The sequence below is a fragment of the Neopelma chrysocephalum genome, unplaced genomic scaffold (assembly GCF_003984885.1).
Source record: "Neopelma chrysocephalum unplaced genomic scaffold, ASM398488v2 Primary Assembly neopelma1_23, whole genome shotgun sequence".
NCBI classification, from domain to species: Eukaryota; Metazoa; Chordata; class Aves; order Passeriformes; family Pipridae; genus Neopelma; species Neopelma chrysocephalum.
Genome location: NW_020897691.1, coordinates 9,358,042 through 9,491,971, shown reverse-complemented (window position 1 = coordinate 9,491,971; position 133,930 = coordinate 9,358,042). Strand labels below are relative to the sequence as shown.

The 133,930-nt window shown below is 39.2% G+C and overlaps 4 protein-coding genes across 7 annotated transcripts in view; 2 read left to right on the top strand and 2 right to left on the bottom strand.

The window, feature by feature from the left end:
- Positions 1–16,457, bottom strand: part of RPS6KA2 (ribosomal protein S6 kinase A2) — a 283,503-nt gene extending 267,046 nt beyond the window's left edge. The window contains exons 1-2 of the mRNA XM_027686577.1: positions 16,313–16,457; positions 13,041–13,085 (exon numbers count right to left, since the gene is read on the bottom strand). Of these exons, the coding sequence (XP_027542378.1) occupies positions 13,041–13,085; positions 16,313–16,375 (108 nt within the window). The 5' untranslated portion in view covers positions 16,376–16,457. The remainder of the gene's footprint in view (positions 1–13,040; positions 13,086–16,312) is intronic.
- A 24,223-nt stretch (positions 16,458–40,680) lies between these two features.
- On the bottom strand, positions 40,681–62,893 carry RNASET2 (ribonuclease T2). 3 transcript variants are annotated; one of them, XM_027686563.1, is made up of 10 exons: positions 62,803–62,893; positions 58,378–58,482; positions 55,889–55,955; positions 51,574–51,629; positions 50,580–50,637; positions 49,723–49,793; positions 44,941–45,054; positions 42,679–42,724; positions 42,394–42,468; positions 40,681–41,039 (listed from the first exon to the last, which is right to left on the bottom strand). In XM_027686563.1, the coding sequence occupies exons 2-10, from the start codon at positions 58,464–58,466 to the stop codon at positions 40,848–40,850; spliced, it is 768 nt and encodes a 255-aa protein (XP_027542364.1). In that variant the 5' UTR covers positions 58,467–58,482; positions 62,803–62,893; the 3' UTR covers positions 40,681–40,847. The 3 variants fall into 3 exon arrangements, with proteins under 3 accessions (XP_027542364.1, XP_027542348.1, XP_027542356.1); XM_027686547.1 differs by lacking the exon at positions 62,803–62,893 and adding an exon at positions 62,112–62,134; XM_027686555.1 differs by lacking the exon at positions 62,803–62,893 and adding an exon at positions 60,107–60,113.
- Positions 62,894–66,960: 4,067 nt separating this feature from the next.
- On the top strand, positions 66,961–89,806 carry FGFR1OP (FGFR1 oncogene partner). Of its 2 annotated transcripts, XM_027686533.1 has the most exons (13): positions 66,961–67,284; positions 74,963–75,016; positions 76,851–76,905; positions 77,508–77,596; positions 78,416–78,550; positions 80,608–80,691; positions 82,178–82,395; positions 84,710–84,790; positions 85,007–85,116; positions 85,428–85,496; positions 86,222–86,261; positions 86,914–87,007; positions 87,461–89,806. In XM_027686533.1, the coding sequence occupies exons 1-13, from the start codon at positions 67,195–67,197 to the stop codon at positions 87,533–87,535; spliced, it is 1,194 nt and encodes a 397-aa protein (XP_027542334.1). In that variant the 5' UTR covers positions 66,961–67,194; the 3' UTR covers positions 87,536–89,806. The 2 variants fall into 2 exon arrangements, with proteins under 2 accessions (XP_027542334.1, XP_027542324.1); XM_027686523.1 differs by lacking the exon at positions 84,710–84,790 and having other exon boundaries at positions 66,975–67,284.
- A 10,143-nt stretch (positions 89,807–99,949) lies between these two features.
- Positions 99,950–111,500, top strand: CCR6 (C-C motif chemokine receptor 6). The gene is made up of 3 exons (XM_027683437.1): positions 99,950–100,041; positions 109,835–109,943; positions 110,406–111,500. The coding sequence occupies exons 1-3, from the start codon at positions 99,950–99,952 to the stop codon at positions 111,498–111,500; spliced, it is 1,296 nt and encodes a 431-aa protein (XP_027539238.1).
- Positions 111,501–133,930: the final 22,430 nt, after the last annotated feature.

The window sequence follows — 133,930 nt, the reverse complement described above, 5'->3', positions numbered from 1 at the left end:
ACACCCATCCAGGGACGAATTGGTCCCAGCCGTTCTAACCAGGACATGAGGTCAGCTGAAATTACAGTTTTTGTTGTATTTTCTGGAAACATTTATCTTGTTTGGCTGTGAAAAGCCTAGCAGAAAAAAAAATTTAAAAATCAGTACTCTATTACATAATCTTACTTTTCCTTTACTGCTACAGAGAGATGAAAGTCAGTTCTAACAATGCAAGTTAATGATCCTAAATTCAAGTGATCAACAGTATATCTGGACATTGCATGATGCCCAAGTAAAACTGCAGAATAAATAAGAGCTAAAAGAAACAGTGCAGGAAGAGCTACCTCACTTTTTCTAAGACATCTCCAGATAGTCTGGCAGAAAATCAAAAGCACAGTCTCAGGGTTTTTTCTGAGACAAAAAGACGCTGTGACAAAGAAAGACGAAGTCCAACTTCCCTCTGTCAGGTATCCAGCACCTGTATTCTCTGCTGAAGAGGATTTGCAGGTGCTCCTCATCCTCCAAGGTTTTTTATTATTGTGAAAGGAACACCTTAATCCACATTAGATTTCCTCTTCAGAATTGCACAAACCATTATTTCCAGACAGCTAGAGAAAAGACAACCACTCTGTTCCTCCTGCTGTCAGCATCTGCCTTATATAGCACTTAGAGTGTCATTAAATGCTTCCCCCAGCTGGCAGCCAGGGACACAGGGCTCCTTCACCCTATAAAAAGCATCTCTTCCAACTGTTCTTGCAGGTTCCATTTACATTAGTTAAAGAACAAAAACTGGCACAAAGAGCGAGCTAGGCAAAACAGTATTTTAACGATCCATTTCTGTCCCATGGCCTTGTCTCATCCCAGCCGTACAGCTGAGAAACTGTATGTCTTCTCAGTAGTAAGATTCTCTGCTCAAATCAACCTGCATAAGTACCTTGGAAGCATCTGGTCTGCACACATACTTTTCTTGCTGGACAGTGACATTTAAGTAAGTGTACAGCTTCAGCAAGAGCAAGGATTAGTGTCAGGCATAAATTACCAAATTTAAGAAGAGGCTCTCTAGACTGACATAGGACAACAAGCTTTCTTTGCTGTAGACATTAACAGAGAAAAAGTTAGCTTGGCTAGCCCATAGGCACCTTTACCTATCATTCATAACTGAGTCATAAGAAAAGCCAGCAGAAAAGAAGGTTCACAAGTGTTCACTGATAGTCACAGTTGTTTAAGTCACCAGATGGTAACATTTGTTTTGGCCATTTGTTGTCTGTAACTATGCTTGCAATGTACTTTTCAAGGCCGCCAAGATACTAACTAAAATACAGTTAAGGAGCTGTAATGCCTTGAAGATGAAGACTTGTAGTATTATTTAGAGAACAAGTACCATATATAGGACACTACAAAAAAAAGAAAAAACCCACACACAAACATAATACCCACACACAATATCACAAAAGGGATGTGGAAGGCATTTCTGGTTTTTAAGCCTATTACAACCCATTCTGTGACAGTCAGGAGATCTTTAAGTCCATGCACAGTGGGTGGGAGTTAAGAGTCAGACAGTTCAAAAGAAAATACCTCGTGTCTACAGCCCTTACACCACATCGCAAGAACCACTGCAGTCCCAGCACCAAATCTGGTAAATTGATGAAGTCACCATTTCAAACCTTTAGCAAGGACTTTCCACAGCTCTAGATATTCCAGAAAGTGAACTGTTTTTCAAAGATCAAACATTTCATGGGCAAGAGAAGAAATGAGTTGCCACACCAAATCATTCTGTACCTGTAATCAGAGCCCAGTGTACAATTAATTAGCACCTATACTATTAGAAAAGCTAAAGATGAACAACTCAGGTTCCTCTATACAGGATGTTGCCAGTCTAAAAGATTTGGAACTAAATGTATATTTCAGGCTTTTCAAAGAACCTTGGTCAAATTTTCTCTCAAAGCTGATAGAGCAACTCAGAAGAATTGTTAAAAAAAAAAAGGCTAGTAGGACTGGGTAAAAACTGTAAGAACAAGAAAAAAGAAGAATAATTTTGTACTGATGTAATCAGTCACAACAGTGAATCATCAAGTTGAGACAAACAGTTATTCCATGCAGAAGCTGAAATTAAAATTTCTTTCCTCCCAGTTCATACATTCTAGATAGTTTTTTATTCTTTGTCACAGTTATAGCTTAAAATATTCAGATTCTTAAAGCTACATGTACAGGGGAGTTTATTGGAGAACTAAAGAGTTAGAGAAGTCAAAATGAGGATCCAGGTGTAGAGACTCCTGGCTGATGATCTACTGTGTATGAGAACTCCTGCTTACCTGCCTGAAAGGAAGATCAGTTTTCAAATTCCTCTTTCAAAGCCAGGGAACTTGCAGGGTTCCAGGGACAGGAACTGGATTCTGTGTAGCTTCATCAATAGGATTGTATAAGCCTCACCTAGACATCAAAGCCTCCAGGGCTTTCAAATTTTATAACGAGCACAAAGCAATCAAAAGAACACATTCTTCATCTGCACACTGTGTGATGTATACACCCTTTAATCTTGGCCATTTTTAAATTATTAAATATTCTTTTTACACAGATACTTCAAGGATGACAGTATGTACACCAAATACCCCACCGCCTGCCCAAAGTCAATTATTTATTCAAAGCTGGCTCTGAGAACCAAAAAAGGTGTGCAAGGCTGCCAGCTATAAGCAGCATGACAAACCATATTTCAGGAAAATGTTCAAAATGTTTTACACATTTAATTAAGCCTTACGCTACCTCCAGTTGGCAAGCAGGAGTATGAATCATGGAAGCTAGATCATAGCAGCAAACTCAAAGTAACACAAACTTAACTGCTTACTCCTGGAGCTGAATAATTACTTACTGCATAAGGGATCCAGGAGGAAACAGTCTGAGTAGCTTTCAAGACCCTTGCTCCAGCATTTTAAGCAAGATGCTCGGCACCTTTAGCCACCAGGGCTAGTCTGTAACACAGCCCTCAAGCACACTATGGGATGTAGAAATTCACAGGTACACTGTGTAAGTCAGAAAGAGTTTTCAGATGACAGGTGCTCAGAGAAGGTTCACGGACACAACCAAAACACTACTTAAGCAATTTAATTCTGTTGTATCAGCTTATTTTATAGAAAGGGTGAGTCACAAGCCTTAGTTTTCTTAAAAAAAAATAGATTAATAAAGCAAATCCTGTTAAAAGCTGCTGTAATATATACTATACAAAAAGTCTCTCTCAAGACTGTCCACCATAATTAAAGACTTTTTATAGGAAAATGCAGGAGATGATACAAACTAAACATGCATGATTAACAGCACAAACCAGGAAGCAATCCACTCAAATAACAGTCTCGTGTACAAATTTGAAAAGTACTGTTTTGCTCATTGTTGTGTTTGGAATTTTCTTTCAAAAGAGGTATTACTAAATATATTAGTATTAGATTTTCTCTACAGTTGAAAATTGAGAATTGGACTAAAAATATACAGTTTTAGATTAGCAAATGTTGATGACTCCTCAGTTCCCAATTACTGGAGATAAGAACTGTAGTTGTTACAGTGTATAGGACGATCATGCTACTTATTCAAGTACCTAGATATAAATAAACATGCCTAAACACCACACTTAAAACTCAGAGCATCACAAATAACAAAAGACATTCATGAAACAGATAGACTGTACCTCAATCATCCATCAAATATGTGAATGTCAGCTAATACACACTATGCTTTCCCTCTCTTTTTGTTTTGTTTCAAGTTTGTTATCAGAAAAAAGAATTCTAGACCACACTAAACAAACCTAGTAATCCCTCTGAATACTGACTTCACAAAAACACACCAATTAAAAAGGGGAGAAAACAGCTACAGAATAAAGACAAAATAGCAATCAGGAAATCCACATTCACTTTTGATGAGACAGTCTGAGCAAGGGCAGAATTTGTCAAGTACTAAGCTCTTCACATCCAGAATTAAAATGTTTAGAAGACTTAGTTTTAACTTCATATAATTGTGAAGAGGTCATTTGACTATGATACCCAAACTTCAAGAAACTTAGATATGCCAGAACTTCTGTATAGATGCTGGATCAAAGTTTTGAACAGCTGGGAACTTTCAGTTAACTTCACAGAGACAATACTGCACAAATACCCACCTGCAACTCTAGACACCAGATCTTTATATTCAGCCCCACAATTTTCTGGTGTTGATGCAACCCTCTGTCTTCCACAGAGGTAGTATACAACATGACTTTTCTGGTCACCTATCAGAAATAGTCGGCCAAATGAGACAAAGCATCTGGTAGTTTTTAAGAACCCAGCTGCTTCAGAAGAGGTAATTTGCCTTCCTCCTCAACTTCTAAAATGTATTCAGAGCAGCAACAAAAACCACACTGCATATTTCACACACTACCTGTAATAATCTTTGTGAAACCCTGAGTGTAATTAACATGCACATGTACTGATCACGCATTCTATAAACACAGAACTTCTGCAAGTTTAACTCACTTGTTCAAATGCAACCAGATTAATTTATTACCAAAAGCTCCCTTTCTAGTCAACAGGGAAAACTAGTCAAGTATTGGATAAATTACACCCTGAAACACAAAACTGCCTAGAAACAGAAGCTTAATTCTTGACATCTACAATAACAACATAATTCTTCTGTGTCTAGCCATGCCCACTTGAGAACGTATTTTTTAATTTTTTTTTTTTTTTTTTAGATTTAGAGCTATGTTCTGATTTTTCCCATCAAATCTTTGGAAGAAAGCAGTCAAAGGAAGACTTTTTTCTTCCAAAACAACAGTGCTCATCTTGCTTCTTTGTCACATCACTTTTCCTTTGGTGAAAGTTATTTATAAACCTTGGAACAGCAGGAAAGGAGAGAAGAAGAGGATTCAAAAAAAGAACTCTCATTTCCACACAAAACACTATGTTCTTAGCAGAGAACAAACCATAGAGGGAGCAAGAAAATTAGAGTAATCTAGGGGTAAAAAAATGGAAAACAATTGACTTTGAGCTCATTGTAATAAAGAAAAATGGATTTTCTCACCCTAAAGTTGTAACCATCTATGCGTAAATTGTAGTTTGTTTCCATTTTAAAAGACACAGCTCTCTAGGAGGCACCATACTCATCACAGAAACAAATTATGCTTGACTTTGGGGACTGCCAAGTGACTCATCTCTCCTGATACAATTTGCTCAGAACCAGCACACTCTTAGGCACCAACTACCATCGTGGTACAAGATTGTTTTCATGAGGGCATGGTTTTCCCCAGATGAACTTTCATTTGTCTGAAATAATAATTCCTGTTCAAAATCAAGCAGTCTTATTCCATGAAGCATTTTACATCTTTCATACACTGTCAGAACTTCTTTTTCCCATTCAGCATGACATTTCCTCAGTAGTGACTGCTGCAGTGCAGTCTGCAAAGATTATTTTAAAAGCTTCTAAACACAATATATTTGCTGTGCATCTAACTGGCTGCCTGATTGAGCACATCAGAGTTGGTCATTTTAGCACCCACTTAGGAAAAAATTTAGTTGGTTACTGTTTGTTCTACAGCTAAACACTGCAAACTTAAAAATCCAACACACAACAAAAACACACTCACAAAACATACGCTACCATGCATTGTCCCTGAACTCTGCAGGCTACATCACCCCACTGTGTCAGTGCTTCTTGGAGTATCAGGAACAGTGGTGAAATCACCCCCACAGCAAAGCCCTGATTCAAGAGAGGTTTAAGAAGACCAGGGCCAAATATAAAAGTTACACATCAGTGGGAGTGAGCATCAGCTACTATCCCAGGTAACAGAAGCTCTGCCATTAACTATAAATATCAGTGATCTTTTCTACCAGCCAGAACACCATCATCCCCTCATTTAGGGTCTCAATAGATATTGAAACAGAGGGGTTTTTTTGGTTCTTAAAAACTAAGGTTTCTGAGAAACAAAATCTGTCACCCTTCAGCTATGGAAAGAATAGTTTCAATGCAGGTTGCCACTCACCAGAGATATCAGCATTTAGCAACAGCTGCAGAAAGCCAGAGGGGTTGAGAAATCCTGATAAAGGTTCACAGACTTTTTCAGAAGTTTTTCTTAAATGCTATTATCTTGTTTCTAATGCTTCGGAGCCACAACAGCATGCTGTCGGAGAGCAATAATTCAAAGAAATAACAGAGACTGTACAAAAAAATAGCTAGAAAATGAAGTTTAACATGAATGGGACATCAATAAACATAAACATTAAAATTCAAAGGTCTCAGTTCTTTCAGTTTGTGTAATAAGTTTTTCTACACACTGCTTAGCCCCCAAAAGTTGACGTTTTCTACATCTCTGTTTGCTGTATGAATTGTACAAAGGGGAGGAGAAGGAAAAATATCAAAGAGAAAAAAAGTAATCAGGTATTTTTATACTGACAGCTCTCCTATGTCTGCCCTAATTCAGTTAATGAGGACAGTGACAACAAGAAGTCAATCTATAAAGAATCAGAAGTAACAAAATTCAACACAGCTGTTGTCCTGTCAGCTTCCCCTCCAGTGCTGGGATTCCGAACACAGGCTCTGGGGTGTAAGAGGAGGAGAAGACACTTCATTCACCCCATAACCCCAGCCGTCCCCTCTCACATTTTAGCCACATTAAGTCAGTGATGAAATAACCCTTCATCTCCATCAAGGACACACATTTTTATACACTTTTTCCAATAATCAGTTGGTTGCCTGATCAATTTCATTCCAAAACAAATTGCAGTTATTTACTTTTTTAAAGTGTTGGAACATAGGTACTGTAGATCAATGTCCAAAATATATTAAAAAAACCAGCTTCTAAAGAGCAATTTACAGAGTTATTACCTACCAAATCCTTCATAAGAGCTAAAGTACTTGAGATTTTTTTTTTTAATGGAAAGGTTTAAGTAAATTAAAACAGCTTACATTGCCTACACCACATGCTCAAAGAAGAGCTGTGTGAAGGAGAAATAATTTGTTTCTTAAATACATCACCACTGTAATTTTGTAAGAATCTATGCAAGGTCATAATCTTCTGGTAATCGGATAAGGGCCTGCATTTGAGCTTATTTACTACACACTTCTGTAGAGAAAAACAAGTCATCCCAGATCATTTTATAGGCGTCTCTATTTTAGGAAGGTGTGTAGCACAATACCTGAACTTAGAGCTACTTACATACTGTGATTATAATGCATTACTCAACAAGAAAACAATTTTTCATTACTATAAATATTTTTCTTAAACACATTTTGATAATTCTGAATGCTTCGAGTTTTTTTGAAGGAGAAAAAACCCAACATATTAAGTAAACATGTTGCTGTCATCTAGCAACCTAAACTCCCTCCTCAAGAGCTTTTACATCATATTACAAAATTACGCTTCTCTCCACTCTGTGCCATACCACTCATTTGACCATAAGCTTACTATTTGTTTTTCCCTGAAAGGACGAGCTGCTTCCATTGCCCAAGCTTTTTAACAAAGCTTTTTAACAAGCTTTTTGTGTGTGTGTGTACACATACACAGATCCAAATTACCAAAACACTTCAATAATTATCTTTAATAACCTCCTGTCCCAGGAGAAGGTTGTGTTCTGTGATCATTCTGAACAACTAAAACATACAACTCACAAAGCAGCAGAAAACTAAAGTCATTCTGTTTGGAGGACCCTCAACACACATACTAACCTGTGATCTGCAAGATCATCCACTGAGATGCAGATTTTTTTCCTGCACTGTGCAGTCAGTTATGATTACTATTAAAAATCATTCCCAACATACATTTACCTATATATAATGGATTGAACAGTCCATACCAGGTGTATTCAGACCTTTAATTAATTGAAGTGGGAGACACAAGGAGACGTTCACCAGATACTACTGGAAAAAAACAACCTCTCCAATTTTGCAAAAAAAAGCAACTACTTAAATGGCAAACCAGAATGTTCTGACCTGCCTTAAGTTCACTGCTATTTTTCTGGCAAGAGAAATAAAGCAATACACCAGCAATTCTAGTACTTGTGTGCACCAGTTAAGCAGTTTTGATATAATCCTAGTGCAGACCCCAACAAACAGCCTGGAAAAATTTCCCATTGTTTCTGTAGTTGAATACAACTACAGCACCTTTGAAAGACACTGTTACTGGCAGTTCAACACTACACTAGCACAGACATGCCTCGGGGCTGTGATAGCTACAGACAACCTGATCAGGAAGAAGCAAAGGCCTTCTTCAGACAGCAGGAAGAAGCCTTAAGTGTACAGACCCTAACCCTCAAAGAATCCACTTTATCCACCCTGATATCTTCTGAAAGTGCAAAAGCAATCCAAGAGATTTCTACATGGACGAATGCACTTCCTGACACAGGTGATCAACAAGCCAAGGAGGAAAGTTGTTCTGCTGGACCTGATCCCTACAAACAAGAAAGAACTGGTCAAGACCGAAGTTCAAGGGCAGTTTTCATTGCAGCAACCACGAGAAGGAGAAACTCAAGATCCTGAGACAACAGAACAAAGCAGAAGTCAAGATCACAATCCTAGACTTCAGTAGAGTAGATTTTGTCCTCTTCAGGCACCAGTCAGATGAATCCCATGGTAGATGACCCTGGAAGGAAGAGAGGTCCAGGAGAACTGGATAATTTTCAAGGATCACCTCATCCAAGCTCAGGATTTGGCCACCCTAATCAAGAGAAAATCATGCAAAGGCAGTCAAAGGCATGTATGGATGAACAAGGAGTATATCTGACAAAACTCAGACATGAAAGAATATATATAGATGGAGGAAACAGCGAGGTGTCCAGGAGGAACATGGAAACTATTAAGCATGTAGTGATGGTGTCAGAAAAGGCAAAGCCCATGTGCAATTGAATCTGGTGACAGACATAGAGGGTAACAAGAAAGGCTGCTACAGATACATTAGCTGCAAAAGGAATAACTTTGGTCATGCTACTGAGTGGGGAAGGGGAGATGATGACAAAGGATACAAGGCCAAGGTGCCCAGTACTTTCTTTGCCCTAGCCTTTACTGGTAATACTGGCCCTTTAGGACTCCCAAGCCCCTAAAACAGGTGGAAAAGAAACATTTGGCCTTGGTGGAGGAGGGTCAATTTACAGAGCATTTAAACAAACTGGACACGGCCCCCCCTTCTCCCTCCCCAAATTAAAGTCTGCTGGACTTGATGAGATATAGCCATGAGTGCTGAGGGAACCGGCCAATACCATTGTGTGGCCACTCTCAATGCTCTGAAAAATCATAGCAATTAGGAAAGCTTCTTGAGAGCAGTAAGAAAGGATGTAGTTCCCATCTTCAAGAAAGAAGACCCAACAAATTGCAAGCCAGTCAGCCTCACCTTGACACCAGAAAGGATGATTAATCAGATCCTTCTGGAAAGAACTCACAAACATACAAATGAGAATTATTTGGAGTAGTCAGAATAGATTTGTGAAGAGGAAAATTGTGCTTAAACAACCTGGCAGCCTTCTATGAAGAGATGACCATTTTGGAGGCTGAGTGCATAGGCTTTAAGTAAGGCTTTTGACATTGTCTCCCATATCATCATCTCAGACAAAGAGATGAAGAAGTGATTGAAGTGAATTGACTAATTGATTCAAGTGAACAGTGAGATGCATCAAAAATTAAGCAAGCTCAGTGAAGGTGAATAATCACCACAAAAATGATCAATTGATGAGAGGATCTGACCTTAAAAAAAAAAGATTCTGAGAAAACTGGATTTGTTCCCCCGAAGAAAAGACAAGGAAGGAATGGAGAGTATTTTATTAACATGTATACATATGTGGAAGAAGTAGAGATGACAGAGCCAGACTCTTTGCAGTGGTATCCAGTGAAGTGAAAGGCAGTGGACACAAACCAGAGCACAGGTAACTTTACTTAAACATGAGAATTTTCTTTTGCATCTAGTGTGAACACTAGAACAAGGTCCCAGAGAGCTTGCAGAGTCCATTCAAGGCACAGAAGATCAGACTAGAGGATCTGCAGAGGTGCCTTCCAACATCAGCTTTCTATGTTGCTATGAGCACTTATTGCCTTGAGAACAGTAGCAATAGCGCAACAAATATAAAATTTCCGGTGATAAAGCAGGTTTGCTGCTTTACTCACTGTGACCATTCAACATAGTTTTAATTCAGTTTCTAAATGGTATCACATGAGCTATTACTGCCATTATTTATAAAAACTTGATCTTTCATTGAGGATCCAATAAATTCATATCTGCTATGGACAGTGGTTGAGCCTGCAATGTACGCTTGCCATGAGACTATACACAGAGCATCCACCTTTGCTTCCTCCAATTTTATTATTCACATTTGCACCAGTGTACATAGTATCAGCAGAAGTTAGTCTTTGGGAACTGTACAAGAGTTAATAGTAAGCCTAGGTCCTGCCATTTTCAGTTTTGCCATGCATTTCTGTTTGTGTATCATCATTTCCATTACATATCTCCTCTTCTTTCCCAGGAGCCCCATGCAATGTTTGAATTAGAGCATACAAATTCACTTGAAAGGGTAAAACAGCTCAAAGCAATATTACAGGCTAGCTTTCTGAATGCTGTAATTTCAAAGTACTGTGAGCAGTATTGCACATATACGCATTATTTTAGGAAGATGCGGCAAAGAATTTTGCTGCCAACTGCACTTTCAAGGAGGTTAAGATAGCATATTAACACTTTGACCTAGACTAGACCACAAAGCACGTTACCCTTAAGTATGTTGGGGCCTCTAATAAACACAGGTGGTCAAACCTATGCTTCTCTGCCAAGAAAAGGCTGTTTGCCAAAAATAATCACATAAGGAAAACTGTATCCCATAAGTCTAAGCAATGATTGCTGCAGGAGTTTGAAATCCTCTTAAGGAAATTTTCATCCACTAACCTGCTTGCCTTTGTGGTAGGACAAACTGGGTCCATGGCTTTGGGATGTTCCCCATCCAAGGGAAAAACCCTGATGATAGCAACTCTGAGTAATATAGGTGACAATTCTAGAGCAGAGCTGACACACAATACTCTAGGGCCAAGATGTGCCTCAGAAACACTTGCTGTATCCAACAATCCCATTAATTTATGCCCCCAAAAAACTTAAAGAACTTGTCCATAAACAGGAAGATCAGACCTTAGAAAAAAATGAGAAATGCAGTTTTTATGATGCATTTTACCACCATTTCATTTGTCCATACCGAACACAGGATAGAAGAAAGCAGAAGGCAAACATAGCCTAAAGCAGGTTATTTAGAACATCCTTTAAGCAGATGTGAGCCACTGCATTACTTGAGTCAAATTCACTCCTTAAGTCATGCTTCAATGTCTCAAACAAAAAGAAAAATTACTTTGGGGTTGAGCACAGTACAGCTATCAGTCACTGTTCCTTCTTGCAATACCACTACAGTAGGACAGCAGCTGCATAGAAATGGAAAAAGCTTACAGACTAAGCCAGTAAAGGGCTGAAACAGCATGACAGCAGCAGAGTAAGGGGGAAAGTCAGATTTTCTTGTTGTATTTTTCTGTAGTACTGTGTAATGAAGCAGTGTGGAAAGTGAAGGGTGAGGGTACTTCTACATTGGACAGTGATATTTGTTAGTGGTCACTGTGCACGTTTTATAATGCACAAGTGAAGCAGGCTTTTCAGTCAGACATAAGTATGTGCTCCCACTCATCATACAGGCACTGCAATCACCTTGCTGAGTAGTAGACACCAGAAAAAAACACCATTACAGACATCAAATTGCAAACTGTAATACTTATATCAGAAAATGAGAACACAGGATTAACGTTCTATACAAGTAGGCATTACATGCCATTTTTTTCTGTCAAATTTGACCTTCAGAATTATAAGAAGCATCCCTAATGAAAATTAACTAGCTTAAATTAATTTGGGAAATGAAGGGTGTCTTCACAAAAAAGTCTTCCTAAAACCCACAAACCAGAAATTTGATCTTCAGCCATATCCTCAAAAAAGTGATGAGCCAAGTTACCTGCCCCTAATTTCACTCACAAGATTTTTGAAAAGTAATTTACTGCTCTTCTTAGGAAATAGAAAAGGAGGGGAAAAACGCATTGGGAAATTGCATTCACTTCAGAGATCAAAACTAAGACTTATTGCTCCTTTCTATCATTAAGGGGTTAAAACTATGCCTTTAGCATAGTAGAAAGTAACAAAAACACATCCTTGCACTGAAAATCAAACATCAAAGGTAAGTTTTGTATTTCCAGGAGTAAGAGATACTGGGAAGTTTATCTTCAAAAGGTGGCTTCTTAGACAAGCATCTTTGCAGCCTCCCTTCATTCTTGAAGGGATTCAGTCTCCTTCGCTTTTTGACATCTGCAAATGACAAATGATCTTTCAAGAACACCTTGGTTTACTCTACACAAACTAGCAGTACCTTGCACTAACACCTGGGGCCACTGGCAGCCAGTTTTACGGTCAAGCTTTGCCCTCAACTAATCATAAGAGTGAATGTTGATTTGTTCTCACCTGCTTTGTATCTTCATATCACCTTCTATGTTTAAACTGGACATTTAAACACTTTGAGGCAAGACTTACCTTTTCCTGTAGGTTTGGGTTTGGTTTTTTAATCAGCACAATAGCACAGTGCTACAGTAATATAAACAATAGACTAACTTGAAACAAAGTGTTAGCTCAGTCTTCTTCTGGTAAAGAGCCAGCCTAGTGGACAAGAAATAATGACTTCTATTTAACAGTCCTTGGAATTAATTTATCGGGCACAATTTACAATACACAAATATTGTTAATATGATAGCTATTCTTTTTGAGATTATTACAAAATCTTCTCTGCAGGAAAACCATATGCCTCAAGAAGTTGTGTGCTCTTTCTTGGAAAAAGCACACAGACAATACCTGTAAACCAAAATTCCCTAACCTCCAGTTCAAAATATATTTTTTTTTTCCACTTGACCTTGTAGTAAGAGATCAAAAATGGGTTGGGTTCACATCTTCACAGCTAGAAGCATGTGGAGAAACAGTATCAGAGACATTTTGTTTCCATGAAGGCAGAAGAAGATATCATAATTCCTTAACATTTGTGTGATTCATGAATAAGCAGATTTACCTCTTTTAAAGGTTCTTCATCTGGGGCAGCATCTTCCACCACAGTCTAGTGAACAGAGAGGAGAAAAGAGAGGAAAAGTCATATAAATATATGCTATCAAGAAAAGCAATTCTAAGCCAAAATATAGCACAAAATTCAGTTTAGTTTTAGGCAGTTATTTTGCTTTCAATTTATACTACTATAGAAGGCATGTTTAATTCTTCACATTTAGCACAGACAAATTAACCTTTGAATCCATGGAGACTTGCTTTCACCAAGATATATAAAATGCTAAGAGAACAAAGCAAGAGCATACTGGCACTATTAAAATTGCTGATGAATAGTTAAAGACACATTTGCCACAGAATGAATAAAGAACAAAACAACATTATTCATGAAAAAACTACAGAACTGGAACTGTATTTCTTGCTGAGAAAAGAGAATATATGTGTATATATAGGACAAAATTTTCTAGACATTCAACTTCCATTTCAATATTGAGCTCAGCTGAAACCTATTAAGTGAGGAACCCTTTGGAAAATAGGTAGAAAGATTACATAGACCTTGATCACACAGCCTTTCCTCAGGAAAAATATTCCCAAGGCTGTAATTCACTATCCCATCTGTCCAGCTTGAGTGGGATCAATAACTTTGCCTACTCACAAAGAAATTCTAGACCCAGCAAATATTCCAATTTTCTTGCTTACTTGTCAAACACAATTAATGACCTCCTGAGTCAACAGGTGAAGGAAGCAGAATTTAACTCTAATCTTCCTTTATACAAATATAATATAGAACATGCCCTAAATGCACTCTTCCTTATCAAGTGATTGATTTACTATAAAAGCTGTCTTCAATATCTGCAAGTCATTCACCTGAATCATGCACAGGCACTCATAAATGCCTCTGTTTTAAAAGGTTTTTTGGCATTAAGGAAGAGAAGGAGAAAGAGGTCCACATGCATCAAAGAATTAAACTGCCTCCCTTCTTGTCTACTAACTGTGAAAAGCTTTCGTGAAAAAGAACAACTTGCAGACAATCATGAAAACATTTTATCCCACACAGATGCAGAGACCATGACAGCTCCCTTGAATCAGTGCAACCACTAGTGTTTAAGCTGCATTCAGTTCATTAAAGAGTAAATGTTTCTGCTGCTTGAAAGTGTCTTCATGGAGAAGAGCCCACAAGAAATGAAATTAATTTCTATGTACCTTTACTAGATTTGAGCAAATGGTACTTCAGGAATTCGATCTACAACATGATCTAAAATGGTTATAAGTTATAGCGTATCTTTAATGCGCTTAGAGACAGCAATAAATAGAGCTAATAAATGGTGCTTTATCTTTTGTTCTCATCTAAAATACAGGGGTTCATGACTGCAATTCGTTAACCCTCTGTAAACTTTTTGTAAGTGAAAGCTCTGCAAGAGAGTTCTACAACAGAGCAGTGTAGCTCAACTATGGTATTCTTTAAAGCAGGAAACAAACAAAAAAAAAAAAAGGAAAAAAAAAGCGCCACCATAACCTACAATCCCAAACCTCTGATCAACTGGCATTGCAATGGGGCAGTTACACCAGGTAAGGAGATCCACATAGTTTCTTCTATGTGGAAGAAAGGTCTTCTATGGAAGAAAGGTCTAAACAGTCCTCTACCAACAAAAGAGGTGACGATACAAACATGTCCCAAGCTATGTATATTGGCCTTTAATGCAGGACTTACCCTGTGATCTAGGGAAGTTGTTCCCAGAACCTGATGGCAGAAAAAGCAATCTAAGCAATAACTGAAGTGCTTTATGCCTGGGCCAGAAAGAAAAGCACTGGGAACACACACAAAACAAATTGATTTTAGGAAGAAGGGATGGAAGAAGAAAAAGAACAAGCATGTATATGCACTTTGAATACTGTAGTCAGTGGAAAGGAGGACTTGGAGGGGAGCACCATTTTTATGATGTTCAGCAGAAAACTGTTCACCGTAAGTACAGTTATACAAATCTTCTCATTGTTAAAGTGATTTAACAAGGTGTCAACTGACTTCTCAAACAAAATCAGGATACACTGTTTCCCAGCTATAATCTGTTTATTAGTACTCAGATTCCCTGCATCACACAAAGGGGAACAAGTGTCAGTATTCAGAAGTGAATCACACCATTTAAACCTCCGCAAGCCCCTCACAACTTATCCTTCACCTAGGGACTCCAGAGTGAGCTGTGCTGTGATAATACATTACAGTATCACTTCTGTTGTATTGTTTACATGTTTAAACTAAAACCTTGTGTGAAACCTTTTCCATAGGTCAGCAACTCCTTTTTTGAGAGGTGTTTTGTATTCCCCGTATCCTGGCTGGTTGAGTTACATTCCTTTCGGCCCTTCTCACCAAACCCCTGTTACAATACTTCAATCAAAGAATGGGGCAGGGTGTTAAATAAATGCAAAACCCCTACGACTCTCAAGTTTCACTCATCTATTTCTACCATCTGTTACAAATATGCATGCTGTGCTGTAAACAATTGACCTGAAATACTTTGTTTTTACTGCACTACTCGAAGAGTCCCAGAAACAGTCAGGAATCCACTTGTCCCATTACTGTACAAAAATCATAGAATAAACTGAAATGGAAGATACCCACAAGGATCACTGAGTCTAGCTCCTGTCTCTGCACAAGGCAACCCCAAGAATCACACCGTGTGCCCGAGAGCACTCTCCAAACACTTGAACTTGAATGACCCCTTTCTTGACACAAGATAATCTTAAATTGCAGGTAACAAAAACGCTACAAGACAAATCGTGAGTACATACAACACAGCAGCCAGGTAGTTATCACAGCACTGGGTTTCCAGTATTATCCTGAAAGCACAGTTTTGTGCTTAGAGGTAGCGGGAAAATGGGTAATCAGAACCCAGGTGAGGTCTACGGACTCACGCGAGCCTCACATTGCAGATCACATAATTCATGTGTAAATGTGAGCCTGAGCCCGACTCAGCCCGCTTTGCTGGTACCCGTTGTATACGCTCTTTCAGCCGCCCCAGTCCGCCGGGGCAGGTTCCGACTCGAGCCCGGTGCGGGCGGGAGGGCAGGACAAGACATCCCGCACCACCGAGGTACCGCGCAACGCGCTACAAACCGCCCCGCGTGTGGGGCAACAGGTTCCCGAGCCTCGCCTCGCTTCCCACTCTCAGCAGGGAGCGGACAGAACGAGGGATCCTCATCACACCCCATTTCGCGAGGTTTCGGGCAGCACCGAGGTGGTTCCCCCGGCGGGAAAGCGGGGCCGGCAGTACCGCCGATGCCGCTCACCTCCGTCTCCATGGGCTCCACCTCTATCCCTTTCCATAGCTCCAGCAAGTGGGCGATCGGCATGCTGGGCGATGCGTGCCAGAAGACGGGATCAAACAGAAGGAGCGCGCGTCGGCCGCCGATGCAAGCGGGAGAGGAGAAAGGAAGGTGTCAGCGGAGGACGGGACACCGTGCAGACCGCGGCCCGGGACCCTCCGCCCACCCGCCCGGCAATATGGCTCCCCGCCTGCCCGCCGCACCCCGGGGAGCCCCGCGGGCGGGGCGCGGGCGCTCGGCAGGCGCGGAGGCAGGACAAGGCAGCGGCCGCCGCTCCGCAGCCGCCGACGGATCCCCGCCGCCCCGTCCCGTCTCTCCTGGCCGCCGCCACCGCCTCGGCTCGCTTTTATGCCAGCGGGAAAGTTGATCCAGAGGATGCGGCGGCGGGCGCTGCCATGGTAACGGCAGCGCGGCCCCCCCGCCGGGGCCCCTCCACCGCCCGCACCGCCTGGCTGAGCCCCGCCGGCCGTCCCGCAGCGCCCCGAGGATGTGCCCGGGAGGGGAGAAGGGCGCCACGTCTGAATTGGGGCTGAAGCAGGCAATAGAAAAATTAGGCAGTTTTTTCCACAATTCAAAACGTTGGTATCTTGATAGCAAGTGCAGCTAACAGAAGGGTATTCTAAGGTTTGCCAAGCCCGATATTATTCCAGTCTTAAAAATAATTATCTTACTTATCATTTCGTTTATTATTTTATCTCTGAACTATGAAGCCTGTAGTGAAGTCTATCTATTCAGATGCCATTTCCTCCTTCTGCTCTCACAGCCTATTACACCCTTACTATATAACAAGCAGGGCACATGTCCAGCTCCAGAGACCATGATTTATGCAGATGTTGATTTGAATTCTCCTCAAATTGAGGTCAAAGCATGCATGTTAACTTGTTCAGGCAGCTTTATTGTCATGGTCCAAAAGGTTTTGCTGTTAAATAAGTCACTACTCTTCAAAGAGCCATTTTGGAACAAATAGTCAACGTGCAGGGTGAATTTTTCTTCTCTTCCATGCTCAAAAGGCCACAGCTTATTTTCATAAGCAGTGCTGTACAAATTCAGAACAAGTTTTAGTGAATGATGAAAATTCTTCTGCCAGTCTACAAAGGAACATTTGAGCAGTGTTCCACCTCCAGTCCCATCCAGCTCCCCCAAACTCTATTCAACATGAATAAGTCCAAATGCCAAACACAGTTAGGAGAATCAAATTCACTAACCACAATAAAGGAAAAAAAAGAAAAAAAAAAACAGACCTTAACCAGAGTCACAAATAGAACCATGCATTCAGATACCACTGCAATAACTCAGTCTTTTAATTGTGTTGAATATGAACAGTTTTCTTGACTTCTGTGACAGCACTAAAGTAACAACTCGTAACACCAATTATGCAGCTTCATCTGCTTTACAGATTGAGCAATTAAGTATCTAGATTATTGCCTTTACTCATGGCTCACCAAAAAAGTGTAGTGGGAGTGATGTCAATCACATAACAGACACGTAACTTAAACCAGAAGCCACAGAACCTGGCTGTTACATACTCCCTGGCTCTTGTGTTTTGTCCCTGCTTCTTCCCCTGCAGCAACACAAGATATAGTTACTACCTTTAACTTGATGTACACGTTCTCCCAAACAGCCTCATAGCACCAATAGGTGTGAGGACAGAGCCAGGACCAAGCGCATCAAATTCAGAGCACAAACCACACTTATTTTACAAAACACAGAGACCTTTATGAAACAGACGTGGTCCCAGAGAAGACACAGGAAGATTGTACATGATTATATCACATCATCTTGATTTTTAAAAAACTGTTTAGCTGTGATTTACAGGACTTTGTTTTATCCTCTGAGATACAAGTCTTGGGTGCCATAGGCTGAAAGAAAGACCAAAGTGTCGTGACAGAAGGAACTGGGGAAAGGGGATATGTCAAGATAATCCTGAGGGAAGCAAATCCAAGGTTTGAGATCATTGCACCTGCAGTCAAGTTAGAAATATGTGCAGGTAGATCTAATCTTTTTACACCTTTTCCGAGAACTTCACTTAATTCTTGAGACATACAATTACATGCTTCCTTAAGAAAGTATTAATCTATTACCAAACTGGAATATCAAAATCCACCAGTATATTTCCAAATCTGTTTGGTCAGTCTAAACATGCATAAATTAGAAACAGAGGAAACCAAGCAATGAAATCTTGTTATTGCTTTAGCATATATACTGCTGTTATAAGCATGATGCATCTATCCTGCAGTAAACTCATTGCACTCTTTCAGCACCAAGATATGAATTGGACCCAAATTAAATGTTCAAGTTTATTGGACTAACCAAAGCATGTATTTCATACTCCATTTCTTAACCCTACATAAAGAAAAGCAGAAGTTTTCAACCTCAGTTCAAAAGAAATAATGTGGGGGTTGGTAATTCCTCCCCCTCCCCCCCCTTTTTGCAGCATTTACTCAGAGTAATCCCACTGAACTCTCCAGAATAATGTTTGACTAGAGATTTTGCAAGAATAGGGGCTCCTTCATTAATAAGGATACCTGATTTTCTTCTTCACGATTTGAGTACTCTGACATAGTTTTCATATGTGAAAAAAACATATTTACTTGTCCACAAGCTTCAGATTCCTAAGTATTTGGCAAACTAAGCTCCTCGTATTAAAACCAGGCATATTTGTTGTTATTAAGCAGAATCTGAAACAAAAGATTAATCATGTAATGCTAGAAATAATTGTGTCACTACAGAGTGACCAGTCATTTTCATTATGGTAACATCTAATGGACAACCAGGACTGACATTCTTTTCTATGAATAGAATAGCAGAAAAAGCCATGCTTCACTCCACACCCCCACATCTCCCCTCGATCCATTTAAAGATATTGTGTCAGAAAAAGACTGAAAATCACAAAACTGTGAATAGTCCACTTCTGAAAATACCACATTAGGAGTGGAATAAAGAAATAGAAGGGAAAGAGGGGATGGCATATGTGGGACATAGAGGCAAATAGCACACAATGGAGCAAACAAGTTCAAAGCAATTTGTCTCTGAGGACACACAAGAAATCTGGTCAGAGCAGGAAGTAGTTACAGATTTTTTTTCCTAAGAGAGTTAGCAACTTTCAAAATTTAGCAGAAGTAGTATTGGCAGATATGCTAACTAGGCCAAGAATTGCAAAAAGATTAATTCTACTTGCATCAAGAATATAAAAAGCATTTTTATCTACTGTGTAACAAAACAGTGGACTACTTGCATGGTGATTTTTAATCTATTTTTACCTGTCTCCTGAGGGGTAGATAATGGTTGTAATGGTTGCTGCCAGATACAGAGTGGGGGATCAGAGACATCAATATTCTTCTGAGTTATAGTAACTTCTACTCTAGCAGGGGATATCCAAGTACAGAAGCAAATTTAAGGACATTGTGCATAAATTACATTTTAAAATACTTTAATAACTTACACATCAACTGCTTTGTGAAAAAGTGAAGTACTACTTCCCCATTTGATGCACAAAAGGGAAGAGGCACAAAGAAATATTATTTTCTGTCAGTAGGTCAACACACCTATAGGTCCATGACTTCAGTGTTCAGTTTAATGTAATCACCTCATGCCAAAACTCACACATTCATCAGCACACGTCTTCACTCAAAGCTTGAGCTAGATAACTTTCTGCCTGGCCAATGGCCAAAAGATGTACTACTGACACAGAATTCAGAAAAAAAAAATCCTGTCCTTCAAGAGCATTCCCAAGGTCCCACTCTGCACTTAAATTCCTCTTCCTGGTTGCTGCAGTGCAAACGTCACCCTGGCCACACTGCCAGACCAGCATCATCTACCCAACAGCTTTTTTTCTTTTTCCTTTTCTAAATTTCAATCAAGCCTCCTTCCCTGCACGTAGTTTTTTGGGACAAGGCTGACACTTGCCTCTCTGTTCAGATGCAGCACTACACAAGCAAAATGTAAGCTTCATATATGGTATGTCCCAGGCAAACAAGAGCTACATGCAACATTGTCTTAAAGGAAGGAATCCACCAAGTGCCAGCACTGAGATCAGGTCTCTTAAGTATCAATACCATTGGTAAAAGGGGGAGGAAAAAACCCTGCTAGCAGCAAAGGAGTAACACTCCCCTGTCCCTTTCAGATGCTGCACTACAGAACATCTATCCATTTGAGTGCATTACCTATTTGATGTCAGGTTTGGCTGTTTAAGGACTCCTGGAAAGCCTTGAATGCTCAAGTACAAAAGGCCCAACCACTGATCATCCCTTAATGTTCAAAGCAATCAGACTGCACAATATGTGCTGAAGATCCCCCAAAAGTTACTTCAGAGAAGAACAAAATAGGAGCAGAGCATTAGCAACATTTCCTGCAGATTACTTCAGTCTCCCCAAGGAACAAAAAAGGAGTTTCTTTGGTCCTTTTGAATGGTTCCTTCTATGTGCTGCAGCCAAAGAGGATGGACCTCCTGGGGCAGAAAGAACTCTGCCCTGCAGCACATAAACACACAGATTTCAAACAAGCAGCCAACTTTTAACCTCTTTATTTTGTTGAATATTTGTACCTATGGAATAAGTGCACGTGTATTTTCCTCTACAACTTACAGGCAGATTTGGGAGGAGCAGAATCAGTTAGGTTGGAAGGACCTCTGACATAAAGTCCAACCTTTGACCAAACATCACCTTGTCAACTAGACCATCCCACTAAGTGACATGTCTAGTCTTTTCTTAAAGACCTCCAGGAATGGTGCCTTCACCACCTCCCTGGGCAGCCTTCTCCAATGTTTAATCACTCTTTCGTGAAGAAATTACTCTTAATGTCCAAAACACAGAAAGACTGAGGCACACTAAAAGAACACTTCAAAATACATCATTTGGCAGTACGTGGTTGGCATAAATGGAAAAAAACACCATAGAAATCCTGCTGATAGATAGAGACTATATCTAGATAGAGACCCTTCCATCTAGATGGAGACCCTTCAGCTAAAGGATTGGTCATCCCTGTGATGAAGAAAACACTGCTAGCAACACACAGTGGCAGGTGGCAACATGTACACAGAATCTCAACAGCAAGTGGTGAGGTCTGAGCACATCCCAGACCACTATCATCATATGCAGATCCATCAGCAGCCACTCTAATTTACCATAAAATGCAGCCTTATGGCAAAGAAGTAGAAAGCGTGATCATAGTCCCATATTAGCCTCAATCTGTCTGTCACTACACCATCCCAAATATGGAAGAAACATGCTGTGCATGACTAGTTTCCTATAATCTGTGCAATCAAGCTTGTATTAGGTGGATGAAATCTGTAGTGAATGGGTACATATCAAATGCTAGAAGTAACTAGTAAAAGTAGGGCAAGTTTTAAACTGCACAGGACCCATGCATCATTTATGGAGGGAAGTCTAAGTTGCCTATCCTTTTTTGGTTTTATACTACAGTTACCAAAAGCTACTCTTCCTGATTGAAAGCAAGTAAACAAATAAAATCCCCCACATTACTTTTTCTCCATGAGAGCAGATGTTGAAATGCTTTGCACTCATTCCTAAAACAAGATGACTAAATTTCCTCAGCAGAAGCTGTCTTTGTTCAGTGCCTCAGTATTAACTTTTTCAAGCTCAGCACTTGAATGTTTTGCCACCACTTGTACAGAACCTGGAGATAAACACAAAACAATACCTACACACTGATAATTGTGGCACTCACAGGTGAATGTTGTTTACTCCAATAAAAGAGGTGTCCCTAGTGCTGGTAAACAATTTGCTTAGTTTAGTTGTGAAGTACATACCTGAGAAACACAACAGGAAACAGTGGCAGATAAGGCATTCAGTATATTATGAGCAGTGCTCATAACCTAGCATTTTTAAATTACAACCATGCCTGCTGAGTCCCCTGAAATACCAAATGCTCAAAGCTAGAGAGAAGGTTGGCTTAATTTTCAACTTTTGCAAAGCTCTGGCTTCACCATTCCTCTTTAATGGGAAGGTCTAGACTGAGCATTAAAATCAGTATGTTTAGAAAGCAACAATAGTAATTGGATGCCTTCAGTTTAAAGGATGCAACAGACAGCTATTATAAGCCAGCCTGGTGCCTCTACAGAACAGGGATGAAGGCTATTAGGAGCTGCAGAAAAATAAACACTTTTCTCATTTGTTAGTTATATGCATTAAGGCTGCAGGAACTTGGCATATCCTACATTAATCAGTTCTTAATATTACTGAATAGCTAAACACTGGAAGAATTAACTTGGAAAACAGAAAACCTAGTTCAGATATCTGCAGTAGACTTTCTTCGGTACAGACAGGGCTTAGCTGATGTCCTCAGTAGGGCTAATTGGCTAGCACAGTAGGGGCCCCACTGTGTTCCTACACTGAGCCATCAGCTTAGTTGATGGGTCTGGCTTCATAACCTGTGTGCCTTGGGGCTAGTGAGCCAGTGCACAAGACTGAAAGCAGCACCAAGTGACAACACACGGCATCATTCAAGTGCTACAATCCACTTGAGTGCCACTTACACTAAACTAGGTGGTGACTGTTTTTTCCATAAGCCATTTGGATACTTTCATCATGTTTGCACTGCAAGCCTGCACAGCTAGAAAGCCTGAGCTGATTTTCTGACAGTTGGCTCAATATCCAAAGCTTGCCATGCAAGACATTAGGCACGTACAGAGCAGAGTTGCCAAACACAGGGTAGCCTTACCTGCTACATCCTGTACCTAACAAAAAATGAAGGGACTTCTTGTGGCAAAGTTGCTGACCCTCAGAAGCATTCAGTCAAGTCCCTGTGCAACCTTCTGGGACATTCCTCATTAAGGTGGTAAAATGATAATTCCCCATTACACACTGGTAAACACCAGTTAAAGATGTTCAATAAATATTAGCTCTAGCAAAAGCTTTCCTGCAACACAAGGCTACAGTAGATTTTATGATTTCATGTTTTCATCTCACAAGCACAGAAGATACTGTTTTCCCAAAAATACACTAGATAGCTCTTCAAGGAGTAGCTTACAGTGTACTACAGCAGAGATACTAAGGACACACTCCCATCTCTACCCTGTTCCTATTGCAGCAGCAGCACCTTGGCTGAACAAAGAGGCTTTTGTTTGCCTGCTGCATGCAGCCACTTCTGTCAGAGGTTAGAGAGCTGAACACAACAGCTCCAGTCAGGCTGGATCAAGGCTTCTCAGCAGCTGCAGCACAGCTTGAATATTTACTGCAGCCAAAATGAGTGGATGGGAAGAAATAAAAGGACAGTCACATTGCCCTTAATTCAGGGTCAGAAAACTGAAGGCAATAAAGCAATTCAAGTGGTGGGGGAGAATGTCTGAGCCTTCCTTTACTCTGCCACACTCACTGCATCCAGAGACACCACCACCCCAAAATACCCTCCTTCCCTCCCCAGGAACCAAGGAAAAACTCATCCCTGTCCCCTCAATATCACAGTATGGCAAGGGCCCTGGGGCAAAAAGGAGAGAGGTGGTAGCTGCAGCCTATCCCTTCCAACTGCTTAAACACTTCCTTACTAAGAGGAGCAAGAACAGCTTTGCCTCAATTGGACCATGCAGAAAGGGTCAATTTTCAGGAGAAACATCAACATGATAATAAAATAACAATGCTATATCTCACTAGGCTGGATGTGGCTGCAATGAAACATGGTAAGAGCATCTGTCATATTCCAGCATGCACAGAGGGAATTGTCCCCAAGAAAGAACTTTAAGTCTTCATTAACTTCCACTGATGAAACAGACTACTTTTGCATAGGTCATTGTTTCTGTCAGTAGTTACATTTAGAAGTACAAGAAAATCATCATCCTAATTACATAATGAAGTTATTATTTTAGATCTAGAACAACATTATTCTGGTTACAGAACATTCAGGAAATTTTTTAAAAATTACAACTTACTTCCTTAATTTTCTTTCTGTAATGTAGACTGTGAAACACTGTGATAGCAGAGAAAGTAAGATTGCCTACAAGTATAGAGAGAGGACTGTAAGCAATACTTCAAGAATAAATCAGTAAGAGTAACATTAATGTGACATAAGATTACACATCAAGTAATAGAAAACCTCACAGTAACTTACCCAATAACTGTGACACAGACACTTTGGGTGACTGAGGATCAAGGCACTAGTTCACTTGTGACTTTAAGCTAGATCCTGCTAAAGATGCACTCTGCTTAAATACATCGAATAACTGAATTATAGTGTTCCTAAAAGAAGATCTATTTTTCAGTCAACCTTAGGAAAAAAAAAGTGCCAAGAAAATAAACTTTCTAAATTACATTTAAATAGAGCACGGTATGTTCACTAACTGTCCACTTTTCTTTTAGTATGTCTACTCAGACAAAAGGCACTCAAACCTGTACACAACAAACATATGAACTTTTCAGCAATTGCAATAATATTTGAAGAAATGGTGGAGAAACAAAACACATCCATTGAAAAGATTCACAGAGAACCCTTCTGGCTTTGACAGAGTGGAAGCCCCACCCTTGAACAAAGGAAAGGACCAGAACTTCAGAAGGTTTTGTTTACAATTTATTTTTGAGGTTTGTGCATGCTGCTTGGTTTTCACTCAGTAAATCATAATCTCACCCACTAAGAACAGGATTGAATGCAGCACTAACTGAAGTCATAGTGACATACTTCAGCTTCATAAATTCCTCTTCAAGGGATCAAACCTACAGTCTGGAAACTAGTAAAGTCTATTCGATGTAAACTGTACCAATCCTCTATTATTACAGGAGCTTTGCAACATTAAGTGTCCTTAGTTTCAAAGGGAATTATTACCTCTCCAATAGAACAAACGTTGAAATCAAAAAAGATTGCAGAAAGCATGCACACAAAATAAATAGGAAATCAAGAATTTCTAGTCCAAACACAAATATGCATTATGACTTATTCTCCTTCAATCAGTTTGCATTTGTCTTTTTAAAGATCCTCAGCTAGAAGATGAGAAAGCAAAATAGAGCCACTTAACACTGCATGTGTTATGTGCATCCTCCCCTGGTAAGAAGAAAAACCCCGAATCCCAAACTGAATTAATTTCTCCTGTGTTTGGAATTTTAAACAGACAGAACTAACAATTTTTGTAGATTTGGAGGTTTTTTAGTGTGTGACATGCTGTATTTCCATTACATTTTCCAAATGAATAGCAGAGTAGCTGCTTATTTTTGCAGACAAATGCATGATATGACTGAGATACAGACTTGCATATCTGAGCTCAAGAAATGAAGTGCATAATGAGCAATGATTAAAGACTTTTTTGAAGGCCAGCCTGCATCTATCAGCTGTGTAAGTCCAGGAAGACTTCCCCCTCATCACCACAGTTGCTATTAGCAAAGGCAAGGACTGAGGGGAGAGCTGAGGGCAGAAAGCCATGGACCAGAGCTGAAATCCTGTCATGCTGTGAGATAGACAGAAAGCTGGGCTACGCAGCACAGCTGTATACCACCTCCACATAATTCACATTTCATATTTCTTTGGGGAAAAAAGAAAAAGGCCCCAAAAAAGCAGCTGATGGGCAAGTTAAAATTATGCTGCACAAGGGGCCAAACTGTTTACTACTTCCAGTACCCACTAGTAGAGAGGCAACAGCTGTAGCATAGTGACTCCTTCCAAAATAGACATTAGAGCTCAAGCAAGTGCTTCCCACAGCAATATTGCCTAGAAAAGGTACATGCCCAAACCAGAATTCCTACCTACTGGTGGGACAGAAACACACAAGGCTGGGAAGGGGTGCTCACAGGTTATACCTGTTATGCCACGCAGCCAGGCTCCCATCCCACAGCAGAAGGGCCCAGACAGAAACAGTAAGCTTGCTTATACGGGGCATACATTTTCCACAATGTTTGCCACTTTTTAAAGATGAGTAAGTCAGGCTAGTAACACATACCTTCCTACCTCTAAATGCCCTTCTTCCCCCTCCTGAGGAGCAGTAAGGAAATAACGTTACTCAAAGCCACTTTCCATCTTCTCAGGTCAAGGTGCAGCAGTACCACAGCCCGAGAAGCCTACAGGGATGATGCACTTCCCTACCCACCACCCAAGCAATGTTGCTTCCCCAGAGTACTGCAGTACCACCCCAAACTGAAGCAGTACAAACTGCAGAAGAGATCACAGCCAGAAAGGCAGGGAGGGTTCCTACATACCCAGCCTGCACTAATTTATAGCTCCTCTTTCATGTAATGAGAGCCACCTGCTCCTAGGCTCTAGAGGGAAAGAACAGTACTCCTAGTGTTAGTGCTGGGAGCACTTTCAAGGAACGGTTTTCTGGCAAGGCTGCAGCAGTTACTTCCTTTGACCTGTTGTTGCAGATAAGATGCACATCCTCCCCCTGAGCAAGTGAGAGAGTGGTTGTAAGGGAGGAAACACAGTGTGCCATGTACTCAGCCATGTAGTCTCATATCTGATCACTGGGGCTGTCAGTCAGATGTGCACTAGCTGACTGTTATTTTGATTCAGATATGTATTGAATTGAATTGTAGTTAACTTATAGTGAATTTTTTGTCACTAGCAATAATTATTGAAAGAAAGAGGGTACAATAGAATAAATCCCAGCTAGTAAAACAACCTGATGTTTCAAGATACGAATTTCCTGGGTTTTCTTTTCTCATCCATTTGCTATCTTTATATCTAGAGACTTCGAAAAGCTCTAGAACAAGTATAGTATAACATTTGTTCCAAAATTAATGTCTTTCTTGACATTAAATAAAATTAAGCCTGCAGTAGAATTTTATATTTTGATTATGTTTGATGTCCTCTTATAAATTATGATCTGTGTTCTGCTTCAAGAACCCTTATATGTCTCTAACTTGCTTTTGTATTTCTCAAAAAAATTTAATGCACAATTTGTGAAGCAAGACATGAAAAGCAAAAACTTGACAAAGTTGGTGTATGAGTACTGATCAATAAAAGTTTACTTGTATTAGAAAAGAAATGCGGTTGTTCTGCAAGAATAGCAGAATTTGTTATCATAAGTTACTTTTAAAATAACTTCCAAAGAAGTTTCAAGGCTTCATGCACAAGTGACCAAATGAACCTCACACCAGCTCATCAAAGGCTCAACAAAAAGAGACAAAAACCAGACTGGAGTTGTAGCACTTCCATAGCAGTACTCAACCAGAGAATGCAGGGCAATGGTGACCGGAGGCAAAACAGAGGTCTTTGCTTTGCAGGCTTTGAGCTGCTATTACCCACTAGACTTGCAATTTGCTTTTCAAGCTTTAGCAAAGTTTTATAAAACTAAGGTCACAGCAGAAAGACTAAAACCAAAAGGTTCATGTTTAGCTGGATTGCACAGTCTGTCAATTCAAATCTGGAACAGGGTGGTAAAAGTCCCTCACAGTGTTTTCGTCTATCCTCAATAAGCAGTAAAACAAAATGCAAGCGATAATTCCTCTCTCATTTCCCAGCTTCATTTAACGTATCCATACTCATGTTTATTCTCTCAGAGGTCTAGTATTTCCCCACTCTCTAGCTTCATTATGCCTATCTGACTCTTCAGGGTTCAATTAACTCCTACACAGAATGATTGCCTTCAGCTGATTTTCTGAGACTCAAGTTGGGAATTAACCCTAAGTGTTCAGCTCTTCAGCTAACCTGGATCATCCTGTGAATGCCCCCCAGTACTTTTTTACCCCATAGGGTATTCTTTCATATGAAAATGTTTTCTAGTAAGCAAACAGACAGAAATGCATTGCAGGATTTACATGTCCTTTTCAGTGCTGAAGATCTGCGGCCCTCTTTTTGCCCTGGAGACACTTTAACCCACACTCTCCTCACCACGTGTCCTTAATCGTTATTCTCTGAATGGAGAAACATCTCAGTCTTGCTGAAAAAGCTGCCTAGCCCTTTATAAAACATCTGAAATTTCACTGAGATGTAGAGAAGTGGCAATTCATGACTGTATGTAGTGTCTCAGACATTTATCAGATGCATAGGAGTCCCAAGTGGTTAGCGTGCAGAACTTTCACTGCTGCGACCACGGGTTCGATTCCCCGGTCTCCTGGCCTGATGGAGGTCGTTAGCCCTGTGTGGCCATCCATCTATGAGAAGGACACTCTAAACAAACCTACGTCCTGAGGACCTCACTGCCATTGTCCAAGCTTGCTTGGCCCCGGCAGATGAACCTTAGGATTAAAGGGTGGGCTCAGTTCAGCGCAGGCTGTGTCTCACCTAAAAAATCCATTGCGCAGGCTGGAAAGGTAAAAAGACCTTTCCCCAAATCTTCGTTCGCGAAGATGGGCCCATTATTATTATAGGAGTCCCAAGACCCAGTCCTGGCAGCAAAGACTGTTGATCTTGTGCAAAGGGAAGCAGCACTACAAACAGCTGATGCAATCCAAACCAGGCTGTTCTGCCAGGTGAGGGACTCTCATGGGTGGTGGGAAATGTGAATCCTCTTGGACAAAAACGGGAGCTAAATAAAGGATCCTTACATTCCAAGTGAGTATTTAGCCCCTTACCTAAAGCCAAGTGTCATCTCTAGGGGATTTCCTAGTATTTGTGTTGCTTTTTTTCACATAATTTCCTCATATCCATCTTTATAAGGGTATTTTTACTTTTTGAAGTCATTGGGATCCCATGCTTTCATTTGGCATTAACTGAAGTATTTTTCCACTTCCCTGCATCAAAGGTGTTACTGTGTTTCACCCATACTCAGACTTTTTACCAAAGTTGTCCCAGTTTAAGCATCTGTTTAAGTTTCCTAAGTAATCTCAGAGAATAGTATTATGCAGTATTAAATCATAGTAAAAGTAGGATTAGATCCTATCTATCTAGGCTTTGAAAATGAGCTTTAAGTTCAAGTAACATCATAGGATCAGAGTATATAGCAACTAAAAGATTACAAAATGAGCTTAACAGCCAGAAGGTAAGCAGGAATTTCCATCAAGAAGGACTCTTCAACCCACTGTTCCGTGCCAATCAAGTGAAATTGCTATGTAAGTCATCTTGGTCCAATCTGAAATCAGTGTCAATGAATTTAGGATTGGGACTGGTTTTACATATGCACAACCTTTCCTAGACCTTTTCTAGTAGCATAAAGATACAACAAAAGAAAACTATGTTTGGGGATCCTCAAAAGTTTTTGAATTTAATTACTTACCTGAGGACTCTACAGACAGGACTTGAAACTGAGGGTCAGAAGTTCCTTTATCACATGATTTACATTTTCGGTGTCAGACAGAAATACAGCAAGGAAAATGCAGTTAGTTTTAATGACTTGCTGGACTTCATACAGACCCTTACACACTGTAATCAGAAAACTTTTAATGATTTTTTTATATATAGACAAGTCCATATCTTGCTCAAATTCCCTCAAATGTCACAATATATTAGGATAAATAGTTCATATCATTACAAAAACCATCAGATTTGATAAAAAGTCTTTTTACATTTTAGAAGTTTTCAAAATAGAAATGGAGACTCATGTATGTGCTGGAGGGACTGTTTTGATGTATGAATCATTACTTCTAGAAATCCATTTAGGTACAGATTCATATTGTCTTAATGATCTTTCCTGATAATTAAATTCTGTCCTGAAAAAGAAACTCTAGTAATGCTATGAGAAACTCATGGTCTTACTCCCTTCCTGTTGTACCTGACATTCTGTGCCAATCATTTAAAAAATAAGAAACCCTTTGTCCTTGTTGAGATGCTTCAAGACATACTTTTGCCAAGATAATCATAAGCCCTTCTTGGTAACCTCCTGCATGTGATGGACCCATGAAGTGACCTCAGGGGTTACCTGTGCAACCTGAGCTGGTTTCACTCCCCACATTTAAGAGTGGAGAAATAGAAGTCAAAACTCTCTACGAAACCAGTCCTGTATACAAAGAACTTCTAGCCCGTAAACCTGTAGGAGAAGACAGTATCAGAGGGACCAGAATTACCTCGCAGATGGCACAGGTCCAATTATAAATTTCCTGGACACGTTTTGTTCTGCTTAGATTAATTAATTACATTGATACACTGAAGAGTGAAATCCAGCCCTTTTCCTCTTCCAAATAAGGGCACAACCAGTTTTTCAGAAATTGATTTTATCTCATTTCTCCAGAGCTCATTAAAACATATTCCACTTAATGGTTTGGAGGTTTTTGGAGTTTGGGTTTTTTGGTAGCTTTTGGTTTTTTGGTTGGTTGATTTTTGATTGGGGATGGTTGCTTGGGATATGGTTCATCAAAATTAGGCAAAAAATGAGAATTTAAAGGAGTTCAATATTACCCACAGCCACCAGAAGTCTGGAACCACTTTTGTGCTGTGTATTCCCATCTTTCTGTTTGTTCTCCTCCCATTTCCTCCTTTATGATTGCTACTTCAACATTTGAGCTACAGTTAGTTATATGTGCATGTTATTTTGCAGTGGTTTCTGCAACAATTCTGAAGTGCTCAATTGTGGATACGTGTTCTTAGGCACCTTGTTCAATAAAGTAGATACACATGAGGTTAATAAGTATCTCTAATTTGTTCTCTGATTTTAATACCATAATGATGATTGACCTGTGTGTTGTCTGATGTGGAGAAATTTACATTTCCTGTAGCTACTTCAATAGTGAATTTGTATAATCTCAACTTTTAAATTGTTTGCAAATAGTAGTTTTATCTTAGAATTTTGCTGGTTTTCAAATCCCTAAGTTCCTACCTCACATTTAAAACCTAATGTTTTAAATACTTTCTTTTACTACTTCTACTACAAGTATTCTTAAACATGTTTCTACTGCTTAAATGGCTTAAGTAACTGCTGGCTTGAATGTTTGAGAAATAATTATACATTTATGATTTCTATAGGTCACCAATACTAACCTGCATGTAGCTCTGAATCTTCACTCAGCTCAGTTAATTGGCGTTTGAAAAATGTTATTTTCTCATGTCAGGATATTCTGACTTGAGTAATTACTGGTACAATTTCCACTGTAATATCACGAACCTCATTATAAGCAATAAAAAAGCTTCACAATAGCCTGCTGAAAGGAAAAAAAATTATCCTTGTTGAGTGGCGTATGAGATATACTATTATTTTCAAACAGTGTCTTAATCACCTGTCTGTTATCACTGGACAGGTAAAGGCTTACTTGAATAATTATGATTTCTCAGTATCACTAAAACTGAAAAAGGTTGTTTATGACATCCTAAATAATTTGCGAAACATTCTTACAAGTTTTGCTGCAATTTACCTTGAGACATCACTGTGACATGGTTGACTAGAAATCTCCTACATAAAGCAATTTAAACTATTTCTGTGACTGTATTATCTTGCAATATAACATGACCCGGTAGATAAGTCACATAGCTAAAAAAAAATGCCAGCGAAACAGCTGCCCTGACTTACATGTATATCTAATTACTAGACCTCTCAGACAGGATCCTCCAAACAGTTTTAAGAGACAATTTTCTTCCTTTGTCTCCTGCTTTGCTTGCTTCCAGCCAGAGAAATCTGTTCCTGATAAAAACATACAAGGTCCACCATAGATCACCAGTGGAGTCAAGTAACTACTTTAGGTTTTGCCCACCCTATTCGTTCTGGTCATGCCTATTTCACTACATAAGCAAATAGCTATTAAAAGTTTCTACAGTTCATTTACTTCTTTCTCTCTGGATGTAATCAACTGGATAAATCCCTGGAATCTGCTACCTGTTTTCAAACCTTTGACCCTCAGAGACCTAGAATCAGGAGGAAAACATCCACCAGGAAGACTGGTTCTTCCCAGTCTCAAAGCATTCCCCTGCCTCACAGTAGCTCCCAAGGTGCAGAATTTATTTCAAAAGAAACCTCAACCCTCTTGCAAAACTCCAGGGAAAATGGTCAATGTGCATGAGGATTTGCATCCAGAGGCTGCAGGAAGGATCTCAATTTTTGGAAAAGCCTGATGAAACAGCTTATTTTGCTTGCTGAGGAGGAGAACTTTTCAATTCTGAATAACCCAAATCAAGCAGAAGGGAAATTTGCAGCAGTGTCTCCCACAGGGCAGCACTGTTTGTGAAGTTTAGGAAAGTTTCGTGAGGAGTCAGTGTTCTTAATTGGTGAGTACTTCATAGAAACACATCCTTTGGGACAACTGACAGCACAGCTTTTCACCAGCTCTAGTGTACAGGCTTTCAAGGACAGCAATTATTCATCTCCACATGGACAATGGATGTTGTCTGGGAGAATTGAAAGTCTTATAAGAAGTGTTTCAAAATGCATGCTGGCTTGCCTTAATCTTATAAATTAGTACATTTCGAACTCAGATACATGGCACATTATTTTCAGACTCTATTTCTCCTGCAGTAATTTTATTTGTAAACCAGCACCTGTAGGAACAATATATTATTATTTATAACTCTTCTCTCTGTCACATAAACAAATCTTCTGCCAAATCCCTTACAATACTGTGCAACAAAACAGAGCAAATAATGCTGCAAATCTAATTTAAGCTAATACATGCAGCACTAAATGAGGTTCTGGTCATGGCTGATTTACTTCTCTGTGTAATCTGCAGCAAGTCACTTAGTCTTTCGGTTTCTTTCCCTCTTCTGTAAAATCCAAAATAGGAAGGCTAATGTAAACAAGGCAGAAGTTCAGATCACAAGTACAAGTAGACCCAGAATTTCAGAACTGAATTGTCTGAAATGCTGATGTTTTGATCCAGATACAGAATAAAGCACAGCTCTGCACTGTGATACTCTTGGAACTGCAAATATCTTGGCTGCATCAGAGATGCTTTCTGGTGGTTGCTGAAGTCTAGGAAAGGCTCATTGGGAAATAAAATTCAGACTTGTGGAAAATGGTTGGCTTGGGAAGTTATTCTTCCAAGACAGAAATTAAAATTAGTAAATAACTGAGATTCAGAATTGTTCTGGATGGATCCTGGAACAAATTGGCTGTTTGGCCAACCTGGACAAGGCTAGCATATCAACTGGACTGATGGCCTTCTCTTCTGACCAAATCCCACTTTTTCTCAAAACTTCTTCCCAAAAAAATCACAACTAGTAGAATCTGGAACTGCTTATTTTCTCATATAAATGACACCAACTGTACAGTTTTCTCTATTTTATAAACTACCCTGAAAAACTTCTGAGACCAAGTCACATGGTAGCTAATTCCAGTAAATATATAAAGTTCAGAATAAAATTTGGTAATAAACTCTCTGGTGCAGTCAGGTTGCATCACGGCATGCTCACTATCTCAGAGTCTTTGTATATATTTCTCTGCGTAGAATAAAAAAAATAAAGACAAAACTTCTCCCTTCTTCCTATGGAAACGTAACTACTTTTCTAAGGCAAAACTACTTCATTAAGGTGGTTTTCTCTGCAAACTTTCCTGCTCCGTTACTTGAATACAAATTCCAGTTGTCTTGTAATACCAATGTCTCTTAATGAAACTGAAGTTGACTGTAACATTTCAGGAAATGTTCATGTAAATTGTATCTTCAAAAAGAGTGACTATGAAACACAAAATCTCAGTCTAGACATGATTAATGCCAAATAACGTAGGAGAAAAACATGCTGCTACCAAAAGCAGAGAGTTAAAACAGGACCTTTACTGTAAGTCATTCATGATGCAAAGGTTATTGATTAATAGAGTCTGACTGTGATTTGTTCAATTGATCTTAAAAATTTACCTTAAAGCAATAGGACCCCCTAGGTGGAGCCAATACCAGTGGGTTACTGTGCTGTAAAGAAATTAAGGAGGAAAAATTGTTAAGCAAGTTTCTGAAAAGCAGCCTTAGCCTGGTTTCTTTCTCTAAATCTAGTCTTGGTACTACTTGCTATTTCATCTGAAATCCTTGGCTAAATGGAAATAATTTTATTCTAATTCCTCTGCTACAAACTATTAGTATTACCCCAATATTGGTAATTGGCTTTTAGCAGCTTTATTACAGCTTAGTCAATCTTGTAAAAAAGATAAATATAGTACAAAGCTTACAGAGATGGGTGGAATGAAAATCATTAAAAATTCCAATCATAAATAATTGAATCTGTGTGTTGTGTATTTAACGGAGTGCTCTTTGTATTACTTATGTTACTGAGCTCCAAAGTACTGGAGAATTCCCAGCGTTTTCCAAATTAAGCAAACATGACAAACTAAGCATATCAAATCTTACTATGTCTTCCTTTTTGTTTGTTTGTTTGTGGGAGTTTTTGTTCTGTCCAGTGTAGTGGAAGTCACTGGCTTCTGAATCAATTCCTATTGCTATTATCTAGAATAAAGTTTTCTCTCATTCTAGTCATCACAAAGGTAAAACCTAACATAAATTGCTAAGAAATTGCCAGTATAAGACATATTTGTCATGCTCCCTCTAATTTCACAGTGACCTATGATGACATATCCCATCTGATTACCATAAAACATTAGGATTGGAAAATGATCTCATTAGAAGTTCTTTATAAAGAAGGCAGTACTTTTACAGAATAACCGAGCAGCAGCTTTTTCTTTCAAAATAGCTAATAAAATATACTTCTGAGAAAATGTGATAAATACCAGCAATTTAAGTTTGTGTAATTCTCCCTGATTGACTGTAATGAGTCTCCATTTGTCTTGTAAACTGAATACTTAATTGCTATGTTCAAAATGACATCAGGTTATTACGGTGTTCAGTACATCTAAACCAAAAAGTTATTAACTCACTGATTTGCAAGCCTGAAGGGACTTCAGAATCTCTATTAGGTAATGTATTATTTATATTTCGGGATTATGGAATTAGCTCTGTCTGGCTCTCGGTGGCTTGTAAAATAAGCTACCAGTAATTAAAATTGCCACCACTGACCACTAGTGCAGGATTCAGCTGGAGAAGGGGAAAACGTGCAGAACACTGCTTATCAAATTTTAAGAGATGGATGTGAAAAAGCATGTATGCTTCTTGTGAGATTTGAGGGAATTTAGGCATGAAAATCATAAAGTCCCCCTCATTTCTGCTACAAAACCTGCTTCAGCATTTTCTCCAGAGGCCTTTTGTAGGACCAGAAACCTCTCCAGGGTGACTGGAAGAGTGTGACTATGCCATATGACTCAGCAGTGCATGTTTACACTAACCAGTGCTGTTGGGCTCCTGCCAGGAATGCCATACCTGGTTTATCTCAAAAGGCTTAGGGAGGGTTGCACCAGAGCAGCCAGACATCCCCCCTTACCAACCTGGAAAGAAGCTGGATTTAAAACAGTCCAACTATTGCACTAGCCATCTCTCTGCAGTCCCACATTGTTCCCACCATGCAAGTACATGGAGCTCAGCTGCTTACACCAGGGTTTTATTTCCACTGTAGGGACCAAATGTTCTAATTATCTCCAAAAGCCATGATATTTTTAAGCATTTAGACTTTAATTACTTGTCCAGGGCTAGGAAGGATGAAATGCCCCTCTGCAGACAAGTGCATGGAAGTCTTAATTTGTGTGGGACTTAAAATTGTCATCAGATTTCAAGTTGAATTTCACTTGCAGAAGGATAGTTGCAGAGCTAAGAAAACATACCACGATTTCCCTGTTCTCCCATCTGCCAGACAGACCAGCCTATCCATGCCATATTTCTGTTTAAGTAATTGTGGAGGCCCCAGACTCATTTAATGACTGATTTAATAAGTTTTGAGACATTGTTCTTGGTCAGGTGTGAGTGTGACAGCAAGCCTGTTAATCAGCCAGATAGGCCAAAAAAAAAGGTGCCGAAGGCATAAAAGATTAAAAGCTGTCTCTCAATATGCCTACCTTCCTCCAGACCTCCAGTGATCATTGCAGTCAGAATCCCTCAAAATCATAGAGGGGTACAATATCTATGCCTAAATAGTTTGGTTACCCCGTGAAATCAAAGAGCTGGTCCATTCATCCCTCAAGTCACTGAGGATAATGAAGGGAATCAAACAGAAAACAGCATGAGGTGCTATAGATGAGAGGATAGTTTGCATCCCAGAGCTATTTTGTTACAGTGATTATCATGCAGTAGGCTTCAGAAATGACAAGCTGCTCACTGAATCCCACAGAAACTGCAAGACTGAAATCTCTGAAGATATCCAGGGGCTGAAGGATAAAAAATAAGTCAGGGCCAGCTGACTTATGTTTAAAACAACTGCCTCAGGAGGATAACAGTATTCTGAGCCTATAACACCTGAGAGCCTGGAAGACAACAAAGTGGTTCCCACTTCACGCATCAGTCAGCCAGTCTCCTAGCTAATAAATCCTTGACAAATGCATACCCCAGGCATTTGGCAAATATCTGCAAATCATGGTTTATGAGGTAGGACAGCCCCTTCACAATGTTCTTTTCAACACAACCCACAACAGCCGGGACTGGAAACTGATAGTGCAAGTTCATATATGATAGTGGACATGATCATAACCTGTGAAATCTCGGTAAGGGAGTTGGATCTGTGGAAGGCTGATGGGCTAAAATGACAGCAGTCAGGTGACATGACAGCTCTTCCAATCTCTGCTACAAGTATGCACAGCTTCTCCACCCTCAGCTGAGTACTTTGGAAAGACAGAAGCCTCTTCAAGGTTGACAGCAGGAAGCCTTACTCAACAATACTAAGCAGAAGTAAGTGATCTAATGTCGGGTAACTGCTGGGATGCATCATGCTTGTTTATAGAGATTGTAATTATTACTAGGTAACAGCTGTGCTCTTAGCTCTTGCTAATTTTGTTTTGGCTCGTCTCCTCTGATTTACCTGCAGACATGGATCTCTAATGCAAACAACTGTGTGAGTTATAGAAAAAACTTAAGTGAACAGCCTCTTCTCTGGTAGATGAGGCTGTACTCAGAAAAATATTTCTTATAGCTAGCACCCTGGTATGCTTCAGCTTGCTTAAGAATTTTAAGACACCACCTTAAAATTCTTATCAAATGTGGTAATTTTTGCTACTCTTTTATAGATTACTGAAATATCAGTCTTTCAGACTAAGTATTGTGTATGAATGTCAGCGCTGTGATTTTCATGCTGAGTATATTGATAGGTTTTGTACCACCAATCTGTGAGCATGGTTGGGCTTGGCTGCCCTTGAGGTCTATCTAATCCTTGTCCAGTCTGTGATGGTCCAATGTACTTTGGGGTAAGGAATACTGAAAATCACAGCACACAAACACAAAATACTCTGCCCATCTCCCACATCAGCTCTCACTTAGCCTGTATACTAAAGCTCTTATTCTTCAAAGCACAAGAAATTTAAATCCCTCCTAAAACAAATTATTTGTATCAACTCTGGGTGATCTATAGCAACTTTGTGGAGCAGGGAATACTTACAAGGATGGGAGGCGTGCAGTGACCCTTGTGAAGGAAGCTGCCTTAGCAGCAAGACAATCTGAATTTAGAATAAGTACAACGTTCCTCATCATTGATTGCTCCATTCCTAGGAAAGTGACTTGCAAAGTCCTGACAATTTTCCTTTGCATCATCAGTACCATCATCAGGCATCAATAACACTGTTAGCAGCATCATTAACCTTCTACAGCCTTGGCTTAATGGTGCTTAGAGCCAGAGCCAGAACACGGCTGACTGAAGCACCACCACACCAGAACAGAGGTGCCCAAATTCAAGAACCCGTTCCTTCCCCACTATAAAAGTAAAGCACATGCTGCTGTAGACACCTAGCCTGTCCCCATTTGTGGAACTTGATTTGCAGTGTATTGACGTGCTGAGTGGGCACTGCAATCCTGCCACCACTTTCTTCCTTCTGATGGGCAGCAGCTGGGGCCAGCAGCATAGCCCAGCACTCTCCAGCCACTGAGGGTGCAGAACATGGACACAGCCGGAGGCCTGTCCCACCTCTATTCTGGCCTGCAGAGGTAGCTTTGCCTATCAGCAGGGCAACAGCAAGTAGCTGCTGCCCTCACTAAGAACAGGAGTGATGGGGAGAAGTCCCCCATGCTTCTCCCATCTCCTGTTGCAGTTGGCAGTGGCAGATGAGGTGGTTGCTGGTAGGGAGAGACAGATGTGCCCTTAAGCACAATATACATGCATGTGGGTAGCTACCTAATGAAACTCAGTAGAAGCTGAATTTTCCAGTCATTTCCTCCCCACCCTAACTGGGCTGAAGATGGGCTCCTATGCAGCTGAGAAAGGCTCAGTGACGCCATGAGGAGAGAGAGACAGAACAAAGCACCTGCCCATGCTCCAGGAAGAGGGGTTGTCCTTGGAATCCTCTAAGTCCTATTGTGGAGTTGACTAGTGTTTTAAACCACCAAGACTGCACGAACAACCTTTCTCCTGGAATTTAGTCAATTTATTTAATGATGCAGAAAAGAATATAGGCCCCATCACCCCCAGGCTGTGCTGAATTTTCAAGTCTGACAATATTACTTAAGGAAGTGAATGACACTTTTCAGAACTGAAGTGATTTTTAAGGCTCCCAATATAACTTTGTTTACTTCTTCTATTTAAACTGTGTTAATCCAACTTTGAAACTATATACATTTTGATGGGAAGCAATTTACAAGGCCTGTAACTGGCTGTGAGCCATTGCTAGAGAGAACATAAAGGGCTGGACATGATCTTTGGTCTGAAGTGGTATTAGTATTCATTCATCTGCTCTCCTGGTTGCCCACATACAGACATAGCCCTTGAAGCATCCCTTAAATACATCACATGAAACATTATAGTGTCTTGGCACATCCCTGTATAAAAATCAATCAGTAGCTTCTAAAAGACATTTATATCTTCCTAGAAGTTAGGCTGCTGAGATTGTCAAAAACCAAGCAATGATAGTCATATATAGTGTTTTACTGCTACTACTAATAAATTAACCATAGCAAATTTAAATATTTAATGTGTAATAATGTTGGCAAAATAAAAAGTATGTGGGTGTGGTTTTTTTAAGGCAAATGCAGTACTTCAGGTATGTCCCTTTAAACAGAACTTCAGAGTCTGTGAGGTTATGTTTAGCCAACCCTTACTTTTCATCAGTCACTTACTCAGTTTCAGGCTGTTGTTTAGCATGCTGTCTCCCTCCCTCATTTTGGATTATGTTCTTTTCTCCTCAAAGTTTTAAAACTTATCAGTTTCCTCACCTTTCTTGCATTTGAAAATAAGGCTAAAAAAAAATGCATGGAAGCCATACTATCTACTCTGCTGTAGAGGTTGGTCATTTGTGACTCTTGTGTGAATCTGCTGACTCCCTTTGGCAAGAGTCAGCTTTACCTTCGAGCCTCTCACTGTGCAGGCTGTTAGTGTCTGTGTCACTTCCTTTTAAAGTCTGTCCTTGAAGTTACTGGCTTTCCTCAATTTAAATTAATGCACTACACTTCAACTGCAGAGAACTCATACTGTATATTTTATCTCCCTAGGCATTATTTGGCATTACAAAAGAAAATATATTTTATACTGCAAGTACAAAGGACTAAAAAACTGACAGCATTCTGTAATGGGAAGGTAATAGAGTTAAATGAAATGTGGTAGAGAATCAGTGACAGTAAAAAATGAAAGTAAACGTGAATAGTTTCTAAACCCCCCCAAAATAGCAAATTTGTTTCTAAGACTGCATTTCATGTTTTCACAGTAATATTCTTCTAACAGATAGTTCCTTGAGCCATAAGTGTCTGTTTTTGAAAGACAATTTGAGACACACAGAACAACACAGCACTGTGTAGAGGACGTCATCGAAGTTCGGTCCCCTTTGGAAACATCCAACTTTGTGACATGTTACTGATTATTATGGAGTACAGATGCATTATTGCCAATATTTGCACTTTTTACTGAAAATCCTGCAGCATTTATTGTTTCAACTATAAAAAGCTGTTTCTTGGAACAAAGTGATTACACGACAATCTCAGTTTTATATAGAAGTGCAGACACTCACACTTGGGTATAATGCTAAATGTTCAAATACAACAAAAAATTAATAACAACACATTTCTAGGGCCTAAAATTAAGTTCTAAGATCGGTTGTTCCTCAAGACTGTATGAAGCTACTTTGCAAAAATAATCAAAGAATAGGTAAGGCTACAAATACAGTCTTCCTGGGGTTGTTTATGCAGAAAAGCCCAAACCTGGAGAACATCACTTCACTAAGAAGTTATACAAAAGTTGTCTTTGGTCAGCTGTGATCCCTGAGCGAGGAAAGGTTTAACACCTCAGAGGACAATGTCTCTGTTCTGCACTTCTGGAGAGCAAATTCATGCAAGGCAGTAGGTATTATGTCTGGGAATGGACCTCCAGACAGGTCTCAAAGTTCTTTTTGTTTACAGTACTTTCTTCTCAAGCAATTGTCATCTCATCTCAGAGAGACAATCATCCTTTCAAAACAAAGAATTACATAATTTCCCTGACTCATTGGTAAAACCCAAAAATGGCTAAAGAGGCAGACTTAACTGCAAGAGAAATTAAGTCACAGTTCTCTTTTGAACATTGATTCAAACCATAAGCAGGCAAAAAAAGCCAGACAAAGCTATAAATCACATTCCAATCCCGTCATGTTGACCACTCTCCTTTAATGGCAAAAGAACTGTGTTTTCCAGCAGAAATCTTCACAGTATGCCTGTGATATGGACAGGGGGTTGTAATATGACAATAATTACAATTTTTTGTTGCTGTTTAAAAAGGTTTTCAAACTCATATGGCTTCATTTGTGATCTTGGACCTCTGAAGGGTAATAGGTTGGGAGAGTATCATTGCAGACAGACAGCTCCTCAGTTCCAAGCTTCAAGGGAGCCTGCATTGCATTGGATCCACCCTTCAGCCCTGTGCAGTTTCTTAGTTGCAGTTCTTTGGTGAAGCAGAATTCAATCTGGCCAATTGTCTGTGCTTTTTCACCCTAGAAACATGAGGGATAAGATCAGCTTTATGGGGAGAACTGCAGAGAAACTATTCACCTTAATGATGAGCTCTGGCTGAATTCTGTGAATATTGAAGGGCACACAGCAGGACAAGGATTGAAACAAATAAAATTCTCCAAAAGTAAGAAAAGAAACTCAATTTTATAATAGCTTTTACTGAAAAGAATACAAAACCAAGCTATCAAAAGGAGCAGAAATGTCATTTTTGGACTAAAGGACAGGCTAGGAAGAAAAATATTGTCCATGAATAAAGTAGGCAGGCACAGCAGCTTCTCATGTGGCAAAAAGATTACATGAAAATCCCCCTAAATGCTCAGGCCTAACAAAGTTTATGTGGAAAACGACTGGTTTTGAAACAACTAAGCAGGACAAAACATATGTACAAGACAAAACTAACCATGGTGAGGGTTTTTTTGTTGTTAGTTTAGGGTAGTGTTGTTGGGTGGTTTTGCTTGTTTTGGGGTTTTTTTGTGTTTTTTTTTAAGAAACTTAAGAACAGCAAGGGTGCAATATGTTTCAAACATCAAAGTACCTCCATCTTGCACTTCAGGCATGGACAAGGCTGAAACTCTGAAAAGGATTATCTTTAAATAAATTGCATGTACTTTTTAATTTCTCTTACCCATTACCTTCAGCTGTTAAGCACAGGAGACCCAAGCTGTAAATTACTTTCACATAACTGGGGCAGTATCCCAACTGGACTAAAAGCAGTGGCAAAACTACAGTGAACAGAGCTAGAAACTGGGCTTGGTGTTAGCTCTGTATTTCTTTAACATCAATAGGTGGGTGATATTCAACTAATATTCCTTTGTTGCTTCAAGTAATTCACTCTTGTTGGCTTTAGTAATTTGCTATTAAGCTTTAGCAGGTGGAGTGAAAAGTGCTCAGCTACAGCAATACCTCTAGCATGGTGGTTTCAGCATTCACACAAGAGATATCTAAGTCTTTTAAGACAAAGACACCTTTAAAACCCAGTGCTCCCACTTTCTGGGTAAGTATCCTAACAGCAGAGGTAGCAGGTAAAGAATGGACACTTCCTGCAGTAACAATATTTCTGCATTAAGACTGTGGTAACAATAACATAAATTGAACTCAGTGGTGCCAGCGTGTAAGCAATGTTTTTATAAACTCCACTCCAAGAATCAAGCAAAATCTAAACTGCAGAGAGATGCATACACAAGGAACACCTAGACCTAAGTTTCACCATACTGAAGATTTTTTTTACTCTATTTTTGTGCCTTTTTCTTTTTAATAAAAATGCTTTAAAAAAATTTTTGGGTTTTTTTCCATTTTGGAAAGTTTGGGGAGTGTTTGTTTGTTTGGGGTTTTTACCTCTTCTGGAGGAAGGCATTGGATCTTGGGCATTACACCATAAAATCTTGTAAGAGCTTCCTTTATGGCAGTCATCTGAAAAATTAAAAAGCTTATAGAGATTAATGGCACAAGCACATCTTCCAACAGCTCCCACACCTGTTAAGCTCACACAAACTTTTAGAAAAAGCACAGCCTTAAAAATTATACAATTTTAGAAAGATCACTTGTTCTATAGAAATTAATTGACTCCTGCTGAAAAAAGTGCATGCATATGATTTTGTTTTGTAAAAGATCGTCTCTTACCTTGTAATATGAACTGCTTGGCTTTATCCCAGCTTTCAAGAGACAACTGAAACAAAGATAAAACATTTTCCATGTTTTCTACAAACATACCTTCATAATCATTAGGTAAACCAGATAATCTTAAGGAGAACTTGGCATTACAGTGATGGGGAGCAAGGGCAACTTGTCTTCCATTCTTTGCCAGGCCTAGGAAAGGTTCCCCTTTTCTAAAAGGCCATTTCCCATCTCACTCAGCAGGGTCAGGAAGAACCCTCTCACCCAGCTGAATCTGAGGAGCTGGGATAGCTGAGCCTTCAGGTATCACTAGGGGAAAGGGACTTGCAGAGTGCTCTGTTCAGTGCCAGGTAGGGCACGCAGTTTAACTGCCTCCTTTCCCTTGCCTTGAAACAACTCTGTGTTCCTGCCACCAGGAGCAGACAGAGGCAGACTTGTGAGGCTGCTCTGGGCATCCTCATAATTGAACACCAGGTGGGCTTGCTGGGGTGGGAGGCACAGAGCATGCTGGGAGAAGGATATGGTGTGTGAATCTGGATCAACATTAATGTCAGGGCAGAAATGATTCCTAATAAATATGTTTTTGAAAAGAAAAGTTGTTCACATAAGAGAAACGAGGTAACACTCAAGAACCTCTGGCCTGGATACCCCTTCCTTTGGATTCAGTCCTGAGAGGAGTCCACATTTCCAAGCTGACAAGACTCAGGACCCAAAACATGATGAGTCTCTGTGTCCCAGCTTCTTCTCTAAGGAGTGGCTATGGTCAGTATCTTGCAGAATTTAATTCTTAAGTGCTGATAATGCTCAATTCTTCCAAGGTCAGGTTCAGCACAGGGAAGACTTTACCCAAGAGACGAAAGGACAAGCTGCTTTACATAGTCATTTTACACTGGATATAACGAAGTCAATAAAACAGACAGTGTTCTGTTAATTCTTACAGAATCCTGCATGATGTCCTCTTTTTAATAATTTGCTTTTAGGAAACAATTTTTTAAATCACTAATTAAATTTTCTCATTTAAGTATAAATGAAATACAGTGAGAACACTGACAGTCTTCATTCTTTTCAGTAAAGATAACATTAATTATATTCATTTTTACAATGGATAATAAGCTCTGAGCAATTAATTTCAACATGCTTCAGTCTCTATTCTTTTGCAGTGTTGCACATGCTGACGCAGAGTCAAATAAACGGTCACTGTGCCATCTGTACATGTTTTAGTCACACCATCACAGCTACTTAGGCAATTGGCTTATCAGACATTACTAATTTTAACACTATATATGACATGCTCTTAAGCACCGTGTCTAGAGAAATCTGCTTTTAAAACACACCTACAAAAATGGAGGCAGGAGGGAAGAAAGACTTATTTCCTTTGTGCATATGCAAACTAAATGAGACTTTGGTTAGGAGATTTCTTGGACAAGACACCGACAGAACATAAACAGGATTTTTCCATTTTGTTGGGTTGTTTTGTTGGGCTTTTTTTAAGGTATGTTTTTAGATACAAAACAATTTCCTCTCTCAGATACTGTCCACTTATACAGATAGACAAGCCATGACCAAAAAATTTAAGTCAAACATTCTCTTATCCACACCAAGCACTGATCAGGAAAGGACCCTTTCTGGCATTCACCTGCAGTCAGAATGCATACCTACAGTGCTTGGACAAGCCACAACATTCCTATCAAGATTTTGAATCTGGAATGGCCAGTACTTTGGAACCATGAGGAGGAATCAGTCCCTAGGACAAAGCAAGAGTGTCATATTGGGGTTGTTGGAAAGGACAGCAGAGGGCTGCCTGCAGCAGCTGAATATTGCCCTTCAGAATGTCCTCTCTTGCTGTCACCTCTCAGCCTTTTCCCAGGATGTTCTGCACAATTTTGCTTGCAGCTTTTCTCTGAGCAGAGCACTGTCTTAAAAACAAGTCTTTGGGCCTCAGTATGACTCAGAAGTGTGGGCAGCTTCATCACTTAATTTAGAATTTTACAGGTACCTCAGCTTTTGGTAGAGAGATATAGCCAACACAGCTTCTCAAAAATCTACTGGCTCACACTGTCTACAATGACGCTGTGGAAGACAGTGTTGGCTTACCAGACTCTGACATGACCAGAGACATGCTTCTCAGAGTACACAACCCTTCTTCTGAATGTCAATACTAAAAATAATTTACACTGATTTTCCTTCTGCCATCAGATTTAGACTTTCATTTGAAACTTTTAGAAACTGTTTGAAATAAAAACCAGACCACCGAGTTCATTTATGTACCTGTTGAGATCAACACGCTGGTAGAGTTCTAAGGCTTTACCAAAGTATTTTTTCTGAGAATTGAGGACCTCAAGTGTGGCTGCACAAGTGCCATGTTTGTCCCACTCATGTTTCCTATAAGATAAAAGCAAAACTTAAATTTTAGAAAACATTATTTGCATATATATATGCTGTGCAAGCTATTCATTATACTTAAATCAAGTATGTGAAAGGCTACACATGTGAAGTAGACACTGCACACATATAAAAAGCAAAACCAAGAAAGATCACTCCCACCATGTCAATTATAGCAACATCTAAATATTTATGAAGTAAATATGTATCATGCTCTTATGATACAGCGATCTCCCAGTGTATTGCAAAGAGATGATTCTGACCAGAATGGCAAGAATTTGCCTAGAAAACAAGTATCTCTAAACGTTTTATGTTTCAGTCGAGACTGAGGTCACTTGGTTTGTTCAGATTGGAGAAGGGGAGACTGAGGGGAGACCTCATACAGTCTACAACTTCCTCCTAAGAGGAAGAGGAGGGTCAGACTCTGATCTCTTCTCTCTGGTGACCAGTGACAGGACCTGAGGAAATGGCCTGAAGTGGTGTCAGGGGAAGTTTAGGTTGGATATGAGAAAAAGGTTCTTTGCTGAAACAGTCTCCCCAGGGAAGTGGTCACAGCACCAAGCCTGGCATAGTTCAAGAAGCATTTGGATGATGATGTGACTCTTAGGGATGGTCCTGTGCAGAGCTAAGGGTTGGACTTGATGACCTTTGTGGGCCCCTTCCAACTTGACATATTTTGCGATTCTGTGAGTCTTTTATGTCAAATGCACTTTCAAAGCAGTAAAAATTTTTCAGAACTCAAAGGATTAAGCCTTACTCTGGGTAGAACAGAGAAACTGCACAAGCTGCTAAGAACAAGACTTTAGCATTAACTTTTACTTTGGCCTGTGGCAGTATTTTCATAGGCCTGCTCTCAAGTCTTGTTCCTAGTCCATCATCAATTCCTCTAATAGCAAGGAACACAGTGCAAAAGAAAGAACTTCTTACAATTTTATGGCAAACAAATTCAAATAGGACAAAAAATGGGTAAAAGCTAGTCATATATTTCTATCAATTCTAAAGTCTACTGAAAGACTAAACAGCATGATCTTTAATAAGACTGCCCATGGATTTCAGGTAGGAGTCTTTTTTTTTCAATTCTTTCTTTTCAAATTTCAAATCACTCTTCACAGTGCTACTTTATTTTGCAGCACAGCCATTGTAAAAAAAGGAATAGAAGTAATTATGCAGATGCAGCTAATTCTGACCATTCAGCATAGGCATATCAAATTCCATCCTCACCTCTTCCTTGTAAATGCAAACTGAAGCAGTTAGGAAATGAAGGAGCTGCAGGTACCAGGGAATAACATAAAATAGTTTGTTTAGAAATCAGAAGAATTAATGTCTCAATGTTACTCACTGAGACACACCTAGACCACAATAAGACAAGCTAATTCTACTTGAGCCTCAGCTCACAGCTGGTGGCATGTGGACACAGAACACAGCTACCAGTGATCACGAAGGCCACTATCCTTCCACAACTCTTGTGCCTGCGAAATAGGCAGTAGCACAGTGTACATATGCCTACTGTCAGCAACTTCACAGAACATTTTTCCTCCCTGTAGGACACAGGTGCTATGGCAGGTACACAGCAGTGAGGCTTACAGCACTAGATTGGGTTCCACTATGTTACCATATTTTCTCTATGGTGCTGCTAAGAATAAATGTTACAGTTGCATACCTCAGAGATAAAGTCCTACAAATTAAGTCTCAGAGAGCTGCAGAAGTACAAAGGAATGAAACTGGTACAACTCAGTTGTGTGGAAAAGAAGACAAACTTCAAAGAGATTGTTTCCTGTTTTGTACAACAAGGACAGAGCTCCCCAAAGAACAAAGTCATGCAGATGTGACAAAGTCAGGAGTATATCAGGTGGGTCCAAGGATTAGAGAAACCATCCAGCTTGAAGACTGGCTCATTATTAGGGTAGAAACGAAGAACGTGTGTAAAACACAGCTACAAGTGCTGCCCACAAAATCTAAAAGACTGGGGACACCCAGCTGTCCTATAGGTTAAACACAGATTCCTTCTTCTATACCATATGTATAAATATAAACCATCCTGAAAGGAATTCTCTTGCTCTAGAAATTTTTATTTGGTCCAAAAAATATTAACTACCATGTAAGGGATGGTTTTCAGTTAATTACTTTTGAGATACAAAGCACATATTAGTCTTTGTCCTATATTAAGGCATTTTATCCTGTCCAATTCAAACTCTTGAATGACAATTTTCACAGTTTGTAAGTTAACAAGGTGAACAGAGATGTGCCATTACCCTTATAGAAGTACCCACAGCCATCCTCAAATCACCAGGAAGATTCCTTACCTCCCCTTTTAAGCCATGGCTGCAGTTAGAGGCAAAGTCAGGAAGAAACATATTACACAATTACAGCAGTCTTGGGAAAACCCTGATATGATATGCTAATATATTCAATACCCTTTTTGCTTGTCACTGCTCATGGCCTTTACCCAATTAAGATGACTTTAGTTTACAATAATGAAAATCATGTATAGTCAGTTTTACTTTCAGATTCTCATTTCTACTGTAGCAGGTATCATAGAATCATAGAATCAGTCGGGTTGGAAGGGACCTCTGAGATCAAGTCCAACCCTTGATCCACTACCGCTGTGGTTACTAGACCATGGCACTAAGTGCCACATCCAGTCTCATCTTAAAAACCTCCAGGGACGGAGAATCCACCACTTCCCTGGGCAGCCCATTCCAATGCCTGATTACCCTCTCTGTAAAGAATTTCTTCCTAATATCTGACCTAAACCTCCCCTGGCAGAGCTTAAGACCATTCCCTCTTGTCTTACTGATAGCTGTCTGGGAGAAGAGACCAACCCCCACCTGGCTACAACCTCCCTTCAGGTGGTTGTAGAGAGTGATGAGGTCTCCTCTGAGCCTCTTCTTCTCCAGGCTGAACAACCCCAGCTCCCTCAGCCTCTCCTCATAGGACTTGTGCTCGAGTCCCTTCACCAGCCTTGTTGCTCTTCTCTGGACCTGTTCCAGCACCTCAATATCCTTCCTGAACTGAGGGGCCCAGAACTGGACACAGTACTCCAGGTGTGGCCTCACCAGTTCTGGTTACAGCATATACTACAGTTTACACTACAGAATTGTTTTAGTATTTTTTTTTAATTTCTAAGTAAATATAGTGTTTTAACTGAAGAGAGATGTACAATGGGCCCTTACTGGCTTTCAGTTGTCTTAAAAGCTTGCATTTACAAAATCTGCAGTTAGTGCTTCCAATTACAGTGCACTTGTGATAGGGAGTGAATTACTCTGTCAATCAAAATATTAGTAACAGTGTTAGAACCTGACTTCTGTATTTCTAATTCTATTTCCAGGTATTGAAATAAGTGTTACTTGCTAGCCTTGAACTGAAAGGGAAAAAATTTTGATTGCACCTGTTCACAGCAGCTGCCTACCAATGCACTTTGATAATAAAATAAGGACTGGTATGCACATGGTTTTATGAACAGGTAGGTGGTCAGGGCACAGGAGGTGCTAGATTTACAACACATTTTTCTTATTCTAATTCCAGGAACAGTTTAAAGTGGCATAAATCTGTGCTACCACCCAGGAGTCATTCTCACCCCAGCACAGTGTGAGAGGACTGGAGGGAGGAAAAAGTGAGACCACTACTTTTGACAGCTGCAACTTTAGGTTGTCATAAGAGACTTCTAGGACTAGTTTAAGACTCTGAGGACAAGTGTCTTCTGTAGAGCAAAGACAACACTAGAAGAATTGCATATTCCCTTCAAAGCTTTTCCCTAGTGACATAGGGAAGAAACAGTCATCCAATTAAAAGAAAAACTTACAGGCACTTCTAGTTGAGATGGCTTTAAATGCTATTACCTCTAGCTATTTGCTCTGCTTCTTATCTGATGTTACCACTTTCACTGTAGATCTGGAAAAACAAATTGCACATCTATACCTTGGCTGGTGCAGCTCATGGCTCAGCAAATTCACTTGCATGGCTGATGATTTTAGTTTAAAACAATGCACTCGAACCAAAGCCTGTGCAAACTAAAATACACCAATACCACTCTCTGGTCCAAGTGCCTGATTATTAAGAAGCCAAGAGAAAAACAGCAAAAAAGGAAAAGAGTACTGTTGTCAAAGGAGATCAAAATCTCCTTCTCCCTTCCCATGAGTCAAGCAGGTTATCTCTAAATAAATCCCCAGCTCTGATTTTAGGCTGCTAGGAAAGTAAGTGAAAAGAGAGAATTCTGTAGGGATGTGGCTATGATGATACAGTGCATTCTATTTTTCTATTTCCTCCTCTGTGAGGAAGCCCAAAAGGAAAGCTCTCTCAAGGCCAGCAACACAGTGAATCTAGCTAGGAAAAGAGACCTGGAAGCTTCTCCTGCAGCTAGCTGTGACATCCCAGACTGCTACTGCTATTCAGATTTATTGTGTTGACAGCACCTGTTTCTCTACCCTGATGACGAAGGGAGGAAACATTTCCTCACTAAGTTTCATTTCTCCAAAACCTCTGCCAGAGCCCTCTCTTCAACGGCTGCATTTTACAAGAAAAAAGATTTATATCCTAAATGAGACTGACAAGACACACTGCCTCCTGGACACTGTTTCTCACACACATCTCACCTGAAAAACTACTCCGATGGATTTTTTATAAAATAACATCAAAAATGTTTTTTAGGTTTGTTTTTTTTATACTCACCAGAACTGGGTGCGATTCAGAGATGAATGAAGCACATCGGGCCAATAGTGTCTCATGTCTAACATAAGATCCTAAAAAAATCACAATTAATAAATGCACCTATAGTGTTGAACAGCTATGTCTTACACAATCTATATACATTAATACATTTTGTATAACTGAAGCCTCATCTTTTGACATCCCCAACTGAAACATTTAGTGCAGAAAAAGGTCCTTTTCCCCAGTATTCTGAAAATGCTGTTGTGGGAAACAACAGATAGATACACCTACCTAAATATCTGAATGCACTTATACTGACGCACTGCCTCAAAGCAGAGATTTTCCTTCAATTGTCCCTGCAGAAGTTGTTCAAACATGCAGCTTTTCACATTTGTCAGCTCAAATCTCTTATCCCTGTTTACAACACGTGAGTGAAATATGGATTTTTTTAACCAGAAAAAGAACCTAAAAGGACCAACGCCCTAGAAGAAAACACACAGAACACTGAACTCTTAACTCTTTTATTTTCTGAGTTCTGGCTCCGCAGTAGAAAATGTAAAGAGAGAACATCAACTGACTGTAATCTCTTTCACAGGTACTTTTTGCCACTGCAGATCCACCATGTATGTGGATAAGAGGATATGGCTGAATGAGTCAAACTACATGTCCACAAAATCCAAGTAGGCACAGCTGCTAATGATCACAACTTCAAATTGTACCAGAAGCACCTAATGAATTTCTAGAGGCTTTAAAAAACCATACCTCTCAGCAAACATTATGAGTGAAATGTTATAAGCTACAGATTTTGCATGTAGGATGTGCAAAAGTAATTGCAGTCAGCTCTGCTTGGTATATCTGTTTTTGTTTTAAATACATACCTTAATCTCAGTAACATTGAAATGCCATGTCCTATTACAGTCTTCACCCTTGTCAGGCCTGGGGAAGCAAAAAATAAAAAAGTGGAAAAAGATGTCTCCTTACTCACTAAATATAACTAATAGCATTCTATTTTGTATCATTGGCAGGAATTTTAAATATGCAGGATTACAGCTGGAGAATTTACTTAAAAATGCAACTAACCCATCAGAATCTATAGTGGTTTAGAAACAAAATATTCAAGACGTTAATTACGACCAAAAGATTTCTCATGACGAAGTTCTTTCTTTGGCCTTCCAATCCCTCTCTGTGTAAAAGTCAAATTGGTGTGTCAATGATATGGAGGGACCTTGCACATGATGTCACTGGTGGCACTAACGGCATTGACCTCCTCAACTGCTGCACCAACTGATGCTTCTGCAGTATCACCAAGACTCTCGCAGGGAATCTAGTCATAATGCTGTTCACTTTTCCAGGAGGTATAGCTTAACAAACTCCTGTACTGATTTTTTATGTGTATTTGTCAGGAAAACTTCTGAACTGCTGCCATTGGCACCAATTCCAGTGAGTTGATTCCTTTAAAAAAAATTGGTTTTTCCTATACTTTTGCAATACTTGTACTGAGTTAAGACAATTAAAGCCACAAGCAGTCATGAGATACTAACAAATTCTGTGTACTCAGAAAAAAAAAAAAGGGGAAACTATATTTCCCTTTCTGTTTGAGAATACTACCAATCTTATAAGGAGACATATAAACAAAATACTCATGTGGCAAGAGGATTTCAGAAGCTGAGCAAGTCATGAGATACAGAAGTGTATTTCAGTTTTATGTCAAACCACAGAGTTTTGATTTTGTTTCAAGGAATCATAAGAACAGATAGATTAAGACAAAAACAAACAAACAAAACCAAACCAAAACTCCAAGCCACCAAACATCCTGGTATAAGATTTGATTTTTCTTTTCCCAGCTGAAATAAAAACACCCTATGATCATACCACAGTCCATGGATTGTCCAGTACTTTGGAGGGTCTTGACAATCATTAGCAGTCATCTGTAGGAAACAAAATACAGAATATTTGTTGTATGTGTCCAGTGGTTTAGAGGGAAAAACAAAACCTCGTTCACTGATGGTTCAAGGTTCTAATGAGACATGAAAACTCTTACTATATAACTTTTCCATATAAGAAACTGGTGCACCTCAGTTACTTGAAGCTGTCATAGATTATGTCACTTAGCAGAGACCAACTGGCATGAAAATTTTGAAGCAGATCAAGTGAATACCAGGAGATATCCTGAACACATGGTATAAAAAGAAGACAAAGGACAGTTCTGAGGTAATAGAGAATAGCCTGATCCGTGCTAAATTAATGGAGCTTTATCTGCATTTATCATATTCCAGGTGGCAGCTCCCTGTATTTTTCTTATCACCAGATCTTTTCAAGAAGTGCAGAGCCATTAAAATAAAAACTACAAAAAAAATATATTAGACAAGCACAAAACCTTCTTTAAGCATTCAGGATTAGTTTTATTTTTATATTAAGAGGAAAAAATACAACAAAGAGATTAAATAGGTTGCTTATTCCAAGTAAAATGGCTAGAATTTATTTTTTAAATATTTTGACTTGAGAGACAAGAGAATGGAGAGAAGAGGAAAGACTATATTCATTCCTACAAAAAGAAACAAACAAAAAGCCCCCAATCAAAACTGTTGATAATAAACAAAGAAATCGCCTACACATTAACAATTGTTTAGAGAAGAGACATATTCCTGAACAAAACAAAACAAAAAAATTCAACTTCAAACATCATAAAATACCATTACTGTATTTTCCCTGATTATTCTGCTTAGTAATTATGGCTCTTTTTGGTAAACATTTTCTGCCATTAACTAACAACCTCCTCAGAGTTTCTTTCCCCATAATAATAGCTTTCCTTTTTGGCTCTGCATCCTGTCTTAATTATCCCACAATGCCTTTTATGAGATGCCAGAGAAAGAGCAGAGTGCAGTGAAGAGCAAAGACAGGCCTGTAATCTCACTAATTGCCTTCCACATGCCAGAGGCCAGTGGCAGCAAATATGCAAGCTCTGCAAGACTGTCTTGTTCTGTGTCCATTTCCTTCCTCTCCTCTCTTGCCACCAACAACAGAAGCAATTAAACCCAGCAATAGCTTTTTTTCCTGAAAGAAGTATTTTGAACAAACACATACTGCAAACTCCTAAACAATATTGCTCCTGTCATGACACAAGCTTTGTGGAGCTGAAAGAGTTTGGCTATCTAGCCCCAAATACAGCACATTAATAGCCAGCAGCCTGCTCAGCTGAGGGTGGCTACAAGAACAGTGCAATTGTGCTCCTTATCCAATCTTTAACTGCCATTCTCAGGTCTTCCATGCTAATGGAAAACTCAGAGTATTTTAATTTTGGAATTAGTGCTCCCCTATTCAGGCACTCATTAGCAGTTTCTTCAACACATTTCACCAGGCTCTTGGTGTTACCCCGTGTGTTGGCAGAACTGAGCGGTCAATGCAACCTAAAACACATTAGTTCATGCCTCACATGCTTTGGCCAGCTTCATTCATCCTCCTTTTTAATTCTAGCCTTAGTATTTTTCCAATGTTAATTTTAAATCAATATCATAAATCAAGCAAATGCTAGTCTGAAAAGCTGGCTACCACTGCCTGCTTCCGCAAAAACACTTCTTGACAGCCTTCCTATTTATCATGGACTGACTGCTGGAGGATTAATTCAAACTCAGGCAACTGTTGACTTGAAACAAGGGTACAAATATGTATTTTCACGGAGATATTGGACCCCAGAAAGCCTTATATATCTAGATTAATTTGAAAAAAGAACATTGTTTTCTCCTGGTTTAAAGTAGTATGATAATCAAATCAATGCAAATTAACTATACATGATCTATAAAACTGAGAAAAGTGCCAGTAAGACTTTACAGCACCCACCATGCTGAGAGGGACTGCTGCAGCAGAGAGCTTAGCCTATTTGTAACAGCAAGACATTGCACAAACAGCACGTGCCAGAAGTGTGGAAGCTTTTTTCACCTCTGAAATGCCAAAAAGTGAAAACCCATCAAACTGTCACAGGAGTGTTACCTGTTGAGCTGCCCGAGTTACAAGTCCCTTGGTACAGAACCTTGTACAGACAACAGAGTAGTGCTACTGGATCACGTGTGGATACACCAAGTTTAAATAAAAAGTAAGCTTCTGGGAAGTGAAATATTTAATCCTGCTCTCCCTTCCAACCACCCTGCTTAACTAAGCCATCTGTTTAATTAAGATAAATGTTTAGTGTTGTTTTGTAATGATACATCACAACTGGTATGAAAAATCCTTGCTTTTGAAACTGTGGAGAGAGCTCACCTCTTCAATTTCTCTCCCCCAAAGAGTGTGTAATTATTCCCCTTCCTCCTTCTCCCCACCCCCAGGGGTAAAACAAATCAATGAATGAACCTAAGGTTGCTGAAAAAATTTAGGAGGAGGGAAATAAAACAAATTTACTTCTTGTTGAACACATCTCTAGCACAAGCTGATAAGCTAAAACCTTTCATGTGTTTATCCTCTCAAGTACACAGTATGTAGGAAAGAGTCTATAATCAGATTCCTTTATACAGGAAGCATAAACTAGTAAGTACTTTCAGAAAGGAGTGTCTCAAAAGTTTTTTACATAAATGAGTTTTGTAGTTTGCTTCACACAGTTATTTTTCCTTTCAACTTCATGTCAACAGTTTTAATATGAAGAATGACAGTAAAAACATTTACTCCCTGAAACAAAACAGTTATCATTCTTTGAATGGTTCTGTTTACCTCTTACTACATAAGATCATAAGGAATCAACCAAGTGGAAGAATGCCTACACTTTCTGATGCTCAATATCTTTAATTATTCATTATAAATTCACTGGAAGGTTACAAACGTTATTTGTCAATTTACCAATAGCACCACCCAGTAATTAAGAGGAGTAGCCAGCATAAATATACAGTGGGAAAACTGGTTGGTAGACATTTGATTCGTTGGTTGGTTTGTGTTTTAATTTGATTTTTTTTTAATTGTTTGCATCTCATTCATGTAAGTAAGGGTTTGCACTGCTACTGACTGAACACCCACTCATGCCAGGCACTATAAACTCTTGAACACATCTCTGCTTGAAGTCAGTAAAAATGATGTTTAATCAATGGAAAATAAGACACATATTGCGTCAAATCGGTCCTTATTTCCCCTCAAAAACAGGTAAGCAAAAAATAAAAAGAACACTGGTCTTGGTCCTTGGCCTCAATCAGCCATGCACATCTGAGTTGGTTGCTGATACTTGCCCTCCACATTTAAGTAATGTAAAGTACATCTACTTTTCCTCAGATATTTGGCACCTTGTGACTTTTGCTGCTACTGCTTTTATAGGTATTTCCAGAAATAGGAATGAGAAATAAAAAAGTACAAAAAGTACCACAAAAAATAAGACTCTAATATAATAATAAGCTGAAGACACATTTTTGGCTCCAGAGACATTTATCTGAAACTGAAGCACCTCCATTATCCACAAAGTTCATTATCGTTGTGTCATTTACTGTGACCAGTAAATCTGATCATGTCTTTCATTTAGAAGTATAGCATATTTTTAACTTTGTTGTATGAGAAGAGGCCTCTGAGTATTTCCAGCACAGGAAAAGTGTTCTACTTATCAGATAGTAATAGGCATTTAATAGCAGAAGGGACACAAGTAGTAGACCTCTTAGCAGTGCTTTTGACAGACATATTCTGGAAGGTTGAGTTCATTTTTGCTTCCCACCCCTCAAATACAGAAAAATGCAGAAATACTCAGAGACACCTGCCACAACAGCTTTATAGCTCTCTTTTTCCTGACCAAATCAATATTTGATGACATCATTGACATACTGGAGTCTGCACTACAAAGGTAAAAAACTTATTGTGCAGCAGACAGTTCATGGACTGATCTGCTGTCTTCAGTCAAACAAGGCAGGCAAGTTTTCTTACGGTCTGGTGAAAATCTGGGATTAACTTTACAACTAACAAATTATTTAACAAGCTTAGTGTGCAGCATGTCCTACACTCACTACTGCATCTGTAACGCGCCACAACCTTGTCCTGTTTACAGTTGCTCTGGAGTGCACGGAAAGTAGCAAGAGTTGCATCAAGATCAGCCAAAGCCTTTCCAAAGATATAAGGGCAAAACCAAGATTAAGTGCTTAATGGGCTTTATTCATTCTGTTTTCACACATTTATTGTCCAAGGCTACCTTTGTTAGGATAAAAGAGAATAAACTACAAAAAAATCTCACCTTACATACAGTCACTGGCCAATGATGAGCAAGATAAAGCTTTTTCCAGGTATGAGGGTGGTTGTCACTGGAGAAAGATAAATTTATTCTTCCTCAAGCATTTCAAAAAGAACTTCAAACTAACAAAGCACAGAGAAACATAACTAGAAACCTGCTAATACCCCCCCATTGTTAAACAAATTCTCCTTCTGGCACTCTATGTCCATATGCTTTCCATTTCCTAAATATAGAAGAAATACATTGTTCTGTTTTATACTTAGGAGAGCACTTACTGGCACACTTTTACAACAATAATTAATACTTTTTAAAAAAGGTGTCTTTATTAAGGATGTTAAGAATCTTCTAGTTCTTCTTGATAAGCATATTATCTGGGGGAAAAAAGTATACAGTCTTCTTGGAACTGTAACTACTCTTCTATAAAAGAAAGCTTACAACCAACCACAAACAATGCAGTTGACACTACAGGAGATGCAACTGGGTCTTGCAAGTGTCTCCCAACTTTTAGATTAAAAAAAACAAACAAAAAAACCAGAATAAAAGGTAAAGTACAAACCATAAATCTCAAAAATGTTGACTTTCTCAGTTTATAAATACTTAATTCAAACAGTACATTTTTTAAATGCTTACTAAAAATTAAGTAATTTTTCAACATTTAACAAATGATCAAACTATGACAAAGTCTTAAGGTTAGGTTGCTTAAGGAAGAACCAAAGGAGTATTTTACAAGAGCATATCTATTTCAAAACCTCTTAGAATAAGAGATCTATAACTCACAGAGGCACCAGTACTATCTTATTCCTATGCAGAGGTAAAAAAAAAAAAAGCTTCAAAAATTTGTTCAAAAAGTGTTGGAAGCCTATATCATGACACTTCTACAGAGGTGTTTTCCAACAGTTTGGAGCAGACTTATTCTGGTTAAATTAGAAGTAAATAAAAAGCCTGTTGTATCAGACACTAGAGCAAATAGATTTAGCTATTAAGCAACTACACAAAAGGATTAAACAGAACAGCAAATGGGAAAAAATCAACCGAACTGTAAATTGTCCAAACTGGCAGCATTATGTGCAGAACTGTCAAAATAAATTGTTATTCTCTGGAAGCTAATAGTCACATGTCTCTCATCAGTTCTTGCCAGAGGTTGTATTACAAAAAAAAAAAAAAAAAAGAGAGAACGTTACTTCTTAACCTGAGAAAGTAGGGAGCATCCCGTGTTCCATCACTTCTCAATTTTTTTCCTCTGGTTTTTCTACTTTGCAATGGACGCATTTTCTCTTAAGTACTCACATGTATTTATATTTTTTAATTTAGGAGAATAGCTCTGACCAGGCAGAGCCATAATGAAAACTATTAACACTTCTGTCTGGGTCTTTACTGTTGCTGTGCAAACTTGAATAGAGGAATTCCTCTGTATTGCAGAGCAGTTTGTTTCCTTGCTCAAAAAAAATCCTTGCTTAGGAAAGATCTTTCATCTGTCCTTGAAATAGCAGCTGAACTTCTGCAATGTTATTCATGCCAAAAGAAGTTCTCCTAGAACACACATTTTGGCTAAGGATAGGTGAGAAAACTGTTCTTACTAAACAAAGCAAGTTTTAGAAACTTGAGCTCAGAACTGGAATCCAAGGAAAGCCATTTTCAATACCTATCCAGCTTCAGAGGTATTTCCCTTTCTTTTGACCCGAGTTATCCTGTTCTGTGCAGCTCAGGAACGTGCTTCTAGAACTGCTCCTGTCACCAAGATGCCAAGCCACAGCCTAAGCCCTGGGGATTCAGGAAACAGCAGCACAGTGTCTAAGCTACCAATCAGCTGCATTTTAGCTATTATATGAAGTTCAGCACTGACCCCTAGATTCTTAACCATTCTTTTGCCAAAGCCTTGAAAAGAAGGCGAAAAGTTTATTTCCTCATACAATGCAATAGGAATTTGAGCTTTTACCATAGAAGGGTGTGATTTGGGGCGTGGCCCACTGGTATTCAAACTCAGATTTTGCCAAGTGCAGCAACCACCAAAAGGCTGTGCAGCATTGATCCAGCCCCAGCTGGGATGTCATATGAAAAGGAATTTTAAATTACCGGAACAGAGAAATGAGCAAGGAAGAAAAAAAGATATATAATGCAACAGTTCATGCCATAGGGATGATTACAGTTTTTTTGTTATAGGTTTCAAAATTATTTCTGAATTTTGCCATTACTACACCACAAGTCTAAGTGACTTGTTTAAAACAAGATTGCACAAGTTTTAAGTGCAACAAATGTAATTTAAGTTTCCCTCTTTTTTCATGCTGGTACATTAATAATATGTAAAGGTTTTCTTGGGCATGATCCCTGTTCCTCCAGTTAATGCAGATGCCTCATTTTAACAGTCACTTAGCGGAACAATAACACATCAAAAATAGCACATAATAAGAACGTTTACCTCATTAGAAGTTAAACCATTCTGATCTGCACTTAAGAATGAGCTGTCAGACACTTCTTCTTAAAGCATAACTTACCTTTGAGTGAATTTATCTGAAGTACACCAACAACATAGTGCCACAGAAAACCAACCCAGAATCCAACAGTGCAGCTTTGCAGGTTTCATTTTGTTAATCAGATAGCTGTAAAAAGGTGTTAAAAGAAGAAATCTCTTACTTATCCAATGCACTTACAAGTCAAAATGCAGAAAAACACTACTATTGCAAAAACACCAGGCAACAAGATAACTCTAGACTAGATTTACAACCATGGGTAAAATGAGGATCTCACAGATTCACACAGAATCACAGAATATGCCAAGCTGGAAGGAACCCACAAGGATCATCGAGTCCAACTCCTAGCCCTGCACAGGATCACCCCCAAGAGTCACACCATGTGCCTGAGGGTATCTCTTTGAAGGCTGTGCCTGATTCCCCAGCTTGTATGCTAATTTTCATAAACTAACGGCATCAAGGTTGAGATCACCATTTCTTTTTTTTTTTCCTTTACTTGTACACAATGCCAATAGAGCCACCTTCCAATAAATAAAAATACATAAATCTTTTGCACAACTGCATTTTAATTTAAGACTCTACTTGTGGTCAGCTTAAATGTCTGAAGTGATTTATTAAAGAAATTTTGAACTTAATATTGAATATTCATGTTGGATTGAAAAAGGCTGATCTTAGAAACATACAGGAAGCCAAAGATGATGTCCAAATTCTCTCCAAATGCCAGCCGACTACTAAACTGGTATTAAAAAAAATTGCTGCTAAAACCAGATTAGTTTCTGTTCTTGTTATAAATCTGACATAGCCTCTACGAAACCATGCACAATTTGCCTACTAATGAACCTTAAAAATCAGGGGATAAAAAAAATCAGCTTAACCTTCACCAGTAGAAGGACTTTCACTTGGGTCAAAAAACCCCAACTGTCTTCTGTATCCGCCAGATATTTCACAGCATTTCCAATGCTACCTCCTAGAAACAGATATGCACGTGTGTATTTACATGCAGTTATTAAAGCCTCACCAGACCTACTTTCCAACCCTCTCAAAACAAGAACCTTAAAAAAAAAAAGCACTACAAGACACTGCATGTAATCTAGGTGACCCTTCTAAGATCACTCACTACACAAGTCATATTCTTTTTTCTATGAAGGTTTTTTTAATTCATCCATATAATAGTCAAATAAAGCCTGTTTTGACACCAGTAAAGACATTGCTGATTCAGCCATTAAAGCTAACTTAAGTAAACTCAGTGTAATTCTGACCCACAGCTCATTATAAACAAGAGTCCATTTTCTCACCGTTGTTGCATGGCTCTGGACCCAGCTTGCAGGCCCCTCACAAGCCCTACCCTGCAGTTCCTCAAAAGCCATGGCTGAGCTGAAATCAGAGGCAGCCTCCCAGCTTGCAAAATGTGTGGAGATTTCAAAACTCCGTGAGGGGTTTGGGCAACAAGGAATAACGACTAACCAGCTAAATTTATCAGAAGGTTTTGCTAAATTGTGAAGAAACTAACACTTTTTAAGACATTGTTCTATTTCATATATTAATGCCTCTCTACTGTAATGAATACATTATCTAGGTACTTAGCCTAATAGAAGATATTAGAAGATAAATATTAGTTGCCAACTGTTAATTTTCTGATCATTTGGAGTGTGCTACTTGTAGAGCAAAGCAATCAATAATGTAGAGCTGATCTTTATCAAAAGCTCACCGAAGGAAGACATATATGTTGTATTAAAGAAATTTATATACTCACACAGTGTATAAAATAGGTCACAAATAAGTAATTAACTGCTGTGTATCCAATTTCCCCAAAAGTTCTGCATTTTAAGTGATCTCCACTCGCATCACTTGAACTGCAGGAATTAATGACGTGAGATTCTCCCTTATAGACCTGTTAAATGATTTCATCTACTGTTATTTTCAACCGAAAACCAACCAAGCAAGACTACTTTTCTGCATGATAAATTATGTACCCAAGATAAAAGATTGAGAGATGTAAGGAGTGTAAGATTCTGTGAGATTCATGTAAGATTCTGCCCTACCTATAAAAAGCAGAAAATACCACTTAAAAGACAGTAATGCCACGCATCATCAAAAAAAGGCTGCATTGTACACAGGTGTGGAAACACCTTAGGGAAATAATTATGAAAGAAAAATAAACCAGCAAGCATCATGCCATTTCTTTTGCCAACTGGAATGAGTTAACTTGGCAGGCAGGCAGGCAGAAACTTTTTTTCCAGTGACTAAGTTAAAAAAGTATCAAGCCAACTACCCTTCTTTCTCATAGGACTCTTACACTCGATCAAAAAACGACCTGGAACAAAGGGGGCTTCAAAAAATGCTGCTATCAGATTTATTCTGCATATTGCTCTGCACCCTGCAGCCAGAACATAGGGGCTACAGAGACAGTGAGCAAAGTTGAAAACCCTAATCTGTAACTTTTACTTTTTTCTACACTGATAAGCAATAAACTCTAACGTTTTAGCTCGGAAGACAATACTGCAGCTACCACAACTATCATGACAAACTGAATGATTTACTCAAGCTGACCTTTTACTGGACTGTGACATGGTGAAAGGTGAAAAGGGCATCAATCTCACCTGAAAAGCACCCAAATGATGCACATTTGAGGAAATACACATACAAATTAAAACCATCTTAACAGCTAAGCTGTATGAAGCACATCCGTTTTTAATAAAAATTGCTTCTGTTTGCTAAAAATTGCACTAGGTTACTAATTGCACAAATACAAGAAAGAATTGATTTAACAAATCTTACACCAGTTCCTCTCTAATAAGAAACTGGGATTTCATATTATCAAAGTTAAAAAAAAAGTCATGATGTTCCAAAAGACTTCATAATGAAGAAAACTTAAAACTTCAAAATGAAACCTGTACACATACAAAAAAATTATTATTTGAAACTAGGCTACCAAATCATGTTCATTATGGATAAAATTCCAAAGAGTAAGAATAGTTTTGGGATGACACTTGGTTTACTATACCTGGAATAAGAATGCACAAAATGTCTGTGTGCGTGTTAGCAACTCAGTCAGGATAAGGTCACTTTCAGCTATGTTAGCATTGTTCCGTGCTGTTATCAAAATTATCTGCCCAGACTTATCAAAGACTAGAGTGAACTTGTAATAAATAGTTAGGAAATCTTTCTTTAACACATTCACCACAGTTTGAATTCTAATATACCATCTTGAGGGGACTACTGACATAGCACATGCTTCTTTGGGACACTAGGGATTAGTCACCTATATTCTACTCCCGTATTTTCTTTTTTTTGCTTTTAACAACTATTTTGACTAATAAACCCCAGATTTATACAAAATTTCCAGCTCTACACTTTAGTTCAGCACATAGAACCAGAATAGAGAAGAGGCTGCAGAAGAGCACTCAAGCATTAGCAGAGGACTCCCATGGCTATCACATAGCACAGACGCTGCTAAATGTTGAAAACAATGTCCACAGGTAAGACCTAGGACAGCTAGCCTGGAATCTAAAGGCCCAAAAATGAACACCCAAGGTTTTGGTCGCATCCCAAACAAGGCAGCGCGCACTGCCTCTGCCACAACGAGTTAGACAAGCCGAGTAACAACACTGTATACCAGAAGCATTAATTTAATTTATAACAATGCTCTTAGCTCCGGCAAGTTTTCTTACACAGTCGACTCCGAGCTAACCATTCATCCCAAGCACGAGTGATAGCCTCAGTAACTACAAAAAGCACTTTAAAGAAGCAATACTCACGTCCACTACACAGCAAGCTTTTTAAAATTACTTCCTCGCTACTTCTCTTGCAAAGTACAATTCAAGGCAAAACTCGAGCCGCAGTGGTTTCAGTGGCTGGCTTCCTGGGGAAGTCCCGAGGGCGGCGCCACCTCGCCTCCCTCGCACACAAACACACTGCTCTGCTCTGGGCACTGATACGAGATGTGACTTCCCGACACCATAAACGCTTGCTGTAGATCATTACAGAGGCGTTTTCCCAAATTGTAAGAAATGCAAATCACCCGAGCATCGGAAGCGGGATGCCTGCAAACGACAGGTGCATGCCAAAGCTGATGCCAAGTGTAAAAAGAACTATTAACAGTCTTCCCAGCTCTGAGAAATGCTACCATGCCTTTAGCTGACTTTCGATTTCCTACAGAGAGAATTTAAGGCATAAAAAACTAAACCTAACACGATTTGAGCCCGTTCCAGGCCTGCAAGTCCCACCTAACTTCGCGCAAGTAAGGATCTCACTGGCTTCCACAGACACACCTCGGGCAGGCCGAACACAACGTGCTCCTGCCCGGCTGCTGCCACGGCCACGCAGCCCCACGGCGGGCAGGGAACGGGAAGAGGGAGCAGCAGGGAGACTGTCAAATCCGACCTTCGCTGCCTCGCGTTCAGACGTCACCACACCTCAGCCCCCGCTCCACGGCCCTGCCCACGTTACCTGCCCGCTGCTCCTGCCCTACCCGCCTGAGCCGCCCGGGCCTCTCTCCGGGCCGCGCACAGCCCCGCCTCCGAGGCGGGCGGGAGGGCGGAGGGAGCGGCACCGCCCTCCGCCACAGCGGCGGCTCCCTGCGGCCTAAGCGGGGATTGTCAGCTGCTCCAGACTTCCAGCCTGGGCGCTCGGGGGGGCGGTGGCGGCGCCGGCGGCTTTTCCGCGGCATCCTCGTGTCCAGCCGGGCGCCCCCCATGTGAGCGCGGGCCAGGCAGGAGCGCCAGGGGGCTGCGGAAGACAGAATTGATGTGCGTGGTTTTGCTGGTTTGGTTGGTTCTTCTTTAGCATATTCTACGCTTTAATTGTAATTGGTTCCCTACCGAGAATTTGTGCGGCACAGAGGTCTCCAAGAGTGCAACGAGGACTCTACTGACTAACGCAAGCCCAGCAAGGGGAACAGAGGAATGCTGACACGGGCGTCTGTGGCGCGCTTCTCCAAAATAGTGAGGGAAGTTTGAAAAGCTAACACTCGTGTTTGAAAACAGTAGCAAGTTTCTGAGGAAGGAGCCCCAAGGGATGAGTCACAAATGTTCCAGGCAGGACTTGGTTTACTGTTTTCTCAGCACTGTGGTAAACTATGAAACATATTCTGGCCTCTCTTTCTCTGCCAATGTGTGAATCATAAATAAAAAGCGTGATTGTTAATCAACTTGTATAGTTTTGAACTAGGGGGGATATGTCGCAGCCATCCTCTATTAATGCACTTGAGAAATATGTGGGCAGATCTGCTTCCACAAGCAAAACAACATTTGTTTTAAACAGATTAATTACAGTCTTTTAATAAGGTCTTTGTTCAAAGTCTCAGGTTGATTCACTGGTAAAAATTTTTTAATTATGTTTACACATTTACACCGTAAGAAGAAGGATGAGGCAAAAATAATCTCTTTGCCCACCTTTCTGTGTAAACATGAAAATGTTGTGCTGGATGGAATGAGTGATCCATTTGCTGTTGTCTCTGACAGCGTCTAAGAGGTATCAAAAGTTTCAGAAATTTTGTTGAAGAGTTAAAAATAGTGAAGCTTTCCAGATCCTTCTTTGTATGCAGCACTGCTCTTCCTGCTGCTGAGGACATTGCGGCTCCATCTGAAGTCTTTGTCACTGCCCATGAAGAGTCAGTAGATAAGGACACTCAGCCTGATTTTATCTTTACAGACTGGGGGTGAAAAGAGTGGGCTGTACTGCACGAGCATTCTAGCTTGCAAAGTCTTGGACTCCAGTGTTAATTGTGTTTCAAGGTGCAATAGGGATTTGCTCTCTGAGGTTGCCAAATTAACACTGCACTTGGTGAAAACTAAGCCCAAAGACAAGTTTCCCATTAATGTGGTTTCAAAGAGAGATCCAAAGCTATGCTAAAATACTGTATGCTCTTAAGGTATTAGGACAAGGAAACCATGTTTTTATGTCACAATATCATGAAATAGTGCATGTGGTATTAAAGAGAATGTTTTTGAGAGGTATGAGAAAGATGATGGAGAGCTGTTTTGGACAACTGTCTCCTCAAGACTTTCCATTTAATGTTCATTTGTGTACTATGATCTTTTATTTCTTTATTGGCTTATCTCCTGATGGCTATTAACAATCATAATGCTGTGACTAGAAAGTGGTGGAAAAAATGAGGAAATGTCAGAATATTTGAAAAGTTTCTTTTAAATTTCATGAAAATAATATTTTCCTCAAAAAAATTCGCAACAAATGTAGTAGTATCCTAGATTTCTGGATGTTTATATGCTGAAATGTGTGGCCTTGAAAAAAACCCAAACAACCCAAAATGAGGTTGGCATGATTCATCTTTCTTAAAGATTTTATATTAAACCCTTCAGAAGAATACATTTTTCCACCTTTCAGCAGTTAACAACATTTAGATTAGGGTTTAAGAATCCAGACAGAGACTTTCAAATTTTGTCTCCCTGACACAATGTGTTGTTTTGCTTTGATTATTTCCATTGCACAAATAGAACAAACAAATCCAGTTAGACTTTTTTCCTAAAATTTGTTAAGAAAACATTTACGATACTCTGACCAGATACACATATTTTGAAATATATGTATATTCTCATGTCCTAATTTTAAGTCAATAGATTTAGTCCATGCATGATTTTGAAAGTTTAAATTTCATTTAAATTGTGTTAAGAGCCCCTGTAGCAATATGTTTCTATGATTTCCATAGGGGTTGACTTGGGAATTACATACATTCAAAATGGCAACACTTCCTTCAAACGTGAGACAGCTTGAGGCTACATCACAATAAGAAGCTGAACTGTGGTTTGCTGCCCTTAAGGTGATTAATATTAACCTAAGGATTAGTCTGGTATTTTGCAGAGCTCGAAAGGGGTTATCTGTTAACTGGATTCAAGATAGCGTGCAGGACTTTCACTGCTGCGACCACGGGTTCGAGTCCCCGGTCTCCTGGCCTGATGGAGGTCGTTAGCCCTGTGCGGCCATCCATCTATGAGAAGGACACTCTAAACAAACCTACGTCCTGAGGACCTCACTGCCATTGTCCAAGCTTGCTTGGCCCCGGCAGATGAACCTTAGGATTAAAGGGTGGGCTCAGTTCAGCGCAGGCTGTGTCTCACCTAAAAAATCCATTGCGCAGGCTGGAAAGGTAAAAAGACCTTTCCCCAAATCTTCGTTCGCGAAGATGGGCCATTATTCTACATGTATTTGAGAACCTGAAGCCACTGTAACTGAAATGCTGAAATGAATTTTACAAATTATAATCTAAGTCTACTGACCTTTTTTTCCTTTGCTCTAGCTTTCCTTTACCTATATCAATTATTTTGTCAAGTGTGTTTTGTCTTTCCATTAAATTTGGAGATCTAGTGGACAAATAAAAAATATAACTGTAATGCCATACATTATGTTTATGCATTTATTATTTGTTTCTGACACGGTTTTGAAAAATTATATTGAAAGGATTGTTAAGAAGGGCAATTTTGTAATACTTTAACACAATTTTGTACTGAAGTCAAAGACTGCTAATGTTTCCAAACTTCATTACTTCAAAATTGCAGTGCTATATTCTTTGGGTAGCTACGGGAACGAACTTAAAGCTCCAGCAGTACCTCCCGTGGGTTCAGCAGAAGCTGGGCAGAGTAATGAACACCTGCCTGCCCAGGCTAGGCTGAGTATTTAGGGCATCCCCGAAGAGTCGGTGCACACGTTCTAAAAGCAGCCTCCAGCAGCGCCCTTCCCCACCCAGGAGCTGTACCTGCTCCCTTGGAGCATTCCTAACTTATGAAATTATTTATCATATGTTGGACTTCAAGAAAAATCACGGGCAGTTCCGCGTGACAAAATGCAACACGTAGAGCTGCAGATTAAGCATTACAATTCACAGAGCTTTATACTTTTTATTTGAAGCAGCAAAAACGAACATGCTTGTTTTAAAACAAGGGCTCCAGAAGCCCCTTTTGATGCTATTCGGCACCGGGTGCCCTTGTGTCTGGCGGAGCGGGCAGGCTCAGCAGCTGAGATCCGCCCGGGGTACTTGCCCTCTACAGAGCCCAGGGACTGCACTCTGCCCCGGAGCGGGAGCCGTTCGCCCCTTAAACCCAAATACAGAGCACCTGTAGCCACTGGGTGTGGGCGAAGGTGGCTTGGTTTGGCGTTCAGAATCACAGAATATTCAGACTTGGAAGAGACCCACAAGGATTGTGTCCGACTGCCGCCCCTGCACAGGACACCCCAAGAGTCACACCATGTGCCTGAGAGTATCACCCAAACGCGTCTTGAACTCTGAAAGGCTTGGTGCTCTGACCACTTCCCTAGGGAGCCTGTTCCAGTGAAGAACCTTTTTCTAATATCCAACCTAAACTTCGCCTGACACAATTTCGGGCCGTTCCCTCAGGTCCTGTCAGTGGTCACCAGAGAGGGGAGATCAGTGTCTGCCCCTCCTCTTCCCCTCGTGAGGGAGTTGTAGACTGCGACGAGGTCTCCTTTCACCCTCCTCCGGGCTGAGCAGGCTCAGTCGCTCCTCGTATGGCTCCTTGGGTTCGAGCCTGTCTGGAAGGAAGCAGGGTCTGAGGGGCCGCTGACGGAGCTGGGCGGCCGCCCAGTTCAGCCGTTACCGCCGCCCCCCTTTGAACTTCCCGCCCGCCGCCCGCGGCCGCGCTGCGCGTTCGCCGCCGCACTTTCCAGGCTCTGTGGGCGGCGGAGGCGCTGGATGGCCGCGGCCTCTCTGCGTCTCCTCTCGGGCTGGTGTTGAGGGGGGCCGCTGGCCTGGTCCGCCCCACTCTCTCGGGTCCGCTCTGGGCTAGTGCCGCCGGCGGCGGCGAAGGCGAATCTGCCGGGCTCGTTCCGCCGCTAGCGCGGTTTGGGCGGTTGTCAGGGAGAAGCAAGATGGCGGCCGCGGCGGCGGAGGAGGACACGGAGCTGCGGGACCTGCTGGTCCAGACGCTGGAGAGCAGCGGGGTGCTCAATAAGATTAAGGTTGGGGAAGGAGAGCTTCCCGCTCAACGGGGAGTGCTAGCTGGCGCCGGCGGCGGCTTGCGTCCCTGCGGAGTGTTGAGGGGGCTGAGGCATCCCGGGCTTCGTCCCTTCTCGCTCCCGCTTCCAGCCGGTGTTCCCGGCTGGGGCGCTCCCTCGGCGTCGCGGCCTGGCGGTGGCGCCTGCTTTCCCCGTGGTGCTCCCTGGCCACTCGTGGTGGAGCTGGTACGAGGGCCCCGGGCCTAACCGCTGCACGGGCTGTGTCCCGCGGGAATGCGGGATCCCCCGGGCGGGCACAGGGACGAGAGCGCGGGGAGCCCGCCCCCGGCTGTGCGGGTTTGCCCTCGTAGGTACCGTGTGGCCTCAAGAGTCCCCTTGCTGCCGCTAAACTTAGGGCTGGGAGCATTCTGCTGCCGGGTGGTGCGGGACGGGGTGGATAGAGTTTATCCCTCCTTTGATACGGAAAGCCCCTATTGAAAATTTCAAGCGAGTTACTGTGGGTCGCTATTTAAACACTTTCTCTTGAGTGTGGGTCGCTTGAGCTGTGCCTTGAAGGCTTGCTAAATCTGGAAACTCTCTGGAGATGCTACCTGCCTACAACGAACAAATAATGCCACGTTAAGAAAATATACAGAACATAGTGGCGTGTACACTACTTCCAAGTCTATGGTGTAGCCTGAACTTGTGTCAGAAAGGGTATGAAAATGGTTTCCTTTAGAAGCTTCCATCAATAACTAGTGTGTATAATAGACAGCAATATAGGTAAGGAAGCCTAAAAGTAGATGGGTTCCCTTCCATGCTAAAGGAGAGAAGTGTAGATTTCACATCAAGGATAGTGGTGTTTGTCCACAGTGCTCTGTTTTAAACCTTCAGAGGTGGATGGTCGTTGCTGATACTTCAGGAACAGTTCAGTAACTGCAATGGTTAATGGGAGTGAGAGCATATTTGTGCGTGTGCTTTGAAGTCTCCTGCATTTTGGACTAGTCATACTTTTCAACAAAAATATTAAAAACGGTGTTGTTCTTCCCTTTCAAATGGAGGATCATCCCAAAGTAGATGAAGAGTCTAGCTCATGTAACTGCATTTTGAGTAGGGAGATCTTTTTCTAACTAACGTCATATAGGCCTTTTGGGCCACCTGTTAACCACTCACATAGTGTTAAACAATGAAAGTATGGTGATAATAAAATTGTAATTAAAAAAAGAATTGCAAAGCAATTGGGTCACATTGAGCTCCTGAACGTAGTTTCTTAATTCCTGCCTTTGTGTAACGTGTAAATTATTGTACTACGCTTGCCAGTTCGTTGAGTTTTGTGTAAATATATTTATTGTAGTTCGCTATTCTATAATGCCAAAAGGATGCGGCATACAGTATAGTGTAAGGTATCCTTAAGGCAAACTAGCAAATGACTTAGAAAAATACAACCAGATTATGCCTTTTTTTATTACTAGGAGTTACTGTTTAATAACTGGTATGCTTATGGCTAAGGCTGTTGATTGGAGGAATTCATGGTGATTTTTTCTTAGCTGTAAACCTTAACTGGCATGCGAGTTTGATGACTGTGTTGATTGATTATGTTAATGACTTACAGAATTTGTTCTGCTAGTATCTGGCAAAAAGCCTGTTGCTGGAAGAATTAAGGTTGAACAAATTGTCGTCTTTTAATTGAAATTAGATTATACAACCTATTAAAAAAATTGCTGTCGTTCTTCATTAAAATAAATTAAACAGAATTGTGATCAATACTGTTTATCTATTGTGTGTTAATATTTTTTATTACGTGGTGAACTGAATGTTTACATGTTATCAAAACAGTCTTTTTTTTATACTTCAGAATGAGTACTGACCATTTGGGGGGGAGGGATTTATTGAAGTAGCTATATTAAAGAGAAAAACGTGGCCAGTGGTGTGCATTGGCATGAAGCACTGTAGGTAACGACAGCTCTGGAAGGACTAGAATTTAAGGGGAATTATTTCAAGGGATGGAAAGTATCAGGCTGTCAGGTAATACATTTTGCAGCATAATGACTGAGTAATTTTTAGAAAGAAACTTACTGTGATACCTTTGTTCTCTAATAAAGCATGATTTTATAATGGATTCTAGTTTATTAGTTTATTCTTATTTTGAGATTTATTTCTGGTGAGCATTGGTGTTGATGTAAATTATTTACCTGAAAAAAATGTTACTTGTACGACATTTTAAAAATATGTTCGGGATTTTTGAATTTACATTAGAGTTTTAGCACTAGAGTATTTAATGAAGTAATATTGTGAAAACTGGAAGATGTGTAAATGTATTTGCCACTTGCAGGTAAGAATTTCCTGTATTCTGTAAGATACAATATGTGTGTGTATATATATATATAAATATATATATAGTTTGTTAATCATTGGAATTACTCTGATGGATAAGACAGCTTTCTAATGAATTCTGTAAACATACAGAATATAACTGTGGATATTTGGATATTTGTACTTTAGTGAAAATTATAATGATTCTATGTGATAGTGTACTAATAGGGGTATTGTGTCTTGAAGAGAATGTGATCTTTCTCCTAGGGAAGCTGTCATCATCAGAGCAAGAAGAGCCATTATGCTTTTTACTGTGATTCTTTGTTAGCTTATTTTGGTTCGGTTTGTATCTTTTGATCTCTTTTGTTTTGGAAAAATTAAGTTTATATTACCTGAATTTTGCATTTTCTCTGGAACTTGCTGTTGTTAAAGATGTGAGGAAGATTAGAATCACAAATCTCATATGCCTAGTAAAGCTTTTGGCCTGCTGATACTGCTAATTTCTTACTAATTTGCTTCAAAATGTGGACAGCTGAGGTACTGGAAAATAATTTGATGCTAGATAAGATAAAAGTACTATTTTTTAAAATGAGCTGTTAACTGCATACATATAGGTCAGTTAAAATTGTCCTGTTTGCTTTTGTATCTTCGTTCCATTTATCATAATGACCAGTGCTTTTAAATGTCTTGGAATTATAAGCTGTCATGATGAACATGCTTTACACTACATTGTCATCTTTCTGCATGTTGTGATTGGTTGCTTGTTTTAAAGTTATTCATACCAGAAAGTCAACTCATTTCTTGTAATTAAGGAGAATCATTAATTTTTTTTTTAATACAACATCTATTTCTTTTTAGTTTTATAAGTTAAGTAAAATATAACCGTCTATAATTATTTCAGGTAAACTAACTGAAATTCAACATCTAAATGTCAGTATGGTCCTCATAATATCATGCATGTATCCTGCTTTGGGAATATGAGAACGGGAACTTTTTGTGACATGCACCTGATAAATGTAGCTGTGGATATTTAGAGTTTATGATTTTAAGTGTTTACTACTTCCTTTGTGTTATGAATTCTTCATTTTTCCAGCATTCGTCTTTACAATTACATTGCCAGCAAATTTAACTTTCTTAACCAATTTAGGCTGCTGACAAAAATGGTCATGCAAACTACTTGACTGGTCTTGTTCTGTCGCAGATGTGGTCCTGCACTTCACTCATAAGAGAGAAGCAACATATACTTCACTGATATAAAGTAGTAAGTTAGCAAAGTTCAGTGGTAAATGTGACGGTGGTTTAACAAGATGAGATGGCAAATTACAGTTGCATATTTACTGCATAGAGGACAGGGTCAGACAAAACTGTCAGGGAGATGCTCCCATTGAGTCGTGAGGTTCAGAAAGGTCTTTATAAATTCTTCTGAGAGGAGTCTAGATACAACGTGATTCCACTGCTAGTCCCAGACTTGGTCACCAGTTTATGTCTAAAGGATTATGTATGCACAATCAGTCCTTTATGTCACTTAGCCAAGATTTCAAAATTTAGCATGTGGTGGGGAAAGCACACCACCTTGTGCTCAAGGATGAGAACCTCACAGATAGTGCAGATGGAGAGGGACAGGGTGGATACTGAGTAATATTCGTAGTGAAGTTGCTGGTTATGGTTTGGCACCAGCTTTGGATTTGTGATGCATATCTGGTATGTATCAGACTGGTGCAGGCTTTTTAGCCTGATGCACATAGGGTTTTAGCCTGGGGTGATCAGCAGAGGTTAAACAGCTTCATGTTCTGCCATTGCTCTTTCCAGAGCAATACATCTGCTCTGTATCTACCCAGGTATATGACAGCCATTTTGGAAGTGGAGGTGCTGAAAGTTGTACAGGAAGCTGCCCATGTGCTACTAATTTTTATATATGCAAGAGAAGTTTTGGAGTCTGCAAGCAGGAGGTAGTTACAGGCTACAGGTCATCTTTCATTCCTGGACGGTCTCTAATCTTTTTACTTCTCATCCGGTATCTGCTATTTAAGTTGCTGTGGATGGCTTTTATAAGCATACTAAATCAGACTAATAACCTTGTTAAGGTGGGTGCTTGTTGTCTTCCTATTAAGAGCATATTTCCAAATTAGATTGGCATTTTTCAGATGTCACCTCAAAAGTGTGTTTGGGGAGCTCTTGAGATAGTAAGAACTGTTTTCCCTTGTTCCAGGGAACTATAGGTTGAGGGAGCTGTTTTCCTGGACAGTACTTAGGATACCTGCAAAAGACTCTGTATTTAAAACGGGGTAAACTTGTCCAGGTTCTGAAGAGGGATACTACAATCCAGTGCAGAAAAGACACTTTCTTTCATGGACTACAAGCTTGATTTATAGTAAACAGCAATCAGTGAAAAACAGTGTTGTCTGATGAGCTGTAAATGCCCGGGAGGAAAAGGGGAAACGTTCTTTTGTTTCAAAACACTGACCCATACATTTCTTGAATACAGACAGTAGTTGTCATATACAGTGTTAGCCCTCCTCATTTTAGCTAAGTTCAGTGAAATCAAATTGCTATCTCATTGACATGAGCTCTTGCCTGATAAAACTACTTAGAACGGGCATCTTCAGGGGATGAGAAAGAAGTCTGTAGGCTTGATGGATGGTAGACACTGCCACCTACCTTACTCATCAACATCTATCTCTGTTCACATAACCTTGTTTTATTGAAGCCTTGGGAAGGATATGGGTGGGGAATTTGATTATTAAGCTTTGCTCTGCCTTACTGCTAGACTGTGAATAAAATTCTTCATGATGTATTTGGATTATGTTGAAAACTGCTATCAGAATGAGGCAGTGTGGAATAGGGAAATGTGGAAAACGGCAAGAGCAGATTGTAACAATGTATGGAACACGGTTTGGGTTGGTGCCAAAGGATACCAGAGCAAAGACAAATACAAACCATTCACACTTACTAAAAACAAAAGGGGTGTGAGAAGAATGATGTAAATGGATTAATCTATGCAGTTATATAAGCCTTTATATCTGCTGGTGGGAGGAAATTGGTATGGCCATATCTGATCTCAGTCTCTGGCATTCAAATTCTCTGTGACTGGTCTCAGATCCTGAAAAGCCTATATGACATTATCCATCCTACTGGTTATTATGATTCATCTTATATTAGGGTGATTATTCCTCTGTCCTCAGCTTTGTTATTATATTGCTTTCTACTTTCTTCTGCATGAACTTGAGAATTTTTGCCTTAATCTCGCACAGATTCTAGTGTATGGTTCCATGTCTAAATTTGTCGAGATGATATTTTGAGAATATCTTGCTATGATCTGAGCAGTGCCCACCTCAAAGGATGAACATCAGTGTGTTGTAGTGGTGCAAACCTTCCTTTTGGAGATAGTACAGGAGTGTGTAACTTCAAACATACTGTGATGCTTGCAGGATTGAAGGGTCTATTGAGGGGCTGCATATTGGTGGAAAGGCTTTAGGGGGATGTTCTAGATAATGCAGGTAAGATAAAGGGAGATGTCATAAATACCGGTGGCATTATCTTCTACTGATGAGCTCCTGACCTTAAGGTTATTAATTGGGCTCTAAAGTAAATAAAGGTGAATCAGCTATTAATGGGGAATGGCAACATCTGTGAGAAACTGACGCTGTGTCATTAAATAAATAAGAAGAAAAGCACCTCAATTTGTAATTAAAAGCCACTGGATTGGACCTAGAGGAGTGGAGCAGGCAAACAATCCCAGTTATGTGAAAAAAAAATGACAGTTGTGATATTGTTCCAAAATTTCAAACGGGTTCAGACTCCGGATGTATTGGCAACTACTTTCAGACAACTTTCTTGTTATGTAGTGCCATGATCCAGACCCTTAAGGGGGTTTACCCCTATCCACATGTAATGGCTGGTGTGTTTTATTTTGAACAGCTGTAGTAGCCAGTCAGGAATGCTTCATTATTTTTATTGTCTTCTTATGTTAGTATATTTGGTTTCTGTGGCATAAGTGACAAAGAATGCCTCACAAGCATGTTAAGTTTATCATAGTGACATAGAACTAAATAAACAAGTTTTTAGGTGTTGGTAGGAAAGTTACATGTAGACTGATTTTGTAAGAATAATATTTAAATGAATGCAGTGTAAGAGGTTTTGCTGATTGCCTGCTATACCCCAGCACCTGAAAAAAAAGTAAGAATAATAAATTAATTAATTGCTTATAAGAGAATTTTCTGATTGAATGCTGTATCCCAGTAACTGAAAAAATGTGACTGCAGTATCAGTATGACCATTGCATACAGTTGTGGCAAGCATTTTCTCTTCTTTTGATGAGAAATCCTTTAGGCATTTTTGCATTACATTTTGCCATTTGAAAAGGTGTCCAAAGAGGGTTTTGCTTAAAAAGGAAGTGTTTGTTTTTCCCATGAAAGGATTTTTTTTTTTTTTTTTTTGGGTGGGAGGGAGCAGTTACAGGGTAATCTGTGTTTAGTTACCTCTTGTAATATACATGAGAAAGTCCAGACACTCTTCATACTGTTTTTATTCTTAGTTATGGAAATAAATCTTTCTTTAAAACCCTGCTTTCTTTTTTGCTCTTGAGAAAACTTTCATACACTGTCTTTTATAGTTTATTACTGCAATGTTGTCTAATGACTGAGTTAATTCAAAATGTCAGATTAAGAGTTGATTAAGGTGGCAGACTACTTCATCAAATGTATATTATCCATTTGATGCATTCAACAAAAGGAATAGAGAAACTGTAGTGCTTACAAAAATTAAGTATGCAAGGCTTAAATATTCAAGGTAGTCCTTATAAGAATTCTGGTTCTTGATTGTAATATATTTAGAATTAGTTAGGTAAAACATTACTACAGGAGTGTTTGAATGACTGGGATGCTCTTTTCATTGAGAAATTCTGGTTTTTGCACAATCTGACAAGAAATAATAGGAATTTGTATATCTTAATGTTAACTTTTTAAATGGGCTATTATAAGCTACTTGTTCATGTTTCCTGAATGAATTGTACATAGGGGTAGGTGTTTCAAAGCTGCCTGAAACAGCTGGATGTTTAACTTTTGGAAGATACTAATAGGAGATAATGTAGGTACTTTGGAATCTTTTTATGTACAAGGAAGTAATTTAGGAAGTCTTGTATCAAATTCTGCTTCCCCCTCCCTGCTCCCCCCTCCTGCCTTGTTCTCAGACTGGAAACTATTATTTCTCTGCCTCAAGTCACATTGCCTGTAATCTTATGTGTTTTGATTGCACTGATGTAGATCACAGTTCATGCCAAGTTGCTTGAGGAGAAACAAATAGCTGTTAAGCTACTTGCTCTTTGCATTCTATTTGCATAGGGAAAACAGTGCTTATAGAAATGCTGTTTGTTTTGTTTTTTACCTGGCAGGCAGAGTTACGAGCAGCTGTGTTTTTGGCATTAGAAGAACAAGAGAAAGTAGAGGTAAGAGAACCTTAAAAAATAAATCAGAAAAAAACATCCTGGTAGTTCTTCATATAGAATTGAATATAATTGCTTTAATACTTTCTGTTTGTGAAATGTAAGAAGATAAAAATATGTATTTCTGCGTAAGAGCATGATGCATAAAGAACACAAAACAGGATTGTCAGGGTGTTTCCTGATGTTGTTAAATAGCCTTTTGAAATCGTACTTTAAAGTAACCGTGTCTGCTGGGTTTATATTGCTTCTGTCCAATTGACCAGAATAACTAAATGTATTCTCTATCAAATACTCATTTTAAAAAAGATATCTAGTTGACTGATCAAGATTTTCTCAAATCAGAATAATGTCTTTTGAAATTGAAAATGTTATAGTGGGGGTTTTTGACAAGTGTATTGTGAAAGCAATTTAATGCAGTAAAATGCCAACGCTTTTGGTATTTGCCATAAGGATGTTGTAGGCTTGCTTCAGGATAATTTGCTTTAATACTTAAGGGTGAATTCTTAATTAGCAGATGGACTATGTATTGATACTTTGACAATATAATAATATTTAGGGAATGAGATACTATCAAGATTACATAGCAATACTGCTGTGGTATACAGACACCGGTCTTGTGACCTCTTCTGCTGCCGACATTGCTCCATTTCCTGTGTCTTCATTTTCTAGAACTGGAGAGTAGAAAGTACTGTATGTCCATCCTCCTTTTCAAAAAGAGAGGAATGGAAAACTGTTCTATTCCTCTACTGGTTAGATGGTTGTGCTCTTTCTGGAAAATTGCTTAACTGAAACAGACAGTATTGTGACACTAGTAGGGAGGAGAAGTAGTTATTCTATGATATGACATTCCATATTCCAGAAATTTAGTATAAAATTGTGGAAGAAGACATGATGGAAGAGTGATCTAGCAGAACAGTGCCATCTCTTATGGGAAGCTTCAGCATATTATGGAGTGCCGAGAGAACAACCTCCCACACTATCTGGAGAGTAATAGCACTGAAGAGAAACTTGCTACAGTAGATTTCTACTCACCATTTCTCAAAAAGCTTATAATGATATTTTAGTTCTACACTGTAGATGCTGGAAGTATCTTAATACTTACCACTCCTCTGAATTCCTGAATATTAAGCAAGATAGATTTCCTTTTTTTCAGGCAGCACTTTCTTGTGTGTGTGTTAGCATTTACAACTATAGTAATAAATACATAAAGCAGATCCTTTTCTTACCCTGGACATTTTGATGTCAGGAATGGCATTTAGAATTTGTTTTGAAAAATCCCTGAACAGTTCTGACAAACCCAAGCATAGCACATTGATTTATTTCAGTTTAAAAATTAAAGTTGAAGAGGGCAAATCTAACAAGGGAGAAAAAACATTTTCATAATATCTTTGAAGGTCTTCTAATTAATAGAAAATTAGTATTCATTTGTGTACTAGTTATTAGCATGGTCCACACTGTCTAGAAGATTTATAAATTTCCATTTTTTAAAAGGCTGGATTGAATTTTTTTAAACAAACTTCACACTATGTTAGAGGAGCAACCTGAGAAGTTAACTGCTTACCTTACCTTTTTAATCATTAAGTAAATAAAAATCAGCATGCTAGTAAGAATTTTGGTGAAATTATTTTAGCTCTGAGACAAATTTAATTTTCCTAAATAAATGTGGCTTTTACATGCAGGTAGTTGAATTAATACAAAGGTAGATTTTGAAGAAGTGAATTACATATGTGAGGCATCATTGTAGAACAGAGTACAACAAAACATCTTGCTGTGGTTTTCAATTTCTTTCTAGCACAAAGATGATGTTAATTACTGTTTGGTTTTTGCTTTTTGACAGAACAAAACACCTCTGGTAAATGAAAGCTTGAAAACTTTTTTAGGTACAAAAGATGGTAAGTTCTTTTTTTAGTATGTACTTGTCAAAATAATAAAAATAGGAAACAAAATATTAAATCTTTGAATCTTATTAACAGTACAGACCATGAGCTTTTGTTCCTTTCAGATGTCATAATTATCATTCATTCAGAATAGAATTCAATCTATAATATTTGAACTTAATAGTGCTGAAGTTGTATTTTTAACTAAGATGATTAATGCATTTAAATTAATATTTCATGATAACTGATGGTTGTGCTAACTCTGAGACATTCTAGACCAATAGAAACAGTAACCAGTGAAAACTGACTTTAGAGGTGCAGGAGTGAATAAACACATAGGAGAAATGTCAAAATGCTGGTTTTTAAACAGCTGAATAGTTTAAAAAAAAATCTTACACATGAATTTTGTAGGTAATCTCTATGCTCTTGAAGTATTATTGACTTAAATGATTTTGATGTAGTGGCTGAGTCAGATAATTTGGAGTTCATATACAAATTTGCTATGTGGTACTAGTTTGCTGAATGTCTAAATTATGTTCATACTGAAACCATATTAATGTTAAATCTTTGAAGTAAGAATTCTGTCTGGTGTATTTTTACTCTTATTTCCTTTTTAGGTCGCTTGGTAGCAGGTCTTGTTGCGGAATTTCTGCGGTTTTTCAATCTTGATTTTACATTGGCTGTTTTTCAGCCTGAATCAAGCACAGTAAGATGTACTGGTTTTATTTGTATGCTTTGCTGACTGTTTGGACTGCATGGCAATAAATGGAAAAACTGTAGCAGATTTATTTAAGCCACTTGCTTCTTTTTATAATAAATAATTTTTTTTATGTTTAGTCTGTAAAAGTTACTTATTGTCATAAAGACACATTTTTCAGAAACGTGTGCTAATATGAGTATTTCCCTTTATTAAGAATCAATGCTTGATAATTATGAATTACCAAGTTAACAATTTTTGTGGATTCATATAATAGCATATGCAACAGAACATTCCTGCAACATTTTTAGCCACTAACTTTACTATGTCATAATAATAAGTTAGTATTGTTGCATGAAAATTAAAATAATGTCAGTAATGTACTCTAAGAGAAATTTCAGTAAAACAAAGGACTTTGTGCAGATATACTTGACAAAAAGTATAGTTCAGCTGTGAGGGACCAACAGGGATAGCATGCTAATGACAGATTCTTGCATATTTAAGACAACTTTGCATGATCTGTGACAAGTTCAGGTACAGATCAGAAGTAAATTATGCAATAGGTGGTATCTAAAAGATGTGTAGATGTGGCACTTAGTGATATGGTTTAGTGGTGGACCTGATGATCTTAAGGGTCTTTCCCAACCGAAGTGATTCTATGATTTTATTACTTTAGTCCACATGCAACAGGAAGTCTTAAATAATCAGTGTTTAGTCAAAATATAAGCTGTGTTTAATAAGACCAAAAAGCTTTTTTATATTACAATATATATTTTGTTTTCTGACAGTTATTTCTATGTTGTGATTCTTTTTTTAATTCTCCTTCAGCTAAATGGCCTTGATGGTCGAGAAAACTTAGCTCGAGATTTGGGAATTACAGAAGCAGAAGGTACTGTGGGTGGTCCCCTGTTGTTGGAGGTTGTTAGGAAGTGTCAGCAGAAAAAGATTTCAGGCAGTGGGGAAGTAAGTAGTATTAACATGTAATTTCTTTCTTTCTTTATAATTCTTTATTTATTTTCATTCCAATGATGAAAAATAAACTGAAATTTAGAACACCTGGCTATTGTTATATTACAGTGTTTCAGGTTGTTACTATATTATGCCTTCAACTTAACTTATCAGAGAGATAAGAAATAAACATTATGACGATTCTACTACTTTTAATGCCACCCTAGTACTCTTTACTAATATTCTGCTAAAACATAGTAGCACAGAGTGGAGCCAGGTGGGTATCAGTTTCTTCTCCTAGGCAACGAGCTGTAGGACAAGAAGGCACAGTCTTAAGCTGCTTGAGGGGGAGATTTGTTAGACATTAGGAAGAAGTTCTTTACAGATAGAGTGATTGGACATTGGAATGGGCTGCCCAGGGAGGTGGTGGAGTCACTGTCCCTGGAGGTATTTAAGAAGAGACTGGATGTGGCACTTGGTGCCATGGTCTAGTAGACAAGGTGATGTTGGGTCAAAAGTTGCACTTGATCTCAGAGGTCTTTTACAACCTAGTTGATTCTGTAATGCTGTGATTCACTTATTTTCTAGTTGCTAGTGTGATTTGATAACACTTCTATCTGTACGTATTTTCTTTGGCATACTTTTAATATGACCTGAAAAGCCTACAGTGGGTTTTAATTAAATTAATGAAATCCAACCAATAGCATTTGATTGTGACTCAAAACAAAGTTCTTTATACCCAAGATGCATTCAGTTCCCCAATGAAAGCTTAAATTCAGAAGTAGTTGTCATTGAGTTCTTGACATAGCAATTTTCTGTCACATGAAAGGGGTGTTTCCTCAAGCCCTTGATGTTTGATCAGTCTGTCAGCACCCCAGGAAAGCTGATACCCTTGTGCCGCACCAGTCTGTCATTGTCCCATTATTGGGGCTCCCCTGAACAGTCCTACTGGATCAGAGGGCGGTTTGACTGACTTGTTCAGGGACACACACCAACAGTGTATTGGAGTCAAATCCTTTATTACAATTTGGAGACACTTTCCTGGATCTCCTCACTCTTAGTCGAATATGTTATCTGCTGTTGGTGACTGATAGCACCCTTGAAGGACTCATGCTAAACAGTTTATGGAATAACACACTTTATTAATAAAAACACTGATTTTAGAAAGTTGTGACAGGTTAATGTTGTAAGATTGCTCATGTTAACCAAGTGACTGTAAAAACATATTTAAAGCGTGACACCGACAAGCTCTAATCACCAACAAAAGCTAGCTCGAAATAATCACTTAGCACCCGTAGAATATGGTTCTTACCCAATGGGGGAAAACACAGGTTCAGCCCATCAACTGATCCCAGAAATTATGGTGGAGTCTTCCCTAACTTCTCCCCGTTCTTAGTTTACTTTTATACTATTACTTTACATTTAGGTGGAGCTTGAGTGACTCTAGTCCTACACCCTTTTGTTACTGATTGGTGTAAGATTTTATCTTTTGCTCTTTAGTCAATAAAATATGGAGCGCATGCTCAGCGAGGGGTGGTTGTACCTTGGAGGAGGGTGACTTTGAGATGGACTTAGTATTACAATTAGATTATAATGAACCAAGTTCATCCAAGGAGAGTGATTTTGCCACAGTTGCTGCTTCAGCAGCAAGACGACATCTCCTCTCTCCCTTGGTTGACAGCTGCTATGTAATTTATCAGCTACATGGTACCATCGAGTTCCCCTCCCTACAAAGGTTACAACAGGGCTTGACCGCAGCATCTCCACTCTGCTGCACCCTCTGTTTCATCGCTCTTAGCATGCACTTGGAGTTGCAGGCTGTGTTGTGTGGGCAATCATTGTGCTATGTATTTCGTGCATGCCAACTGCGTTTCACCCTGTGATTTCCATACTGTTGTAACTTCTGTTAGAATGTGAATATAACTTCCCAGTTATCTCTTATTTTGCGCCAAGTCATCTTCCCACAGACAATGTCACAGTTTGCATACTGTGCAAGTGAGGATGGTTTCTTGTTGGATGGAATTATGACAAAATTAAGTATTTTTTAATAAGTGTTTATGTGAAACTTTTAGGTGGCTCCAGTTCTAAGTGATAGCCAGTGCCCCACATCAAAATCATCTGATGGAAGGTCAAGTACACATTCTATACCAAATAAGGTAGGATTGTTTTTATATAATGAAAAGGTTCATGACATACATGAAAGGATAAGAGAGAACTCCTAAGAAACTGCAGATATGGTGGCATTCACTTAAATCATCTGCAATTTGAAAGTATATATTTCACTTTAGCAAACCTTTTATATATGAATTCAAGCAAAGACCAACTGTTGTGCTTGCTGGTTCTCAGATGACATAGTAGCAGCTTGCTGCCTCAGGGCCCAGAACAGAGAAGTAGCTGTAGCTTCCCCTTTATTCTAGTCAGGCTATCATTAAGCTCTTAATTTTCAACAATTCTGTTCCTCTAGGATATGAAATTAAAATATTGTTGTTACTACCGCTTATGGGTTTGAGTACTTCTTCTTGCCCTAGAAGAACTGAGCTGCTGCCAACAATTGAATGTGATTCTGTGACTGAGATAAAATGGCCTTGGTATGAAAAAGACCTACCAAGGTAATTTTAACTCTCATGGCCTATAATTTGAAAATTTTACTTCAGTCTTCTGAATTAAAGTTGATGACTGATAAAGAAACACTTGGGACATTACAACCTACATACCTGTTAGGTATCTACATTAAACAATACTGTTGGTTTTGTTTCAAAACTGTGCTGTTATTAGTGTGCAAAAAAGAAGTTAATGTAATAAATCTTCTTACTGGTTTAATTTTAATAAGTCTAGGAGAAGATAAAATAGCAGTATTGCTTGCTAGGTAGAAAAATACTATTTTTTAAAAATAAAAATATTTTTCTTTCACAGCAGCTTGATTATCTAGGTAAATCTGAATATTGTTCTTAGGACCACAGAGCCTTGCAAAGTTACAACTTGAGTTGTATGAGTTGATGTTAGTATATGGAATTGTCCTTACATTCTAGACTGTAGGTCTGAGCCATGAGCATGATACAAAGACTGGAAGTTATGTACTTTTAAATTATCTCGTTTGTGTCATTTATTTTTTAGTATTTGAAAGGAGAATATATCAGTAACTGCAGTTTTCTTATGCTTATCACTTTAAAACCTAGTATTATATTGCAGAGATTACCATTTAATATGGAAGTTAAGAGTAATTTGCATTTCTTTTGAAGACAATGGCTGTAATTAAGAATATTTGCTTATAGATAAGTTGAAAAATAACATGAATAAAGCATAAGAGTCAATCTGTCTGTACATTTCTTTATTTGATAACCAAGATCTTTTAAAATGGTTTGCTTTTATAGTAGGAGTGATCTAGGTAGCATAGCAGTGCACAGGATGGAACAGAAGTTTTTTATGGCAACAACAATAAACACTTTCTAAAGTGATAAAACAATTTTTTTTTCTCCCATGTGATTCTTGATGATACTAATAACTTTATTAGTACTTCTCAGGAATTTGAGCTAACATTTTAAAAAGTGATGGTAGTTATATATTATATGTTGTCTGTTTATATTACCACTTAGAGTATTACCAGACATAAATACTTATTCCTTTCATTCTTTATCTTTCAAGGCTGCTGAAAACACTCAGAGTGATACCAGTGTCTCATCAGGGGAAGCAAGCAAAAGAAGCATTCATTTTCTGCCTAATGAAGCAAAACTAGATCCTCAACTAGAAAACAAAGACTTGAATACCAAAGAAAAAAGTGATGCAGCTGTGGATGAAGATGATGTAGAAGGAGACTCTTTCTTTGATGATCCTATACCCAAACCAGAAAGAACTTATGGCTGGTAGGTAACATGAATGTTCTACATAATACCAGGTTTGTTTTGTCCTCAGGATACTTGCAGACCTTTGAGAGCTAGTTGTTATTTGATTATTTGCACGTGTAAGTGCAAGTGTTTAGATCTATTCTGTAACATTTTTTTCTGAAATGTGCGTTTCTCTGACTATTCTTTGAAATGCACAATGTCCTCTGGGATCTCTTGGGATGTACCTTGAGTGGAAAAACCTATATCACTTCAAGGTGCATCAGTGAGGCTATAAAATATTCCCAGCCTATTTCTTTGGTGGAATGAACAGGTATGAAGCACAGGCATCAGTGTTTCTTCTTGCAACAGAGCTGCAGTGGTGATGTCTACTAAAAGAAGTGGACAGTGACAGGGGTAGTGCTTTAATTATCTGTATGGTTTTGTAAGGAGGACAAAAATCAGTGTAAACTGGCTCCATAAACTGTAATAATAATAAGAGTTTCTCACAGCTGAGGGTTTCTTCTTCACGTTACAACACCTTTTGTGTGCAGTAAAATTTTCAGTGAAGTGTCATTTCTTCTGCATATGCCAATTTTGGAGATGCATCTGAAGTCCATTTTTTGTTGTTCATCTGTGGAGTCTGATGACTGAAAAATATCGTTTGAAACAGGAGCTATACAACAGCTTTGTTACAAAACTGAAAAACCTATCTTTGTGTTATCATGTTGAATTATCTTGAAGCCTAGTTTAGATATCACTATTGAGAAACGCTGCAGGATTATTTCATGGTGTTCTTTTTGCTGTGCTCAAGTAATCAGAGAATTGCTCCATTTTAGCAGAGATTAAGAAGACATTGCAGAATCATTTGTAAGTCAGTTTGGAAGTGGCTCCCCTCATGTTGGCTTCCCCCCCAACTATGTTGATAGTGGGCAGACCAGCGTAAGCTTTTTTGTATTATTACTTCAGTAGATGCTTACTCTTAGAATGAGATCCTTCTGGTACAGCACAAAGCAATCATGCCACGTAGACTAGGTCTCTTTCTAGTAAATTAATGGACTCTTTGAGAACAATTATTTGTAATACATCTTTAGTTGAAGCACATTTTTTTTCCTCAAAGAGCAGTGATTTTTGTCTGGAAAATATTGTATGGTATTTATTTTCTCTTTTTCTTATTCTTAATATCAAGATTACACCTGTATCTGATTGCATTTACTCCTCCTTACTCAAGAGCTCATTTAACTAGCCTTTAACCAAAATAAGCATCATAGCAGGTGGTTTAAATGATAAATTGGGAAAATTAGAAAAGTTTGGAAAAACTCCTGCATAATAATATTTACCCATTTCTTATTGTTTGAGAATTTTCATATGACAAGAAAGAAAATTCATGTTGAAACTAGGTAAACTGGATTTCTTTTAAAAGACCATCCAAGAAAGAGACTCTTAAATTATTTTTTAAAGTAAGGATTTTTTTTTCCTAGTAGGGAAATTCCCTACAGAAAAAATGATTTCTGAATTTTATGTGTCTGTAGTAGAGTCACAGTCCACCAGGTAGTAATTTGTAATGCATGATGTTATTATGATGTATGTATTCTAGTAAGGTCCCATAATAAGGTTTGCTGAATGTGTTAATAACATGAGCTAGAATCTGATTGTAACTAAGCTGTCTCTGCTGAATCTTTCACTTCTACCCTCCTGACAACTCCTCTAGAGGAGAAAAAAGAACATACTCTTCAGGCGAAATTCCTCTGTGGTACCTTGTGCTGGTGTGCCCGAGTCCCAAGGGGTAAATAAGTAGGAGAGGCACCAGCATCGCTTGGTTTGCAACAAGGTAATTTCCTCGTGGGAGCCTTGCCCATTCCTGTAAGATGAGTGCACTGGAGAGGAAGGGAGCAAGCAGTTACTAATGAGAGTATGAGAGATGATCCAAGTACTCATTGGCTCTAGATCTCTGACCTGTTGTTCAAAATTTTGAAGCATTTTAATGTGTGATGCTACATGTGATGTTTTGGTGATCTAGATACAACAAGTGATTTACATGTTGTCCATTATTATAGGAATGGAATCACAGTAGCAATATTCTGGCAATACTAAATTTGAAAGTCTTGGTCTCTTAATTTGTGTTTCTTCATCCTTTGCTTGCAAGTAGGATTTGAACTAGGTAGTAACCAAGTGAACTTAAACATGTGATAATGAGATGTTTCTTCCTGTAAGTGAGAGATTTTCATTCTGATTGCTCTTAGAATTAATATCTTCATCAGACATAATATCTTTTAGTTGTAAAACAAACTAAAGTTCTGATTTATACCTGAATCTTTCTTCTTTTGGCTGCATTTACATGTGGGGATAATGAAAGGTCCCTTGATAAAAATAGTGATGCTGATGAAGGTGCAGGAGCTCTATCTGTGAGAGAAGACAGGAGGAAGTCTTTGCATGGGTGAGAAAGTGACTTTCTTAGTGGATGTTGTGCTTGACACTTGTGCCAGTAAACTGCCTACTGTTTTTAAGATAGCAGAATGAATAGTCCTCTCCCCTTGCTCTTTTTTGCTGAAATATTGCTGTTCTAGTTTTATGACAATTTAATAATAGAAAAGAAATTAACTGCGCGCATTTTACAGCTCTGTGGAGTACTTATTTGTTTGGTTTGTTTTAGGAAAACTGAAGCCAGTAAAGCAGGAGGTCTAGCATCCCTTTCTGATGCACCACCTCTAAAAAGTGGGTTAAGCTCCCTGACTGGTGCACCTTTGATAAAGGAGTCTGATAGTAAGTTTTCATGTGTTTTTGTCTTTTGATGATTGTAGAAGATATTTCCTGTAATGAGTGAGCTCCACATTCAGATGGAAATGTGATAGAGTATGTGGCCCCCTTCTGGTTGTAATGTGCTTTATAGTAATGCTTTCTTCACTGACTGATCACATACTGGTTTTGACATGACAACTGACAACTGATACTATAAAAGTATATAAGGTTGTTATAAAAGAGCAGTTGTTATAAATGGTTGATTGGTATGTTTAAGTGGGATCTTATTGAAGAGTCACAAGTCAGATTTCTGATATAAATGCTTTTGTTTACAGATTTGAAGAAAAGCTCTGTTTTGAAAGACCTGCGTTTGGTAAATGCAAAACTGGGATCACTAGAATTAGGTAAGTAACTGATAAATGTTAGGAAGCTCTGATATTTTTGACTGTAAATTCTGGCCCAGCTTCTTAGAGCAATCTGAGAAACTGAAATACACATTGAACTAAAATCTTCAGCTTTTACTTCTGACATTCTCTTTGACACCATTGTGAAGCTGACTGGAGTTAAGAGCAAGATGTGATCTAAAGGAATACAGAAAAGGGATAACTCGTGTCTTGTGGATTAGTGTTCTACACATGGAAAAAAAATGATTCATTTTGTGCAAACATTTGCTAATATCAAGTGATAAATTTTGTTGTCTAGGTTTCTACAAAAAGAGTGGGTTTATATTTGTGGTAAAAGATAGCCTGATAAGTATTACTGGTTTTCAGTTGCATATTTATTTGCCCTCCACATCTTTGAAAGTTGCCTTGTTAGCTTTAGGTGCAATATGAAGAAGATGTGATAGAACAGTCAACATTCTTTCAAAATAGAGCTGCCAAGTATTTAAGTTTTGTGTTCAGCAATGTAGTCAGCATCCTGAAAATGTATGTTCAGTTTTGAAACAGTTAATGTTAACAGTATTGAGATTAATTAAGGACAGATATCTTTCTAGTCTGCACGAGTAATTTAATCTACTCCCACTTTTGCTGGTCATCAAACCATGTATTTTGGTGCAGGAATAGATTCTTTTTTTTGCATTTCCCAAAAAGAAAACTTGTTTGATTAATAGCTTTTGAAACTTATTTAGGAAACGGAGATGATGATGAATATGCTGATGACTTCAACAGGTAAGAGAAGGATGATACCTCAGTAGCATTACAAGCGTACCCACTAGCATATTTGAGTTATTTCACAGTATTTCAGACAGTCACTATTGCTGGAGTCTGTCAGTATTTCGGCATTCCTTTAAACTTCAATTTGCTATTTTAAGAGATTTAATTACAAGTTCCAAAACCAACAAACAGGTCACTTTTTGTATAGGGATAATGAGTTCCTTAAAAACCTAGTGCTAACTTTAAGACAATATTTTGTTCATTTTTTGGGAAAGGGATTTGAGATTTTTTTCCTTAACCATGGACTTAACAGTGTTTTAACACTTTAATTAATGCTATTAGTCAATGATTTTGTTACATGCGGAAATATTTAACTGGAAAGTAAAGCATTGTGGATGCTCAGTAATAAATACTTACCAACCTCATCCTTATGATGTTAAGGTATTGGTGTTGTAAACTCCATGACAGAGGCCCAAGTACTTCTCAGTATTTATCATGGTTTCATCGAGGTAGAAAGCCATTAGTTGTTATGCGGTTTTAAGTAACTACATATTTAACTTGCTAGGAAATGAAATCCCAATCAAATGTCAGGTATAAAGTGAATGTCATACCTGGATGTTTGAAAAGGAAGTCTTATTTCTATGATTTTGGTTTTCTTTCTCTTTAGTACTAGTCACCGCTCAGAAAAAAGCGATATCAGTATCGGTGAAGAAATAGATGAAATTTCTGTGGGAACAGAAGAGTCAAATGCCAGTGATAAAGTATGATTATTTTAAAACTGTTGTTCTTGATAGTCTTCTTATCTTGTCTTGACTTTATTTTTAGCCTTCTGTGAAGTAATGTACCATTATCTTACATTACTAGGTAACATGTTAAGATTGTATTATTTGTTGCATTCTGTATTTTTACACCTAGTATCCCTGCCAAGTTAGATACTATAATGATTAAAGAAAAAAACAACCCCACAACAGTTGTTCAGTAGCACAATTCACTGTCTCTTTCTAGGCACATAAAATGTATTTGAGGCTGGTTTAGTAGCCAGCCTACAGAAGTCTTAACCCCATTATCTCAAGATCTGTCTGAGCATCTCCTAAAGGATTATGAAATCTCGCTGAAAGAGCTTGAGGCCAAAAGGATAGATTGCTATATGAAGGACTGCATGACATAATACTGTTTTTGTGGTTTCTGAGTTTGCAATTTCATTTGTTTTCTAGCTTGAAAGCATCACACAAGACCTTACCGTTTCTCAGTTAAGTGACGTTGCAGATTATCTGGAAGACGTGGCATAGAATTGGACAACAAAAAATCTTTCATTGTGCTGGACTAGAAGACTGCTGTGGACTATTAATTTCAGACAATCAGTTTTTGCTGGAATGTCCACTCCCTACTCTTGTGCCTTGTGTTTCAAAAGACTGTAGGTGGAGAAGGCATTTAAATATTCTTTACAAGAACTAAATGAAATAGTGTGTTCCCATTTGAGTCTGATATCAGAATTACTATCTTCATTTGGTTCAGCCAAACCTTTTACAGCAGGAGTTGGATTTTCCAAGCTGAGTGTCCATTGCTGGCAGTGGGCATAATAAAAACCAGTTGATAGGAGAACATCAAGAAAGAGGCATGTGGCTTTATAGTGAACTTGCACTGTTATTTTAACAGTCCGATTTTTTTTTTTTTTTTTTTTAAAGATAACCAAAGCAAAAACCTTCAAAGGTACTGGTTCAACTCACACATCTTTTAACACAATTTTATCAAGTCAGCACGTAGTACATGTTTATGGTAACTCTAGCCACAATACCTAATTACTCCAGACTTACTTGAAACTGCTCTTTTACAGACTCTTCTGAAAGTTGGACTTTAACTTTTGTAAAGGCATATCAAATTAAGAGTATCTAAACTCTTAAATCTAAATTTAGCCATATTTAGGAGCTAAATTTAGCACTAGACTTAACTCAGAATATTCTTGTTTAAATGTTGGTCAGACCATTGATGTTAAGACCTAAGCTGTTTTTATGTATGATAATTTCATCAATGTTATCTGTTGTTAAATCACGAAAAGTAATTTTATTCACAAATCATTAACTAAATCTTATTGGGTTTTCTGAAGTTTTTAATGGGTTTTCTTAAGTTTTTAACAGTGTGGTAATGCTTTGTGGAGCTTTGATTATTGAGGGCTCTTCATGTGCTGTAAGCTTACTTTCATTCTTGAAAATTCTTGTTAAGTAAAAATGAGCGCCAAAAAGTGAAACCACTTAACCCTCTGCTTTTCGGATTCTGACTGCTGTACAGAATTAAATGCAAATATTTTAAAATACCATACTGGAAACATTACAGACACTAAGTTCTAGCTAAGAGCAAACTCTTGTATTTTCATGATACTTTTGCAAAACAGGGTCAGTAATGGAAACGTTGACAGTTCTTTAACAATACTGTACATGGCGCTGCTATAATATATAGGTCATGGACATTTGTAATACTGAAACAAGACTTCAAAATGTGCACTTTCAGAACATTGTGAACGCATTTGGAAACCAGACATGTAAGTGAATATAAATAATTTAATTTTAACTTTTTTTAGACTTTGTAATTTTTTTTTCAGGAACACTGTTGGCCTGTCATCAGTGATCACCACAGTGGAAGTAGCATGCTAAACTAAAGCCATTGGTTAAGCATAGAAAGCTGCTACTATCACTGGAAGCTGACTTAAATCTTTTTTTTGCACTTGGCCAGCAGGCCTGGAGCAGTGCTGGCAACTTAGGCTTGTACATTACATAAATGATTTGAGAGGAGAGAAAAAGTGTGCCTTTTATTTATGTGCACCCCAAAATAGCCAGCAAAAAAGCATCAAAATATTTGGTCATGCTGTTAACTTTTAACTTTGTGCCATGTTGTAGCAGCTGAACACAGGAGAATTTTTTTCACTGGAAAAAGTCCATGTGCCATAGACTTCAAATAGCAACAATGTTACATGATACAGCCTGTGTAAAAAATTCCTTTATGGATAGGGGAACCTGTTCCTCAAGATACTATATATGAAAAGTTTGGTTTGGGATTTTTTCTTTACTTTTTCTTTTTTTTTTTTCCCCCTTTTTTTTTTCTTTTTTTAAGAGCAACAGCATATCTGAAGGAAATAAAATTCCACATGAACACCTGGGAACAGTTGTTTTCTGGCATTCATTTTTAAGGTGTGTGGAATAAAGCAGAGGCAGTGTTGTTTGGTTTTTTTAAATGTCTTGGAAAACATGATGTTCCGTTACCTGTTAGCTGTTAGATATGTGGCAATTTATCATACCAAAAGAAACAAAAAGTTTATTAAATTATTCCTAATTACATTTGAAGATGCGGCCTTTTCAAAAACTAATTACATATTTTGAGTGTTAACATGACATTTGTTAACAGAGGAGTGTGTCCTCTTACCTTGGGAGTTAATGGTAAGCCTTGCACTTTGGCTCTAATTAAAGGAAATACCAAAAAGTGGTAAGTCTCCGTGCTGTTCCTCCTGTGAGCTTTTACTGAATTGTGTATAATTCAAATTGTAAAATAAAGCTATTATGCTGGCTAAATTGTGTCTTTGAGACTTCTTGAACCAAAAATCTTAACATTTAGACAAATTCAGGAAACTCTGTGGGGTTTGAGGGGTTTTCGTGAAAAATGCTTTTTTCAGAGTTAGTTCAGTCTGCAATTGAGAATTCTTCTAAGCCCAAAAGAACTTGCAATTCCTGATGATGAATCCTAAAGTCTAAGACTTGACTGAATTAGGTTACTGAGTGTCAACCCAAGTTGTCAGATGGTTTATAATTCAACAAAGGAAAAAAAATAACAGTCTTGATTATTTTTTTGTCTTTGTCAAAATTCTGTCTTGTTTTCCATTGTTAGAGTTATTTAAATATAACTGACAAGTTAAGCTCTCTTGAATACTTGTTTCACTGTACAATTCATACCATAGTATTTCACACTAGGCTTCTCCCTGAAGGACCTAATGTAGTTGAGTACCCCGCCTCAGATGTCTGTTACAATTAACAACCAGAGCCCTGTCATAAAAGATGGGAACATTTCTGTGAGCTGGTACAAGGGACATCGAAGCTTAGCTGTAACTGAAGCTAGCAATGGGTGTGAAGGCAGCAAGAAGGATTTGCACAAGTGTGGCAACAGTAAAGAAACATGAAAAAATAATACATGAGTCTGCTGTTGAACAGAGTAGGTGACCCAGTAATGCATGTAAAGAAAGAAAGACTTGAGGTACTGCTTCTTCTTCACCTTTTTTTCTGCAAGGTCTGCTGTCAGGCTTATTTGAAAGGTCATGGTGATCAAGGGACGTTCCTGATATTATGTCTAGCTTTTAAAAAGGTGAGAAAAGAGGGTCCAGCATGCTACAGACCAGTCAGTCTCACCTCAGTCCCTGGGAAATTTGATGCAAGTCCTCATGGCAGCCATTTCTAATGATGTGAGATAAATTAAGGTGATCAGAACAACCAGCATAGGATGGCAGATTGTGGCTGACCAATGTGATAACCTTCTATCATGGCTCTGAGGACAATAGTGGATGTAACTTTCTTTGGCTGTAGCCAAAGTCTCTCAAAGCATCTGCGTAACCAAATTGAGGCCAGATAGGCTGGATAAAAAGAAGCTTTGCAGAAAAGGGCCTGGGAGCAGCTGTGAAAAGTGAAAACCTGGAATCACGAGTCAATGTGTAGACTGAGGGAGGTGGTTGGTTCCCCTCCTGGAGTATTGTGTTCAGCTTGGGCTCCCACGGTACAAGAGATGCCAACGAAATAGAGTCCAGTGGAGGGGCTACAGGATGGTGATGGGGCTGGAGCATGTCGCTTGTAAGGAGCTAGGACTATTCTCCCTGTAGAAGAGGAGGTAAAGGTGGGTGGTTAAGCTGTGGACTTCCATGCCTGTGATGGGCCATATGGAAGACACCTGGACTCTTCCTAGAAGTGCCCAGTGAAAGAACGGTCAAATTGCATTGAGAGAAATTCCAGCTGCATACATGAAATAAAATCTCAAAAAAATAACCATGAAAATGGTCCAGGACTTAGACCAGGACCCAGAGAGATTGTGAATTGTCCATCACTGGAAATTTTCAAAACTCAAATGGACAGACCCAGAGCCACCTGATTGAGCTTTGAAGTTAGATCTGCTTTGAGCAGGAGGCTGGACCTACAGAGAACCCTTTCAATCAAATGATTTGATTATTCTATCAAAACAGACCTTTATATGGGAGATTAGTTATTATGGGGATAGACAGACTCCATCTGGCTACCTCTGTGCGTGCAAACTACCTTGTTTGCATGTAGAAACAGTTTTGCTGCAGTTTATGGATGTAGATGTTTACGTACATGCAAACTGTCCCAGAGAGAAGGGCCAACATTTGCAAATATGTTAATTTAACATTTAAAATTTACTGTACTGTAAGGTTTTAAACCTTATATCTTTGAAGAAATCTCTTGGAAAATGTGGACTTAAAAAGTAATTGAATAGTGCCCTGTGTGAGTAACTGCAGCTGATCCTTACACTTGGGTCTGTCTAAGTTTAAAAAGAAGCCGTAAGTTGTTTTTCAATTTCTTAACAGCTTTAGGTGTTTCGTTTCAATTGCTCAATGCTGTGTGGAAACCACAACAGATACAAGGTAGTAAAATCAGGTCATTGGCACAGTTCCCCCATAAAAGTATCACATGCACCTTCATAGCAAGAAACGGCTTCTGCAGTGCTAAGTACCACTTTTGAAAGAACCCAAGCTAATCCGGTTTGTACAAAGAAAATTAAATCAAGCACATATGCATGAATTGAGAGTAGCTCAAAGAACAGTGAAGCTGAGAAGGCAATGGGTGGTAGCAGAGAGCAAGTTATGTAAAACTGGCTGAAACAATTAGAGTGCTGGCAACCAGCACCAGAGTGGTGTCTTCATGCAGGAAACTCCCTTTGCATTGACAAAAGGATGACTGAAGCTGTACTTCTTTCCCTGGAGCATGTGGCTGTGTTCTTGATAGTGAAGCAGATACCAACTTGGGCAGTTTAGAGCAGGGAGAAGCAGATGCAAGGATTAATTTGAGTTAAAAAAAAATCTGAAGAAATAACAGCATCATGTTAGAGATTAACTTCGAGAAGCACTTTGGTTTTGAAGAAGGAAGTCATAATCCCATTTGTAAAGAAAAGTTTAGAAGGTGGACTTTAATTTGTCTGTGGCCTGGTGTTGTAGGGAATGTGCTAGAAAATCTGTTTGTTGGGAAAAGATTAAGAGGTGCGTGCCTGTAGCGGCTCATATATACTATATGATCTCATAGCTCTGGCCCACTGTTCTTTGTGTAACAGAAGTACCTTGTAACCCTACAGCTCTAGCAGTGCACAAAGCAGGTGCAGCTTATTTCAGTACAAACCATGTAAAGAGCCTGTGAAACACATGATTTTTAGAGGCAGCTTCATAATTGTCAGTCACTCCCCTCTCCCTTGTTAATGGTAGGAGCAGAACCGCAGAGGTCCTCCTGCTGTACCACAGCTTGTTCACCACCACAGCCAGCAACAGCCCATCCAGCCTCTGGCCAGCTCAGGTTTGAGTGCAGTTCACAAAGACGTGCCTGAGGGAGCAGGCTGTTTGTCTTTCTATGTCTTCTTTGCTGAAGAGCAGCATTTAAGGTCTGGTTCAGGCTTAAGGCCATGTGAAAGCTAGAAAGCATGCATGTTAGGAAGCCATGCACCTCATTCAAGGCTCAGTCTGTACCCAGCATTGGCCATTCCCACTCCTTCAGACTTTCAATCAAAGGATAGAGTCTTTGCAGTACAGCTACAAACCTGAAAGAAAAATGGGGTCATAAATATAGGTCAATTACCCATGCATCACGGAACAGGAAATCTTGCAGAACAGCCTTTTTTTGTTCGCTCATCTCCCGATGTAGTTTGCTCTTATGGACTTAGGATGCATTCTTCTTTTTTTTTTTTAATTCAAACTCATGTTGTTGTATACCAATGCTCTTACTGATCACCAAGGATCTGTCAGTCAGGGGAAGCAAACTAAGCACTGTCCAGTTGCATGGTCTTTTGCAATAAATAGCATGTATACATTTACTTGTCACAACTGCACTCTTGCTCAGGTTGACTGCTTTTTTTTTCCTGTACAGTAGAGCCAAATTCTAATGAATCATTTTATTGTTACTTCATCCTCTCTGTACTGCCTTGAGGGGTTGGAGAAGGGAATTGAAATAAACTTTCAACAGGCACAAACATATAAAAGAGTTCATTCAGATCAAGGAAAAATAATCGATTGGAGCTTATTTTCTCCCTCCTTGGTTCCAATAGTGTAGGAGCTCAGACACTGAGCTGTGAGAAGCTGACACACAGCTAAAGACAGACTCCTTTCTTGAGTATGGCAGCCCCTTCCTTCCCCTGGCTTTTGTTCTTAAAATGAGGGTTTAATCTAAAACCACAGTAATCTGTTTTTTGCTACCAGCCTGGGGCATACGGATATTTGGAATAATCATTAGTGAACTGTGATCTTTATTTTAATAAATATGATCTTTTATAGAATTTAAGGCTCCAGCTCAAAAATGTGGCAATGCAGAAAAGTCTCATGTGGTGTAGAATTTGCCAGTGCTTTGGGAAAAGCAGAAATTTTGCCATTCATGGTATTGCCCACAAGTGCAAGGTGCTAAGAGGATGCTCCCTACTGAGCTTTCTGTCTGGGTAAAGGCAGTGCCTTCTCTGTGCATAAGGTTGCACCGCGGAGTGGCATTTAATATTGTGATGTTAAACCTACTGAAGTGAGTAAGTGAAGGGACACTGATGCTTCTTAAGCCCTTGTCTTAACCTCTACCTGCAGAAAACTGCACATGTAGATAAAAGTACGTAAGCGCAGATTTGTATCTAGTCTCAGTTAGGCATAGAAAGGAGGGGGATGAAGGATAGTGGAGGATCCTCTGCTGTATATTTGGAGTCTGAACGGTCAGTGGTGAGGCAGTGTGGGATCAGTACCTAAGTCCTGGTGGAGTATAGTGAGGCATGCTCAGACTGTGTCGAGCAGAGCTGTTCTCGCTCCCCAGATTTGTACGGTGGTGTTAGCAGGAGGTTGGCTAGTCTTCCTTCCCATTAGTTTGATGGTTTGTGAAAAGGTAAAAACCTCTTATCTCAGAGAAGCCCTCTTCATTCTTTACTCCTGAGGCCTGTCAAACTGGGAAATCAGACACCCTAAGCACAGCATAGGTAGCCACAAGATGATTGCTTAAAAAATTCCTTGACTGATTGTTTCAAGCTCCTTCACTTTGTATATGATTTGTTTCCTCTTCGGTTTCCTTTCTGACTTTCCTCCTTTGTTGCCTTTATTCCCTTGTGCCTCCAACTGAATCTTTCTCCCTCTGTTGTTGTCCCTGAATTGCCCCTGCTCATCCCGTCTCTTTCTCAGCTCCCAGAGGCACTTGTGTTCTGCAGAGTGACACTGTGACAGAGTGACACCAGCCACCCTGCTCACAGCACCAGGAGAAATTACTTTTGTCTGATCATGTTCCAAGAAGGGGCCATCTAGCCCTTGTGACACCAACCTGCATCTCCCAAGGTATGTTCACAGGTCTGCCACAGGCTTCACAGGTGATTCTGGCCAAGCTGCTTCGTGTTTCACTGTGTCACATCCTTAGCTGTAAAATGTGAGTGGATGGACCTGCTGCAGTGTGACAGTTTGTCAACCTACAGCTCATGAAATTCATTACATCCCCAAGCACTGTCAGTGTCTGTGTGGATTCCCTACCATGCTGGTCCAGTCACTTTCTTCCTCCCTGACCCGAGACAATGACCTGTCATTACAACTCAACAACTCTCTGCTGAAAATGAGATGGTTTGCAGGTGGCCCACTGTTTCAGTCTGGGATGGGTCTCGGGTGATGGCAGTGTCATTGCTCAGAAGGAAACAAAATCCACGCTGGTGTTGATCTGAACCTTTAGAGCAAAATCAGAGGGGAGAAAGAGACAGCAGGCCTCACTAATATATCTACTTGTCTTTACAGAGACCTGGAAGAAACCCCTTGAATTTCCTTCAAATCAAGCAGATGTGGTTTTCCCCTTACAAACACTGTAGTTCAACGATGCAGATCTGCACTCGTGGTGGTACATTAAAGCTATTCTATAGTGGGAAGAGATGCTGGAACCAGGCAGACTGAGAGGTCCCTCAGGAGGGATTGTGAGGCAGAACTGGGCACCCAGAAGCATGCTTAAATGTCCTGGTGTGGGGACGGTGCTTCAAACTCTAGTCTGAAGTTCAAACATTTGAATGGTATAGGGACAAAAGAGTTCCTTCTTGAGAGAGCAGGTTGGCGACTGTACCAGGAAGAAACTGCTGTCAAAAAGAGCTTCAAAGCCTTAATATGAGTTGGGTGCTAAGATACTCTAACACAGACTGAAAACCACCCTGGGCCTTGCAGGAGTGCAGAAAGAAAGGATGAAAGATGTTTAAAGTAGAATGTTGCCCCCTCAGATATAACAAGATAAAGTTGTAGGCAGTGAGAAATCTCTGCATTATGACTATTAAGAAAACAAGTTTGATTCTCATATTTTCCAATTATTAAAATAATAAGATTTCAACTTCATCAAAACTTATCTTAAGCCCTCTCCAAAACAAAGCACCCTTAGTACACAGTTTATAGCAAACTGAGCTCTAGCAAAGGTTCTTTCTTTTTTATTCAAACAGCAGCTTTTTAATTAACTTATAATCAGAGGAGAGATTTTAAGAACAAAACCTTATGCTGCCTTCATTGAGGGGGCATCTTCCTCAGTAGGAGCTCAAAATAACTCTTAACCACAAGTCTCCTGTTGCTTCTAAAAATCTTTCAGTCTAATGTTCTGTCTTACCTTTTACAGTCTTCGTTTTACTTAGCTGTGATGGAAAAGGAAAATTAATGTCAAGAAAAGTTACTTCAAAGTCATTAAAAGGCCTTCAGGGAGAACTGAAAAAATACTGGCTTTTTCCACACACCTTTCGTCTCAGGCTGGACCAGCCTCACATTCACCTTGCACTTTGCTTAACGAGGCAAGATCTATGTGGTGTGCTTGAGGGTTTCTCTCTGGCTGCTGGCATGGCCTCACTCTCACCCTTATAGGGTGGCACATCTGAGCACAAGGGGAGGTTTTCAAGTTCAGCCTTTCCCTTACTTACCAGCTCCTTGCACTGAGAAGTGTCTACCTGAGTACTGAGACTTCGCAGGCAGTTCAGATGATGAGAAACCTGCAAGGAAATAAATTACCATTGCAATACCATACCGTAACAAGTATTTGTTTTTTGAGTCATTAATCCTGCCATTGGTTGCACTTCTGTAGAGCCAGGGGAACTTCAGAATTCTGAGGTGTAGCTCACAGTTATCAGGCAATAGCATCTGAGCAACAGAGGACACGAATCTAGTAATTACAGTGTAGCTCTTTTCATAGTTACTCTTCAGTAATACTATTAAGTAAGGCATGACAGTGCAAGCTCTTTTGTTGTATTTTTTGGATTAAATTTTTTAAGAGACCACACATTATCACTTCAGGACGTCCAGGAACCTTCTGGCCAAGCTCAGCTGGTAGGAGTCCATCCCTTTCTCCAGCACAACTGAGGCATGGTGTTAATCACATAAAATCCCTGGAAAAGGTGCAGCAAAAATTCTGTATTAGTGGAAGCTGCTTGCCTGTTTTAGCCCCACTGAAATATTAACAGCAAGGATTCTCTGACAAGGGTACAAGCCAGCCTAAAGCCAGAGGTGGTGTGGATCAAACTGGTTGGACAGGTCTGGCAGCATCTGAAGGAGAACACCTCTGGTCCTGCTGTCTGCATTTGCTGTGTGAAGTGGCATGACATCTTTCTCTTTTGCAGCCATGAAAGCTGAAACCCTGATGACAGGGAAGCGGATTTCCCCTCCATTCTCACAAAAGACAGTAGGTAAAGTTGGCATCATGTAACACCTGTAATATCAAAATGGAAAAAGTAAAACAACTCCCTGCACACACCTGGGCTCACAGTAGGTTGCTGTGTGAGCTTGGACATGTGGAACACGTGCCATTGTAGAGCTGGGTGATGAACATGTTCTCAGAGACCTGGCTTGGCAGTGAATGCCAGTCTTGATGTCAATGTAATAGAATTTTCTTTCTGTTGGACAGGCTGAAGGGCATTCCTGAAGGACAGGTTACTCCATGTGCCAGTTACAGCAGGGTGACCCAGGCATAACTGGCACACACGACACATCATGTCCTGCCAGGAAGGCATCATCTTATCTCTAGAACCAGGTCAATATGAGGCTTAGGGGATCCTTTCCAGAGTTCACATGTCACTGTGTGTTAGTGTGGACAAACCTCAACTGTATGGGTGAGACCTTCCCTCTTGGTTGCGGATGGGAGTTACAATTCTCACCAAAAAGAACCCTTGTTCCGCAAGCAGAGGCAGGGGAGTTAAACTAGATCTAACTGTATTTAGGACCAAGGTCTGGGCTCTTCTTGCTGGCTTTTGCCTGACCCCTAAAAGAGTTGGTTCTGTGTGCTAAAAACGGGAGAAATTCCTCACTTGAAAAATACAAAACCACCCCAAATAACCAGCACAAAACAACAAAGAAAGAGAATGAACACTTTTCAGTTGTTTGCCAAGCTAAGACAGTCACCAGGAGAGAAAGGCAGGTTCCAGAGCCCAGGAGAAGGTAGGGGACAGGAGGTCAGTTGCCTATGGCAGGTGACATGTTGGCCCAGTTGTCTCTTAAAACCAGACTGAAAACCACTATGACTATCCACATACTCACTAAACTGAGGCCTTCCAGAATTCAGAAGGGGCTGAAGAGTCAGTGCTGCAATGTTAAATGAGATTCAGTGTTTAGCTGTAGGCACATTGAGCCCATGACTTCACTTTACACTGACGTTGAGAAGTCAAGAAGCAGATTACACAACCCCCATGTAATCAACGTTGCTTTGAGAAACCAGTTATCATTTTGGATTCTGGTTTTTTATACTTGATATTAAGGTAGTCTGCTCAGTGGTTCTTGTGATGTCTGAAGAGTCAGGGCACTTAGTCCTGCCACTCCGGATTGAACAGGGAACAGATGTGCTTGAGATGAATGGACAAAAGGTGCAGCATCTCTGCTGCTACAACGACAGCAGGTAAAGAGAAATTACTAGCTGGGCCAGCTCTCACCTCAGCATTTCAGGTAGCAATGGTCAGAGGTATTTTTGGAGAAACTGAGCTTGGAAACAGGAAAAGGAATATTGTGTCTGTGAAGTTATGAAAGAACAAGACTGTTGGGCGAAATATTACTATCTGAGTTCTAATCCTGTCTCCAAACACAGACTGGTGAGGTCAGTTGAATGTGAACAGAAAGAATACTTTGATGGTGAGAGAAGGAAACATATCTGTAAGATGGTCCCCTCTGAATGGAAGGACTATGCTGGGGCATGTAAAGGTCAGTTCCTCCTTGTCCGTCTTTGTAGGAGGAAGCAGACAGAGCCAAGACTGCTTTGTGTAGGGCCACGGAGAGCAGCCATGGGGGGCAGCTGCAGATCCTGATGAGAGCATCTCTGCTAGCACCTAGGTGGTGATTCCTGGAATAGGCACTAAAGCTTTAGAGTAAGAGCCCACTGGGGATGAGTGATGGCCTAGTGCAAATTTAGATGTCTGCCAAACCTGGTCAATGAAGTGGGAGGAAGATGCAGTGAAGCAGGAAGTGGTTAATACTAGCTCACTTTCCCAAATCTTGGCTGTGGAGGCAACCAAAACATTCTAGGGAGAAAGGACCATGGGTAGCTAACAGTTGCCAGCTTTATCCAGTGACTCCTCACAGACACACATGCTTTCCCCATCAGTAAAGAACATGTTTGTGCTGCACAACACAACCATATAATCATATAATCATGGAACAATTTGGGTTGAAAGGGGCCTTTAAAGGTCATCTTGGTTGTCCAAACCCCAAAAGTCCAATCCCGCTGCAATGAGCAGGGACAATACTATGAAGAGATGAGTATGGTGGTGCAGACATCAAAATAACTTACAGTAAGATAAATGGATACTTTGGGGGCTGTACTGAGTCTGCCACCTGAACTATCTGGCATAGTTTTGCAGTGGGTAAGGAAGAAACACTGAGAGACCTGTTAAAAAGTCTTGGCTTGCTGCAGATGGAGAAGTTTCCTTGACAAGGCTAAGAGCCGTAACAAAATTTCTGCTTTTCCAGGTTGTATTGGGTTTGTGTGGCAAGGTTTTGGTAGTGAGGGTGCTACAGCTTCCTCTGTATCCAATAGAACCAACGCCAGATGGCTCCAAGACAGACATGCCACTGGTCAAGGCCAAGCCTATCAGTGATCGTGGTAAAGCCTCTGGGATAACACAGCTAAGAAGCGGGGAAAAAAACCTTCACAAGAGCCACTGCAAACAAAGAAGATAGGAATAAGAACATATGAGAGAAACAGCTCTGCAGACACCCAGGTCATAGAAGAAGGAGGGGGAGAAGGTAGTCCAGGTACTGGAGCAGAGATTCCCCTGCAGCCTGTGGTGCAGACTATGGGGAGGCAGGATATGCCCCTACAGCCCTTGGAGGCCCATGGTGGAGCAGAGATCCATCTGCTACCCCTGGAGGACCCCACAACAGAGCAATTGGATACCTGAAGGAGGCTGTGATGCTGTGGGAAGCCTGCACTTGAGCACGCTCCTTGCAGGACCTGTGGCCCTGTGGAGACAGGAGCTCACTCTGTAGCACATTTGCTGGCAGGACTTGTGCCCCCATGCGGGACCCGCACAGGAGCAACCAGTTCCTGAAGGACTGCACCGCGTGGAAGGAACCCCCTTTGAAGCAGTTCATGAAGAATTGCAGCCCGTGGGAAGGATTTGTGCTGGAGAATTTCACAGATAGACCACAGGAGTCCTCTCCCTGAGAAGAAAGCAGCAGCAGAAACAACCTGTGATGAACTGACCATAATCTCTTTTCCTTGTACCACTAAGGGGGAGGAAGTAGAGAATTGGGAATAAAGTTCAGCTCTGGAAGGAGGGGGGGGGGAGGTGTTTGTAAGATATGTTTTACTTATCATTACCCTATTCTGATTTTGATTGGTAATAAATTCAGTTAATTTCTCCAAGTCAAATCTGTTTTGCCCACAATAGTAATTGGTGTATCTCCTTGTCTGTATCCCAACTCATGAGCCTTTCCTTATATTTTCTTTCCCCTGTCCAGTTGAGGAAGGGAATGATAGAGTGGCTTTGGTGGGCACTTGTTAACCAGCCAAGGTCAACCCACCACACAGCTGTAAAGTTCAAATCAATGCCAGAATTGATCTGTTGAACTGATTGAACTGATCAGTCCCTTTGTGCTATTGGTGCTGCCTGGCAGGAGATTTATACCTGCTTGGGCTAACCATCTACTGTTCTTCACTATTCAGGCTCTTGCCCTATAGTATCATTTCAGTAAATTTAGCTGTGCTGCTTGGTTCTCGGACATATCTGCCCCACAGCATTAGCAAGTTCCTCTCTTAGTGTGAGCTAGATTATATTTATGGAAACAAACCCATCATCTCTCAGAAGTGACATGTAAGGACATTCTCTGTGCAGCACAGAATTAATGAACAGCAATTGCCAACTTGCTGCTCCTGTGAGGAAATGATCAGTAATGTGCTTCCTGCTACTTTTTTTTTTTACTTTTTTTTACCACCTCTAAAATCACAGTGGAAAAATCAATTTTTTCAAAGCACAAACCACCAGTAAGTGACTGCATGCATAAAGACCTAGAGATCAAACGATAACAGCAGCTGCCCACTTTTAGAAGGGAAGTGAAAAGTTAACTATCTGCTGCACTATGAATTCAGAGAGATGTGTTAGCTGTGTACAACAAAGGAACCTGTGTCAGCAACCACTCTCCCTGTCATCTGCTTGGCACAACACCCCAGTGTGCACTTCCTTTCCCTCCTAATCCACACAGAAATGCATAGGTATTTTCAACTCTCTTAAGGAACCAAGGTACAATTCTTCTGCAGTATGAATTAAGTGCCCAAAACATTTAAAGCTTATTAAAAACAAAATGTTTTAAACATGTGCTTGATTATCTCACTAATCAACATCCGACCAAAGAGAAGGTCTGTGATTAGGACACAACTTCCTTCCTATACCAGCATGCACAAGTGGCATCTCCGTGGTGACTGTTTAGGAACAGTAATTTCTGCTGTGCAAAAGACCTGGAAGGAGATTTTCCTCCTTGCAGAACAATCTCCTGTGGCAGTTTTTCTCCAGGTAGCCTCAGGTCATTGGTGTGGTTTGCGGTTACAGCCGCTATGGTATAGAAGTAAAATGAGACAAATCATTGTCTCATTGAAGTGGCCAGACAATACCTCCAGTTCATCTTCACAATTTGTGAAATCACAGTCCATGTGCTGAAAAGCACTCGCTGGCCATCTCTGATTTGTATCCAGCCAAGGCAGCAACTGCATTCTATGCAGATAAAAGTTCAAATTTCATTCTTCCATTTCATCATTTGTGGTTTTAGGTGGAAGCCAGGATCCCAGATGCCCTAACATTTCCGTACTAAGCAACCAATTGCATCATTAGCTATGCAAGCACCTTTTAAACTGTCTTTTAACTCTTGAACCATGAAGCTTACTGCCAGAGAGATGGGACTGGGACATTCCATGGTGTGGGTCTCTTGTAAAAATAGTCATATAAAGAAAGTATGACTTTAAAAAGAAATCAGGTCAATGAATTCAACGTTCTCAGGTTAAAATTAAATGCTTGGGAGCACAGACTGATGACAGGCTTTGAGAAACTACATTGGTAGTTATTTCAATGAGATATGAAACAGAGTGAGTGACTGAGTAAGCAAGAAAAAATATTACTGCAATGGGTATGGTCTGACTACAGGATCAAAACCATAGAAATTATTTCAGAAATTGCATACTTAATTCTGCTTGTATCTTTGCCTTGTGTTTGCAGCATTTCTGAAATGGAAATTCACTTGTCCTCTCCAGCCTAATGTAAATGAGTCATACACTGGCAGACAATTCAGCAGAACTTTCTTGCAGTAGACCACTGACTTCAGAAAGCAAGAGTTATTTGGAAATATTTTGCAATATTTTGTCTTCTTTGTTCTGGTATACTTAATTTGAAAAAAAATTTAGATCCACTTTAGCAAGAGTCTGATTTTAAGCTTTTCAGTGTAGCTGCTGTGTTAAGCTTGGTCTCATTTTACCAAATTGTGTAAATATTGCAGTAACATGGACTTGGTTTCATGGATTCATTGACCTAGATGGGATCAAGGAATATTGTACTAGGTACTTCTGAAATATAGATCTTCACTGGGCTGGGAATACACAGGAATGAAACCACTTTCCCCCTCAGACAGAACATTTACAATGAGAGCAATCTTCTCGGAGAAAAGAAAATGTCTGGGTGATGCACAGTTGTATGCAAATCATTGCTCAGGTAGTGCAAAATAAGGGACTGTGGCTTGTGTTATGCATTCATTCTTGGGTTTTCAGGAACAAACATGCATTTTCTCTATAAAACAATTTCTTCTGAGCAGAGAAATTAGGTAAGTGAGATTACAGCCTGGCATATTCATTCAATTGGCCCTTGGCAATACAGGGTTTGTATCATTCTGTTAATCACTGTAGAGGTTCATTGCTTCTGGCATAACCTTGGGATATGCTTTCACTGGAAATGGTTCTTAAACCTCTTTAACATGAGCAGGCGAAGGGTTATCTGTAGGAAACAGACCAGATGCAGCATGATCAGATAAAAGTTGTTTCTTAAAGTAAAAACCCATGATTTCAATAAAACAGATTTTTCCTTCAGAATGCCTTTAGCTATCTCAGAAACATTTAAATGAAAAATTGAAATGTGTTAATTGGAAAAAGCTGGTCATGTCTCATGGGAGTTGTTGTTTCTTATGAATTCCAATCCTTTTCCTGTGTAAGCTCCTGTGAGACCTTAGACCATGGAATGACTTTACTCACTGTCTACTTTCTCTGTCCAAAGCTGGGAAACCTAGTCTGATTGATAAGCTCAGACTGCAAAAGAGAATAAAACATAAACAACCATATAATAACTCAGCTGTGCATTTTGGTGCCTTTTATAAACTGGCATTTTTGCTATAACAATTTCCATCAAAAATATGACAATTTTTTGTTTGAAACTGTGGTTTATCAACATTTTCTCCAAGAGAATAAAATATCTTTAGCCAGCCATTCTGAAGTCAGTGATTATCAATGGAAGCACTTACTGCTTTTTTTGCTTCTTTCTGGAAGTCAGGCCAGCTACAAGCTAGGCTGTTTCTAAGTGATTCTGCAGTGAAGCAGAGGAGTGCTCTGAGTGTGACTGTGCTCCTTCTTCAAAATTTCCATGTTTAGTCTGGCAAGAAATCACCTCTGAATCTTGACCATGACCAGCAAACTGTTTCCCATCAATTTTTTTTACTTTCCCTTCTTTTTCAAATAGCAAGTGCATTGGTGGAAGAAAACTGATGGATTGTGATGTCTTATGAATGCAATCATATCTTGGGCTAGAGGTGAGACCTAAACGCTGATTATGCAGGCCCTCTCCTTCCCAAGTACTCTCTTTACAACCACTACCCATTTAACCTCCTGAGCTCTACCTGCTCCTGTGGAAAAAAACCCCTATAGAAGGCCTTTAGGAGGGCTCTGTCTTCTCTAAAATGTTTGACAGAGGTGATTGAGTAATTACAACTTTGATGGATGCTAGTCAATGTGGGATGGATATCAATCACTGACACTTCATAATGTGTATTATGAGGAGGGCTACACACAAGAGGATAATGGAATCAGGTGGAAGGGAGGTTGAAAATGGGAACAAAAAAATCAAAGGGGAAGCAAGGGAGTGATGCTACAAAATGTAATGCTGGAAAAAAATTATGAGGACAACAGGAGATGGTAATAAGACAAATCTAGAGAAGCTGAACAAAGAAAGGGGAAGAAATAGGGAGAACAAAAAACTAAATACAGAACTACCAAAACCAGACAGGGTTTTGACATGTTTGACAGGGAGTGAAAAGCCAGATGCAAACAAAAAGAAGGGAAGTTTCATAGAATTAATGAAAAAAAGTATATATTGACAATGTAGGATGGTCATGTTAAAAAAATTAAGTAGGTAACATAAACAACTTGAATGTAAATACATAGTTTACATTGTATAGTCCAAAGTAATGATGAAGAGATCAGAACCTCAGCTGAGGCCAGATTTTTGAGTCAGATTAGACTGATCTAAATTTAACTGAAGGAACATGAAAGCAGGATGGAACAGCATGGGGCTGTTTTAGACTTATAAAAGGCAACCTACTGAGTCATTCCAGAAGAAATATGTGGATTCTGGAACAACTCAGACAATGGTTTTGTTTTCCTTATCTTGAAATATTTTCTTTCCTTAATTAGTGGTGGCAGAAAACTAACATGTGGTGAGATTTGAGAAACCACAATAACCATATTAGCTAAATGAGAGTAGGTTTCCTTTCTGAGCTCTAACATATGAACAAAACCTAGCTACATGTGAGGGCTTCATTTGCATAACATGCCGATTATCAAATAGTTGTGTTAAAGAGAAAAAACTCTTTCCACTTGCCACAGTGTGAAGGTGAAGCACAAAGCATCTGTAAAGAAGGCTGGTTGGACTTTGTAACTGGATTAAAAGAAAATGTGTTGAGAAGGTAAGTTTGACTAGTTACCTTGTATTAATTTTGGCATTCACCAAATGGTGAATTCTTCGTCTTCTGAAAGACTGTTATTCATGATGGATATTGAATATATTGCGGAGTAAAAGCACAAGATACATTTAAATTAGAAAACATCTGAATTTGGAACAAGATGAGCAATAGTTTTTGTAATGGATAAGCTAAAATTCTGATTTATCTTTTAATTAGCTATTAAAGTTCTGATTTATATTTTGATGACTCCCATTCCATGAAATATTGTTGATAATATTCTGCTGCTTTGCAGACTAATCTGTTGGTATTCCAAAAGTAGGTTGTTGTCTGAGAGAGATGTTGCAAGCTGTTACTAGCAGTAGAAGTGCTTGTTTGAATATGGATTAAAGTCATTATGGACTTGATGATTTGAAGTGACATATGTTTTTGAAATAGAAAGAGATTTTTCTACTTCTATTACTCATTTGCTGGTTACATGACTGCCATGGATTAGGTTTGTCTTTGTGTAATGAAGTTTGCTTTGCAAGACATAGATCCATCTCTTCACTTCCAAAGTTATGAGAAAGAAGCACTTAAAGGGTCCTTAAGGTTCATTCACTGGGTACGGTCAGTGGAAAGCAGCACCATACTTAAGCTTCTAGGGAGCCACTGCTATTGTGATATGCTCAGTTTTGAAAAGAAGATGAGTGAGCAGAACATCTATCAACCTGCATTTCTTTAGGTCCAGTATTCTATTAATTTAATCATATCTTACAATCTTACAAGGTTGTCTGTATTTATGCCATCTGGTGTCTCTAATGGATCACAAATACAATTTCTAAAATAAATAAGGAGTTTGAAGGAGGTTTTTTGTTGGTTTTTTTTTTCTTTTCTTCCCCTCCCTCCCCCCCCCAAATGCAAAGATCTAAGTTGCCATCAGAAACCAAGGTCTGGAAAAGAACTATTTATAGGTTTTAAAATTCAGGAATCATAAAATGAAATATTTTCATGTCCAGTTACAATTAACTTTGACAGCAGACCTGAGCAACATGCACACGAACAGCAAATGTTTGTGCCAAACAGGCAAATACGATTGCATTTTACTTTACCTGGGCATTTACATTTTGTGTTAGCAGTTCAGGCCAAAAATTCGGATTATGTGCACCTTGATATATAACAGATTATTATTTTTTCTTCTAAAACAGCTATGAATCAATTTGGTAATTATTACTTTTCTCAGTTTCACAGTTTTACTCTACGCGATCTTGTTGATTTAAATGATTAATGTTGAAACTACTCATCCGCATAACATTAAGTCCACCCTTTGCAAAACCAGGTCATCATTCAGGATGTGCTCTGAGCACAGTGGCAATTAACACCCTACTTTTTATGATTCTAATTCTAGCTTGATTATTTTAAAAATAATATCATTACATAGGTAGCCTAATAAAACAATTAATAAAATATTTGCCTCCAGCTTGCACATTTTCAGCATGGAAACATTTTCTTTTACATAAAAAAGCAGGTTATTCTTATTGCTTGTCAGAAGGGAGTGGTGATTATTTCAGTTAAACTCTGTACCTTTATCTAATGCTGTTATTTCTTGTTTTTCAAATTAAAGTGTTGAGGCTGATGGTAAATGTGCCTGAGGCAGCCACAATAGAATGTAACAGCATCATACATCCTCTTTCACCTGACCTACAGACAATTTTTTTTCTGGTAAGTACTAAAATAAAATAGGTAATATATAATATACGTATTTGTGATGAATGTAGTAAAGAGAACATGTAAGTAGGATTGTACTTACAAAGGTGGACTATTCTTAAAAGTACTTGTTGACTGAATTTTTTTCCTCATAGAAATTTTTTTTTGTTGTGTCTGTCTTTAGTCATTTCATTTTGCTTGTATAATTCAAATAATATTTTAAATAATTCTTAAGACTGTGGTTTAGTCTTACCTTTGAGTACTTGCATACTGCTTTCATAATAAAAAGAAATGTGATAATGTGGATAAAGTGGAAAAAAAGTAAGCTAAAAAATGCAAGGCTTATAAATTTAATATTAAGAACATAAGTGTTTTTGAGGGCACATGCATAGACATTTGCCCATATGTAGTACATAAGTGATGTTAGAACACATACAACACCTTACATACATGGAAATCTATTTTTTATATTTACCTAATACATTAAGGCTAAATAAAGACATAAATGTGCAGATTATAAATTTTAAAGGTGCCTACTGAGTGTTAGAAAGATTTAAGTCGAAAAGAAAATTGTGTTTATAAGAATTCTGATTCAACTTTCTCAGTAGCCAGTGCATCTTCTTAATAACTTCAGTGAATGCCATTTCAAATTCAAAAAAGGAAGTCAGCTCAATAGATTTAAATCAAGTCTGAATCTGACCTCTGCAATTCTGATTTCAGTTTGAGTCCTTTGCTACTACTCTCATACCAACCATCCTCAGGAATCTTTTGCTGGACATTGAAAGTAATTTTCTGAATAAATGTGTGGCTGGTGGTGCCTTTGTGAATTCCTGTAGAGTCAGGGAGACTATGCAGCTCTCCTGTAATGAATAGTTGCTGTTCCCTATAGACTCTCTGCTGAGCTCTTCTGAGAACTAAACAGCCTTTTCTTGATTCTAATCTGAAGAGATCTCCCTTCTTAGCCCTCCTTGTAGGCTGCAGAAAACACCTGTGCTCACTTTCTTCTAAATGCCTTCAACCACTAATCTTCCTTCTATACATTATCCTAATGTTTGGGAGTGACTTTGTCTAAGTGGAATGAAAAGTGACTTTTACAGAGAAGATATGCTTTCAGGCTCTTTTTGTATATTTTAACCATGTAGGTCTCAAAAAGATATGAATGGTAGATACCTAGAATGGTGTTTTTCTTGCAACAATAAAATAACAATTTCTAAAATAATAACCTAGACAGGTACCCCTTCAGTGCTGTCTAACAGAAGAGTTACTGCAGTTGCAGCTAAGTGCAAGGTCAGTGTCTAGCTGGATGAGATCAGAGAGTGTAAAGCAGCAGATGGTGACTAGAGTCGTGCAGAGATGGGCTAGAGGACCACAGCCCCAGGTGAACTGCACAACTTAACCTGCTTGCCTTTTACATCTCTGTAAGTCTGAGAGACACCTTAAGTTGTTTAAAATTTGTTTCAGAAGGTGTTCAAGTACTTTCAGGCTGTCATATTCCTGCAACTTCTAAAAATCAGTTTCCAAAAGCCAGCAGAGGAAGCTGGAGAGGTGGTTAAAGATTTGTCTAAAGGGCAGGAAATTCAGAGAAGTTGTGATGTCTTAGCAACATTGTGTAGTATATATAGTATATCTGCAGCCCTGTGTTGTAAGCCAGCATCCCCACATGAGTCATTCTCATTATGTTTTTGGGGAGTGTTCTGTCCTTTCCCTCCTGCAACTTCCCAGTTATATCTGGACTTCATCTGTCCCATTTTTACAGATTATGTCTCTCTCTCTCTTTCAAAATTAGGTAATTCCCAAGCAGGAAAGTTTTGCTTGTCTAGACTTAAAGTTGACCCATGTGCTCTTACTAATTAGTAGCACAACTTAGCAAAAAGCTGACAAACTCTAGACAAAACTGCCATTTACAGCCTTAGCATGGGACCTCATGTCATCCAGTCCTTGAAATTACTTCATTGTTGATAGGTGCAGTTCTCACAAAGAAGATGATGGAAAAAACAGAATGACTGAACTCATGCAGGGGAATGCTGAGGAATTAAATCTCCTGCCCATGGATTCCTGCATGAGGTCGAACAAGTTGTTTAAGCCCACCTTTGTACATGTGGCCACCAATGGCATGTTCCCCGTTTTATTTTTCTGTGACTTTAGAGTCTGATCTGATTTGCAGAAGTTTGAGCTTGCATGCAACTAGTCAATGAATTTAATTTTTAACATAACTGAAGGCCTTCGTCATTTGAAGCACTCTTAAAAGTGATGTTGAGAGGGATAGATGTCTCAAACTGAACATCTCAAGTAGATACTTATATTCTAATGACTCAGTGCTCAGGTTCTTTCCTTGTAAATAAATGTAGTAATACCTCCTCACCACAAGGTGTTGTGTAAATTAATTAACATTTGTAAAATAGTTAGGCATCACAGTGATAACAGAGAAAACAAATTATTTTCACAGAGTGCAGTCTACAACACTGCACACTGAACACTGCACTCTAAATCTGTGCACCAAACAAAGACAAAACACTAGTGTTCAGTCTGTTCATCCATTGTGTACTATCTTCTACACTATAGGAAGATATCATTCTGGCACTCTTCATTTACCTCACTAGTGTAATAAAAAAGAGCAAGTAATGTGATATTAAAAGTGCTGAGGTGCACTGATAAAATGCCAGAGTGGAAAAAAAAGAGTCAAAGTCTCATATTACTGTTATGCAGTATACTAAGGTAGTGCTGTTTATTTGTTCCATATTTCCCTCAATACATTGATTGCCATTGTCACACAGAATTTCTGAAAGTAAAATTTAATTTACTCTAATTTGTTGTGGTGCAAAATCAGTGTGAATTAAGAGTCACATATTCTCATATATCATTTATTAGGCTATGAATAAACATTCAGTGTATAAGATTGTGCTCTTAATGGTACTGATACAAACAATCCATTTTCTGAAACTGTACATTCTGCTGCAGAGATGTGTTATTTGCTGAGATACTCTTGTGAATTGTTGATATAGCTGAAGTGATGAGGTTCTGTTTAGAGCAAATGTTTTATTTTCAATTGTGTTTTTCTACTTGTTCACATTTCTTGTGCTGGTTTACCAATCCAGTCTATTTCATTTTGTTTTCAGAAATCCTTGGGAAAGTATTTTGAAGTTCTTCTCAACATATTTTTCTGTGACGTGTACTGCCAAAATGAATTTTGTAAGCACTTAATTGATAAACTGTATTAGTACATCAATAAAGCAATGAATCTGGAAGTCCCAGTTCTTTGAGAGTGCAGATCCAAACACCCTAATTTCAGGAGTGATAAGCTGAAGAGGTTTCTGGTAGCAGAGTTCACTGTCAAAGACCACTGTTTATTGAGTTTGCACACTTTTAACGTAACTACAGTTTTGGTGTTTGTGGTGCAGGTAACTCTGTCTCAGGCTAGTTGTCCTGGATTGCCTTTCTACCTGAGTAGAGAGAAGTACTCATTTTTGGGCTTGATTTAGTCAAGCTACACTAGCACGATATGAATAACATGCTAGAAAGGTCTGTTCCCCCTCCTTGATGGTAAAGGAAGACTAGACCCCTGCTTCAACTTAAGACTTTTACACTCTATAGTCTTCTGTGACTTTTGTGACAGTAGACTAGTCCTTTCTGCATTATATATTTAAATATGGAGACCTTTGGGACATCCAAAAAGATTACTTCCACATTCATATTTTAAGTACGAGTTTATGAAATGTCCTGGACAGTTCTTACAGGTCTCCTCTGCAGCATTAAATGCATTTGTAATTGTGGTGTGTGGTTGGTCATCTATTGTGTTTCTACTATATAGGAATTAAAGATTAATATCTGCATCTAATAACTGTTGATCTCCTTTTTTACAGACAGGCCTTGGTACTACAGATTATCCCGATTATCCAGACTATTCAGACTATGTTTCTCTAATCATGCAACCTTGCTCTAAGCTGGGAGTCAGGAACTTCACAAAAGCATTTCTGCCAATTGCATATTCATTGATTTGTATCATTGGCCTTGTTGGTAACATCTTCGTAGTGATGACCTTTGCTTTATATGAAAGAACCAAGTCCATGACGGATGTGTACCTCTTCAACATGGCCATAGCAGACATACTGTTTGTTCTCACTCTTCCACTGTGGGCAGTGAATTATGCTGCTAATGAATGGATTTTCGGTGATTTCATTTGCAAAATTGCTCGAGGTATCTATGCAATCAACTTCAGCTGTGGCATGCTGCTTTTGGCCTTTATCAGCGTGGACCGGTACATTGCTATTGTACAGGCTACAAAGTCATTTAAACTCAGGGCAAGAACACTCGCACACAGTAAACTCATTTGTTTGGCTGTGTGGGTATCGTCAATTTTAGTCTCTAGTTCCTCTTTTATTTACAGTGAAAGTTACACCTTCTCCATCAATGAAACCAAAGAGATTTGTGATCACAGATTTGACAAAAAGTCTGAAAGCAAAATGCTGAAATCACTGCTGTTGTGGTTACAAGTTGGATTTGGATTTTTTATACCTTTCATTTTCATGTTTTTTTGCTATACTTTCATTGTCAAATCCTTGCAACAAGCTCAGAATTCCAAAAGAAACAAAGCAATTCGTGTGATCATATTAATTGTAGCTGTTTTTCTAGTTTGCCAGGTACCTTATAACATTATTCTTCTTGTGACAGCTGTAAACATGGGGAAGATAGACAAATCTTGTGAAAATGACAACATATTGGCTTATGCAAAATACACCACTGAAGCCATAGCATTTTTACACTGTTGTGTGAACCCTGTGCTCTATGCATTTATTGGAGTGAAGTTCAGAAGTTATTTTGTGAAGCTAATGAAGGACCTATGGTGCAAGAGGTACAAGAAATACAATAAACGGAGTTCAAAGACAAGCTCTGATACTTATCATTCAAGACAGACTAGTGAAATTCTGACTGACACTGGATCTTCTTTTACTATATAATAGACTTTGAACAACATTATTACTGAAGGACTCTTCTCACTGAGCAAGCCAAACCACTGTCACTGTGCACAGGACAGCAAGTCATTTGAGCTTCTCTGTGCTTATAAGGGACCTTCCATGACCTACAACTCCTTTCAGGAAACCAATTAAGATAAAAGAATAACACTGTCCTGTGTAAAACTGAGATCTTATTCACTTCTCTTAATGCTCTTCTGAAGTACATTCTCTTAGAATTTTAGGGTAAGTGAAGTTTACAGAGGAAGCCTCCTCATTTTGTAAGGGAAAATTGCATCTCATCTGTCCTGCAACACTGAAATGTCCCCAAAGTAATAAGTAAAGCAATAAGGTTATGTCCAGACTCATTCTTACATTTATATCTGTTAACTACTTCTACCTGTAAATCCTATTTAAGTGTAAGTCTCCACTGTGCTTATATTGCAGACAAGTCATTTGTGACAATAGTAACCCATTTTGAGCAAAGCAGGGCAAGGAAAACAAACAGAGAAATTAAGAAAGAGGCTCAAGGCTGCTGACAGAGCTGGGCTTAAGTGTTTGTTCTTGTAAATCTTTGGCCAGTTCTATACTCCACCTGCTCATCAGGACTTGCCTATATTAAGGCTGAGGCTGTTCAAAGCCAACAGTGACACATCTTCTAATGAGAATATTAGAAAAAAAAGAAAATTATTATTTAAAGAGAATACTGAAATACCATCAGAAAGGTTTTCTGACATCTCCTGATATATCTTCTGAACAGACAACGGAGTTTTGCTCAAGAGTTTCTTCTCTTTGTTTGGCACAGGATTCAGGTGCTACAATCCAACAAAGCTGATAATTTGGTGAATGCCTCTTCGTGAAAAGTTGTCTCTTTCTAATGTGGCAAACTGTCTGGAACTGCAATTATTCCAACACTTTTTGTTGGAACAAAATATGATTAATTTCTTTGTATTTAGCTACTGTTAGCAAAGTTTCCTTGGGAATAGATTTACTAGCTCAAATATGCATATATATGCATATGACTCACTATGAATCTAGGACTATTTATGAGTATAATGAATGCAATTAGTTTTATCCAGACATGACTTTTCAGCAAATCCTTAGTGGATCTTAGTCGATCTTCTGCTCATTGAGTGAGATTCACCACACTGTAGCAGTCATGGTGGGGCAGTGAGGTAGATAAGGAGCAGGAGCTGAACGACCCAGGGGCAGGATTAGAGGACAGAAGAGGATCAAGATCTGTTGAGGAAACACATTGATGTGGCACACAAAGCTAGTACTGCTTTGGCTGCTGCAAGCCATCCTTTTTTTCCACTGCAGTGCGAGGTTTTTAAATATCAGTGCCAGATATGATAAAGATTGCATAAATTTATCATTACCAAATAGCAATGTAGGCAAAAATATAATAGAAAATTATGTAATTACATATGCATGTATTTTCTGTACATAGAAATTATGATTTTCTGGAAGAGAATTCAGCAAATAAAATATGCAACTGAAAAGGGAAAAATTGCCTCAGATTTAAGAGTTTCTTTCTACGTGTATTGCCATGAAACATTCTCTTATTTAGTGCAAAATCTCTCATATCTGAATGGTGCAGCGTCTGTCCATCTGAGGCTGCTTGAAGGATTGTGCCTTAGAGCAGGAAGTCCAGGGCTGAAGCAGATATGGCAGCTCTTGAGCAAAACCTTGCAAGGCTCAAAAGCATGTTCCCCACCTCCTGCAGTCCTACTTCCATGCCTGTGTTGGCCTTTATCCACTGACCAACCCAAACACTGCTCCAATGAGGTTAGAGGGCAAGGCAGCAGCCAAGAGGCAGTCGCTGACCTGTCATTGTCCCTGTCCCACCAGAGGAGGCTTGCTGACAGAACATGGGAGAGGGCAGGGCAAGCTTGCCATAGCCTTTGTGAAGTGTTTCCTGGCTGAAAGATCATCCTCTTTCGGGGCTGAGGGAGGCAGGGGAAGAGAGGAAAGCTGAGTCCCACAGACCAGGGCCTTCCCCAGAGAAAGAGGTCTCTGACCTGGCTGCCTCACAGGTCACCAGCCCCTGGTAACTGTGAGGGACCCAGGTGAATTGAAAGCGGTGATAGAACATCTGCCTCAGGCGGGAGCAGGTACAACCTCCCAGATGCTGGATTGTGTGTGGGGGAAATGCTCACTGGAAATGACGCTGAAAAGCAGAAAATGTACCTAGCCTCTCTCCGATATCTGGGGGAGAAAAGTGCTGCTGAGGGAAGAGGAATGTGGTACACATGTGCGACTAAAACAGCTTTTGGGATACTAATTGTGTTGGTGTCAAGGCCTTGACAAAAGTCCTGTTTGAGGTGCAGCTGACATCTTGATTGCCATGACTGACCACTCTGTCTCTGGGAAAGATGGGGATAAAGGACAGTGTGGACTCCTGTGGTGGTTTGACATGGATAACTGCCAAGTACCCACCACTTTATCATTCCCCTCCTCAACTGGACAGGGGAGAGAAAATATAATGAAAGGCTCATGAGTTCAGATAACACAGGGAGAGATCACTCACAGATTACTATCATGGAACTTTGGCAAATTAGTTGAATTTATTACCAGTCAATTTCAGAGCAGGATAATGAAAAGTAGAACAAATCTTAAAAACACCTTACTCCCAACCCTTCTTCCTTCCCAGGTTTAACTCTGTTCCCAGTTCTTTACCTCCTTCCCTGCGGCAGTGCAGGGAGACAGGGAATGGGGGTTACAGTCAGTTCATCGCATGTTCTTTCTGCCACTGCTTTCTCCTCAGGGAGAGGAATTACTACCCTGCTCCAGCGTGGAATCCCTCCCACAGGGGACAGTCCTCCATGAACTTCTTCAACACGAGTTCTTCCCACAGGCTGCAGTTCTTCATGACCTGCTCCAGCGTGGCTCCCTTTCTATGGGTTGCAGTCCTTCAAGAAAAGGCTGCTCTAGTGTGGGTCTCCCACAGGGTCAAAAGTCCAACCAGGAAACCTTCTCTAGCATGGGTTCTGCTCTCCCTGGGTCCTGCCAGGAGCCTGTTCCATCGCTGGCTTCCCATGTGGTCACAATGTCTTTCGGACATCCACCTGCTCTGGTATGGGACTCGTCCAGGGACTGCAGAGCAGAGTGGGTCTCTGCTCCACTGTGGACCTCCGTGGGGTGCAAGGGGAAAGCCTGCCTCACCATGGTCTTCATGATGAGCTGCAAGGAAATCTTGGCTCCACTGCCTCGGACAGCTCCTCCCCTTCCTACTTTGCTGACCTTGATGTCTGCAGAGTTGATTCTCTCACATATTCTCACTCCTGTTTTCTCTGTCTGCAATTACTTCTGCACAATAACTTTTTTCCTACTTAACTTTGTTATCCTTCTTAACTATATTATCACAGAGCCTTTGCTACCATCACTGATTGGCTCGGCCCTGGCCAACAGTGGATCCAATCTTGGAGGAGCCATTTGGCTTTGGCTGTGTCAAGACATGGGGGAAGCTCCTAGCAGTTTCTCAGAGCAGCCACCCTTATAGCCCCCTTGGCTGCCAGAACCTTTCTCTGCAATGGAGGAGAAAAGTCTTACTGCTCGATGTTCAGCAGCAGGTGGCCGTAGTGGCAGACTGGCCAGCAGATGTGGCTGATGGACCCTCAGATATTGTCATTCCTTTGGTGACCAGGTCAGCAGAACCAACATGCTGATGTTGGTAGTTCAGGGCATGAAAAGAGCACAGATTTAGAGGAGCCTAGGAGCTTGGGAAGTTTGTGTTACTTTTACTGCTTGTGGAGTAATGTTGCTATTGTAAAATTGCTACGCATGCTGCATTTTATTATGATTTTCATGTTGTGGTAACTGTGCATAACAAGCACATGGTAAGATTTTCTTTTTTGTTGAATGTATCCCATCTAGGATTTTTGGAAAGAAAAGACTTGATTTAACAGAGGTTCTCATTTCCCATCATATTTAAAGAGAGAAGGATACATACAGTGTTGCGTCATGTCTTACACACAGAAGATGTGGCTGATAAGCTTTGAGAAGTTGATTCATGTCTTCCTCCAGCTGGGGACTGGGGCTGCAATGTGGTATTGCCTGCACATACAAGGTCTGCTTGTTAGTGGGTTCTGTGCTGCTTTTGGTGGGTCCGTGGTGGCCCTGCTTTACACTTCCCATTCTAGCAGTTCAGAAGGAGGTAGGTCATCAGTGCAAGCTGTTAAGTAAAGGCACAACATCTCAGTGCAGACAGTCTAAAGCTAAATCTGTTTTCTGACATATATAATCTTCACTTAAGAGTTGGACTTGCTGATCCTTGTGGGTCCCTTCCAACCCAGAATATTCTGTGAAACTTGCCATATGAAAATCTTAAAAATTGATCTAAATTATTATTGATCTCCCCATAAAAATGGCAACTTTCTTCCCATGGTATTTAAATTTCATGTTCTATCTTTTCTATTTGTATATTAATTTTCTTAGAAGTGTGATCCCTATAAGCTGGTGAGCCTACAAGAGAGTCACAGTGGACAGATAAGGTCAAAGTCATTTGGGCCTTGTGAGTAGCAAGGAAAGGCAAAGGAAAGAAAATGGAAATTATAGGCAAAGGTAGGTAACAGTTGGAGATTGTGAGTGGTGACTGAAAGAAACAGTCTAGAGAGGAACATTTTTGTTATGGAAGGTTATTAATAATGATTAAGTACATAACAGATATAACTCTGCTTTGAATCTTTGTAGGGTAATCTTGTTATCTGCAATTGTGGAAACTTTGGGGAAATTTTCTTGCAACTGAAGAAAAAAATGGTACTTGAAGCTTTAAAAATATGGACGCAATTGGGAAAATTTTAGATTAAGTGAAAATGATAACAGTTTCAAAATGTCAAAACACTTTGTCTCATGAAGCATCAAAAATGTTTTGATATTTCTGATTATTTTTCAGATACTATAATAAATGACAAGGAAATTATTTCACAAAACCACTGAAAGTGGTTCATAATCTGCTTTTTTATGTTGCTGCCAAGTAATCAGGGTATTTCCTCCAACCACCTTCTGTGGTAAAAGGCACCAAGCCCCTGCCATCACTTCTGAGTTGAGAGCTCATACCCTCTTTGAAACAGTCTATCCAAAATACAGCTGAAAAAAAAAAAAAGAGAGAGAATTTCACCCTTAAATTGTCCAACACCAATAGATCTTATTTCTCCTCTGGATGGTGTAAGTTGCAGGTCCTTTAGGCTGAAGAGGGAATTAAATGACATCTCTACTGTGGGTAAACAACTCAAGACCTGGACCACCAAGCAAAGTGTTGTTCTCTAGGCTGCTCCAAGCATAGTTCAGTTCCTTTTAGGATGAGTTCCTCAAAAAAAATTCTTCATTTTTGATTGAATGAACTCCATTATCTAACCTGAGTTGAAAAGTGTCTAGGTTTTATTTACTCAAGAAAACAAAACCTAGTAGTTAAAAAGTTATTTTGATGGTGAAAATTTTTATCCACTGAGTCAGGATTCCTTTCCCCACAAACCAAAAAACCCATTGCCTGTACAATTTTCTAGCTGATACCCATAGTCAGTTTTCTTTGGATTGATGGTATCTTGTAACCCAGTTGTATATCCTGATGCACCATTCATATTTCTAACGAAATCTTCATATTTCATTTATTTTCATTGTCTTTTTGTCAGAAATATATATTGAATCACCGCATTATCAATTTGGTCTATCTGTATTAGGCTGAGCTAAACCAGTCAAACTCATATTCTTCTATCAAAACTTTCTGAAGCTCTTATTTCATTTTAGTATAGTTTTGTCGTTCCTAGACATTTATTTTAGTTAACACAAATTAATGTATTGATATGTATTTAATCTCTACTAACTGGAATTAATTTATAAATTTGTAATTCACTGAGGATTAGGGGAAGTAGAGAACACTTGTCTTCTTCCTTCTTCCGTTGCTGAACGCTGAAGTAAAAATTTTTCTTCAAAATAGGAAATATATGAACTTGATTTATGCCAACCACAGACAGCCAGGATGCTTCAATAAAACACATAGGAGTATTATTTGTGAGGAATTTGTGCTTAGTCCTATCTCGTGATTGGGAATTATAAAGTAAAAAAGCTATCCAATTTCCAGAATTTTTTTTTGTTTGACTTTGTTGATTTCTGTTTGTTTCTTTGTTTCTTATCCTGCATTGGATCATTCAGCTATGGTTTTATTGTGGTTTATTGTCCCATTTCTGAAAAACTTTTACAGAAATATGGAGCCATTAAAGCAGTTACAAATGGAATTCTACTTGCTATCACTGATTTTCTTTGCTTAGCTTTTTGCTATTCAGATTCAAACCTATTAATTTCTTGTAGGTATCAGATCAAGCTTTGCTTCTATTCCATGTGATTTGTTATTATTTTTTCCTAGTATTAAATATGTTTTTATAAAAATGATCTCTAGGTTCTGTATTCAATTACAGAAATACAGAATGGAAGTGAAAAAGAAATACTAAGATACAGAAAATGTACTGTTGAGTAGAGTACATGAATGCTGTGTATTTATAGTAGGTGGTTCGATTTCTAAGAGAGATCCATTTATTAAACTTAAAAGAGTCTTATTAATGTATCTCAGGTAAATTATGATGTATTTTAACCATCTGTCTCATAAAATTATAATAGAAAAATGTAAACACCTTTGTATTTATTTTTCTGATTCAGATTCAAAACAGATTCAGCTCATAACAACAGTGGTAAAAATAGTACTGCTTTCAGAGGCTTTTCCAGTTTATGTAATTTTCAGATCAGTGGTTATGTATGCTGGTTTTAAACTTCAAAAGCAACTGCTAGTAATAAAGAACAGTATCAGCAGGGATAGAAATAGTCAAAACGGATATTGAAGGACCTGGCGTACCTTTTACATTGTAGGTAATTTGGCATAAACGCAGTGTCTCTTGTGTGTGCTCTGGGATTTTCATAAAAACAGGGTTTTAAAAAAGAATTACCAATGCAGGAAACATTTTCTACTTTGTTTTCATTAATCTCTGTCTTAGGCTGCATGAAGAGGGATTCATTACAAATTATTTCTAACTGCTGTTGTGCTCTCAACAATTTTCAAGTTTTCTCTCTCAGGTTTTCTATAAATATCTGTTGATTTGTAATTTAAATTTAAAATATATTACTGAAGAAAGCCATAGAAATCGTGGTTTTAGGATGGCTTTATATCTCAGACTAGGGGATTTAATTCCTTTTCACTTTTTCTGTTCTATTTATTTCTGTAAAGGTACAAATTGCTGTTTTGTACTAATGATACAACTCTGCAGAAACATGTTAACTTGCATAAAACTGTTACTAAAGTTGCAAAATATTAGACATAAAATCTGAGTGATAGCTAATTCCACTCACTTGATTTTTGTGTGAAATACTATCTAAAATGTTTCTTCATTTGAATTTGAACCATATCTAAAATATTCATGCTCAGATTATCCTACATTGACGTTCTGTATCTTAAATCTCTATAGATTACTTTTAATAGACATGCTTTTAATTGCTTCGTTTAGTCTTATAAAAACATCCCATAATATCTCTTAATATTAATAGAACCAGGCATCAGAAAAATCTCATGGGAAAAACGCAAAAAGAAAATATCAGTTGTCATAGGATCTGACATCAACTGAGACACACTCATATTTACAGGGTTCTGTAGAGAGGTTTGTGCTCCCAGATGTGGACAGTCACTATCAGATTCATATTCTCTGGGAAACTGTTTGGGCTTTTCGTCAGCCTGAGTTTAGTAGCCAGTAGGATATACAAAAGTGCCACTCTTCACTGATTAAAAATTTCAGAAATTTCACATTTAATATCATAACATGTTGTGAGACATTGCTACTTTCCTAAGAATCCCTGGAGATTACTTCAGAAAGCATGCAGTACTTTAACGTGTAAAATTGTTTTCATTGTTACATTTTTGAAAATCATTTGTGTGCTTCGATTTTAGTCTCTGCACATTCAGACTGGTGCAAGATTTCCCTCTAGTGGTTAAAACGTACGAAGTGTCTGAAAGAGTAATCTTGGGGGAATCATATTACAGAGTGCAACGTAGTCCTATGTTTTACCATTTCCCCAAGTCAGATCTTTTTTCATTGTCGGCTTGAGTTGACTTTGTGTAACAGAGAATCTGTACCCATTTATATCAGTATGCATTACCAGTTACTTGAGCTTTCTCGATCAGATGGGGGAGTACTGTTCGGTTAGCAGAAATAATTTTTTTCTTCGCAGCAGATAGCAATGTCTCTAGAGAATTAACCTCCAGCCCTTTCTCACTCTACCCGTAAACTTTCTTCTTTATAAGACACAGTAGCATATAATAAAAGGGACAAAGCATCTCAGATCCAATTCAGGCTCACTTGCTGGGAGCTATTTGGTGAATTCCTCTCTTGTTTAGGGATTAGTTTATAGAAATGAACAATAGGAGAGAAATTTTGAAATCCATTCTCAAGTTGCTTTTAATTACTATTCTTTTTGGGGGTTAAATTATAGTGAGTTAACAATGCTTACTTGGTTTGTCTTAGGGAGTTACTGGTTTTGCTGCCAACAGGTAAATTGATCCTACTTCCACCCAGAAAATTCTGTGTATACTTTATTGCCAGGGATTAAGCAGAACAATTGAAAAGGACTGTGCTGACCTTGTAGCAGTTCCTTGCAGAGGCAAATATTTCTGTATGTAGAGTTTCTCTCCAGATTTAATTGTATTGATAGCTTCTTCATAAACTCTAGGTAACCAGGAAGTATATTTATGTATATATTTGTATATATGTAAATATTATTTATATATGTATTTATATATTTTGTATATATTTATAGACTTGTGTAGTGCTTCCTAGTTTGTGAACTTTCAGGTCTCACTTTCATCCAGCTTTTATCTTCCTTAAATTACTTGTCAAAACTCTTTGCATCCTAAGCATCCTGAAGCTTTATATTTATCTGCTTTGGGATCACTTCCTCTGCTAGATAGCCCTGGACTGACTGCACAGCAGGGCAGACTTCAGTGGTTTGAAACTAAGTTTTATTCCCATTATATTTGCACGCATTATATTTTCTACTTGAATATGAATTTATTTGGACGCTAGAGGACTCCCAACATCTCACCATGTTAGTCCCATGGATGTTGAGGAAGTGGCACCCAATCATTGTTCCCTCTGCGACAAAGGGTTGGTATCAGAGGCTTGGATAAGAAATGGACAGAGAGAAATGTAGCATATGTATAATAGAAGACCATACAAAAAAACTGTAGCATGCTTTTTCATGTCCAGAGAAACCTTTATTAAGACATGCTGACTGATCTTCTTTAGCTTCATGTAATTTAGGACTTTTTTCCATATTTGCTTTCAATTCCAGACTAGCCTTTTTTTTTGGGCAGGGGAAAGGCACTGAGGGAGAGAAGAATTATTAAGATTGCTTTGAGTTACATTTTCATAAAGTATTTAACTGTAACAGGTGGCTAAACTATCCTATGTTTAACAGAGGCCTTTTTCTATATGGCATGGTGTACAAACGAGAAAAAAAAAGAAGCTCCAAACCAAACTTATTTGGAAATTTTCCACTGTCACAATAATTCTGCTGTGGTGAAAGTTGAATGGGCAACATGCAAGACAACAGAAATCTCTCCTGGGGAGCTTTTACAGAGGTGAAGATAAATTACATGTAATTCAAGTGCCCTGGAGTATTCTAAATGGTAGATAGTCAATGAGCTGTGCTTGAATGAGGGTAACTCATGTCAACTAGATTATTACAGTGAATTGTGGATACTGTTACTAAGTTCCTAGTAGTGTGCACTCAAAACTAAACAAATCACACTAGCAAGTTACTAATTCAGGAAGAACAAGCCCTCAGGTTGTGCTATTGCAGCTGGGGGAAGTCATGAGCTTGGTCCGGAACTGTTTATCCAAAAGAATAGGAGCAAATACCATAAAGCTGAGTTTGGAGGTTACACTGCTGTTACATGCTTCCACATTGCACGGAAGACTCTTTGGGGCAGATGACTGCCCATGCTGCCAGCACCTGAGTGAAAAGGAGGGATTTAAAAAAAATAAAAAGAGAAAAATCAGTCTGTCCTCTACATTGTGGCTGCTTTTAAAGATTCCAGCTTGCTATTAGGCAGCTGGCAGCATCTTGTCAGGAACAGGCCTGCCATCCACTTGGAGAAAGAATGAAAAATGTTAGGAACACTGATGTTAAGGTACTCAGACTTAGCAGAAAAATGTTGCAGCAGGCCAGGGTTCAGCCAAAGCTACTTGCAACTGTGGATGAGGAACAGTGCCACTCCACCACACAGGAAGGGCTGCAGCACTGCTTCTCTTGACTTCAGTGGCATGTTCGATGTTCCAATACCAAATATTGAGACAGACAACATCTGCAGAACAGGCCATAGATTAGAAATAATTTGCCAGTGTTTGATGTTGGTGACCACAGTAACGAGTTTTATCAACTCTCAAACAGTAGCTTTCAAATGTGCCAGCAATTGTGGTCACGTGGAGCAAGCAACAACACAAATAAATGGCTATGTTCCTCACCTTAAACAAATGATTTCCTATTATATCATCAAACAATTGCATATTGTATAAGAAGACTAAATCTCAATGCATAATGAAAAATAAACAAATATAAACATATCACAAATCCATTAATAACGTTGAAAAGCATGATCAGCCAACACACCTTCTAAATGCATTTGTCAGCACATCGCTTATGACAAAAGACTTGAAGATTGTAATTAAATCCTAAATGAATTAATTCTAGGAACTATCTGGAACTCCGTTTTGTTTAGCTTTTCTCTTGAATCACTCTAAGGTGTGAAGCGTTAGATATGGCTCTGATATTACTGATAGCTCTGTTTTCCTCTATAAAAGCAATTGGCTAGCTAAGGATTTTTGGAAACTATTCAGTATTATTTAAAAAAAATTAATGGAATTTTTGTGTTTGTGTATGGTATTTTTCATTGTCTCAGTTTAGACGTGTCCCACAGCATACAGAAGTTAATGAAAATTAATGCCAGACTTCATTCTTTTTATGTTATTATTGGGTTTTATATTGTATAGAATCACAGAATGGGTTGGGTTGGAAGGGACCCTAAAGTTCCAGACCTGGACATGGATGCCACCCACTAGACCAGCTTACTCAAATCCCCATCCAGCCTGGCCTTGAACACTTCCAGGATGGATCATCCACAGCTTCTCTGGGCAACTTGCCTCAGTGACTCACCAAACTTTACAGTAAATAATTTCTTCCTAATATCTAATCTAAACTTACTGTCTTTTAGGTTAAGGCCATTCCCCCTTGTACTATCACTACACGCTCTCGTGAAAATCCCTCTCCGTCTTTCATGCAGGCTCCCTTTAGGTACCGGAAGGTTCCTCTAAGGTCCTCCCAGAACCTTTTCTTCTCCAGGCTGAACAATCCCAACTGTCCTAGCCTGGGTTCATATCAGAGGTGCTCTAAACCCTCTGATCATCTTCCTGGTCCTTCTCTGGACTTGCTCCAATGGGTCAATGTATGTTCGTGTTTACAGAAGCCCACTATAACCCATGAAGATCTACATACTTATTTGCATAAGTAGATTATTAAATAAAGTGTCATTTTGTTATGCGGTTCTATGATTTTCAACAGAGAAGGACCAAGATCAGTACCTGGGTTAGTTAGGTATTGGAGCAGTGCAGATACAGAATAAGAAAACATTCACCAGATTTTGGAGAATGTGGTGAGTGCAGGATGAGTCCAGCACTTCAGTGTCTGTTGAATATTTTATATTCTGTGCTACTTAAAAGAAAATTATCATCACTGATTTATGTCTCCTTGTTCTGTTTATCTATATGCTTTAAGTTTATGGCTGCTGCTTCACTTCTAATAATAAGATTTTAAAAAGCAAAAGGGCAATTTGCAAATAATAACTTCTCATTGCTATCTCCAGTAGGGAGAAACTTGGAGAACTGCTCCAGGGTTTAGGAAAATTCTTGTCCCAAAAGTCTTTCAGACAGTGCTATGGAAAGGGGATTCCCCTGGGTGTCCCTGTCACTGGCAACTCTTTTGTAGGGTTGCTAGTTTGTCTGTGAGGCTTCAGTTGAGGTCTGCAGGCCCTTGTACATGTGGTTAACTTCCTAATGCTATTTTTGGGGACCTGATTAAAACTGTCAGACCTTTCAGTTAGATTTCTGCTTGTTTTCAGGGGAATTTGTGAGGATTTAGCAATTTTAAAGGTTCAGGTCAGGCATGCATAGAAATACTGACTTTATGCAAGCAGTTAACATGTCAAGTGTTTTAAAATTACACGGGTGGAAATTCTGTGAAAATGTGAAGTATTTTATTTATTTATTTTGTCTAATATTTATTAGGCCTGAGATAAAACATGAGGTAAGACCTGAGATAAAACATCTTACTCTTTATGATAGTTTTTAAATGAAAAAATTCTGCTAAAACAGAGACTCCTCACAAACATTTCACAAGACAATCGTCAGCCTGTACTGCTTTTCCTTGTTTGCTCCTGCAATGCTGCCAGGGTGCTGGTGCAAAGGTACTTCTGCCTCACAAGGAGAAGGTTTGATTTATTTATCTGTATTTACTGAGGAACTACTGTGTTGCCAGGAGCAGGAGTGGCTTCATGTGGTTTTAACTGAGAGGTGCAGACCAGGAAGAACTGCAGGGATTAGGGCTGTGGGTGAGAGCTTCTGTTTACTCAGTAATTCCCTAGCAATCAGCAGCAATAACAAAGCAATAGAAAAAGTTTGAGAGTTCAGTTTCTTATCCAAACTAACGTCAGTTACCAGCCTAGGCAGTGAAAACTTTTATAAACAATTTCTCACCTGTGAAACCTCATGCATTAAAATACAACCCCCACTTTCCTGAACTTACAATATATTAAACTGATGAAGAAGATAAATTATGATGGACATTTATAATAATTCCTTTCTATTTTTGATGGGATAAAAACTGACACTGTCATGTTTGCTAATCAGAGACCTCCTTATTAGTTCCAAGGTTGGAATATCTTTTCCTTGCTGATGATGTCAAGGAGGTTTCCTCACAAAATCCAGTTCCTCATAATGCCTTACCTTTGGTGACTAAAGCGAAGTATCTGTTTAGAGAGACTCTTGGCAAATGTTGCCTGTTTCCAGATCCCACCATTCTTACTCTTGAGATGATATTTCCTTTATTTGTATTTGGAGAAAGCATGACCAGGACTTGGAGTCTCTATGCACCTGGTACAAAATGTGATGTCAGTGGGACAGGCCATCAAGAGCCTTTGTTTTGCCTCTTACTACTGAGAGTAGTCTTTATGCTGGCAGCTGACAACAGCTAAGCTTTTGAACTTTGTACCCTTTGAACAGTTCAGTGATTTTTTGAGGGTAAGTGTTGTTTCCTATGTTTCAAAAAAAGTAAAGAAATCCCAAACAAACACAAACAAACAAACTCACAACCAACTTACATACAGCCTTATACTCAGAAAAATAACTTTCTGGTTGGAGCTTTCAGCTGCAGTTGAATATGACCTCTATAGAAACAAATTGTCATATCCTGGTGAATACTAGGAGACAACCAATACTGCTATAGACAACAGAAGAATGGGAACAATCAGGAATTTGGTGTTCCTTCTTAGGCTTCAGAGGGAATTGCCATATGGGGTCATGGGCTTTACTTCTTTAAATGGAATTATTTAGCCCATCCTTTCTGACCTCTTCCTGTCCATTCTTTTGTCTTCACTAAACCTGCTTCCTTTTTTTTTTTCAGTCTTATTGAAGATCCATTCTGTAGGCTTCTTATTTTAGCATATGAGCATCTGCCCAGGCAGTCTGTTGTTGTTTTAGATTTGCAGATTTAGAAAGTGTTTCCAGAGGAACTGTAGGTCACTTTAAAGGGACTTCAAGTCTGTGAACAACATAATGTTTCCTAGCTACACATGATGGATCTGTCAAAGCAGGTAACAAAGCAGGTAGGGTGTGTAAACCTCTTACGCAAACCACTTACATTAGGGTAAGAAGAAGGTATTAAATAATTTTCTTGTGAGTGAATGAAGTTTTTGGAGACTTCACATTTCTCAGTGCAAACCAACTACTCAGTAGCAGACAAGATGGAGGTGCTCACCAGCTTCAGCTGCTGAAATATATAACCCCTCCCCAATTTTTTAAGGTAAGTAACAAATGTCTGGTCCTTGCCCTGGAAGAGCTGGAGCAAAGAACCTAAAGAGGTGAAGCAGACTTTGTATATTTGCAGCTGTCTCAGCCATGCCAATCTCAGGAAGAACCATGCAAGCTGTAGCAGTGTTATTTTATCTTTTTGGAATAAACATTCTTTTGAGCTACTTAAACATCAGGTGGTTTTTTAGTGATCTTTTTGTTTGGGTTTTTTTCCACACGCCATTTGTTTTTTCCTTTTTCCTTCTGTTATCTTCATTTCCTGCTTTCTGCAGTCATCTTTGATCATGAAGCACTTTTTCTGAATTTAAAGGCTGAAGATTTAGTTGAAAGACAAACACTGACAAATGCTTCTAGTGGTGAATGGGTTTGGGTTCTTATTGTATTCTCTTTCTGTTTGTCTGAGACTTTAGTTGTGAGAGAGCAGGCAGTACATCTAAGCCCTTGTAGCTATCAAAAATATTGTGATTTTATAGGGATGTTGTATTGCATGTATCCTAACACTATTTTATATGCATATTTATGTATATTTATATATTATTTTACATATATAGCAATACATAAAAATATGTATGTTTTACAGTTTCTGAAGTCTGAAGATACTCTACATTGAACCTGGGCTAAAAAAAAGAATCTATTGGTTGACAAGGAAAAAAACAAAGAAAATAAACTACAGGATTTCCTATGTCAGTATGATGTATTTGTTCATGGTAGTTTTTATCACACATACCTAACCGGGATTTTGGAATGGAGGGCATGGAAGCAGACACTTTAAAGGAGGAAGACCATATGTCACAGAAGATTATCAGTGATCAGTATCATCCTCCAGTATAATTGAGAAGGTCATACCTTCTTTATACCTGGATTGGATTGACGGTATGAGTGAGTCCTCCAGCAAGAACTTCAGTACACTGAAGCCAGTGGTACGATGGACAACAGTAATGTCTCAACAGATAACTTGGGCCACAGTCAAGCTTTTCAGCATACAAGGCATCTATATTATTCAACCAGCTCTGATTTTTTCCTCAGAAGTTGAATTCCAGTGTAATCCAGGCTGGAATTCACAATGCAAATGACACTTCGGAAATGTTCACTCCTCCTCTGCTCCCTGCTTCAGAGCCTGGGATGAACCATTGTGCTCCCACATACAAAACCATGGAACAGGTTAGTTTGCTTTAAATAATCACTGAATTTATAACTGCACATTTTGTATTTCTGATAATGGCACAACCTGTCCAAAAAGAAAGGATCAGTAGCTTTTGTGTCTGTGTATAGATAGGAAACTTTACTGGCAAGCACTGGGAAGTGTATCCTAACCATGTGTCTGATGCTGTTGCTCTAATGCATCCATGCAATAAAGTGCTTTTCACAAGAGACAGTTGATCAATTTTGCTCTTACTCGTCTTCTTTTGTAGTTATTTCTATCTCCCTCCTTCTAGTAGAAAGGATTGCACATTCTGGCTCCATGTTCTCGTGTCTGTAGTGGTTGTGGGGCATGTTCACTTTCTCATTTCATATGTCTTTCTATCCATCCTCTTCTCATGCCCCATGTTCTTTTTTTACACTTTTTTTTCATTTCTAACTTTTTCCTCTTCTTCTTAGCTTTGACAAAGTGATGAACAGAAGTAACTCCACAGTATCTCTTCCACTGAATGCTTGATATGCTTCTTATAACATAGTAAGCAATACAGTGTCTTAGTTGTATATTTTAAAGAAACTCTTATGTTTCCAACACTGTTGAATTTAACATGTATCTATGCTGAAAGTTCTCAATCCTTTCTCCACTGGACGTCTATATTATTCCTTGGTTGTTGAAAAAGTAATCATGTAAGTAAAGCTGCAGTTAAAGATATCTTTTCGTGAATCTCAGGAGTCTGTTACTTCTTTACATCATCTGGATGATGTAAACCACGTCAATTTGTTTAATGACCAGATTGTATCCTGTGATATTGTAAACTGTCATAAAATCTGATACTGGGTCTCAGGCATTCTTTGTTCTTTGGTGCCTTTTGACATTTGACTATGTGAATTACTTGAACTGTTCCTAAAGATTCTGGTAAAGAAAAAGTGACCTTGGGCTTTGCTTGTTACATGGTGCTTCTCAAGTAATATCAGACAGAGAGACAGCAGAGTGAAAATGCTGCTTACAGGTAGACTGCTGGGAAGCTCCTGGCACAACAACAACATGAATGTGTCTTTATGCTGTAAATTTTAGTTCTGGGACAGATCTGGTAGCTCACAATAAATAAATAAAAGAGGAAAAAAAAGACCTGTCACTTCCACTACTGATCTCTGGTAGTTCTTCTCAGTGGACAGGACAGAAGAAACAGATAACTGAAAGAAGGAGTCAAACAGATGTAAACTGGGAAACTCAGAAAGTCAAGGCAACTTGATTAGATGTGTACCTATGGGGAGGCAAGGGCCCTGCAAAAGGACCAAGGAATTTAGTCTAAGACAGTTATTCTTCCATCCTTTTGACCCTAATATCAGACCATGCTTATATTTCCTCCTAATTGCATCTTTGTTCTGTGGATATTGATTTTTGAAAGCTCCTTTTCATCAGTGATATTGGTAATTTTCATTTATCATATAGTTCAGCAATGAAATGTTGAACATTGACACATTTTTAAGTTTTACAGTGAAGCTTGACCTGAGGGTATTATCTGCTCTGATGCTGTTCTAAAATCTTCTTGGTGTGAAACACAGGTGGACACTTCCCTCCCTTTTGTTCTTTAGCTTCTATGAGAAGGAAATCCCAGCACACAGACCAGAAGAAAGTGCTGTCTGATATGAGACTGAGTAGCAAAACCTGGCAAGGCACATGCTGCCTGCACAATGTCAGTGTACGAATTAATTCTGAGCTCTAAAACGTCGAAAGAGTTTTAAATACAAATGTCTATTAGAAGTAATACAGACTTTAAGAAATACCTAACCCCAAAGTCCAGATATGGTGATTCTTTCTCATTAAAAAACATTCAGAAATGTAGTTTGATACTTTATCCTCATGATATTTTCAGACTCCAGTGCAGCAGGATCAGCTGATGAAGCAGCAGATGGAGCAGTTGCAAAGGCTGGTGGCTGAACAGCAGAAAATCATTGCACTTTACAACCCAGGTACTAGGAGCATACCTCCTGACACTGGTATCTGAACCTGCTGACGCTTGCACTCCAGCAGTGAAATGCAGTAGTTCTTTAAAGAAAGAGGAGGTTTAGTAGTTGTTTTAAATGGCTGGGGGCTCCTCCTCTGGAAGTTGGGCTAAAACATTCGCTTCTTTACACACATTGCATACGAGCTGTTGACTCCAGAAAACACCTTCCCACTTTTGTATATTAAAATTTCAGGAGAACCTTTAGGTTTAATAACAGACCTCCTATATAGACTTCTATTGAAGTATAGTCTTGAATGGTAATACATAAAATTACAGTATTGTGGTAAAAGTACAGAAAAGCTGAAATATAATTTTTCTTCTGTACCTATAAATGAAAGTTCCAGCTTCTCATGGGTAAAAGAAGAGGAAAAAGTCAACACGCCATGCTTCTGTTAATCAACTCTTACCTTTAATAGTGCAGCCTGTTCCTAACAGCATGATACAACTCACTGAACAGTTTCATTTGACCCGTGGCATTGCTAGAAAACACCATCTACTCGGCAAGCAGAAAAAGAGGAACCCTCACTCCTTCTCACCGTGTCCACAGTAGTGGCACATTCTCCTCAGTGTGCGACCCCAAAGTGAAAGAAGAATTTAGGCAAATCATGTAGACTTGTGACAGCATTGTCCTGGCTTTAGCAGGGCTGCTTGTGCATAACATTGGGCAGGGAGCATCCACAATGGCATAGGAAGGTCAGATGATTCTTGGATTGCTGCTGCTTCTCAGATAACTTTCTGTGGAGGCAGCTTCACCTAATCTGTGTTCTAAGAGCCTAAGCAGCCTAAGCCCAGCCTCCATCTGTGCATTGATCTGGCATCAGTTTCCCAGTCTAATTTCAAGCTTCTTTGCTCAGTTGAGGAGCTGTGCAAGAGCCCCATTATGCTAAGACCTCAGAGGAGAGTTAGGAGAACAAGGTGATGGCACCTTGCCTGCTAGAGTTCAGTGTAGCCTGATGAGGTCTTACGAACAGCTTTTTAGAATTGAAAAACTATGTTTTTTTCAAAGATTTTTTACCATACATAGTATGACTAAGTCCTCTCAGACAACTATGTTTTTGCTGTTCCTCCATGCACATAAAAAACCACCTCATAGCACATGTATCTTGACCAATTCGGAAGAGTTTTATTTATTTCAGTTGCCATATGAGGAACATTTGCTTTAACAAAGGTTCACTTAAAGCAATAGGCATTACTTTAGGCAAAGTAGTAATAACAAAACCACTAAGAATTTATGGCCTCTTGCTTTCCCCTCACCCCCTATCCCAGAAACTCTTGCAGTTGGCACTTGTTAGTGGCTTTAGGGAAATATGACCTTAAATTATTGCTTCTGTAAAAGAAAACGAAATTTTAGCAAGTTTAATCTACCTCACAAATGAATATAATAGCTGTTGTTAGCTAACAAAATAAAGGGGCTTTTCTTCATTCCCTCTCAGCCTCATGGATTCAGAGAACCTTCTGTAGGAATGACAAAATGTTGGGTTGGATAAACAATGGACAACTAGATCCATTTGTAGCGAGTCAATAACTACGACGATTCCAGCAGAGGCAGAAAACTGGAATCCTTTATTGGACTCACAAGTTCATATTTAAAGTTTTTAGGATCTATATATTCAACAGGTGGTTGTAACTATTACAATTATTACAAGCAGGGGGTTTCAGGGGATGACATAAGGGAAAAAAACAGGGTAACAAATTTGGGGTCTTAACAATTATATTATAGGGAAAAACCCATCTTATCTTAGGGGGATTACATGGGGGAAAGAAGTATTCAGGTTTGCAGAATACACAGCATCCAGGGAACACAAAGGGAGAGATAAAACACAAGTCTTCTGCACTGGCTTGATGAAATCATGGCATGGTTTCTCCAGGCTTGGACAGGACATTCCAAACCTGTGACATCAATGGGTCCTTGTCTGGACTCTAGATGGAGGTTTTTCCCCAGTCTCTGTTAGCCCAAGGCTTTTGTTTAAACCTAGCAGTTTTCTTTTTCTCATATCCAAATTTTGGAATCCAAAATTGCACCATCGGGGTGCAGCAGGTGCTGGTGCTGAGCATGTTAACAGCAGCCTGGAAAGCTGTATGGCTGTCAGAGCTGCAGAGCATGCATGGAAGCAGTAGGTGTACGCTGGGGTAGATGCACCAGGTAGGAAAAAAGGACCAAACACTGGCTGTGCAGTGACCACCAAAAGCCTGGCTTTCTGCAACTTAGGTTGTCTGTGTTGTGGGGTCCTTTCTGAGCTTCCTGATGATGCCAGCAGTGCAAAGCAATATGAGACTGAAGGGAATAAGACACTTGAGACACAACACAGTGTCAGATCTGTTTGAAGGTCTTGTTTTCAAACTCGATGATGCGTGACAATCAGGGTTTTTGTTTGGGGGGGATAAACAGGATCTCAACCATTGACGCTACAGCAAGAAGCTAAGCCACACCAGCAGTGATACCAGCAGGCCTGGCTGTTGTTGTACTGATTTTCCTGATGGAGCTATGCCACTGTGAAATAGCTGCCAAGAGCAACTGCTGTATACTAGGGAGATAGCCTAAGAAAGAGAGAGAATGGAGTCTGTGGCTGCGTAAATGAAATCTTCATAATCCAGTCCTTTTTGCCTCAGAGAAAAGTCTGGTTGAAATGACAGACAAATGCTCATCAAGCTGTCTGTGGTGACCAGGTGGAACAAATACACAGTCTGTGGTTTCCAAGTTTTCTAATCAAAGCAGAACATCCACAGAGAAATTATGCTGCTCATTAATCCCTGCACAAATGCCACAATTAGCAAGGTGTTTGTTGTTACTTCCACCAGTTCACTGGGAGCAGAACTGTTAGGCTGCACCACTTTTTTTGGGTTCTCAGGAAGGACTGAAGTGTGAGAAGGAAAAGTGCCTTGAGTCTGTTATGGTTCATTGTACAAACCTCTCTTCCCCCTACCCCAGTGCTGTAAATCACTTGACACATTTCTGAAGAACGTAAGTACAGTTAGTACCATGAATTCAAGATCAAGCTGATACAGTAAGAAATATATTTATAGGATGCTATTTGGGTGTATTTGCATATCCAGCTACATTTAGCTAATATATAAAGCCATAGACAAAATGCTGACCTGAATGAAAAGCTGACCAAAATCTGCACCGGAAGCTCTTATTTGTTACTAGAGGCAGTTTAGATTGAGAGTAGCAAAAGACACGGCATGATTTGGTCCAATTAAGCTTTAAAGAAGTAAAATATGAAGAACTAGTTAGGCTATGATTTGTCTTATTATAGTAAAGGTAGTTGCTTTAATATTACCATGCATTTAAACTAATGCAGTGATCAACAGTAAAATCAAAACTTCATTGAACTACAGGTTGTCATTTTATTCTCACATGGAACACAGACAGAAGTGGCTCTGCCCACCTCCTAGCTGCATGGGTGAAGCATCTGCCCGAAAGTAGCGAGTTGGGATCTTCCTGAGTCTGTGCCAGATGGGATTCAAATTCACAGATCAGCCTTTTTCCAAAAAATGCCTTAACTAGGGGTGAGGCATTTTCAGTCTCAGCCGTTCTCTTTCTACTTATTGAAGTCAGGTCAGAGGACGGAGAGGAACCTTGGCGTGAAGAAGGAAAATAAGAAGCAAATGTAACTTTGTAACCTTATAAAGGAGTTTCTTTCCCAGAAGTAGTGAACCTGGGCTTTGGTCCCTGTGCAGAACTGCTTATGTCTTTTCCACATAGCCTTCTAATATAATGCGTAACCAGCCATTCAGAGCTAAAAGGAAAACTTTCCCCTCTTTTGCATTATGATGTGGCTCAGAGATAATTTGCAATACCTAACTTTCACCTCCTAATGGACTTAAGGAGTCCTAGGGAAAATGTTGTTTCTTTTACATGCTCGGGAGTACTTTGTCTATTCTGTTTAATTCACCATCCCTGTAGCATGTGATAACTTTGGTTACAACTGGTGGTTGCAGCAAGTAGGTTTTATAATTTAAATAAAATAACATAAACAGAATTTGATTATTTCATCCTGAACATGCAAACCACCGGGCAACATGAAAGCAAAGTGGGTTTTGTGCAATAACAGTTTAGCAAGAGATTTTTAGTTCAATGCAAAATATTTGTCTTAAGCTTCTCTAATTTTTCTTATCTGGTAACTATTTTTAGGCTTTTCTGTTTCTCCTGGGACACCTTCTCACCTAGTAGCCACGATGCCACCCCTTCCATGCTTTCCAGCTACTTTCATTCCTGTCCAGCTCCCATCAGGAAATTCTTGCCAAGCTGAGAGCCCAGAATACTTACAGACCTCTCTCTTGGCAATGCACTCTGCTTGGCAAAGCAGATCCCCGGTATTCATGCCAAATGAGAGCAGCTCAGAAATCTCAGGAGACCATGTGGAGCTTCCAGATTCAGGTGGGTAAAAAGTGCTGGAAATCTAAACCTAAGTCTATTGTGCAACTCCTGTGAATTTTTGCCCTTAGTAGTGATTGTTTTTGGTTTTATTGTAGGTCAGGGAAGGTGCTTTGTTTTTATGGTGGTTTGTTATAAAAGCTTTTAAAGCATTTTGAACTTGACTTTTTTTAGTTTTTGAATCACAGTCATCCTATCTCTCGTGCTGAATGAAATTGGACCTTGTAGATATAAATGGAATTACATTGGAAAAGCTAAGTTATATGAAGTAGGGAGTATGTTGTATTCAGGGGAAGACACATAAGAAGTAGGATGTGGATATAGCTTCCAAAGGTGTGAGAATGTGCTTCTTAGCTAAGAAGGCCTGGTCTTTTTTAACAATCTTGATGTTTCTCATACTGATATAGAATCACGTGATTTGGAGTTAAAACAATGTTAAGTTTCTACTTGGCATCTTCTCTTTGTTACACTTTGCCAGCCTTGTCTTCTGTGGGAAGTGTGCAAGTTTGGAGCTGGCTTCCTGCCAAGTCTCCGAAACTCGACAACAGGGTCTCCTTCCCAGAGAGCGAAGGGAAAAAAACGAAAAAAAACAGGCAGCCAAAGTTCTAGCAAAAATATATATATTTTACATATAAAACAGAGATATACAACGAGAATTATATATATGAATCTATGACCCCAAATAGCTTCCCGAAGGGAAGAGGGGGAAGGGAGAAGGGAAAAGGATAAAATAGGGTGAAAAAGGACAAAAAATAAAACAGATCCACACAATCTAAAAACCCGGTAACCAGAATT

What these genes read in the sequence shown, in the direction of transcription:
- FGFR1OP (XM_027686533.1), top strand. Translation starts at nt 67,195, where the DNA reads ATGGCGGCCGCGGCGGCGGAGGAGGACACGGAGCTGCGGGACCTGCTG. An exon ending in GGGTGCTCAATAAGATTAAG is followed by an intron (nt 67,285 to 74,962) that starts GTTGGGGAAGGA and finishes TTTACCTGGCAG; the next exon opens with GCAGAGTTACGAGCAGCTGT. An exon ending in CCAGAAAGAACTTATGGCTG is followed by an intron (nt 82,396 to 84,709) that starts GTAGGTAACATG and finishes GGATAATGAAAG; the next exon opens with GTCCCTTGATAAAAATAGTG.
- CCR6 (XM_027683437.1), top strand. Translation starts at nt 99,950, where the DNA reads ATGCGGGACCCGCACAGGAGCAACCAGTTCCTGAAGGACTGCACCGCG. An exon ending in TTCATGAAGAATTGCAGCCC is followed by an intron (nt 100,042 to 109,834) that starts GTGGGAAGGATT and finishes CCCTAATTTCAG; the next exon opens with GAGTGATAAGCTGAAGAGGT. An exon ending in TTTTGGTGTTTGTGGTGCAG is followed by an intron (nt 109,944 to 110,405) that starts GTAACTCTGTCT and finishes CCTTTTTTACAG; the next exon opens with ACAGGCCTTGGTACTACAGA.
- RNASET2 (XM_027686563.1), bottom strand. Translation starts at nt 58,466, where the DNA reads ATGAAACCTGCAAAGCTGCACTGTTGGATTCTGGGTTGGTTTTCTGTG. An exon ending in GGCCAGTGACTGTATGTAAG is followed by an intron (nt 51,630 to 55,888) that starts GTGAGATTTTTT and finishes TGTTTCCTACAG; the next exon opens with ATGACTGCTAATGATTGTCA. An exon ending in CAAGCAGTTCATATTACAAG is followed by an intron (nt 42,469 to 42,678) that starts GTAAGAGACGAT and finishes TTAATTTTTCAG; the next exon opens with ATGACTGCCATAAAGGAAGC.